This window comes from Delphinus delphis, chromosome 20 (assembly GCF_949987515.2).
Source record: "Delphinus delphis chromosome 20, mDelDel1.2, whole genome shotgun sequence".
In the NCBI taxonomy this organism is placed as follows: Eukaryota; Metazoa; Chordata; class Mammalia; order Artiodactyla; family Delphinidae; genus Delphinus; species Delphinus delphis.
This window is the reverse complement of record NC_082702.1, coordinates 27,638,450-27,782,628: the sequence shown is the minus strand read 5'-3', so window position 1 is coordinate 27,782,628 and position 144,179 is coordinate 27,638,450.

Sequence of the window (144,179 nt, the reverse complement as noted above, 5' to 3'; positions counted from 1 at the left end):
TTAAAATACAATGTCTAATTGTTCATAAACAGCCTAAAGGATAGGGTTTGCGATACTTTTAGGAGGACCCAAGTCTTGAGCTGGTCTTGGGGGAAACCCTGAACTTCAAGCAATTTGCTGTCATTTAACAGGTTTGATTTGGCAAGAAGGGTCTTTAAAGGGTGAATTTTTTAGATACCATTTTTTCTTTGAACCCGTTTTTCATTTGTCCTCTGTACAGTTTGTGTAGAAATTTTATTGTGAGTTGTGTAGGGCCATCTTTTCACTTATTTTTTCTCAAACTTTTTTACCTGTCCGTATCTATCTATCTATTTATCTATCATCTATCTATCTATCATCTATCTAAATTTTTATAAAATTTACAAAAACATATATAAAGGTTTCTCAAGTTTGTCTTGTGTCCACACCTAGGCATCAAGCTTTTTGAGGATAAGTAATATTTCTTATTCATCTGTGTATCCTACCAGAGTGTTTAGGACAGTGTTTTGTATTTTTTTCCATAAAAACAATAAATTGCTGATTGATTAAAATGAAATATAATGATGACCTTGGCTGTCTACGTCTGAAGTAGCACAAATCCCAAGTGTGGAAAATGAGAAAGTGTTTCTTTCATTTATTCCTTCTTTTTAATATTGTACCGGTGACGAATGAGGCCAGAGGGTATGTGAGTGGTGTTACAAGGCACAGCAGACTACACCAGAACAAACATGGTTTTCAGTCGGGAGAACTGGGCTCCAAACAGCACATGCCTGGCACCAAGTTGAGTTCTGGAAACCCTTCATCACTTAGGTTGCCAGTGTCCCCCTTGGTCAAGCAGGCCTGACAATGATACTTACCCACACATGGATTTGGTGCAGATCAAATGAAATAATATGTGAAAAACATAAAAGGAAGTTCTGGTCCTATGTAAATAAATAGAAATTGTTGTTTATGATAATAAAATGGAGAGAATGGAGCACACACTGAAACCAGCATAAACCAGTTTGATCAAGTCCAGACAGTTTGGCAGTTTCAATAAATCTCATGGCTTTATGAAGTTTCTACTGTTTACTTGAAAAATCATAACATTTTCCAAAAAAACAAATACAGGCCTCTTTAATTGGGGCTGCCTTGTGGACAGATGGTTACCAAATGGGCTGGTGGATTACTGGGAGGCAGCTGGATTAATCATCCTTTTCATCAGGTTGGGCGATCTTGGCTGGAGAAAAACAGGATTGTTGTGTCGTCGCCCCGTACCTGCTTGTGCCTGTTGAATGAACTTCAGGCTCTAAACCGAACCCTAATGAAAACTTGGAAAGGGTGAAGCATAATTGTCGGTGCTTACAGAGCCATCTGATGATTTTTGCCTTCATGCTTTCCTTTACCAGGCAGGGCACCTTATTTACCTTGAGAAACCACCCTTCTCTCAGCCCCAGGAAAGGTTATGTGACCCAAACCTGGCCAATCAGAATACTGTATTGTCCTGGTTCTTATGGGCACCTGACCCAAGCCAGGCCATCCAGGGCCAAAGAGACTCAATTCTAGAACTTGAGTTTAAACTAGGAGAAAAAGGAAGCCTTCTTTCTCTTTTTTCTTTTTCTTTCCTTTTTTTTTTAATTGAAGTATAGTTGATTTACAATACTGTGTTAATGCTAATTTCAGGTGTACAGCATAGTGATTCTTGCTTGTTTGTTTGTTTGTTTTGTTTTTTTGCAGATTATACTTCATTATAGAAATTCCATTACAAGATATTGGGTATAATCCCCTGTGCTCTACAGTAAATCCTTGTTGCTTCTCTATTTTATGTATAGCAGTTTGTATATGTTACTCCCATACTCCTCATTTGTCCTTCCCTACCTCCCTCTCCCCTTTGGTAACCATAAGTTTGTTTTCTATATCTGTGAGTCTCTTTCTGTTTTGTATATAGATTAATTTGTATTATTTTTTAGATTCCACATATAAATGATGTCATATAGTATTTGCCTTTCTCGGTCTGACATTTCACTAAGCATAATATTCTCTAGGTCCATCCAGGTTGCTGCAAATAGCAATATTTCATTCTTTTTTATAGCTGAGTAATATTCCATTATATATACCACATTATATATATGTATATATACCATATATATATCACATTATGTATATGTGTGTGTGTGTGTATATATATATATATATATATCTCACATCTTAAACCAATCTTCTGTTGATGGGCACTTGGGTTGCTTTGAAGTCTTCTTTGTTGCTAGAAGGATGTAAGTTTGGAACTCCTCGTTAGCCAATCACACGGGAGCGTGTGTCTGAGAATGGAGCCAGTGCTGAGGAAAACAAAGCTGAGAGATAAGGACACCTCACTGGCTATATTGTTTGAGCATCTGGACATAGTGATCCATCAGCAAGTCCTTCCTTGGAGTCTATAATGGGAGTACAACCAACACACATTTCTCAGAGGTGAGTGGGACAAAAGTAAAATAAAGGAGGCATCAATAATAAGGTCTCATATATTGGAGCGTGCTTTGTCCTCCTCTGAGAAGATACCGTCCTCTACTCCACATTGTCCATCCTTCCTAACAGGAAACACACAGTTACGTATTTACTATTTGCTCTTGAAGTCATGTCGTGCCCTAGTTTTGACTCCCTGGTAGATTGATTTATCCTCAAGGGCAGGGTTTTGTCCTGTTTTTGGCTCCTACCTGGCATACAGAGCTGCTTAGGCTGTACAGGCTCAAAATTTATCTCTGCCTTGACAATTGAGGAAATGGGGATATTTGTTCAGCTCTCGGAGGACACTGCTTCTCCACTGGGCCCGTGTGTACCCAGAGTGCTTTGCCTTAGCTAAGATTCTTACCAGCCACAGCAGTTATAATAAGGGAAATATTGGGTTTGGGGGGTTGGGTGGCAGAGAAGGCTATGTGTACTGAAGAGCCAGTCTCCTCATTTCCTTCTGCCTTTGTCATCTCGTCAAGGCTTGCGTCACCACCTGTGTTTCCTGACATGTAACGGCATCTGACTGCTGACGCTGCACTGTGTGTGTGGAGAAGTGGGTCAGAGACGAGACCCCTCAACAGCTTTGTTATCCAGACCCTGGATCAGGATGTTCACGCAAGTCTCATGGAGCCATGGCTCTTTTAGTTTCTCCCTGTCTGTCTTTCCGTGGGGCCCTCAATCAGATTGTTCGGCTGACGAGGGGCCAGAGGTTCTGTCATCACTCCATTGCCAAGGCCTTCTTTCTTCCCTTCTCATCCCACTGCTACACCGGAATAACTTCCTCCTCTATAGCCAAAAAGCAAGAGCTCTGTACATAGTCAATGATCCTCCGCTAGAAGCAGCCAAGTCCCAGGTCCACCCCAGCCAAGGCTTTGTTACCTCAACAACCATTGTAAAATGGGCTTTGATTACTACTTACAAAGTGCTTTCACACACATACCTTGTTAATGCTTTCTAACGCCGTGGTGAGTCAGGACACTCAGCCCGTGAATGGTGCCCACGATCACATAGTTTGTAAAGGGCAAGGCCACATTCAGAAAATATGTCTCCTGACTTCTTATTTTTTATCAAGCTATTTTTCTTCCATAATATCAGCTTCTGGGCCAAAAGATTGAGACCAAGCTCGTGCTTCCCCAGTCCTAGGCATAGCTTCTCTGGGTGAAAATAGAGCACCCTCCCACCTGGTTCCATTTGTGAAACATCAAGCCAGTTGGGCTGGAAATTCAACACAGTCTCTCCAACATACATGAACAGGGCCCCTGGCATCTCTTTCAGTGCTAAGCAACCCTGAGGGTTCCAAGGGCTCAAGGAGAGGGTTATAGTGGGACAGTATTCTAGACCCTTGGAGCAGAATTCCTCCCTCAGCAGATGAGTTGTGATTATTATGAACGATAAAGAGGTTCATTGCTTTATTATTCTTACTTTTAAAAATTCTGAAGCAAATGTTTCTCTCAGCACCCTAACTGATCATTTTAATTTCCTTGCTTTTGCTATAATAAAAATTGATGTTAAAGGATGCCTGAGGCAGTGTAATGAGAAAATGAAATTAGTTTTTCAGTTGACTGATCAAAAGCATTTTATATGTGATAATAAACAGTTTATTTTACTCTTTTGCTTATGACATAATTAATGGCCAAAATATTTTCCTGAAGTTCATATTGTCTGCCGAACTCTCCTTCCAAGTTCCAGGAAAATAATATTTTTGTAATTCCCCAGGCTGGACAAAAAATAAACTTTACCATTCCCTGCAGAAGAGAATTCATTATCTTTGTTTAACCCTTCATGATTTGTGGCTACTATTAGACCAATCAGGTTGGGGGAAATGCTTGTCTACATTTCCTTCCCGGGACACAGCAATATTTCTGTGTTGAAACTGAAGCCAACCTTCCCAATGGTCTTTCTTGTTGGAACGCTCTTCCTGACAAGAAAGGTTTACTGTGAGGATTAAACAGCATACGTTTTAAAAAATGTAGACTGGTTGAAACCCAGCAAACTGAATTCAAACTTTTTTGATCTTTGACTTTGAAATTTGTGTTGCTTTTTCTCCACTTAGCAAGATAAGACGATGATGGGTTTAAATGAATGTTGAATTGGATTTGAAGACCTGGCTACTAATCCCAAATATCTCCTTCCCCATGTATGAGTTGGGTATTTCAGTTTACTTTAGCTCTATCTCAGTTTCTTCATCTGTGCAGCTCCCTAATTTATCTAAATAACAATAATAGTACCAATTACTAGGGGTTTGCTATGTGCCAGGTGTACCAAGATGTATATGCAAAGACATTTCTTAAAGCACTGCTGGTCAGAACAGAAAACTGCAGGCAACCTGCCTCAGTTAGCTTTTACTGCCTAACAACTACTCTAAAATATAATGGCTTAAAATAATAACCATTTTATTTAGCTCATGATTCTGTGAGTTAGCTGGGTCGTTCTTCTGGTCTCAGCTGACTTGGCTTTTGACTCTTTTTTGACTTTCTTATGTCTGAGGTCAGCTGGCATTTTGCAGCTGGATGGCCTAGGATGGCCTCCCTCATGTGTCTGGAGGTTGGCAGGCTAGATGGTCAGCTGAGATAGCTACTCTTTCCTCCATGCAGTCTCTTAACCTCCAGTAGGCTAGCCTGAGCTTGTTCGAATGGTGGTCTCAGGGTTCTAAGTGAAACAAGAGAGACAAAGCCCCAACGTATCACATTTTTTTCTTTTGCTGTATGCAGTCCTCTCACTGTTGTGGCCTCTCCCGCTGCGGAGCACAGGCTCCAGACGTGCAGGCCCAGTGGCCATGGCTCACGGGCCCAGCCGCTCCCCGGCATGTGGGATCTTCCCGGACCAGGGCACGAACCCGCATCCCCTGCATCAGCAGGCGGACTCTCAACCACTGCGCCACCAGGGAAGCCCCGTACCACATTTTTTAAGTCTCCACTTGCATCAGCGTTTGCTATCATCCCATTGACCAAAGCAAGGCGCATGGTGTAGCCCAGAGCCCATATAATAGAGTACTACCCAAGGGAGGGGAATCTTTGCAGTATCTTTGGCAGTCTAGCACATGACCTAAATAACCATCAATACCAAGAATGGTTGATTCAGTTATGGTTCATATTTGTTCTTTGCACAAAGTTTTTGCACATGCTGCTCCTTTTGTTTGGAATATTCTTTTCTCTTCACTTATTTAACTTATTTTCTTCCTTTAGAGCTCAGCTTGAGAATTCTTCCCTAGTTCTTTGATTGGGGCAGATCTCTGAAGCTCTCATAAACACCTTGTACCTTCCTCTGTAGCCCTTCCCACATTTGCAAAATGACAAATTTAGTTTGCATGGTTATCTAATGGTTACTGGTTATCCCACCAGACTGCAAGCTCAAGAGCATAAGGACCTGTCTAATTTTCACTTACCACTGTATCCTCAGTCTACCAGAGTGTCTGGCATACATCAAAGTACTCATTAAGTCATTGTTTTTAGATTATCTTTACTATTTCTCAATGTCATGTAGTTGTCACCACAGGAGTCTTACATATTTTTATTAGATGTATTCTTAAGTCCTGAAGTTTTCAGTCAATTTTTAAAAATTTATTTTCTTTTTCTTTGTTGCTGGTAGCTTTTAATACAGTTGAATTTTGTGTATCAACCTTGCGACCGGAGATCTTGCTAAATTCACTAATTAATTCTAATGCTTTGTCAATTAAAAAAAAAAATCTCCCTTATGTGAAATTAAGTCATCTGTAAATAGTATCTATTTTATTTCTTCCTTTTAAATACCTATCCTTTTTTTTCTTGCCTTATTACAGTATCCAGGCACTTCATTACAATTTTGAGTAGAAGTAGTGATATCAGGCATCCTTATTTTATTTGTGATCTTAGAGGAAAGTATTCTGTAAGTCACCATTACTGCGAGGTTTCCTAAAGATTTCTTACATTTCTGGCTTATTTTCAAAACTACAAAATCCAGAAAAGGGCAGGTGACCACACTGGAACTGGATGTGTCCTCAATGCCAAATGCGAGGTACTACCTTGTCTTTATGCATCTCAGGAGGTTATCTGGTATAGTACACTGAAATAATAACTAACTATGAGTGGACACGGCAGGCAGGCAAATAGCATTAGGACTCCTAATCACGGAGAAACCTAAATGAGCGGGTCTAACACCAACAAGGGATATTTATAGAGGGAAAGGATTAAGTTGCTTTACTCTCAAGGGTCCTGCTGGTCTGGAGTCTGAAGGCAGTGGCAAAGCAGAGAGGAAAATCCAGGAAACTTGGGTCAGAGACTTGCTGTGTGATCTTGGGTCAGTCACTTCCCCTCTCTGAGGGTACTGTCCTTGTCTATGGAATGAGAAGAGTGATCCAGATAAATACAGTATAAGATTTTCTCCAGAAATTTAGGTTTTACTGGAAATGACTCTGGGGCCATCTCCGGGGACAAGAAGAAAACTAACTAGAGATCTATGACTCCCTACTCCCATCAGAGTCTACCAGGGTCCAATCTGCTATATATTAGTGAGATTTCTATCAATACTTTGTCTGGAAAAAAAGTTCCCATTTTTCAAAAAAAATATAAATTAAACTGAAACCAAATTCCCTGACCTAAGTAATGAGAGCTAATATATATTGAGGACTGGCCACTCTTCTTAGTTAATAATGTGTGGTGTATCATCTAATTCTTACAACAGCCCTGTAATGTACCTATATTTATTATCCCATTTCACAGATGAGGAAACTGAGTCTTAGAGAAGTTTAGTCACTCACTCAGAGTCAACATTTTTACATGTGGAGTGGTCATCTGATTCCAGAGGCTGGTTATGATGCCGTACTTGCCTCCAAAGGGAAGGCAGGAAACTAGACGATTTCTAAGTGTCTTCAGATTTGAAAGTTTGTGTCTCTATGTGCTATTCTAAACAAGTAACATTAGCGTCTCTAGAGATTCATTCATTCAGCCATTCAATAAATAGTTTTTGAGCACTTGCTATGGGCCAGGCTTTGGAAGCACTGAAGCAGAATGGGCCCTTGCCCTCGTGGAGCACCCACCACCAAGTCACCTGTGGGCACTGCCCAGGAAGCTTGGGCAGCTGTGAACAGAGTCAGTGGGTGTCCTATGGTCTTTGCCTTCTTTAAGGAGATTTTTTTTTTTTTTTTTTTTTTTGCTGTACGCTGGCCTCTCACTGTTGTGGCCTCTCCCGTTGCAGAGCACAGGCTCCGGACGCGCAGGCTCAGTGGCTATGGCTCACGGGCCTAGCCGCTCCGCGGCATGTGGGATCTTCCCGGAGCGGGGCACGAACCCACGTCCCCTGCATCGGCAGGCGGACTCTCAACCACTGCGCCACCAGGGAAGCCCTGGTCTTTGCCTTTTAAGGGCCTGCTTCTCATCCTTCAGGGACCACATTGCACACTTCCTGAAAGCACAATTAATTTTTACTCACTTCCTGACTGCAGTAAGTGTCATCTGTCATTTAGACCACCAGACCCCTTTCATGGGCTGCAGGAGCTCTGGGGAGGTCAAAGTTCCCTGTTAGGTCATAGTTTCTGCTCGGAGGCAAAGATAAAGTGATTTGTAACTCCCTCAGGAAAAGTAAAATGGATGGGGACTAGTGGTCAGGGAAGAGGGACTAGAATTTAAAATCTTTGGAAACGTCAACAGATCCATTAAAGTTTCCGTGGCCCAGAGCTCTTTGAGACTCACCTGGAGGGAGATAATCAATTCCAGAAACATCAGGGATCCCCAGGTACTCAACACAGTTAAATACAGGTTAATGAGGCACATTTAGATAGATGATTTTGTAAGCAGCTCTATCGATGGGGAAAAAATCATAGTTAAGCTCAGGTTGAAGAGAATTCTCCCTCAGCATGTGTGCTCAAGCTTTATTCAGTAGTTTGTGGAAAAAAATCTGATGAGATGTAAAACCATTCTATTTAATCCAAGTTTCTCATGCAGCGTGTGTTAATATTTGTCTTCTTTCTTACTTAAGTGGCTTAATGGTTAAGTTTTCACATAACCACTGAATATGCAAGATATAAACCACAGGCAATTAAATGGTAACTAAGGTAGTAGGGCTGACTTGATTTAGCTGGTGTGTTATTAAGATTATAAACACAACCCAGTCCAGCCACTGAGTGGAATATTTTGTCTGGCTGAGGGTCCCTTTTCCAAGAGACAGCTAGTGCCCTGGATGCTGTGAAGAAGCTTGGGAGGCAGCCCCCCAGTATCTCCCTGCCATTTCTCCTTTGGCACTCAACATTTTGTTTCTTGGAGACACCAATTAGGATACAACTTTGTTATGGGGGAAGGAGGAAGAATCACAAGAACAATTGTCTGACCCTTGAATGCTGGGGCTCCTCAATTTGGATTCTTAATTCTTCCCTTTTTGCTCAGCAGTGGGAAGTTGACACTCAAGCTCTACTCAGAAAATAGAAGCAATACCAGATAGTGCAACAGAAGAAAAGTTAATAAGGGCAACTGGTTATAAAAGGGTTGGGAGAACAGCAAAGCTGAATGGGGGAGCTGAGGCAACCCAGAGAGTTGCAACAATGGAAAACCGGCATCACTCCTAGGGCCGGAGGCATAATGGGAGCAGGTGGCAATACCTACATCCCAGAGCCAGGGCTGCCCATGGAAGATGGAGCCACAACAGAGGCTGCCCAGCTGGGAGCTAGAGCCACAGAGGGAGAGGCAACCACTGTGGAAGAAGTGACTATAAGCAGAGGCACCAATACACTGACTTTTCCCATCTCTGCCCTCCTTGTCTCCTCCAGGGTATCCCACTGGGTGATGCCAGGCAGAAACTAATAGTCCACAACACTCAGGAAATATCCTACAACTAGAGGGTAAGGGGTGAAGAATGGACCTAAGAGTGAACAGGAAATAGCCAGACAATAGTCTACCTCACTCACTCACCTACGTGGGCTGATAAGTTCCTATTTTCAGCCTGGACCTCTTTCCTGAGCTTCAGACACGCATGCCCACAGTTTGTAGACATCTCCACCTGGATTTCCTGCAAGTATTTCAAAGTTAACATGCCCAGGACTAATTCATTATTTCCCACATGTCATTTCTTATTTTATGTATTTGAATCCAACCCACCTCCTCCCACCAGCCTTTTCATCATGATTAGATTATCTAGTGGTTTGTGTATCAGTTTTTTTAAAAAGGAAATCATACTTGAGTTACTTATTGTTTTTCTGGGTTTTATCTCATTTATTATGCTATCCTGCTTTCTTTTCATTTTGTTTTTTGCTTTTTTGAGATGGGAATTTATTCATGGCATCATTTTAGTTGATATAAATATTTAAGGCTACAAATTTTTCTCTGATCACCACTTTAATTGTACCCTAGAGATTCAGACAGGTAGCATTTTCTGTAATTTAATTTTTTAAAGAGTCATGCCCTTTTGGGACTTCCCCAGTGGTCCAGTGGTTAAGACTCCACCTTCCAATGCAGGGGGGCATGGGTTCGATCCCTGGTTAGCAAACTAAGATCCCACATGCAGTGCAGTACGGCCAAAAAAAAAAAAGTGAAGACTTATGCCCTTTTGGTTTATATTTCAACTTTCACCTGAGAATGTTAAATGAAGTGTTTTTTAATTTGAGAGAGGAGGACTTGTTTTTTATTTTTATTGTCAATTTCTTGTTTTATTGAAAGAAGTTCTGAGAATGTTATCTGTATTCCTTTTATCTTATGGAAACTATTATTTTTTTTCCTGTGAAATAATGTATCTTCAATTTTCATAAATTATTCATTGTGTGCTTGAGGGGGAAGAAAAATTCTCTGTGTCTGGGGAGAACAGTTCAATGTTTACGCTTAAGATCTGATCTTCCTTACACTTATGCTTTTCAAGCCTTTTATATCATTACTTATTTTAGGTCCAATTGGGCACTGTTAAAGTCATATATTATAAGTTCTAACTATTTCCACTTGCATCTCCAACACTGAAAACTTGAAAATAAACACTTGCTTAGTGTTGAGCTTTTAGATTAAATAAATTATGACATCCATTCAGTAGGACATGGTATGGCCACTAAACATGACAATGAAGAAGATTATTTATTATGCAAGATATACTGTTGAGAGGGACAAACACATCATATGGTCTACATTTTGTTCGAAAGCATCCTTCCAGACAATCCAAAAAATTTACGTCGCTTAAATGTTCTGTAAGCAACATGTATTACTTATTTAATTGAAGAAAAGAAGATCTTGAAACAAAGGCTGAGTTCAGTTCCACAATATTTACTAAGTGACTAGAAAAAATGGGTCAGGTGTTGTGCTGCAAAAGTGAATGAGACAATCTCTTCCCTTAAGAAAGTCATAAGTTAATAAATAAGACAAACATGTTTTTTTAAATGACTGTAGCATACAATAGAATAAATAAACAAATCGTTACCCAGAAAAGAGAGTGATTAATTTTCCATGGGTAATGTGGGGACCATTCCTAGAGAAGATACCTGATTAGGTAAGCCACAGTTGGGTAGATATACACTTTTCTATCTACGGCTACAAATATATACGCAAATACAAAGCAAGCTGATTATGGGGTGATCCCTTAATTTCCTAATGAGGAGATTTAAAAAATTTTATAGCTAACTTAAATGTATAAACTTTTAGAGATATTTAGAAATGGTCAAATATTTTATTTTGTTCCTTTGATTCGTTTAGACATACTTATTAAAAATCGTGAATTACGTAACTATTTAGAAGTATTGTTTTTGTACTCATAATTAAAGAAATATTTATTGTAACTCTTCCCTTAATCTTCAACTACAATGTTTTATCAGGACCATAGTTTGAGACATCTAAAATAATTTTAAGATCATCATATTCATGTCTGTCTAAATTGACTGAGATATAGCACTCTTTGGGCTCGAAATGTGTCCCCCCACTAACCTCATGTGCTGAAGTCCCAACCCTCAGTACTTCAGAATATGACTTTATTTGGCCATGAGGTCTTCATAGAGGTTACTGAGTTAAATCAGGTCATTAGAGTGGGCCCTAATCCAATATGATCGGTATCCTTATAAAAAGGGGAAATTTGGAGACAGGTTTACTTGGAAGAAAGCATGTGAACATGAAGATGTCTACCTACAAACCAAGGAAAGAGGCCTGGAACGGATCCTTCTCTCACAGCCCCCAGAGGGAACCAGCTCTGCCTACACTTTGACTTCAGACTTCTAGCTTCCAGAACTGTGAGACAATAAATTTCTGTTGTTTAAGCCACCCAGTTTGTGGTATCTTGTTATGGCATCCGTAACAAACTAGTACAAGCACTTTTTTCCCTCCTGTAAAAAAATTGTATTTATATGTCAAATGCAGAGATTTGGTCTTTCTTATTCCTCAGTTCATTCCTCTGAACCTTTTGAAAACATTTTTTATTTTTATTTCTTTCTGATTATTTTCTGCATCACCTTTTCTCTCCAGTCCCATGCCAATTTTCGCTATAGATGTCCATGCTGATATCTTAAATGCACACACTACTTCCAATCCACCTTATATACATTTATATATGTATAGAGACTGCAGCCTTGAAAAATACTAGTGTTGTCTTCCATGTGTTTATTTTAAATTTGCATTATGATATTATTTGATAAACCTTACTGTACTTCTAACTTGGTTTACTCAGTGCGATGATTCTATTTCACTTAGAGGTCATTATTTTTGACCACTGCGTAGTATCGCATTGTCATATACCATATTTTACCTATCTCCCTACCAAATTATGGACATCAAAGGACATCCAGCGGGCTTCCCTGATGGCACAGTGGTTGGGAGTCCACCTGCCAATGCGGGGGTGCGGGTTCGTGCCCCGGTCTGGGAGGATCCCGCGTGCCGCGGAGCGGCTGGGCCCGTGGGCCGTGGCCGCTGGGCCTGAGCGTCCGGAACCTGTGCTCCGCAACGGGAGAGGCCACAACAGCGAGAGGCCCACGTACCGCAAAAAAAAAAAAAAAAAAAAAGGACATCCAGCTCCTTGCTACCACTGACAATGTGACGCAGCGCTTTTGAACCTGTGCATGACCTTGCTGCTAAAAATGCTTTCTGTTTAGGAATCGTCCCAAAGAAAGTTTTAGTAAAATAACTTGTTTCATGAGATGAGATATTATTTCTGCTCAAATGTCTTCATATTCATCATATCACTGGATACACTGATCAATCTGATAAGGTAAGGATGAAATTATTGACCCTATTCCACAGATAAATTAGCAGAGTTTTAGCGATCTGGAGATGTTTAAGGCTTACTTAACTGGTCAGTAGAAGATAGAAAATAGAATCCAGATCTTCTATCTTCCAGATGAAGGTGATGACAAAGGGGTCTATGGGGAGAGTAGGAGAATGGAGATGAAAACTGGAGAGTGTACGTGTGCATATGCTCATCATTAGGCTAAATTTTTTCAAGAATGGGGGAAAATAATCTTTTAAAATGCATAGGCAAAGAAGAAAGTTTACTTAAATAATTTTTTCGTGAGTATGTCCCTTAAAACACTTCCTATTTTGATCACCTCATAATTTCGTCATGGAAGTCAAGGCATGGACATTTTGGCCCCTGACATTATTGTAATACCAGGTCTAGAGTGAGAACACTCACAGGTCAATGGGATATGCCGACCTCCAGGAATGATCCTCTTATTTTCTTTTTTTTCTTTGCGGTACGCGGACCTCTCACTGTTGTGGCCTCTCCCGTTGCGGAGCACAGGCTCCGGACGCGCAGGCTCAGCGGCCATGGCTCACGGGCCCAGCCGCTCCACGGCATGTGGGATCTTCCCGGACCGGGGCATGAACCCGTGTGCCCTGCATCGGCAGGCGGACTCTCAACCACTGCGCCACCAGGGAAGACCCCTCCTATTTTCTGAAGGTGGAGACAGTGCCCTGGCTGCAGATCGTGTTATACTATCAGAGTTGCCTGATACCAGTTGTGGAGGTCATTACTTTTTGTTTTCATTGTTTCAACAAATGTATATTATGCATTTTCTTTGCGCCTGGCTGCATGCTCAGTTCTAGAGACAGTCTAGTGAAAAAGAGAGAGCTCCTCCCCTCAACGTGCTCCCTCTCGAGGCCCTTCAGATAGAGTGGTTAGTACTGGGATTGGAGAGCAAAGGATGTGATGGGTACCCGTATGTGGGAACAAGGGTTTAGAGAGATCCCTGTTCCCCATTCCCGTGTAATCATACTTTCTTCTTCCCCCTAATTTCTTGGAGTTTGAGGTAGCATAAGAAGATTAAGCCTACCCTGCCCTCAGCGACAGGGAAATCCATTTTTGTGTTCTGAATATTTTGTCTTTAGGTTTAAGGGACTAACAAAGCCTATTGTGAAAAGAACAAAAGGAAGGACTGTTTAGGGATGAGTAGAAAACTATGAGGACACAGGAGGGAGGGAGTGGAGATTCCCCTGGCTTTGGATAGGAGAAGAGGCCTGTGTATACACAGTGAGGCTTGACTCAACCACTGCTCTGGGCCAGCTCCCTGAAGAGATACACAGGCAGGCCTCAGAGGATATGACTACATGGTCTAACTAGAGAGGAAAAAGTTCTGAGGCACTGTGCAGCTTTCACGGACCTCTCCGGGCATGAAAATGGGTAGCAACAAGGCTCCAAGAGAGCAATGGAAAAGCAGACAAAGATTATAGGTAGAAAATACGGTGGGAGAGGGGGTCTAGAGGTCTCCCCCTCTTTTGGTCTTGCATTCTGAATTTTAGTACAACTCCAATAAAGACTGAGAAAGGATTTCCCACCAACCTCTTGCAAACTGAGACTTAAAAAAAAAAAATTAAGTTGATTAATGAAAAATAAAGAATTGTGTTATTACCTGTCTGAATCTTACAACCGAGATTCATGTCTGTGCTGGGCATATTCAGTTGGAGCACTATTGAGGAAGGGCCATGGCCTCTGGCCATATGCTCTACTATGCTGATTCTCTAGCTCAGCCTTCTGGAAAGGTGCTAACTATTTACTTCACAAGATAATTCCTGGCTCCTCTGCCTTTCCCACAGCCTGTCTAGGAATTCCAGGTGCTCCTCAGTGGTGGTTTCCAAGGAGAAAGGCAAATTTGGGAGCCTTAGGCTCTTGCCGGAGAAGTTCCTGCAGCAAAGTCTGACTCTCTGTCAGGAGTTAAAATGTTACCATCCCATTAATGGGTAATATGCACAGGGATAGGTTAGATTGCTTCCATTATTCAAGGAGCTCCATGTGCCTGGTAGCAACAATTACCAAGACGCATAAATACAACAAAGTTAATTAAAATGTTAGCTGATATAAATAACCTAAGGTTATTGAACATTGTTCCATTTTAAATTAATAAATACGCAAAGGTAATGTTTATAATTAAAGCTATAATTTATCTTCATGCTCTGTTTGTTTAATAGCAGTGGTAATATAACGCTACATGCAGAAATGTAGTAATAGATTTGTTTAGCACTGACATTATAAACAAATGTCTCAGTCTATTTATTCTAAGTTATGATACAGATTCTTTTCACATGCATCTGATGGCCTTTAAACCATTTAAAAGGAACTGCATTAACGTAATCTAATCTTGATACTGAACATAACATTTCAGTTTGAATTATCCTGAATCCATGATCCATTTTATTACTCACAAAGCACTTTATACATTTATGATAATGGCAAACCTTGCTCTGTTATTTAAATCCCATTTCAAAAGGGACGTTATTTTCTTTAAAAAATAAATAAACCCCACACATTTGGGGTAGTAAAGTACAAATAAGGAAAAGTCAATGCCCAGCAAGCCCTTTAACAAAGCAAACAATTCAGATTTTTATGACATTAGCAAATAATAAAGGGAAGAACTGACATTTACAGTTGATGAAATTTTATGTTATAACAGATGATGAAAATGGAATGAAAATCACATGGAAAAATGTGTCCAGGAGGTTCAGCCATTCTGAGTCAATCTCTACCTGTGGACTGTCTTTAGGGACACTTTCCTAACTTCAACCTTTATTTCAACCCTCAGAAAGGTCCCAGGTCTACTCAGAGAGTAAGCCTTGCTCAGAAGCAGAGCAGGGCACATACCTTCAGTGTCTTTTTCATTCCCCCTCCTTTCAGCTTCCTTCTCTGCCCTTCCCACTTCCTCTTCCCTCCCTTTCATTCACCACCTCCAGCACTCAAGGGAATACTTATTCTCCACCCTCTCATTTAAATTATAATAAGCATAAGCAACCGGCCTGTTTTCTCCTAGGTTGCTGGAGGTATGGCGGAAAGAGAACAGAGTTTTGTGTTTTTTTCTTGTGTATTTCTAGTTTCTTCCCCTTAACACAGCTTGTTTCTCTCCCTCTTTAATCCCTTTTAAAATAAATGTTTCTTCTGGGTTGATTTGCAGTCACTGAAGAAACAAATCCCACTTTATTTTAGTAAGAATATTTCATTGGATGTCTTAGAAACAGTTGCCCCTGAAGTCAAATAAACAGCAAATTTAATTTTTTAAAAAGGCATTTCTTTCTTTCTTTTAAAGGAAGTTAAAAATGTAGCAAGCCTATTTTTGGAGAAAGAATGGGCCAGAGAGTTTTTTAAAAATTCTAAACAGATTACACCCTTTGAAAAATCCTAAAAGGATTTTGGTACCGGAACGTCTGAAATTCAGGAAGGATTTAAATTTAGGATTATAAACTATCCCACCGCAAAATCCTCCTGTGATCAAATATCACATTTTAGGAGATGAGTGTCTTTGTAGCTCCCACTCAGGCTGGTTCTTCTCGTTCTGTGCAGTATTAATAAAACAGGAGCACTGCGGGCTCAGGGCAAACTTTGCGGAGCTGGGCTGCCAGGCTGGCCTGCTATCAAAGGCTCAGCCTTCAGAAATAAGTCAGAGGGCTCCAGTCCTCCGCAGAGGCTCAGAAGGGCTGGGAGAGGCTGAGACGGTTGCCTGCACTGGTAGATCTCGGCTGCAAGCAAGCCCTGAGCAAAGAGGCAAGGGGTTGGGCAGGAGAAGGCGATGGTTGAGGAGAGAAGAGATGATTAAACCCCAACTTTCCCCCTTTGCTTTGCTACCATCTCACATATCCTTTAAATTCAGGCTCTCCTGAATGTACTGTATCTTTGGTCCTTTCCCATGGCGGTTATGTGGTACCGGCGAAGCAAAGAAGGAATGGATTGACAGGGTTCAGAACATGCTACCCCAAGATATGGCACTGTGGCATAGCGAATATTTCAAGCTGAAGGAATTTGAGAAACAGCAGGTGCAGGAAGGACTTTCTGGCCTTCCCCGCAAGCAGATCGTAAGACCCTCAGTTGAGAGGTGCCCTCCTACAGAAGCATCCTTATCTCTTGAGGTGGAAGGACACCAACAGGAATCTGAACAAACAGGCCTTGCTAAGTTTCCCCCAGTTTATCAGGATGACCTCATACCCTATTTTGTCCTATCACTTTTCGCCACAACTTTTCCATTCTTCATCAAACCTAATATAAAAATACTCCTCTGACTGTTTCTTCAGGTGATCATTTCCTTAGGAAAACTCCTGAGTCACATAAAACTTATATTCAATAAATCTGTAGGCTTCTCTCTTATTAATCTGTCTTTTGTTCCAGGGGCCCAGGCCGAGAACTTAGAAGAGTAGAGGAAACCCCTACAGGGTCAAATTCTAGCTCTCCTTAAGTCGGGCTTCTAGTGGCCATTCAAGTATTTTTGTACGCAAAATTATGTCTATGTTAAGGGTTTTTCTAGAATGTTAGAACGAGAATGGCTCATTGATATTATGTAGCCTAGAGATTTAAAAACTTTAATAACAATTATACACACTGATGAAGATTCTTTGCTTGATCAAACGTTAGTCAGGCTCCTGAAACTTCTCCTAGGCCTATCTGTGCGTTTTGGGGGTAAAATCCAGTCTTAGCAAGAATACTACTGATTCAGTTGAATCAGAATCCCCCATCCTCAATATCTGATCACCTCTGACATCTGATCAGGTTCCTCATTCTCTACCACACCTCCCCTCCAGGTGATGTCTGACCACCCTGGCCAGTATTCAGCAAGAATCATGTTAGCTTGGTTTAGAGAGAACCCCCTTTACCCTTAATGTTTTCTCTTAGTAATTTTCCGTCCACTGACCCCACGCACTTGCCCATAAATTCCCTCTTGTCCATGCCTTCAGAGTTGAGCGCAATCTTTCTCCCTCCTGCAAAATCCCACTAGTGTGTTTATAACTATTGAGATCGCCTCTCCCCCTTTGACTGAAGTCTTCTTTACCGTGCTTTAACAAGTGCCATTGAATTTTTTTCATTAAACACACATAAGCGTGTGCAGTATGTTGAAACATTCTTTCTAGAAGGAAATTTAACCCAGAAGCCCAGTATGAAGAACAGATAAGAGGAAAATGGATCTTATTGACTCAGCACTTGAGCAGCAGGCTGGCACCCCTCATCTCATTTTCTCTCGTCTCCCAGGGTGGTTCCTGCAATACCTTTATTAAACTTTAGAAATCCACACAACAGTTTGAAGATCCTTAATTGGGTCCATCCTCTTCTTTTTGTGCTCTTCTACTGAAAGAAAGTCAAACAAGGAAGCCAATAAGGGCAGGGGAGTCACCCAATGGCTCCCAGCTGACCTGGACCCTAAACCCACTTGTCCCAACTCTAAGCTTAGATCCCTTTCTTTAAGGGTGTCATCAAGGATTGCTCAGTTTTGTTCTATGTACCCTAATCAGCTGAGAATCCCAGCTTGGGCTTAAACATTGTCTAATAAATTCAGCAATTAGATTTAGAGCCAGGAGATTTGATGGGCCAGTAGAAATGTAGTTTCCTGTTGACCCTCAGAAGACAGGTCAGTGATTTTGACAGACAATACCATTGTGTAGGTTTGGTAGGGGGTGCCAAGGAGACTAGAGGTAGGAAAAGGTATGATGAGTAAGTGAGCCTAAATTTAAATTCTACAGTTCACTTTGCCCTACAGTTCATCATGAACTCGTGTTAAGGTTAGTGTCATAGCACCCTGTGGTGCCCTAGGATAGCTGTTCTCAACTGGGATGATTTTTGCCACCCACGGGCTATTCGGCAACATCTGCAGACTTTTGATGCTGCTAAACATCCTACAAAGCATAGGACATTCCCCCCAAACAAAGAATTACCTGGCCCAAAATGTCAATAGTGCCCGGGTTGAGATAACCTGCTTGAGAATTTAGCAATCACTCTCAAATACATGGTTTCATTATTATCCAGCTAAATCCTTATCTGCACTTTAATTCACAATATAATGAAAACTCAGCACTAAATTGGACAATAAGCCATAGGTAGGTACAGCAGACATCTTGAAGAGTTCCAGCCTTTTGGGGGGGCGTCTCATTTTAATGGGAGAGGTGGGCATACTGGGTACAAATGACTGTGTCGTTACAGGCAGGGGGAGAGAAGAGATTGCGGGGTGTGGGGGGAGGGGTGTCTGGATCTTTGGCTTGTGTGGGAGGAGTAGCAAGGGACTGGTGTGTGTTCCAAGTTTCTTTGTTGACTTTTGCTGGGGATCAGATGAGCTGGATAATTGCTCAGCTGCGATGTGGGGGAAAGAGAGAGGCAGGGAGGTAAAAGAGAAGGAAAAAGCCCATGTAGTTACCTAGGATCAGCATGGAATAAGAATGGCAGAACACCATGGAAAAGAGACGGTGATAAGGAACAGGGGTAACTTGGCCAGAGGAAGCAAGTTAAAAGCATGGGACCAGTTAGGTGCAGCCTTTCCTGTGGAACCATGGCCACCTATATGCGGGCGCTTAAGGGACTTCCAGAATCAGCCCTCACCTTGGATCCTATTGTCTAAAAGCACTGCCCATTCCCTTGAAAAAAAGAGCTTTCTCCCCTGCCAGCCCAGGAGACAAAGAGCAATGCTTTGCAAAATCCATAAAACTAAAGACTCCAACAGTGTCAAGCCTCTTTAAACAATCACTTGTGCTGTGAGGCAAAACAACTGAGACATCCGGATAAGCACTGTGGTGGTATTTTTCATGTTGATTGCAATAACACCATCAAAGCCATGCACATTCTGTGTAAAATCAATGTCTGCTTGTTGGAGGAGGAGGGGGAGGGGAGAGGCCTGGGGATTTTATCTTGTAAGTCGAGATAATCGCATGCCTAGGGCTTGGAAAAAATTGATGGTGGATCAATGGTCAGGAACATGAACTGGACTCATTTGTGACTGTGCGGTGCCCAGTGTTAGCTGGGAGTCTTGGTATGCATAAGAGAGATGGGGGACTGAGGTGCTACCTTTTGAGTGGGCTGGTAACGTCTTGGCATTATCTACAAGGTAATGAGAAAGACCACTCTGGGAGGGTTCAGATACTAGAGAAGTTGAACTATAGTGGGAGTGAATTTCCAGGGGCCGAAGGATGCTCCTATCCAATAAGGGATGTGAGTGTGTGTGTGTGTGTGTGTGTGTGTGTGTGTGTGTGTGTGTACATGCACAAGCAGCTCTTATACCCATGGGGAAGGCAAACCTGAGTTTGTGTCAAGGAAACTTTTGTTACTGAACCAAACTTGGGTTCACTTCCCCATGAGCGGTGAAGCCAATCTACTAACACCAGGTTGTGGTGAAGGAAAGTGCAGCTTTATTGTAAGGCACCAATAAGAGGAGAACGGGTGGTTTGATACTTTGGGAAGGGTTTCAGCAAAGCATTTTTAAAGGTAAAGTGAGGGAGGGGCGTCCCAGGGTATGTGATCAGCTCATGCACAATTCTGATTGGTTGATGGTGAGGTAACAGGGCAGTCTCACAGGGGTTAACGTCATCAATCCATAGGTGCCAGAAGGTCTGGGGGCTACTACTGCTCATGATCATCAAGTAGTAAATTTCTTCCATTTGGTGGTAGTTTTAGCATCTGAAAAACTCAGGAAATGAGCATCAGATACTATTATCTAGGTGCTTCAGAGAGGAGCTAAAGGAGAGGATGAGGAGGTGGGGTCTGTCTGGGAAGGACTCATAGGGTCCTGCTCCTTTCCACTTTACAAGTTATTTTTGTCCTGATCAAGGGTATTTGCTGGTTCCTTTGTTTCATAAACTAGGAAAATACTCAGGCTCAGGGTGGGGCACATGGGTTGAATTGTGAGTCTAACTTGGTGCCAGCCTCCTTATGTTTGGGCCATGGTTTCTGCAGTTCTTTATTGGCGGGGATGCTTAGGGGAGGTGATAAGGAAGGAATAACGAAGAGAGGGCAATCACCTTACTGTTTCTTCCTTTCCAGATGAGGTTCCTATAGGAGTGGACCCTTTTCCCCCCAAAGTGGTCTCAATTCCCTTTCACTGGTGGAGGAAGAGGGAGGGAGTTACCTCTTCTCTTTGTTGATCCCTGTGAGGATTAAACGAGTTATTTCACTTGAAGCACTTACCTTACTCAATAAAGATTTCAGCTAGTAGGGCACAAAAACCAACAGAGGTTCAGACAGCTCTTCACTTGGCATTTCTGGGGATACAAATCCAAATCACACAGAGTCAAGGTGGGATGGTGGAGGGGAGGGGAGAGGAGAGATAAAACTGCCCATGGCAGTGCACCATCGCTCTATGCCATCAGTTTGCATTCCCCAAGTGCACAGGGGCCTTATCACCAGGAACTCAGACTAATGAGTCCCCTTTCAGAGTCCTCCCACTCCTCCTGCTCTGCCCTCATAATGCCTCTGGCCCTTTAACTCTCACTCTCCTCTAGAATGCTTCACTTTCTCCAACATCTCCTCCTTCCTGGTTTACTGCCTTTCCCCCCAGATGTCATAAGCCCCAATCCTCCTCTGGTATCTATAACTCGTTTACACATTTCTACTTCTAGGTGGGGTGGGGGACACATTTTAAGCCACGACTGCTGTAGAAGAGGTAGATGGATGTTGGGGGCATTTCCTGTTCCTGATGTGCCGTTGACTTTCTTTTTCCTTCATCATCTTGAAGCATCTGAAAAAGAAATTCAACATACTTCTGAGTGCTTAATGCCCTACTTGAGTCTCTATGTAGCCTCACCTATTAGGGTATCCTTAACTTTATAACCTATTTGTCCTTTGGATATACAACAAAGTCACTTTGAATTAACCTGATACTAGAAGACATCTTTTTTTTTTTTTTTTTTTTTTTTTTGCAGTACACGGGCCTCTCACTGTTGTGGCCTCTCCCGTTGCGAAGCACAGGCTCCGGACACGCAGGCTCAGCGGCCATGGCTCACGGGCCCAGCCGCTCTGCAGCATGTGGGACCTTCCCGGACCGGGGCACGAACCTGCGTCCCCTGCATCAGCAGGCAGACTCTCAACCACTGCGCCACCAGGAAAGCCCCTAGAAGACATCTTTTGACTGCACTAGAATGTCGAGATGCATGTGCTAGAGGGGAGCGGGTAAATACTTCCTACAGATTGTAGTTGGTGCTTACTTAATTGGAGGGCTTCCCTCCCCTTGCTATTTCTTTTTCTTTTTTTTTTATGTTTTGGCTGAGCTATGTGGCATGTGGGATCTTAGTTCCCCGACCGGGGGTCGAACCCTTGCCCACTGCATTGGAAGCGCAGTCTTAACCACTGTACCGCCAGGGAAGTCTCCCCTTTCTATTTCAACTCACACTGGCAGCTCTCTTCTCCAAAATAAAAATAATGGCACCCTGTTTACACCCTATCTTGCATTACTCATCGATTGGTTGCTATGTTTTATGCTTAGCTCCCCAGTTAGACTGTAAACTCCTTGAAGACAGTGGCTATTTTTTCCCTCTCCCTGGATCCCACAGGGTTCCCAGCCCAGTTTATGGCTCTCAGTGAGCACGAACACACAGCAGGCTGTTGTGTAAGGGACCTTCACTACTTTAAAATTGTTGGTGGAAACTCATTAGTGATTTAGCTTAATACCTTCTTTCTACCTTGTTGAGTTTTTCCTCTTTCTTGAGGCCTGACACCCCATAAAGCTTATCTATCCAGACCTGCCATCCTTAGCACCATTTCTCTTTGCTTCCCCTAATTTAATTATTGGAAAACCATGCTATAAAGCCATTTTATTTCCAGATGGGATCATTTACCATCTCTGAGGCCAGGTCTCACGTGACCTCTCCAAAGCCAGATTCTCTTTATTTTTAAAGAATGATCACCATTAAATATGTTTGTCTTTAGAGGGAAATTCTTTCAGAAACTAGGCCCTGAGAGAGAGGTCATAAGATTCTGGGGAGTGGTGCCGGTTACACAGTAGTTAATTCTGAATCCGAGACTAGAGGGTGTCCCTGGCTTAGTACAGAAGGTCACCACAAAATGTTCTCTTTTGTTCGTATTTGAAAGTAGATGCAAAAAAGTGGGCGTTTGAGGTTTGCGCTCCAGATGAGCTGGAGCCAGGATACATGTAGCATTAACTTCTGTGTATCAGGAACTTGGACCTCAGCAGTGTGCAGGTGCTGGCAGCCAGCCAAGTGACAGTCCTAGGTGTGCTCGTCCAACAAAAGCCAACTGTTCGGTGGAGAAAGGGGCTCAGGAGACAAGCTTTGGCTTTAACCCCTGGCCTGTGGTGACCCAGCTGTGGGTCAGGGGGACAAGGACGGGTCATACAATTTCTCTGAGCCTCACTGCTGTCAGCATATAAATAAAATGGGGTTCAGCTTGGGATTTGGGACTGGGTGACCTATAAAATTCTTTCACTGGGGACTGTTAAAAAATTATGCCCAACCAAGTTTCTGGAGAGGGACAATGTGATGTAAGGCTTCTGTTGGAACTTTGGTACCAATAACTGCATGCTATTTCATGGAGCCTCTTTGATTGTGATAAAAATATAATTAATATATTGTGTCTGGATCACTTACTGTAAGACTTCACATTAAAACTTTCTTGAGCTGTCAAAAGGCAGTGGTTCTGAATTTTGGGGGGAATCATAGATCTTTTTGAGACTCTGATAACACCTATAGATCCTCTGTCCAGAACACACACGTATACACCCCCCCACACAACTTTTCATATAACTTTGAGGGAGTTTGTGGCCCCTGTAAAGCCTGCCGACCCCTCTAGGCCCTTTGTTAAGAGTTCTTGCTCTCAGGTGAATAAAAAAGTGGGCTGCACATAATGTTACTGGAAGGGGGACCCCTTCCAGGGTCCAAGAGTGGGCTCTAGTCTAATACTTGGAAATGAATTGCCCGAGGAGACACACGTACTGACAAAAGCGAAAGACTTTATTGCAAAGGGGTGCCCGGGTGGAGAGCAGCAGGGTAAGGGAACCCAGGAGAACTGCTCTGCCATGTGGCTCACAGTCTCAGGTTTTATAGTAATGGGGTTAGCTTTCTAGTTGTCTCTGGCCAATCAGCTTGCTTGTGCCCATATTTGGTCTGACTCAGGGCCCTTCCTGGTGGCATGTGCATCTCTCAGCCAAGGTAGATTCTAGCATAAGTGTTTCTGGGAGGTTGGCGGGACATATCATGGGCTGGCATCTCCTCCCTCCTCTCAGCCCCTCCCGAATTCTCCCGGTTAGTTTTTCAGCAGCAGCACCATGTTCCTTATCGGGACCTCCTGTTGTGAGACAACTCATGCAAGTGGTTATTATCATGACTGGTCAAGCCAGGTGGTTTCGGTCAATGGTTCCCTAACAATAAGGCCACTCTCCTTTCTGTTATGGTAAGTTGTTACTGCAGGTCTCTGCCTTTGGACTAGAACTCAATCTAATTCAGCTTCCTTATTCAATGATATGGTGTAGGATGAGTGAAGGGGAAGATAAAAGAAGTAACTTATTCTCCTCTCAGTGAGCTTTCAAGCCTGTCCAGAACATGACTTGGCCAAGTCATTGAGCTTTAGTTTTTCATCCCTAAAACGGAAATAATTGTACCTACCTCATAGGATAATTGAGAAAATTACACAGGGTGGGATTAGGATGAGCAGTTGAGGCATTCTTCTAGGGCACAGAATTTAAGAGCGCACTTAGAATACAGAATACTCAGCCACTGAGATAAATAATATTTTAATGGAATATATTTTTTAATTTATTTATTTGTTTATGGCTGCGTTGGGTCTTAGTTGCTGCGTGAGGGCTTTCTCTAGTTGTGGCGAGCGGGGGCTACTCTTCGTTGCAGTGCGTGGGCTTCTCATGGTGGCTTCTCTTATGGAGCACAGGATCTAGGTGCGCGGGCTTCAGTAGTTGTGGCCTGCAGGCTCAGTTGTGGTGCACGGGCTTAGCTGCTCCGTGGCATGTAGGATCTTCCCGGACCAGGGCTCAAACCCGTGTCCCTTGCATTGGCAGATGGATTCTTAACCATTGCACCACCAGGGAAGTCCCTTAATGGAATATTTAAAAAAATAAGAATGTAAGCAAACAATCCATGATGAGCAAAGCCTCAGGTCCCAATAGGAACAGTCTAGTACTCTTACTGATCCTAAGAATTTGATGGATGGCAAAAATATGGGTATGGCTTATCTAAATCCAACTTTTGTCTGGATCCTTAATCTTGTCTAAAACATGTCACAGGACAGGTGTCAAGCCAAAAGGTTGTAAAGTTGGCTACCGTTCACCCTAAAGGTGGACCCTAGAACTTAGCCCACTTTTGGTATTATCTGAGAAGGCCCAGGACAGATAATTGTGGGCGGAAAAATAGCAAGATGTCTTCTCATTCCTTACAAAGCTTAAAAGCTTGTTTAGAAAAGCCAAGACTTCAAGGCAGCGCAGTTTATAATTTTTTTCCATGCTACCTGCATGACATACCTAGACATTCATATACAGGTAATTACGATCTGAAGTGAATGTGAATTATGATTCTCAATGATACTTCCTTGTGATTTGTTATAATATAAATAATGGTGATTTATTGTGGTTTCACCAACTGCTCTGTTGGTGATGGATCATAATAGTAGATCATGATAATTATGAAATCAGCACAGAGCTGTTTTCCCCTTGTAATTCAATTGTAACACGACCGCCAAGGCTGCTGAACATCACAGCCTGTCTGCTGGATGCTGGACTGTGTTCAAGAGGGGTACTTTGGTCTTTCATGTAATTCACAGCAGTTCATCTCTAATAACTGTCCAGGTGGTTGTAGTATTACAGGTTGATGGCGTTCTACTTGTGGATTTTTATTCTAGACGCAAATTAAAATTTCAGAGTTTGTCATTCCTAGAGTGGAGGAATTAACAGGGAAATGCTGAAGGTCTGGGGAGGCCTGAGCAGGTGACAGAATCCAGATCCCTTTCCTCCCCTCTCTCCTGGACCCCCTTCCTCACTCAGGCCTGGGCTGTGTCTCAAAGACTGTGTCAGAGTGTTTATTAATTTTTCTGATTTACACGGAAAACTTCTTCTCCAAAGAACACAAGATACCTGTCATTTTGGACTCTGCTTTAAGCAACTCCAATCTATAAAAAAACCTTTGTTTTAGAACACTTACTTCCCAAACTGAACACAAAGATGTTCAGAGAACTCCAGGAGTTCTCTGAAAAAAGAGTACCTGTGTCAACTTACTTGCAAGACACTTGGGCTAATATAAATGAAAAATATGCACAGACATAAAGATACATTTTTTTAAGAGGTAAGTGAAATCATGTTCTTTACTGCAGGACTTCTTAGAGACTTTGCTTTGATGATGGGCACAGTGAATGTTTATGAAAAAACATGGTAGACAGCAGTTCATTAACTGCAGTCAGTCCCTGCCTCTGCGTGGTGGACTAAAGACAGCAGTCAATTCTTCACCAATCCTCCCATCAAGAAGTAGAGCCAGGGGGACATGGATAAATGGGAAGTTTGGGATTAACATACACACTCCTATATAGAAAAGAGACAACCACAAGGACCTACTGTGTAACACAGGGAACTCTACTCAATATTCTATAATAACCTATAAAAGGAAAGAAAGAATCTGAAGAAAATAGATATATACGTACGTATAAGTGAATCACTTTGCTGTACACCTGATACTAACACAACATTGTAAATCAACTGTACTTCAAGTTATAAAAAAAGTAAAAGATTTAAAGAAAGTAAAAAAAAAAAAAGACGTGAGGTCAGACCGACATGGTGATTTCACACTTTCTTGGGCTGGGCCTAAGCCGCCTCAGACCAGAGACCGACATGCACGGCCAACCGGGCTGCTCTTCCCCTTCTGTCCGGGCCCCCAGCCTCTCCTCCCGATTCGTGGGTGGTGTGTAGTGTGTGGAAAGTAGGGGTGCAGCAGCCAGCCAGACGCCGGGCGTGGTCGGGGCGTCCCGCCCCCTCACGCGCGGCGTGTTCCGGGCGTCCCGCCCCCTCACGCGCGGCGTGCTCTGGCGTCCCGCCCCCTCACGCGCGGCGTGCTCCGGGCGTCCCGCCCCCTCACGCGCGGCGTGCTCCGGACGTCCCGCCCCCTCACGCGCGGCGTGCTCCGGACGTCCCGCCCCCTCACGCGCGGCGTGCTCCGGACGTCCCGCCCTCTCACGCGCGGCGTGCTCCGGGCGTCCTGCTGCAGCGCTGCGTGCCCGTCGCCGGGTGAGCCCGCCTCGCAGGCCCTGGGCGGTGCTCCGGAGCACTGGGGGCCCTCCCTGGAGGGCCTAAGGCCCAGCGGTGATGTCGTTTCAGGTTCTCAGAGAGCCCCTCGGTTCCCACTGCGGCGGTGCTTCCGGTGAGCAGCTGTGGTGGGGGTGGGGTCGAGACGGTAAGGGGGGCACGCCTGTTCCCCTCGTGGGGCCGGGTGCCGGCGCGTCGCGGTCGTCCTCCTTGCGAGCGTGATGGGGGCGCGCGCAGTGTGTTCCCCCTTCGCTGGGGTCGCACGGCGGAGGGGCAGGGGGGCATGGGAGCGATGGTGGCGGGCCAGGCGGTGGGAGGGGGCCGCCACAATTTAGACGAGACCCCTTGTGAGGCAGACCAGTGAGCCTGAAAGCGGCCCAGGCTTTGCCCTGGCCCTGACCGCCAATGCTCATATTTTGAAATTTTTCTAAGGAAAATAAATTAAAAAAAAAAAATAAAGTGGAGTAAAATTTCCCTACTCTTGAATCTGGAATCACCCCATGATGTGTTTCGACCAACAGAATGAGGCAGAAGTGACCCTGTTCCGAAGTTACCGCCTTTTCTACTGGGAACACTCCTTGAAACTCGGCCACCATGCGGATGAAGCTTTAGAAGTTTCGTGGAAAGGCCTGTGTGGGTGAGAACCGAAGCCCCAGGCTGATAGCCCCAGTTGAGCTCCCCGCCAGCACCCACTGCGGCCACCTGGTGAGGCCGCTTTGGACCTTCCAGCCATCGCCGCACCCCAGGCAACACCATGGGAAGCAGAAGAACCTTCTAGTCAGTCAACAGAATCGTGAGAAATAGTAAGTTTATTGTTATTTTAAGACACTGAATTGTGGGTTGATATTTACACCCCACAGGTGACGGAAACACTCTGCCTCTTCTTCCTTATTTTTTATCGGAACATACTGTTCATTTCTTACCCAGAATTTAGCACAGTTTGTTTACTTCTTTAGTTTTCTCCCATGCTGTGAACTCTCAGAGTGGAGGATCCATATTTACTTTGCCTATCTCTGTATACCTCCACGTAGCACAGTGACTGGCACCTAAACTAAATCTTTGTTGAATGAATGAACATCTTTTAGAAAACAGCTTCAAAACCCTAGTCTACTTTATAGACGGAATTAGGGGTTGACCAGTTAAATAACAGAAGGATCTTTTGCTAAGGCAGAGATTATCAAAGGTTCCCTTAAATATTGAGGCTACATAGTACACCTAAAATAGAATTCAGTGTGGCAAACCCCAAATTACTGAAATTTTTCTAGAAACGAACTGGACCTAAAGGCAATCACGTAGTACTCATATCAGAAACACGGAAGTTTGTACTCACAGGCCTTCCCTTTCATCTCTCCACAGAGGAAACAATATTCTGAGGTTGCTGAGTGTCACTCCCAAGTATATTTTTATTTTTTAGTACATAGGCACGCAAACATAAAAATGTGGAATATACACCATATTGTGTATTACATACCTCCCATCCATTTGCATTTTACTTTTAGTTTTTGAAGTTTATTCACCTTAATATAGGCATATCTAATTTGTTCATTTTGACTGTGGTAAAGTATTCCATTTTATGACTAAACATCGGTCTCTTTGTTCACTTTCCTACTCTTGGATAATCGGTTCTTTCCTATGTTTACTATGGTAAACCAGGCTGTGATGAACATATTTGCACATGTCTCTGTGCATGTTAAGAGTTTATGGTTGCCCTTTTTCAGGTGAGGAGACTGATGCTCAGAGCACTCTAGGGAACTTATCTGATGTCAGAGAGTTAATCAGGTTAGGGCCAGAATTCAGATTCAGCCTGTGTTCTGTCCTTTGCTGCATTTAGCCTCCCCCGAAGGCCAAAATGTTCTCAGACAAAGGGTATACTGCTTGGAGGGGGATCTGAGGAAGGGAGCTTCATGGGTGCCTCATTGGATTGGCCTGAGATTTACTTCTCAGTTTCCTGATGCTGATCAGTAAGCGAAGACATGACATGGAACCCAGTGGTGTGGAGGTGGTACAGGATCGACGATCATAAATTACAAGTCATGGGATCAAGGCCAAGCTTTGCCACTTCTGGGCTGTAGATCTTGGGGCCTGTGGCTTGGCTTTTCTGATGAGGTAAATGTGGGTCCTTGTTTCTTAGTCTCAAGAAGAGGGGCTTAAAGAAAGTGATTGCATTTGCCGAAAATGGACTAGGCCTTGGGGTCTGGAATGTGAGAGAGAGGGGGTGGTGAGTTAAGACAGGGGGAGATGGGCTTCTTAGGAGTGCTGAAATGATGTGGGGAGCTTGGGGGCCTGAATGTCTCCAGAGCCTCAAGGTGGTTTTGATTCCTTTGAACTTAGGGATAAACGTCGTTTGGTGTGTGCCAGCCATCAAATGCCAACATGGTGACTTAAACACTTGTTTTTCTCCTATTATTTTCTTCAACATTCTTCAGTTTGATCCTGAAGCCCAGCTCTGCCCTCTTAGCTGGGTGTGAGAATGGTTTAGTGAGTTCCTTGGCATCTTCATTTTTCTAATTGGAGTAGACCTGACTTTGGGAGGCTCCATGTGCATGTAACACTGACAGTAGCATTGGAACATTAGACAGCCAGAGCTGGAAGGAGCTCAGAGACTCTGGGCACACTACCTTCATTTAGCAGATGAAAGTCTAAGGACTAGAGAGAGAGAGAGACTCACTAAGGATCTCACAGCCACTGAATGGAATACAAAGAATCAGAACCAGGTACACCAAACCCTGCCCGTGTTCTGTTTTCTTTTTGTGATGGCCTCCTTGCCATGTAGGAACTGTCCAATATGGCCCTTCATGCGGAGCTGGCTGTTAGTGGCTTTGCGTATGAGCAGTTCTTTGGTGTCTTCCTGGGCAGGGTGGGGTCAGTTAGAGTCAGATTATGTCCTGAGTGCTCCTCTATGGTCTTGCCAAGGGAGAAAGAGGTTTCTTAGCTACAGTTTCTTCCATCCCATTGTCCAGTCCCACAGCCTGGTTAGCAATGGAGAGTTGTTTACATGAGTTAGGAATATCAAAGCACTCACTTTGGCCAGCCCTTTCCTCCTACCAGGGATACCAACAGTTAGCAATCCCTACCTGGAAGACTGTGGTGAAAATTTTTCAGAGACTGAAGTAGATATGTGATCCATTATTGTTGTCTGCCATGAGCATGGAGTTGGAGAATGGTAGCATACATGGCATGTGTTTACATTCCTGCCTTCCTCCTTGTCTGATGTCAGCATCATCTCCAGGAATCTCGTAAGAGTCTTGGACATGCAAAAATGGGCATGTGAAACTTTGTGGTGGTTGTTACAAGAGCCACCACTCCAGTAAGGAATGTTTCTATCAATTTCTGGGTGCACACTAAGCAAGCTGTGCAACCCTCCTGCCTTTTTCCTCCCCCAAGTAGAGCAGCTGATGCAGTTCCAGGCTACCGAGATCATGACTAATTGTCATCCCTTGCAAGCAGACCTTCACTGAACCTTAGAAGCAGAAAAATTCAGAAACAAAAGCAAGAAATAAAAGAGCTGTCAGAAAGAGTCTACATAGAACCCTGAAGTTATGCTTTCGTAACTGAATAAATAACTCCTTGAGTAATAATTTGTTTGCAAGCTGTTGATTAGCAGCATAATTAATTTCTGCAGATTATAAATAACAGAGCACAAAGTGGCATTCCCAGTAGAGCCAATGAAAAATTACCTAAACCATTTTAAAAACCAAAAATAGTTCACAGTGTAACAGATTTAAACAGGCTCTAGAATCTGGGTGGTGCCATTTTCTTTTTCCTCTGAGTTAAAAAGAAAGAAAAAAAAAAAAGAAAAAAGAAAAAACATCCCCAGAAAACTCAACAGCTATGAGCTTGTATCTGAAGTCAGAAATTTATTGGCAAAAAGCAGAGTTTCATTAATCACTCTGTTCTCTCTTATGCCTGGCATGTCAAGAAGGAAAAAAAAAATCTCTGTTTATCTCTGCTTCAAACAAACAGCCGCATAAGTGGATTATTCCCAACAGAAAGATTTTCCCTATACTCTAATCTCAGAGCAATCATTCACTACTCTAAATGAGCAGTTACTTAAAATGTTAAGAAGGGATGCTAATTAGCTGAAGGAAAACCCTGCCAAGTATTTAATTTTCAGAAAATAAAGTGCAGATAAGAAAGGTCTCTCACCTTTTGCAACCTGAAGCCATTGTTCTATATCTCGTCTCTTGCCTTGAGTGCCTCCCTAGTTTTAGGGTCTCGACTGTGGGATGCTGGCTGAGTGGTACCAAATGATCTCTAGGTTCAGGAAATTGAGGGTAAGAGTATTCTTGAATTTTGAGGAGAAAGAGCCTTAACTTTATTTATAACCTGGAATCTTTTCCAAGAAGATTTAAGCAATTTACTAAAAGACAAAAAAAGTGAAAAAAAGAGTCTATGAAAGACCACTGTGGATAAATGCTGGAAGGAAATAGACGTAAGAGGAATGGAGTAGATATTCCAATTATAACAGTAGATGTTGCAGATTGGCACCATCTAGCTCTGAGCTTCCCAGTAGCTGAGGTAAGGAGGACAACATGGTGCTAAAGGGCTCATGTTATCTGAAAGGAAAACGGATGAGAAACCAGGAGCATGGACTATACGCCATGGAATTGGTGGTTAAGACATGGGCTTTAGAACTGGAAGAAAATGGGTTCCACTTGATCTCTTCATATACAAACTTTGTGATCTGGGCAAGCTATTTAATCTCCCTGTGTCCCAGGATTCTTCTTTATTTAAAAAAAAAAAACTTTATATTTTGAAATAATTTTAGACCCATAAGTTGTAAGAATAGTTCAGAGAATTCACTTGCACTGTTTACCCAGTTTCCCCCAGTGATAGTATCTTAGCTTCGAAACAACATGCTCAATACCAGGAAGTTGACATTGATACAATACTATCCACCAAACTACAGGCCATATTCAGATTTAACCATTCCCAGGTTTGGCTTAAAAAAAAAAAAAAAAAGGGGGAAACATTGGGAATTCCCTGGCGGTTCAGTGGTTAGGACTCTGCGCTTTCATTGACGAGGGCACAGGTTCGGTCCCTAGGTGGGGAACTAAGATCCCACAAGCTGCACAGTGTGGCTAAAAAAAAAAAAAAAAAGTAAAGGGAAATGACAGCAACAGTAATAGTAATACCTAGCCATAGGGTTTTTATAAAGGCTACACAGCATAACACATGTGACTCACTTAACATATAATTGACCACGTAATATGCACTCAATGAAAGGTCCTCATTAATATATGAGTTAATGAGAAGGTCATTAGCCACAGCAGCTACATGATGTTTCCTAGACACAAAATGTGTCTAATCTTTTATCAGCCCAGACTTCCAGTGGGAAGAGATGTATTTGGTCAGGTATTACAGGGCTTAGACTGGAAAGAGGGTCCATTTAAGAATGAGGAAATGCAGACTGGCACATTTAATCAGGGTTCTGGTGATAAAACAGAAAGAATCGAAGCATCCTCATTTCTGTTTCAGACAGTGGTTTATTTTCTGCTTCCCCAGCCACCCAGAAAGTAAGAGTCCCTTTCTCATCCCTCTGATATAAAAAGAACAAAATGCCTAATTATAGATAGTGCTTTTCTAAGATCTGAGCCAGTGCTGCAGAGGAACCGGGTATGAGTTTGCAGTTTTATTGTTGCCTCTTGCGTGTGTTTGAACATTTCTGCAGACGCTTGTGCTATTCTATTCAATTCCATTTGACATAGCTAAGCTCTTATTATATATGTGCATTTCGTGGTGCTTGCTAGGCACTACGTGAAGCACAGGATGAAAAAGAGATGACTTTTACCTCCAAGGAGCTTATAATCTAGTGAGGATGTCAGAAGGACACACACTCTAATATTATTTCCCGTTGAATTTGTGTATTGCCAGTTATTTTACTCAACTCTTGAGTAATACTGTCCCAGACACAGTTAAGTGATTATGAAAGGAATATCTGCTCTAGAAGATGTTGCCCTGATGCTTCTAATGTTATTGGAGGAAAAAGGAAAAATTATTGATTCATCTAGTAAATATTTATTGAGTACATACTATGTGCTAGGTAATTGTCTTTGTGTTGGGGGTTCAGCGATGAACACAAGAGACAAAATTCCTGTTCTAATGGATTTTATCTTCCAACGGGAGGAATATGGAAATTGTGTAAACTGATGAAGAAAATAAATTGAAGAGTAACTGGTTGGGGTAGGATGCGACTAGAAAACAATGAAACCTGTTCTGCAGAGGCAGTATTTGATTTGACACTTGTAAAATGGGGAGGATCAAATCATGTGACGTTGTTGGGGAAATAAGAAAACATGGCAGATGGAGGGACTAGCCAATGCAAAGACCCAAATGCAATACTATGTAATATGAGACAGTGTGATTAAAAGATCTTAGTACAGTGTAGGTGTTCTTTCAGTGTTGACTGAAAGAAGTGCCAAAGTGCATAGTTCAGAAGGTCAGAGACAAAGGATGTTTTTTAGGTAGTGAGAGTGAGCTTCCCAGAAGAAGGAGATATGTAACTTGACTCTGAAGATGAAACTTTTTTATAGATGGACAAGGGATGGCCTTTCCGTGGGAAATGGAATGAACAAAAGCCCTCTGTAAGGGGTCTCATTTGGGAGAGAGTGAGAATGGGTTAAAAGAGCGGTGAGGTTGATTGTGGGGACTGCAGAGATAGTAATCCTCTATTAGTGAGATAGGCTGGGATCTGGGACCTCGTGCTGCAGTGCTTGCACCTGGACAAACATCTCCCCGAGCAACAAAATACAAAAACTATAAGGGACTAAAGATCACTGCGTGCGTGCGCAATTGGGGTAAATTCTGGACAAAAGATACAAAAAAGACCAAAAAACCCAGCTGCAACTTCTGAAGAGCCAGGAGCAACAGCAGGGCGTCAGGAGCAAAAGCAGGAATACTGTGCATACCTCTTGCACTCAACCAAAGGGTGGGCGAAACACCCCAGCCACCCCTCCAGCCCGACCCCTGGACACACCCCTACGCTCACCCCATATCAGGAACCAGCTCTTCCCTACCCCCCTACCCCACGCCTCAGGGAGCGAGCAAGGGAACATGTTGCTTGTTCTCTCTCCCCCCTGCTGCAGCAGGGGCCTCAGTAAAGCCTTGTCTGGCCTATAGTCAATTTGTATTGATTGGGGAAAGCCAAGAACCCTAGTTGGTATCATTATTATTATTACTCACATTATTATTAATATTAAAATATTTAATAACATTAAATATTTATTAAAAGTTTACTGTGTGCCAAGGACGGTGATATTTTGTCTTCTATTTCATTATTATTCACATTCAGTTTTACAGTTGAAGAAACTGAGGCTCAGAGAAGTTAAGTAACTTGCCCAAGGTCGCATAATTGAGTGACAGAGGCAGGGCACAAACCCATGTGTGTCAGACTGCAAAGTTGGCGCCGCATTATATGAAAATGTAGTTTTTGAATATGTGCTGTTGAATGTATTTCCCCAAATCTTTTTCTCCGAAATCCCAGAGGATTTGGCAAATGCTAACTAAATTCTATGGAACAGTGAAATAGTGTCTTAATAGTTAGATAACTTTAACATCATCCTCACTGGCAAAGATGTCATCCTATGTCTTTACCATAATCTTGCCCAGTGTCAGCAGTGGTGATGGTGGTAGTGTGTGTGTTGGGGAGGGCCTGAGTTTTTCATATTTTAACTTGGCTCCTTTCGTGAAAGAGGGTAACACTTGACTGTGGTGGGAAAGCACAGTGCTTCCCACTAATACAGCATGTGGTTCTGGAGCAAGTATTTTTCTGTGCCAAGCAAACTGGTTCTTGTACATATTAAGTACACAGCTGAGATTGTTGCCTGATAAGGCACGGCAGCTGCCTTTAAGAGTGCCATGCTTTCTGGGCATAGGTCCAAAGTCATAATGCTAGGGTGAAAATGTTTGATTAGAGCATAGGGGTAATGATAGCAAGGTCGTGGCTTTCATCACACTGCACCCATGACCTAGTTAACATCACTCAGCCCACTGCCACATCTTAGAGCTGCCACATCTTGGAGCTGTCATCTTAGTACTCTGTCTTATATACCTGTGCTGTTGTCCATAAAGGACATCGATCAAGAAAGTAACTGATACAGTACACTCACAAGGCCTGAGTTGTGTTCTAAGATAATACGTGCAAAGCAGCAAGCACAATGCCTTAATTAACATGGCACAAACACACTCAATAAATTAAATTTCTTTTCCTTTTCTAATCCTCTCTGCCTTATTCTCCTTGGCTCTGATGCTTACTTCTTTTTTGCTACCGGAAAATTCATTTCCCCCTCTGAACTTTTCCTTTATTATCTCTGGATAAAGGTTGGTCAGGGATGGCAAATTGTGTTAATCTCATGTTTCAATGTGGATCCTTTTTTTTTTAATTTGAATTTTTGATATTTTTTTTACACAGCAGGTTCTTATTAGTTATCCGTTTTATACATGTTAGTGTATATATGTCAATCCCAATCTCCCAATTCATCACACCACCACGCCATCAGTCCCCTGCCGCTTTCCCCCCTTGGTGTCCATACGTTTGTTCTCTACACCTGTGTCTCAACTTCTGCCCTGTAAACCGGTTCATTTGTACCATTTTTCTAGGTTCCACATATATGCGTTAATATACAATATTTGTTTTTCTCTTTCTGATGTACTTGACTCCATATGACAGTCTCTAAATCCATCGATGTCTCTATAAATGACCCAGTTTTGTTCCTTTTTATGGCTGAATAATACTCCATTGTATATATATGTACCATATCTTCTTTATCCATTTGTCTGTCAGTGGGCATTGCAGTTGCTTCCATGACCTGGCTATTGTAAATAGTGCTGCAGTGAACATTGGGGTGCACGTGTCTTTTTGAATTATGATTTTCTCTGGGTATATGCCTAGTAATGGGTTGCTGGGTCATATGATAATTGTATTTTTAGTTTTAGTTTTTTTTTTTTCATTTTAACATCTTTATTGGAGTATAATTGCTTTACAATGGTATGATAGTTTCAGCTTCACAACAAAATGAATCAGTTATAAATATACATATGTTCCCATATCTCTTCCCGCTTGCATCTCCCTCCCTCCCACCCTCCCTATCCCACCCTTCCAGGCGGTCACAAAGCACCGAGCTGATCTCCCTGTGGTATGCGGCTGCTTCCCACTAGCTATCTACCTTACGTTTGGTAGTGTATATATGTCCATGCCTCTCTCTCGCTTTGTCACAGTTTACCCTCCCCCCTCCATATCCTCAAGTCCATTCTCTAGTAAGTCTGTGTCTTTATTCCTGTTTCACTCCTAGGTTCTTCATGACATTTTTTTTTCTTAAATTCCATATATATGTGTTAGCATACGGTATTTGTCTCTCTCTTTCTGACTTACTTCACTCTGTATGACAGACTCTAGGTCTATCCACCTCATTACAAATAGCTCAATTTCGTTTCTTTTTATGGCTGAGTAATATTCCATTGTATATATGTGCCACATCTTCTTTATCCATTCATCCGATGATGGACACGTAGGTTGTTTCCATCTCTGGGCTATTGTAAATAGAGCTGCAATGAACATTTTGGTACATGACTCTTTTTGAATTATGGTTTTCTCAGGGTATATGCCCAGTAGTGGGATTGCTGGGTCATATGGTAGTTCTATTTGTAGTTTTTTAAGGAACCTCCATACTGTTCTCCACAGTGGCTGTATCAATTTACATTCCCACCAACAGTGTAAGAGGGTTCCCTTTTCTCCACACCCTCTCCAGCATTTATTGTTTCTAGATTTTTTGATGATGGCCATTCTGACTGGTGTGAGATGATATCTCATTGTAGTTTTGATTTGCATTTCTCTAATGATTAGTGATGTTGAGCATTTTTTCATGTGTTTGTTGGCAGTCTGTATATCTTCTTTGGAGAAATGTCTATTTAGGTCTTCTGCCCATTTTTGGATTGGGTTGTTTGTTTTTTTGTTATTAAGCTGCATGAGCTGCTTATAAATTTTGGAGATTAATCCTTTGTCAGTTGCTTCATTTGCCAATATTTTCTCCCATTCTGAGGGTTGTCTTTTGGTCTTTCTTATGGTTTCCTTAGCTGCGCAAAAGCTTTTAAGTTTCATTAGGTCCCATTTGTTTATTTTTGTTTGTATTTCCATTTCTCTAGGAGGTGGGTCAAAAGGGACCTTGCTGTGATTTATGTCATAGAGTGTCCTGCCTATGTTTTCCTCTAAGAGTTTGATAGTTTCTGGCCTTACATTTAGGTCTGTAATCCATTTTGAGCTCATTTTTGTGTATGGTGTTAGGGAGTGATCTAATCTCATACTTTTACATGTAGCTGTCCAGTTTTCCCAGCACCACTTATTGAAGAGGCTGTCCTTTCTCCACTGTACATTCCTGCCTCCTTTATCAAAGATAAGGTCACTATATGTGCGTGGGTTTATCTCTGGGCTTTCTATCCTGTTCCATTGATCTATATTTCTGGTTTTGTGCCAGTACTATATTGTCTTGATTACTGCAGCTTTGTAGCATAGTTTGAAGTCAGGGAGTCTGATTCCTCCAGCTCCGTTTTTTTCCCTCAAGACTGCTTTGGCTCTTCGGGGTCTTTTGTGTTTCCATACAAATTTTAAGAGTTTTTGTTCTGGTTCTGTAAAAAATGCCATTGGTAATTTGATAGGGATTGTATTGAATCTGTAGATTGCTTTGGGTAATATAGTCATTTTCACAGCATTGATTCTTCCAATCTAAGAACACGGTATATCACTCCATCTCTTTGTATCCTCTTTAGTTTCTTTCATCAGTGTCTTCCAGTTTTCTGCATACAGGTCTTTTGTCTCCCTACATAGGTTTATTCCTAGGTATTTTATTCTTTTTGTTGGCGTGGTAAATGGGAGTGTTTCCTTAATTTCTCTTTCAGATTTTTCATCATTAGTGTATAGGAATGCAAGAGATTTCTGTGCAATAGTTTTGTATCCTGCAACTTTACCAAATTCATTGATTAGCTCTAGTAGTTTTCTGGTGGCATATTTAGGATTCTCTATGTATAGTATCATGTCATCTGCAAACAGTGACAGTTTTACTTCTTCTTTTCCCATTTGTATTCTTTTTCTTTCTTTTTCTTCTCTGATTGCTGTGGCTAGGACTGCTAAAACTATGTTGAATAATAGTGGCGAGAGTGGACATCCTTGTCTTGTTCCTGATCTTAGACGAAATGCTTTCAGTTTTTCACCATTGAGAACGATGTTTGCTGTGGGTTTGTCGTATATGGCCTTTATTATGTTGAGGTAGGTTCCCTCTGTGCCCACTTTATGGAGAATTTTTATCATAAATGGGTGCTGAATTTTATCAAAAGCTTTTTCTGCATCTATTGAGATGATCATATGGTTTTTATTCTTCAATTTGTTAATATGGTGTATGATATTGATTTGCATATATTGAAGAATCCTTGCATCCCTGGGATAAATCCCACTTGATCATGGTGTATGATCCTTTTAATGTGTTATTGGATTCTGTTTGCTCGTATTTTGTTGAGGATTTTTGCATTTGTATTCATCAGTGATATGGTCTGTAATTTCCTTTTTTTTATTATCTTTGTCTGGTTTTGGTATCAGGGTGATAGTGGCCTCATAGAATGAGGTTGGGAGTGTTCCTTCCTCTGCAATTTTTTGGAAGAGTTTGAGAAGGATGGGTGTTAGCTCTTCTCTAAATGTTTGATAGAATTCACTTGTGAAGCCATCTGGTCCTGGACTTTTGTTTGTTGGAAGATTTTTAGTCATAGTTTCAATTTCTTGTGATTGGTATGTTCCTATTTTCTATTTCTTCCTGGTTCAGTCTGGGAAGGTTATACTTTTCTAAGAATTTGTCCATTTCTTCCAGGTTGTCCATTTTATTGCCATAGAGTTGCTGTAGTAGTCTCTTAGGATGCTTTGTGTTTCTGTGGTGTCTGTTGTAACTTCTCCTTTTTCATTTCTAATTTTGATTTGAGTCCTCTTCCTCTCTTTGTTGATGAGTCTGGCTAATAGTTTATCAGTTTTGTTTATCTTCTCAAAGAAGCAGCTTTCAGTTTTATTGATCTTTGCTATTGTTTTCTTTGTTTCTATTTCATTTATTTCTGCTCTAATCTTTATGATTTCTTTCCTTCTGCTAACTTTGGGTTTTGTTTGTTGTTCTTTCTCTAGTTCCTTTAGGTGTAAGGTTAGATTGTTTAATTGAGATTTTTCTTGTTTCTTGAGGTAGTCTTGTATTGCTCTAAACTTCCCTCTTAGAACTGCTTTTGCTGTATCCCATAGGTTTTGGATTGTCGTGTTTTCATTGTCATCTGTCTCTAGGTATTTTTTGATTTCCTCAGTGATCTCTTGGTTATTTATCAACGTATTGTTTAGCCTCCATGTGTTTGTGTTTTTTACATTTTTTTCCCTGTAATTGATTTCTAATCTCATAGCACTGTGGTCAGAAAAGATGCTTGATATGATTTCAGTTTTCTTAAATTTACTGAGGCTTGATTTCTGACCCAAGATGTGGTCTATCCTGGAGAATGTTCCGTGTGCACTTGAGAAGAAAGTGTAATCTGTTTTTGGTTGGAATGTCCTATAAATATCAGTTAAATCTATCTGGTCCATTGTGTCATTTAAAGGTTGTGTTTCCTTATTAATTTTCTGTTTGGATGATCTGTGCATTGTTATAAGTGAGGTGTTAAAGACCCCCACTACTACTGTGTTACTGTCAATTTCCTCTTTTATAGCTGTTAACAGTTGCCTTATGTATTGAGGTGCTCCTATGTTGGGTGCATATATATTTATAATTGTTAAATCTTCTTCTTGGATTGATCCATTGATCATTATGTAGTGTCCTTCCTTGTCTCTTGTATTTTAAAATAGACTTTATTTTAAAGTCTATTTTATCTGATATGAGTATTGCTACTCCAGCTTTCTTTCTTTCTATTTTTTTTTTTTTTTTTGCGGTATGTGGGCCTCTCACTGTTGTGGCCTCTCCCGTTGCGGAGCACAGGCTCCGGACGCGCAGGCTCAGCGGTCATGGCTCACGGGCCCAGCCACACTGCGGCATGTGGGATCTTCCCGGACCGGGCCACAATCCCGTGTCCCCTGCATCGGCAGGCGGACTCTCAACCACTGCGCCACCAGGGAAGCCCCAGCTTTCTTTTGATTTCCACTTGTGTGGAATATCTTTTTCCATCCCCTCACTTTCAGTCTGTATGTGTCCCTAGGTCTGAAGTGGGTCTCTTGTAGACAGCATACATATGGGTCTTGTTTTTGTATCCATTCAGCGAACCTGTGTCTTTTGGTTGGAGCATTTAATCCATTCACGGTTAAGGTAATTATCGATATGTATGTTTCTTTTGCCATTGTCTTAATTGTTATGGGTTTGTTTATCTAGGTCCTTTTCTTCTCTTGTGTTTCCCACTTAGAGAAGTTGCTTTAGCATTTGTTGTAGAGCTGGTTTGGTGGTGCTGAATTCTCTTCGCTTTTGCTTGTCTGTAAAGCTTTTGATTTCTCCATCTAATCTGAATGAGATCCTTGCCGGGTAGAGTAATCTTGGTTGTAGGTTCTTCCCTTTCATCACTTTAAATATGCCGTGCCATGGCCTTCTGGCTTACAGAGTTTCTGCTGAAAAATCAGCTGTTAACCTTATGGGAGTTCCCTTGTATGTTGTTTGTCATTTTTCCCTTGCTGCTTTTAATAATTTTTCTGTGTCTTTAATTTTTGCCATTTGTTTACTGTGTGTCTCGGCGTGTTTCTCCTCGGGTTTATCCTGTATGGGACTCTCTGCAGTTCCTGGACTTGGGTGGCTATTTCCTTTCCCATTTTAGGGAAGTTTTCGAGTATAATCTTTTCAAATATTTTCTTGTGTCCTTTCTCTCTCTCTCCTCCTTCTGGGACCCCTATAATGCGAATGTTGTTGCGTTTAATGTTGTCCCAGAAGTCTCTTAGGCTGTCTTCATTTCTTGTCATTCTTTTTTCTTCTGTTCCGTGACAGTGAATTGTCTGTATGTGTTTTTTCTTGCTTAGTGATGTATGAAAGCATGGTCATAAAAATGTTAACTGAGATCATTTGTGGTGGGATTTCAGGTGATGTTTACATTTTCTTTGTACTTCTTGATTTTTTTGTTTTTCATGATGTGGTCAGATAATGTCATCAGAATTGATTGATCTCTGTTTCTCCATCTCTGAATGCAGCCTTCTATTGGCTTTATTCTGTTTCTTTTCAAGTGATACTAATATGGCAAGAAGTCCAGAACATATTCTGTCATGTCAGGGAGCCCAGTGCAAGAGCATCTTGTATGCAGTAGTTCCAACAAAAAGTTCATACTCTCATTGGTCCTGCTTTGCATCACAATCTACTCCTGAACCAATCACTGTTCCCAAGGCCAATGTTGATTGGCCAGTTTTGGGTTACATGCCAAAATATCCTGGACTGAGAGCGGGAGAAGGCAGTTTCCTAACGGAAACTCTATGTACTCTTAGCAGAATGTGGGTAAATTACAGGGAGTTGTTATCAGAATATGTCCCTTCTAAAGGGGGAGGGGGAAAGAGTTGAACAACAGTATCAAGTACAGTGGTGAGGAAAATAAATAACTGTTAGAGATTATAGCAGGACCACCTAAAATTTGGCTAAGTGCAAAGGAGAGGAGGTAAGCTTTTCCAGAGAAAGAGACAGTTAAGCTAAAATCCTCTATTTGAATGTTTACCTTTGTCCGTATATTGATCAGAGATTTAGTTGCACATAACAGATCCACTCTGATATATGGTACAGAGTAGTTTATTTAAGGTCTAGGAGAGTTGGGGAATCAAGCTTGGATGCTACATACTGGGAGAAATGCTCTATCCTATCAAGCTGGAACCATGCTTTCTGCCACTGGCCTAGGCTCCACACCCATGAAGCTAGGGAATGAACATAGGAAACATGGACACAACTACCACAGAAGAAAGAAACGCCTGCAGTATGTGTGCCAGAAGAGTCAGGTGGCCTCAGCCTTGTGATATTTGCTTCATCTTTCTAATTTCAAACAAATAGGTCTGCTTGATGAAGGGAGGCTACTTGCAGAACCATAGGTGCAAGACAGTCTGGGAAATGCTATCTTTAGCTTTGTAGCTTCTACTGTGAAGAAGACATATAAGGAGTTTGGCATAGTAGCCGGTGAGCCATTCTTCATTTTCTATTATATTCTAGTCCACTGGTTATTCACCACCATACCTACTCTTCCTATTCCACTTAAACTTCCAGAAAATAAGAGTATCAATAACATGCTCTTGCTTAATAAAATGAAACCTATCTCTTGAACAAACAAACAAAAAAGCTCATCCTCATTTCCAAAAGGGAAGGTCCAAATTCTTATCAGTCATTGCATCCATCTCTGAGTGATGTTACATTATTTTTCTGGTCGTAATCTATCTTGATACTTGCAAGCTATAGTGTAATTTGTAAGGGTAACTCCTGTGAACACACATGATATGAAAAAATAGGGAAAATAAAATTAGTTAATATAAGTATCTAGTTATTAGAACAAGGAAAAATATGGGTAACTTCTTCAGTCTTTGTTTCTGCAATGTGTCATGAGCTCATAGTTAGAATTTAAAAATTCTTTCCTCTGCATCCCAGTTCCCGTTCCCTTGTTGGAGTTTGTCTGCTGGGTCATTCATTTCTAGGGGTTTGAACCTTGGTATTACCAATTCGGTGTTTCTGTCATTTCTCATTAAGTTTTATCACTGGAAATGGTAGTACTACGAACCTTTGTGTTCCCCTCTTGGATTCTCTTTCTCCTTCATAGTAAGGCTTGATCATCTTAGTCAACACTTTGTTTTGAGGAACATGAAGTGGCCAACAGGAAGCCTCAACTTCATATTCAGTGGAACAGGTGTGTCCTTTGTGGAAGAAAATATTTCCCCCTGAAGTATCAAGGCTCCTACGTCAGCACTGTGGAAATAAAAAGGAAATACTGTTTTTTGGGTTATTAGTTGTAGTGAGAGCAGCCACTCACTCTCCCATCCATGTTTCTGTCTCCCTTCTCTTCTGGCTATGAAAGAAATGGCACCATAATGTTGGTCTCTTGTTTGTTCAGAGCATATGTTACGTGCTATAGGACAGTTAATCTGTTCTCTCAAGGTATTATCTCCAACAGGTGATAGTTCAGTAGGTCACTCCATCATTCTGTAAGACCAACTCCTATGGGAAGTGTGGTACATGGAAAGACAAGTAAACCCTCATGAACATTAGACACTGCCTTACTTCTTTTGTTGTAAAATAATGAGACAATGTTGTGTGAGATACCACGATTGTAAACAAAGCATTTAATGATTCTATGCCTGGTGGGATTGTGGGAGACATGGTGAACAAGGAATACAAAACCATACAGAGAATAAGTGTCTATTCCAGTAAGAACAAATTTCTATCCCTTCATGAAGAAAGTTCCAGTGAAATCAGTTGACACCAGATAGCAGTCTGGTCCTCAGAAAATGATGCAGTATTTAAAACTCTGGTGCACTGATTGGTGGTGATAGCCAGAATTAATCTTGTTATTGAACCTGTGCATCACCTCTTTCTTTGCCTCTGTGACCACATTGTCCATGAACCCATTCATTAGAGTGTCTGGAAAAAGGTTGACAGACATCCACAAGGATATGATTTGCAACATGATTATTGAGAACTTTCTACACAATGGGGTTCTTTTCTGAGCACTCACATGGGACAAAAGAACTCTCATATTCTGAGTGCATTTAGAATCACCCAACCTTCATTAAAACCTCCTTGTTACCAGTCCTCTAATCTTATTATTTCCAAATGCCTAGACCTTGCATCATGAGACTGACTGTTTAAAATCCTACCTACTAGAAAACTCTCCCTTTCTCCATTGTCCTTTAAGGCCATTCTTGAGTGAGTCTGAAATGGCACAGAAATCCTTTTCTCACTGCCACCATAGATCAGGCCTGATTTTCATCCTTCGTCAGCTGGTCATAAGGACTCATGAGGAGTCCTGGGACTGCAATGTGGCAGGAATAATTATGCTGGGAGTGCAAATTACTTACACCTTAAAGATATGCTCAAGCCCAGTTCTATATATGTCACATCTCCTTGATGATGGACTGCTGCAGGGCCTGTCTGACTTTATGGTTTGGTAAATCAGACAACGTCGACTTCATGATAGCAAACTCAGTTTTCATGGCTTCTTGGCATTTTGGTGCTTTGAGAAAGAGCTGTTTTTTCAAAGGAGAAAAGAGCATGGCTTTGCTACCACACCTAAGGGCTGCAACTATGATTCTCCTAACATTTATTGCCTCAAGCCTCTTAAGTACCTGGATCAATCACAAATCAAACATCATTGGATCTGAGGTATCATAAAGGCCAACTGGCTGAGCTGGGCCACCTGGAGAGCCTTCTCTTGCTCTGACTCTCTCTGAATTGGCAGCCTTTTGGGTTACTTAATAATTACTTTTGATATTTTCTGCTAATGGTGATAGAGAAAAATGCATTAGACAGATCAATATCTGCACACTAGGTGCCAGAGACTGTATTGATTCACTCCACTAAGAAGACTGCATCTGGAATAGTGGCTTCAATTGAAGTCAACACTAAATTAAGCTTAGAATAAGCCACTGTAATTCTCCAAGATCCCTCCATCTTCTGCACAGATTAAATAGGCAAACTAAATGAGATTGTGATAGGGTTGATCTTTCAAGAATTGGTTGGTGACACTAATCTTTCTATTCCTGTAGGGATTAGTATTGTTTTTGGTTTATTATTTTTGTATGGAAGAGAGCTCTAGGAGCTTCCCTTCAGTCCTTTTCCCATAAACCTCTCACTCCACTGGTGTTCTGAGAATATCTATTTCTACTGTGAACTCAGGAACTAGTGAAATAGCCAGTATGAGTTTATGTATCCATTGAACCCACTGTTATATGGCTCAGGTCTAAACTCTACTGTCAACCCCACTCCAACCCTTGGTCCACAGTTGTGTTGTGAGGTCTCAGGAATTAGTGATAATTCAGAATAATGCAGTCCAGTGATGCTACAAATGTCTGTGTATCTCCCCTTTCCCACTGCACAGTTACAATCGCAAAGGGTCACAGTTACCTTTGGGGAAGGAAATAATATACTTGTGATATTATTGCAGGCTCGGCTCTTTCCTTAGGGGTACTAAGATTCTCTCTTTTTTTTCAAGGGATTCTAGGTCAATTCAGTTGGGTCAGAACCATGATCCTCTATCATGCTGACACAAGTCAAGTTTTTATTCACCAGATTTAGAGTTTTTCAATTATATAGATCAAGTTGTACCTTAGTTAGCTGTCTCAGGGACCCCATGACAGCCACAGCAATCAGAAGAAAAAGAAATAAAAGGAATCCAAATTGGAAAAGAAGAAGTAAAACTGTCACTGTTTGCAGATGACATGATACTATACATAAAAAAAATCCTAAAGATGCTACCAGAATACTACTAGAGCTCATCAATGAATTCAGTAAAGTTGCAGTATACAAAATTAATACACAGAAATGTGTTGCATTTCTGTGCACTAACAATGAAAGATCAGAAGGAGAAGTTAAGGAAGCAATCCCATTTACCATCGCAGCAAAAAGAATAAAATATCTAGGAATAAGCCTACCGAAGGAGGCAAAAAAAACCCTATACTCTGAAAACTATAAGACACTGAGGAAAGAAATTGAAGATGACACAAACAGATGGAAAGATATACCATATTCTCGGATTGGAAGAATCAATATTGTCAAAATGACTATGCTACCCAAGGCAGTCTACAGGTTCATTGCCATCCCTATCATATTACCAATGGCATTTTTCACAAAACTAGAACAAAAAAATTTTAAATTTGTATGGAAACACAAAAGACCTTGAATAGCCAAAGCAACCTTGAGAAAGAAAAATGGAGCTGGAGGAATCAGACTCCCTGGCTTCAGACTGTACTACAAAGCTACAGTAATCAAAACATTATGGTACTGGCATAAAAACAGAAATATAGATCAATGGAACAGGATAGAAAGCACAGAAATAAACCCATGCACCTATGGTCAATTAATATATGACAAAGGAGGCAAGAATATACACGGGAGAAGAGAGACTCTTCAATAAGTGGTGCTGGAAAAACTGCACAGCTACATATGAAAGAATGAAATTAGAACATTCTCTAACACCATACACAAAAATAAACTCAAAATGGATTAAAGACCTAAATGTAAGACCAGATTCTATAAAACTCCTAGAGGAAAGCATAGCACACTCTTTGATATAAATTGCAGAAATCTTTTTTGGATCCGTGTCCTAGAGTAATGGAAATAAAAGCAAAAATAAACAAATGGGACCTAATTAAACTTAAAAACTTTTTCACAGCAAAGGAAACCATAAACAAAATGAAAAGACAGGATGGGAGAAAATATTTGCAAACAATATGACTGACAAGGTATTAATCTCCAAAATATATAAACAGCTCATCCAGCTCAATATCAAAAAAACCAAACAACCCAGTCAAAAAGTGGGTAGAAGATCTAAATAGGCGTTTCTCCTAAGAAGACATACAGGTGGCCAAAAGGCACATGAAAAAATGCTCAACATCCTGATTAGTAGAGAAATGCAAATCAAAACTATAATGAAGCATCACCTCACACTGGTCAGAGTGACCATCATCAAAAAGTCTCCAAATAATAAATGCTGAACAGGGTGTGGAGAAAAGGGAACCCTCCTACACTGTTGGTGGGAATGTAAATTGGTACAGGCACTATGGAGAACAGTATGAAGGTTCCTTAAAATACTAAAAATAGAGCTACCATATGATCCTGCGATCCCACTTGTGGGTATATATCTGGAGAAAATCATAGTTTGAAAAGATATATGCACTCCAATATTCATTGCAGCACTATTTACAATAGCCAAGACATGGAAGCAACCCAAATGTCCATTGACAGAGGAATGGATAAAGAAAATGGTGGTGTGTGTATATTTATATATAATAGGATATTACTCAGCCATAGAAAAGAATGAAATGATGCCATTTGCAGCAACATGAATGGATCTGGAGATTATCATACTAAGTGAAGTAAGCCAGATAGAGAAAGCAAATATCATATGATACTACTTATATGTGGAATCTAAAAAAAAATGTTACAAATGAACTTACACACAAAACAGAAATAGACCCACAGACATAGAAACAAAGTTATGTTTACCAAAGGGGAAAGCGGGGGAAGGGATAAATCAGGAGTTTGGGATTAACGTATACACACTACTATATATAAAATGGATAACCAACAAGGACCTACTATATAGCACAGGGACCTATACTCAATATTGTGTAATAACCTCTAAGGGAAAAAGAATCCAAAAAAGAATATATATGTATATATATTGTATACATATATAGGTATGTATATGTATTGTATATATACATATATATAACTGAATCACGTTGCTGTACACCTGAAACTAATACAACACTGTAAAACATTGTAAATCAACTATACGTCAATAAAAAAATAAAACTTGAAAAGGACCCCATGACAGAGATCCCTGTGGATCAAACCATTCTGATCATCCTTCCAGCCATGCTGCTCATTATAGTAATCATGCTCAGTTTGCCTCTGGTGGTTGTGCCACTCTATCAACCCCACTGAAGTCAGAAGGTACTTTTCAATGGCAACATCTTGCATCTTCACTTCTGGCCACTATAGTGCTTTGAGTACAGCCACTAACTGCTTTTCAAAGATTGTGCTGCTTCTATCGTCAGTGTATTTCCCAGTGCTTTGGTAAGGGAGTGTTTTTGAACCCTCTCAAAGGTGGGTGAGTGAATGGAATATAATGAATTTACTCCAGCGTCCTTTCTCCCTGCATCTTTGTCATTTTCCTTCTACATTATACCATGAATATTGACTTTATTTACAGTAGGACGCCACAGAGTCAAGATTTCTATCAGTCATTTGGAACCACTCCCAGCTGCTTGAATGAGCCCATTGATTTTAGAATCTCTGGTAAATAAACCCATATCACTAAATTCAGCCTTATTCAGACTTATGTTTCTCCCTCTTTAATCTCACATATGTTTCCTGGGTTGTGCTGACATAATTTAGCAAAAGTTTGCGGTTCTTTTAGTGTGTTCCTTCTTTTCTGGTTTTACTCTGTAACTGATGTCCCAGGGCAGGTTGAGATCTGACACTGGTTTTAAGCCTGGAGCCTCTGAGAAGTGGTATATTGAGTCAAGGGAATAGTTGGATTTCTGTGATATGTACTACCTTAGGTGATGCCTTTATTGTTTGTTTTAGCAAGCAGGGCCAGCTTCATCAGAGAGAGAAAGAGGGGCTGCTTCTGTTGGCAATGGAAGGTCATATTTGGAAAGTTAGAGGTCCTCAGAAGCATTCAGATCCTCAACTCATTCTTATCCTCAACATCCTGTTCTTTCCAAATCATCTTTCTAATTTGTACACAAGAAATCCAATGAGGCTGTTTAATCAATCTATGTTGAATTTTAAGCGACCCACAGGATTAGGCTTGGCAACTTATTTTTGTAGCCACCGTCTCTTAGGTTAGTCATTGGAAATGTGATTCTCTAATTATGCCTTAAATAGAGAATTTAAATCTTGAATTTGTCATTTTATTTTTTAAACTTGCCAGTGCAGTTAGAATTAGCCAAGCATTTTGGTGATCTATTGCTATGTAATAAAGCACTCCAAAGTTTAGTGGCTTACAATGGTAACCAGTTATGAACTCTCACAATTTTGTGGACTGACTGGTTTTAGTGGTAACTGCTGGGACAACAACCAGAGGGTCACCATGGGCTGGGACATGCAAGATAGATGACAAAAATGGTGGGTAGTAGATGCTGGATGTTGGTTGAAGATTTAGGTGGGGTTGTCAGCTAAGAATACCTTGGTTCTACTCCCTGTAGCCTTTCTTCCTGGTTGCTTGTGCTTCCCCACAGCATGGTGGCTAGATTCCAAAAGGGAATGTTCTAAGAGGCAGAGGCAGATGCTGCCAATTGAAGTAAGGCCCAGCCTCTGAAGTTACACAGGACTAATTTTGTTACATTTCTATTCATTGAATTAAGAGACCATTGAGGTTCGGGGGGAGGAGGGAAGAGATGGATAAGTCATAGCATTTGTGACCATCTTTAATCCACCGTATTAATCCACTTACCATTTTTTTCATTCCTTGTGCCTTGTAATAGTCTATAGCATCAGCCACTTAGACCTCCAAAACCTCACAAGAGTTCCATCTTCTAATGCTGACTGAATCGGCATTGATTTCAAACTCAACCAGGTTCTAATTGATCTCATATTCCCCATTTTCTTGAAGATTGATTGCCTATAATCATCTACTGTATTACTTAGGTTCTTTAATTGCAGACAAAATAATGCACTCTAACTTGTTTAAGCAGGGAAGGATTTATGATAGGTCATTAAGTCACAAGAATTTCTAGGAGAGCCAGAGAAAGAAAATTAAATGCTACACAGCCAGGAGCAGAGGAGCCAAGAGAAAATCCAGTCATATGTAGCATATTTCCAGTGAAAACCTTGATGCTTCTAACACTTGACACCTTGATGCTTCTAACACTTGACACCCAGAAAGTAGCACTAGAACCAATACCTCTTCCAGTGAGCCTGTGGGAGGACTTTACAACTGTGACCACATGGATCTAACTTCTGCTTTACAATTGAACACATGTGGAAGGAACTCTAGCTACAGGATATTTCTGTCTTGGAAAATAACCTTGTTTTCCAGCCTCTAGGCAGGTTTCACAACTTTGATTCTATTGACATTTTAGACTAGATACTTTGTTGGGGGTGGGGTGGGGAGAATCTTGCACATTGTAACATATTTAGTAACATCCCTGGCCTCTCTCTGGTAGATGCCAATAGCACTGGCCTGTGCCTCTCCTCTCCCCTCCAGGTTGTGACAACCAAAAATGTTTCCAGTCATTGACAGATATCCCCTGGAGGAGAAATTGCCTCCAGTTGAGAAGTGCTACTCTAGGGTAATAAAGGCATGGTAGAATGGAGTGGGAATGGGACTAAATAAACTGCCATACTCCACAAAATAGATTAATGGGAGGTTAGTGTAGAAGAAAAATTCCTGGATATCTCAAGGATCAGTGACACAAAAATGTCATTTTAGATATATTAATACCTATTTAGATATACTAATATCAAACTGAAATGAAAGGTCCACCTCATCTACCACAGATGAGATAAAGGTAAATGCTAGGCCGTTTTTTCCCAATGATGTTGACAATTAGGGTTTAGAATAAGAGAAATTCTTTCAACATGGTTGCCCTCAGATAAACTCACTTCAGAGCCCCCTCTTTGCTTGAGGTTCTGTCAACTTGGCAGGGATAGTTCTTACTATATATGTATGAGTGCAGAGTACCATTAATCTGTCTGCATTTCTCTCATTTAGCTGTCTTTAAAAACCTAATATTAGTTCATAAGTGCAATATTGCTATCAGTGTCATCTGACAATTTTCTGCCCTCCATTCCTCATACTTTTATTTCTTGAATCCAGGTTCTATTGGGGGTATCTTTTAAAAGTGGCAATAGAAACTAGTGGACTAGAGAAGAGAGGGAAGAGTCTCCACATCATTGTGGATAAAGAGTTTTTATTCTGTGCAGCTATAAGGATGTCAGTCCCACAGGAAATTGCTTTTGATACAGGAATCCCTAGAGAGACAGGCACGGAAGAGACTGTAATGTTATGCTGTGTGACAGCAGGTGGTGAGAATGCAATTGGTGAGGCAGCTCTAATCTTTACATTAAAACAAGTATTGTTGTGAGATAGGAAATTGAGTTAGCAGGTTTAATCTCCTTTTTGATACATAGGTTGGTGCTAGTATATTTATTAGGCACTTACCATGAGCTCAGTCCTGTGAAAGATAAAAGAAAAGTGGAAGACATTGTCATTCCATTAGCAGCCATTATCAATTATTAAGTTATATCAATTATATCAATTCTTGTCTCCATTTAGTGAGAACTCACAACATCTAAGCATTGGTTGAACTGCTTTACATACATTACTTCATTAAATGCTTGAAATAATCCTATGAGGGATATACTTTCATTACTTCCATTTTACTTAGCTCTCATACTACATTGCAATAGGAGGACTTCATGCTTAAAAAAGTAGATTAAATAGAATCTAGAGCCTCATAATATAATATCCAAACTTCACAGAACACAATAAAAAATCACCGCTCACACCAAGAATGAGGAAAATCACATCTTGAGTGAGAAGAGACAATCAATAGATGCCAACACTACAATAAGCCAGAATTATCTGATGAGGAATTTAAAGCAGCTGTCTTATAGCAATTATGAATTCCCTTGACACAAATGAGAAAATACAAAGTCTCAGCAAAAAAAGAGAAGTTATAAAAAAGAACAAATGGAAATTATAGAACTAAAAAATGAAATAACTGAAACAAAAAATTCACTGGATAGGCTCAATAGTAGAGTGGAGATGACAGAGGATAGAATTGGTAAACTTGAGGGCAGAATAATAGAGTTTACTCAGCTTAAACAACAGAGAGAAAATAAACTGAAATAAAAATTAAGAGAGTCCCAGGAACCTGTGGGACAACAAAAGAGCTGACATTTGTATCATTGGAGTCCCATAAGGAGAGGAAAGATAGAGTAGAATTGAAATATTTGAAGAAATAATGACTGAAAACTTTCTAAATAGGGCAAAAATCATGAACCTACATATTTATGAAGCTGAATCAATCCCAAATGACATAAATACAAAGAAGTCCATGCCAAGACACACTATAATTGAAGTTCTGAAAACTAAAGACAAAGTAAACATCTTGAAGGTGGTCACAGAGAAACAAGGCATAGCTTACAAGAGAACACAAAATTCAAATGATAGTGAACACAAAATTCAAATGAAACATGGAGGTAGGAAAAATGATGTGACATTTTTCAAGTACTGAGATAAAAGAACTGTCAGCTGTGAATTCTAAATCCAGAAAACTACATGAACTTAAGAGAGCGGAGGGGAAGTTACACCCAAAAGCCTGTAACAGTAGAAGGGAGTATGGGTACTGGGGAGACTAAGAGAAATACATGTTGCCTCAAAATATAATGGGTAATTGAAGCCATTTTCCAAGTTAACTAAAATATTTTTGCTCTTTTTTTTACTTTTGTGATTATGGCTGTTTCTGTATTCTTTTAGAAAGAATATCGTCTTCCATTGATGTCTTCCACCACTGACAAATCTCAAAACATTTACCACTATGTGTTTCTCTTCCCAGTGTGTGAAATTATCTTCTTTGCTACTACTAGAGAGTAGTTTCTGACCAGACTGAGTAGGCAAGACTGAATTAGCAATTAGTGTCCCTTTGGGGCAGCATATAAGGCATTTTTGGATGAAATCCTTATTCTGCCTTTGCTTTGGCCACCAGGGATTGCATTAGTAAAGCAGGTTTCTCTGAAAAAGAGATTGGATTGAATTGGGTCAGATATTCATAATGATCACACCAAATTCTTATCAAGATTAGACCTTTGCCATTCAGTGGGAGTAGGTATTTGTTTATTAAAGACACACAAAAAAGCTGGCTTCTCTGACCCCGTCAATGCAAGAACCTTAACAGACAGGTCTAAAGGGAGGAAGGCAGAGCCTCAGAAAACAGAGGTGAAGAAGAAGGGTAGAAGCATTAATTACAAGGAATGATTGGAAGCTCTGTCATTTGAGCTTAGATTAAAAGGCTTCCATCAATGCCTGGATTTCTGTTCCTGGAAGTATCTAAGCACTTTCAACCATTCCAAGTTGTATTTAGTGACCTTTATCTCATTTAATATTCTTCATATTCCGTAAATATATTGGCTATGTATGATTGTACCCATTCCTTAGATGAGAAAATCATTGCACAGATTTTACATGGTATCTAGAACTTGAAGCTACTTAAGTATCCTACCTACTGTACCACAGACTTTTGCTATAGACTTAAATCTCCATGTGACTTAAATGATCCCCTCCATTCTGGTTCCTCACTGACAGGTAGATTCCAAATAGACTTTGCCACTCAGTGATGAGGAGGTAATTCTGTCATGAGTAAATGGATCTTTCAAAGAATCATTGAAGAGAGGCCCTTTTCACTTGGGAAACCACAGCTTGAAGGCTCAAAGCTGTGAAAGATAAATTAACCTTCCCTCGGACTTCGTCCAATCTGCCAAGCAAACTGGAAGTAATTATTTTATGTGGAATGCTTATTGCCATTACAGTGGCAGGGACTTGATTTCACCATTTAGCAGACCCATCTGTTCCTTCCTTGGCAGGCACTCTGATCACATGTCACCTGGGGCCCTAGCACTCCTGGGCTCTGATTGCAGGGTAAGTCTGAGGCTAAGATGTGGGTATGTAGAGAGTGAGAGGACCTGGCTTCCACCCCTAGTCTAGCTGGGGAGATGGAAGTGAGAGTGAAATGATAAATACCCTTAGAGGCATATTAGTACCAAAAGAGTTGATCAGATAGTACATGTTCCAAAAATAATAATGTGCAGTGTGGTTGCAGCCCAGGCCCTGGTTCTGTCACTTGCTAACTCTGTGATCTTGGGCAAGTCACATAACCTCCATGTGCTTTAATTTTCTCAATTACAAAATAGGCATAATAATGCTTACCTCATTGAGTATTACGTGAAGATGGTGTAAAGTGCTCAGCACATAATAAGTATTCAGTAAATGTTAGCTTTTATGGTAAAGAGTTCAGTAGGGACAGAGCCCTGGGGGTGGTCAAAAAGGGCTTTCTTTGGATTGGAAATACTGCTTTGTCTTTTCGCTCCACTTTCACCCCATTTCATAGCTGTGTCTGCCTCATTGGTCACAGCTGGTTGGTCTAAGCATGGTCATCTGACCAAGGAGGAGCTGATAAGAGTTCTTCCGCAGAAAATGTAGAACTGGGAAAGCCATCATCCCCCTGGTGGTTGAGACTGTAAGAAGTAAAACTGGGTGCGACGATGGCTGAGTTTCCTGCTATATGGACCAGAGAAGGAAAGATAGGGAAGGCTTTGAGGCCCAGCTAAGGTTGTTGGTTCTTCATGTGACAGACAAGCAGGCATTGGGAGGAGTTGTCTGAAGAGGGGCATGAAACCCGAAAATGAGCATTTTACAGTAGGCTAGATCTCCTCCTTCAGACCTGGGGAATCTGTTTCCTAGAAATGCCTGCTTTTTAATGATGCTGAAAGTTATTGATCACTATAGGTGCTGCACAAAGTGTGTATTCAGGGTTTAGTAACATTAGTACTCTCCAGCTTCTAGAGTGTTGACAATATTTTTCCTTTACAGGGAAGTTTCTGCAGTCCTGGCTGTGCCTTAACTACCTTTCTGATTGGTCCAATCTAGTTCTTCAGACTAGACAATTACCTCTCATTTCCTTATGGGGAGAAGTTGCCAACAATTTCTGTTTAGATCAGGAGCCATTTGGTGTCCGGTACCACATGGCAGCAAGAAATGAGGGGCTCATATAAACCATCACTTAAGTTCTTGCTAAGACGGTTTTGTTGTCATGATGAGGAATACACATTAAAAAATACCCTTACATCTTCTTCTCCATATCACTAAATGGTACCATTGTCTAAACAGTTTCTCAAGCCCTAAAACCAGGTGTGTCATCTTTTTTTTTTTTTTTTTTTGCGGTACGCGGGCCTCTCACTGTTGTGGCCTCTCCCGTTGCGGAGCACAGGCTCCGGACGCGCAGGTTCAGCGGCCATGGCTCACGGGCCCAGCCGCTCCGCGGCATGTGGGATCTTCCCGGACCGGGGCACGAACCAGTGTCCCCTGCATTGGCAGGCGGACTCTCAACCACTGCACCACCAGGGAATCCCCCCTTACATCTTCTTAAGAAACAAACCAGTTGTGAAAAATGGCATGCCAGTGTGTTCCTGGAGCTCTCATTTCTGACAGAGACCCTAAAGAAACAGGAACAGTTCTACTATTCTTGTGGCTTTTATGTGCCAGGTAGCCTGGCCATTGGAGTCATTCCTGGCTTTGACACCATTTCTGTGCCTCGTAATATTGTTGCAAGGATTAGATGGTGGACGGCATCAATAAAGGACCCGGCACAGGGAAAATGCTTGACAAATGACAGGAATTAGTATTATGCTTAATGATAGCGCCCCAGAATTTGCTAATTTTGTCTTTTTAGTTAGTTCACAAATCTCATTAAGAAGGGAGGACACTGTGTTGTCATCTTCTGAAGTCTTGGATTATTGATCCTATACCATTTACTTTGTTTCTTCTCTTTTGTGTGTGTGCTCTTTAAATGTTGTGTGTGTGTGTACATGTGGGTATGTTGTTTGATGAGTTTTTTACACATTCATGGATTCACATAACCACCACCATGGTCAGGATTCCATCACCCTCCCAAAACCCCCTTCCAATGCCCTTTGGCAGCCAAATCCTCCACCCTTGGCAACCACTGTTCTGTTCGCCATCATGATACTTTTGCCTTTTTCAGAAAGTCGCATCAGTGGAAACATGTAAATGTAATATTTTGAAATTTGTTTTTCAGTCAGCATTAATGTCTTTGTTTAATGCATGCTGTCATATTTATCAATACATTCTTTTTTAAATTCACATAATCTGCTTTTATTGGACATCTGAGATATTTCCAAGTCCTTTCAAAACTACAGTGACAATTCTATGCATACATAAATTTGTGTGCACTTCTGTTAGCATTCTCTAAAATATGTGAGTATCTTTTCCTTCACTTTTTACTATAATAAACAGAACCTTTTTGCATACATCTCTGGGCACGAGTGTAGTATTTCTAAGAATATATCCTCCGAAGCAGAATTCGGAGAATATTCAGAGGGGATGAATATTTTTAAAATTTACTGCCAAATTGCCCTCCTAAAGATCTTACCAATTTATATACTTTCACCAGTAAGAGTATGAAAGTGTCTGCATCCCTCATATACACTGCAACTCTGGTTATTTTAAACTTTTTAATTTTTGCTGATTTGTTAAGTAGAAAGGTGATTTTTTAAAAAAAGAATTGCATTTCCCTGGTCATTGGTGAGGTTGAGCATTTTAAAATATCTTTGTTGATATTTTTACTTCTTCTTCAGTGATTTGCCTGTTCAGAGACTTAGCTGGCTTTTCTTTGTCTTTTGTGATATTGATTTACAGGAGCTCTTTAAACAACTAGTGCTTTCTTAATACTTTATCTGTTTTATAAAAGCATTCTTTTTTTTTTGGCTGACAAGTATTCCATTGTATGAATATACCACAGTTTATGCATTTGCCCATCGAAGGACATTTATGTCATTTTCAGCTTTCAGCTATTACAAATGAATTGGCTACGAATATTCACATGATCAATCCTTACTTGGATATATGCTTTCTTTTTCTTGGGTGAATACTTGGAGTAGAATGGCTGGGTCTGTGTAACTTTACAAGAAACCGCCAGTATGTTTTCCAGAGTGACTGTATCATGTTGCATTACCGCCAGTGATGTATGAGAGTTCCAGTTGCTTCACATCCTCACCAGTACTTGGTATTGTCAGTTATATTTTAGCTTTAGCTTCTCTAATAGTTGAGGTTTTAATTTGCATTTCTTTATTGGTTAATGACATTGAGCATCTGTTTGTGTGCTTATTTTTGATCTGTACAGCCTGTTTAGGAAGATGCCTGTTCACATCTGCCCAGTTTTTTTAAAATGGAGAAATAATCCACATACCATAAAAGTCACACTTTTAGTGTGTTTTTTTGCATATTCATAAAGTTTTACAACTTTCTTCCTTTTTTTTTTTAAAGATTATTCACTCTTCCTTTTTGGAGCATGGTTAAAATTAAAATAGATACTTTAAAGTATATGTCTGATAATTCCAGTATCCATGTCATCCTCAGGTAGGTGTGTGTTGATTGTCTTTTCCTTTTCCAGATGTTGAGATTTTTCTGGTTATTTGTGTGTAGATTAATTTTAAATTGTATCCTGGACTTTTTGAATGTCATGTTAGGACACTCTTGCTTTTATTAAATCAAATGGAGAATGTTATTTATTTGTTTGTTTTACCAGGCAGATTTTGTTCAGACTGCCAGTTTCTATCTGCCTCCTCTGAGCTATTGTTCCAATGTCAGCTCATTTTCAAAGCCTTTGCAGTGATACTTTGATCTACCTCATGTGAGTGCCATCTAGGTGCCTGCTTGGGAATGGGGCAGTGGTCTACTCTATAATTTAGTTCTTAAAGCTTTTGGCATGTTATTTGGGATCAGATCCATGTGCACATAGCTCACGGTAAGTATAGGAGTTCATACAGAACATTTTGACCTCACTTTCTCAAGCTCTCTACTCTCTTTGACCTCCCAGACACTACCTAGCTTGAAGAATTTCCTTTCCTGGTCTTTTGACTAGAAAGCTGTGACTTAATTTCTTCTCTCTGTCGTGCCCTTCCCACAGTTTGTCTGCTTCTGGGGCTCAGTGGTGGGAGGATATACAGAGAAAAAGAACAACGAGCATTTTCCTCATGCTTTTGGGACCAGTCTCTCTGGTCAGAAAAAAAGAAAAACAAAACCTCCTCTCTGAGTTTTAGGCACCTGCTCAGCTTCTGGTGCCAATACTAGCTCCAGCACTGTGTGTGATTGCCTGCAACTAGAGGGAGAGAAAATGGGAAAAAATGTTTTTTTTCCAACTCTCTATTATCCAGAGGGCCCCCTTTCTGTTCTTTGGACCAGAAACAGAACTCTTTTGGAGGTCTCCCTGTCTGCTCTCCATATGCAGTTCTGGGTTCCAAGATGCCTTTGAATCTAGGTCAGGAGATCTTGGAAGGGGGAAAGTGGGAAGCTTACTACTGGTGTAGTAGTACTTAGACTTCTGGTTTCCATCCCTAATCTGCCTGCCACTATTTATTTTTCAGCTGCTCCATGCATTTTGTCCAGAGTTTTTAGTTTCATTGAGTGCCTCCTCCATTTTGAACAGAACCTGAATGTTCCTTTATTTTTGACAAAGGAAAAACGATCTTTTGAGGCAATAGCTAAGCTCTGGTCCATTTTTAAATCATGAAAATTACATAGAGTGATAGTAAAGCACGTGGACCGTAGATCCATCTGCTTGGGTTCAAATCTTGATTCCGTCACATTCTAGATGCACAGCATTTACCAAGTTACTTGATTTCTGTGATTGAAAGAGCCATCTTTGATAATAACAGAAAATACTTCATAGGGTTAATATGAGTTTATATTTATAAAGCGTTAGAACTTTGCCTGACACATAGTAAGTGATATCTAAGTGTTCTTTATATAAACTAATGTCTATTGGCCCCATAGCTTATAAGAAATGAGTTTCATGTCTGCATTTCCCAATTCCCTTGGTGTTTAACTTATCATTTTTTTGTAGAAGGCTATATATAGAGAGTAAAAATACCATGGGCATTAGAATCAGGATGATCTGAATTTAAATCCAGTATGAAATATCTAGCCCAATATCAGTCACATGTGGGGAGCAATGTAAATGTTCCTTCCCCCTTAATTTAAAAGAAAATGTACAATGTCCAAAGTTCACTATTCTTGATTATTGTCCTAGTGCTACTTCCTCATGCATTCATCCATCAATTCATTTCTTGATTAGTTAATTAATTAAAAATGTATTGAATACCCACTTTGTTCCAGGACATGTGCTAGGTGCCAGGGAAATACTGGTGAGCAAAATAGACATGATTCCTGCCATCATGGAGGTTACATTAATCAAAGAATCATCTAAACATACAATTACAAATTATGATGGATACACTGAAGAAAAAGTACATAGTATTTTCTGAACACGTAACAGAGGGATCTAACCTAACTGGAGGAGGTGAGGGAAGAAGGTGGTAAATAATGGCTTGAGTTGAGTCTGAATAATGAGTGGGAACTAAATTGGCCAACTGGTAAGTAAGGGGTAGAGAGGGCAGCACTTTCAGTGGCCCTGTAGTGTGATGAGAATAGCATGTTCAGGAGCCAGTATGGTTGATGAGGTGGCTAGGGAGGGAGTTAGTTCAGAGGAGAATGGCACCCAAAGAGCGTGAAACAAGAAGGAATTAGGTTGGAGAAGGCCTCTTGAGCTTTGTGAAAGACTGTATTATAAGAACAAGATGAGGGAATTGAAGATTTTTTTTTTTTTTTTTTTTTTTGCGGTACACAGGCCTCTCACTGTTGTGGCCTCTCCCGTTGCGGAGCACAGGCTCCGGACGCGCAGGCTCAGTGGCTATGGCTCACGGGCCCAGCCGCTCCGCGGCATGTGGGATCTTCCCAGACCGGGGCACAAACCCATGTCCCCTGCATTGGCAGGCGGACTCTCAACCACTGCGCCACCAGGGAAGCGCCGGGAATTGAAGATTTTAAAATGGGATACAGGGTGGGATAGGAGGGGACAGTGATAGGACCACATTTACTTGGGAAGATGACACCCATGACCACCTTCATGTGTATGGTTTGAGGCTTACAGTCATTGCTCCAAGTCTAGGTTTGCTTAGAATCAATGTCCTCCATGATTATTTCCTCTGGGTTCTTAAGGGGCACCACCAGTCTCTCCACAGTGAAAGTCAAAAAGCTTGGCATTTAAAGATGTGGTTGAAGATGACATCCACTGTCTAATGGTCTTCCCACACCTTTGGGATGTATTTTGTTGGTTTAGGCAAATAATCTTCCTCTGGAAGCTGACATCAGGAACTGTAGGAATGAGTTCTCTTTGTGGTGGGAAAGAATGAAACAGACCCACCAAGAGAGGTACAGATGGGAGAAGACAGCTCCCAGGATATCTGAGTCTGTGGATCCAGTCAGTCCTGAAACTGTTTCCACTCCTACTTTTTCTATCGTTTGTGTTTCCTGGGCCAGCGAATTTTTTGTGCGTAAGCCAGCTTGCCACCAAAAGAGTCCTGTCATTCTTTCAAGAAGTTCTCAGGGACCAAGTTTTGCTTTGTGTGGTAATTAATTTAACTCAAGAATTAGCTGGGATCAATCACTGTGTCCTTTGGCATAAACCTCCATCCCACATGCAGAAAGAAAAGGCAGTGTTTTTCCTTGGGGTTCGTGTGTGTGTGTGTGTGTGTGTGTGTGTGTGTGTGTGTGTGTGTGTGTGTGTGTGTGTGTGTAGGTGGGGGCAGGAAATAGGGGAGTGGGACGAAGGGAGTATGTGAAAGTTCTCTGGCATCTGGCTCTGCTCTCAGTGAACTCTCAACCATATTCAGTTCTCACATCTGGCAACTCTTCTCTTTCTCTGCCTTCCAAATCAGGAACATTGCCCTGTTACCTCAGTTACCCCAGATCATTGTCACCAGGCATGGGTGTGTTGTACATCTTCCTCCAAGTCGGGGTGGCAGAAATGTTGACGTTTCAAAATTGCAAACAACTTAAATTTAGACGTCAAATCTTCTTAAAATATACCAGAATATCTCCATGATCACTCTTCACTGTACGCTACTGCCTCCTGCCATGCCTACCCCTTGCTGTGTTGTCCAGTCCTAAATCCTTTGAAATTCCTACGTAGACAAGTTTTTTATCGTTTGAATTCACTGTCTCCATATAGAACCTCCCACCTAGAGCAGCCTGCTTGCAAAGACAGTCCCCCACCTTGAGAAAACCCCCTACTAGCTGTTAAATGAAGTTTTCTTTCACCCTACTTCACTGTCTACACTCTCTGGTTTGCCTCTTTAACATCTCCTTTACTTTCTATTATTATTTTTACCTCCTCCCCTTAAATGCAGCAAAAAAACAAAAAAACTCTTGGTGTTGAATCTTAACAGTATGCTTTGTGCTCACTGAGCAAATGGCTTTGAAAGGATCATTTTCCCTCATCTCCTGGGATCAGGGAAGAGGCCCCAACCCACTCCCCTCACCCCTGCAACTCACTAATTCTAAGGTACCAAGTTGGCATCAGCTCTGAGCAGTCTCTTTTGTGTCATGTAACCCTTCCTCTTTCCTCCCTCCCCCCATGCCCAATAGGAGCTTTGGCAAAGGAAAGAAAGAAAAAAACCTGACTGGGTTCCAGCTCTTCTTTTGCCTTTTTCTCCCAGATCTCATGTTACTTGAATGAGGAGGCTCTCTGTCGATTGAACCTCCTGTGTTCAGCTTTTTGAGCTGACAGCTTCCCTTTCTTCTCCTGCCATGAGAAAGCTTTCTGGGGCTCAGGCGTGCTCCCTCTCTCTGGCATGGAGGTGGAACAGTGCTCCAGCTCAGGTCAGCCCCAGGGGTATAGGATTGCTCAGCCCTTGACCCCGCAATAGCTGGCCTTGGCACTGCTGTCCCTCTGCTGTCTGCTCATGTACCTTGTTCCAGGCAACACTGATATTGGTGGATGACCTTTCGTCTCAGGCATAGCTTTCTTCTCAAACACAGGAGAAGGTAATGCAGGAAGGGCAGAGCAGTGAGGGGTGCCTTCTGTGGCACAAACACGTGGCCTTACTAATGTCAGTGGTCTACTGGACTTTCCTAACTACAGCCAGGAAGATTGCATGTAGGAGATAGAATAAGACTGTAAACGCACCCTTCACCTTTCCATCTTCCTTGTAATCTATAAACTGTAAAATGCAAGTGTTATGCATTATTTTTTCATGCCATACAATCCCTAGCCTATACATTCCACATACCAGATCCTAAAAAAATTTGAAGGCATTAGAAAAAGTGAAAAGATGTCAGGTGTCACTAATAACATTAATCAACAATTAGTCATTGTTGACAGCACTTTATGCAGCACTTAATTGCACACTAGGTACTATGCAGAGACCTTCAAATGGAATCTCTCATTGAATCCTCCCAACAATCCTATGAATTAGATTTCATCTTTCTCTCTATCTTATAAACAGAGACAGAGAGGTTAGCCATTTAAACCCAGCAAATTTGTACTGGAGCCGGAATTTGAACCCAAACTACCTCCACTCTGTATGCTGAATTACATACTGTATTCATGCATGTCATAGATGTGTCGGGAAAGTGGTCTTGACTCTTGATGGATATAGTACAGTTGTTAATGAAATCTATGCAAGGAAAAGCAAAGAGTTTTTCTTCTTTGTTTTGTGTTCTCCTGTAAACATCAGTCGTCTTTGGATGATTTCAGCTCATGACACTCTGATGCCAGGTAGACTTAAGGAGTTCAGATTCCCTGAGAGGTATCTTCGGAGCAAAACTGGAAGTTTAGAGACTGCTTCTGTCATCCTAACACTAAATAAGTGTTTTAAGGAACAGAAAAGCCAGAGATTTGGTATTCAGTGTAGAAAAGCAAAGCAGAGACATGGAAATGTCCAGAGTTTGGATGTTCAAAGGAAATTAAAAGGCTTGGTGACTCTTCACTGTAGAGGGAATTTGTAACTCTCTTATTTAACCAACATCATGCAACCATGAACCAGGCCCTGGCTATGGGCTAAGTATTGTGGGTGTAGCATGATAGCTTGAGCCTTCTTCTCCCCTGAGGCTTATGTTTTAGTGGGGATAGACAGACAGAAACAAGCAAACAACTGTGTTGATTTCAGGTAGTGATAAATCAGTGCTGTGCAGAGAGTAAAGCAGTGTAATGGGTTAGATAGAGACTGGTGGAGTAAGGCATCTGGGAAGACTTCTTTGAGGAGGGGGACATTTGAGCTAAGGCCATCTATGCTTGGGTATTTCTGGGCTTTCTTGGATTTATTCTATTCCAATAAAGTCATTATGAAAATTCCAATGGAACTTTTCATAGAAATAGAAAAAATTCTGAAGTTCCCATGGAACCACAGAAGACCCCGAATAGCCAATGCAATATTGAGCCAGAAGAACAGAGTTGGAGGCATCACACTATCTAATTTCAAATTATATTACAAAGCTATAGTCATCAAAACAGTATGGTACTGGCTTAAAAACAGATGCATAGACAAATGGAACAGAATAAAAAGCCCAGAAATAAACCCAAGCATAGACGGTCAAGCGATTTTTGATGAGGATGCCAAGAGTACAAAATAGGGAAAGCATAGTCTCTTCAGTAAATGATGTTGGGAAAACTGGATAGCCATATACAAAAGAATGAAATTGGACCTTTATCTTGCACTACTTACACCAGTCTACTCTTAGCAAGTTTTCACTGTTTATAATACGGTATAATTAACTATAGTCATTATGCTGAAGATTCAATCTCTAGACTTATTCATCCTATATAACGGCAACTTTGTATATATACAATGGACTATTACTAAACCATAAAAAAGAGTGAAATAATGCCATTTGTAGCAACCTGGATGGACCTAAAGATTATCATCTTAAGTGAAGTAAGTCAGGGAGAGACAAATATCATATGATATCACTTACACGTGGAATCTAAAAAATGATACAAATGAACTTATTTACAAAACAGAAATATACTTACAGACATAGAAAACAAGCTTATGGTTACCAAAGGGGATAGCAGGGTTTGGGGGAGATAAATTAGGAGTTTGGGATTAACATATACATACTACTATATATAAAATAAATAACCAACAAGGACCTACTGCATAGCACAGGGAACTACATCCAATATCTTGTAATAACCTATAATGGAAAAGAATCTGAAAAAAAAATATGAATCACTTTCCTGAAAATTAACTATACTTCAGGTTTTTTTTATTTTTTATTTTTTGGTGGTACGCGGGCCTCTCACTGCTGTGGCCTCTCCCGTTGCTGAGCACAGGCTCCAGACGCGCAGGCTCAGCGGCCATGGCTCACGGGCCTAGCCGCTCCGTGGCATGTGGGATCTTCCCGGACCGGAGCACGAACCCGTGTCCCCTGCATCGGCAGGTGGACTCTCAACCACTGCACCACCAGGGAAGCCCTCTTTTTTTTTTTAAACATCTTTATTGGAGTATAATTACTTTACAATGTTGTGTTAGTTTCTGCTTTATAACAAAGTGAATCAGCTATGTATATCCATATATCCCCATATCCCCTCCCTCTTGAGCCTCCCTCCCACCCTCCCTATCCCACCCCTCCAGGTGGTCACAAAGCACCTAGCTGATTTCCCTGTTCAATGTAGCTGCTTCCTACTACTTACCTATTTTACATTTGGTAGTGTATATATGTCAGTGCTACTCTCTCACTTTGTCCCAGCTTACCCTTCCACCTCCCAGTGTCCTCAGGTCCATTCTTTACGTCTGCATCTTTATTCCTGTCCTGCCACTGGGTTCATCAGAACCATTTTTCTTTTTAGATTCCATATATATGTGTTAGCATATGGTATTTGTTTTTCTCTTTCTGACTTCACTCTGTATGACAGACTCTAGGTCCATCCACCTCACTACAAATAACTCAATTTCGTTTCTTTTTATGGCTGAGTAATATTCCATTGTATATATGTGCCACATCTTCTTTATCCATTCATCTGTCGATGGGCATTTAGGTTGCTTCCATGCCTTGGCTATTTTAAAGAAAGCTGCAATGAACACTGTGGTACATGACTCTTTTTGAATTATGGTTTTCTCAGGGTATATGCCCAGTAGTGGGATTGCTGGGTCATATGGTAGTTTTGTTTTTAGTTTTTTAAGGAACCTCCATACTGTTGTCCATAGTGGATGTATCAATTTACATTCCCACCAACCGTGCAAGAGGGTTCCCTTTTCTCCATACCCTCTCCAGCATTTATTGTTTCTAGATTTTTTGATGATGGCCATTCTGACTGGTGTAAGGTGATACCTTGCTGTAGTTTTGATTTGCATTTCTCTAATGATTAATGATGTTGAGCATCCTTTCATGTGTTTGTTGGCAATCTGTATATCTTTGGAGAAATTTCTGTTTAGCTCTTCTGCCCATTTTTGGATTGCGATTTTTTTTTTTTTTGATATTGAGCTGCATGAGCTGCTTGTATATTTTGGAGAATAATCCTTTGTCAGTTGCTTCAATTGCAAATATTTTCTCCCATTCTGAGCGTTGTTTTTTTATCTTGTTTATGGTTTCCATTGCTGTGTAAAAGCTTTTAAGTTTCATTAAAAGTTTCCATTTGATTTGGTTTTTATTTCCATTTCTCTAAGAGGTGGATGAAAAAGGATCTTGCTGTGATTTATGTCATAGAGTGTTCTGCCTGTGTTTTCCTCTAAGACTTTGATAGTGTCTGGCCTTAGATTTAGGTCTTTAATCCATTTTGAGTTTATTTTTGTGCATGGTGTTAGGGAGTGTTCTAATTTCATTCTTTTACATGTAGCTGTCCAGTTATTCCTGCACCATTTAGTGAAGAGGCTGTCTTTTCTCCACTGTATATTCTTGCCTCCTTTATCAAAGATAAGGTGACCATATGTGCGTGGGCTTATCTCTGGGCTTTCTATCATGTTCCATTGATCTATATTTCTGTTTTTGTGCCAGTACCATACTGTCTTGATTACTGTAGCTTTCTCGTATAGTCTGAAGTCCGGGAGCCCGATTCCTCCAGCTCTGTTTTTCTTTCTCAAGATTGCTTTGGCTATTTGGGGTCTTTTGTGTTTCCATACAAATTGTAAAATTTTTTGTTCTAGTTCTGAGAAAGATGCCTTAGGTAGTTTGACAGGGATTGCACTGAATCTGTAGATTGCTTTGGGTAGTATAGTCATTTTCACAATGTTGATTCTTCCAATCCAAGAACATGGTATATCTCTCCATCTGTTTGTATCCTCTTTAATTTCTTTCATCAGTGTCTTACAGTTTTCTGCACACAGGTCTTTTGTCTCCTTAGGTAGGTTTATCCTAGGTATTTTATTCTTTTCGATGCAGTGGTAAATGGGAGTGTTTCCTTAACTTCTCTTTCAGATTTTTTGTCATTATTTTGTAAGAATGGAAGAGATTTCTGTGCGTTAATTTTGTATCCTGCTACTTTACCAAATTCATTGATTAGCTCTAGTAGTTTTCTGGTCGCATCTTTAGGATTCTTTATGTATACTATCATGTCATCTGCAAACAGTGACAGTTTTACTTTTTCTTTCCCAATTTGGATTCCTTTTATTTCTTTTTCTTTTCTGCTTGCCATGGCTAAAACTTCCAAAACTATGTTGAATAGTAGCGGTGAGAGTGGGCAACCTTGTCTTGTTCCTGATCTCAGAGGAAATGGTTTTGGTTTTTCACCAATGAGAACAATGTTGGCTGTGGGCTCGTCATATGTGGCCTTTATTATGTTGAGGTAGGTTCCCTCTATGCCTACATTCTGGAGAGTTTTTTTTCATAAATGGGTGTTGAATTTTGTCGAAAGCTTTTTTTGCATCTTTTGAGTTTATCATATGGTTTTTTTCCTTCTGTTTGTTAATATGGTATATATATCACATTGATTGATTTGAGTATATTGAAGAATCCTTGCATTCCTGGGATAAACCACACTTGATCATGGTGTATGGTCTTTTTAATGTGCTGTTGGATTCTGTTTGGTAGTATTTTGTTTAGGATTCTTGCATCTATGTTCATCAGTGATATTGGCCTGTAGTTTTCTTTCTTTGTGACGTCTTTGTGTGGTTTTGGTATCAGGGTGATGGTGGCCTTGTAGAATGAGTTTGGGAGTGTTCCTCCCTCTACTGTATTTTGGAAGAGTTTGAGAAGGATAGGTGTTAGCTCTTCTCTAAATGTTTTGTAGAATTTACCTGTGAAGCCATCTGGTCCTGGGCTTTTGTTTGTTGGAAGATTTATAAACACAGTTTCAATTTCAGTGCTTGTGATTGGTCTGTTTGTATTTTCTGTTTCTTCCTGGTTCAGTCTCAGAAGGTTGTGCTTTTTAAAAATTTGTCCATTTCTTCTAGATTGTCCATTTTATTGGTATATACTTGCTTGTAGTAATCTCTCAGGATTCTTTGTATTTCTGCAGTGTCAGTTGTTACTTCTCCGTTTTCATTTCTATTTCTGTTGATTTGAGCTTCTCCTTTTTTCTTAATGTGTCTGTCTAATGGTTTATCAATTGTGTTTATCTTCTCAAAGAACCAGCTTTTAGTTTTATTGATCTTTGCTATTGTTTTCTTCATTTCTTTTTCATTTATTTCTGATCTAATCTTTATGATTTCTTTCCTTCTGCGACCTTTGGGGTTTTTTTGTTCTTCTTTCTGTAATTGCTTTAGGTGTAAGTTTAGGTTGTTTATTTGAGATTTTTTCTTATTTCTTGAGGTAGGATTGTATTGCTATAAACTTCCCTCTTAGAACTGCTTTTGCTGCATCCCATAGGTTTTGGGTCATGGTGTTTTCATTGTCATTTGTTTCTAGGTATTTTTTGATTTCCTCTTTGATTTCTTCAGTGATCTCTTGGTTATCATGTGTTTGTATTTTTGTACAGTTTTTTTTTTCCATGTAATTGATACCTAGTCTCATGGCATTGTGGTCGGAAAAGATGCTTGATACGATTTCAATTTCCTTAAATTTACTGTGGCTTGATTTGTGACCGAAGATATGATCTATCCTGGAGAATGTTCCATGAGCACTTGAGGAGAAAGTGTATTCTCTTGATTTTGGATGGAATGTCCTATAATTATCAATTAAGTCCATCTGGTCTACTGTGTCATTTAAAGCTTGTGTTTCCTTATTTATTTTCATTTTGGATGACCTGTCCATTGGTGAAAGTGGGGTGTTAAAGTCTCCTACTATGATTGTGTTACTGTCGATTTCCCCTTTTAAGGCTGTTGGTGTTTGCCTTATGTATTGAAGTGCTCCTATGTTGGGTGCATAAATGTTTACAATCGTTATATCTTCTTGGATGGATCCCTTGATCATTATGTAGTGTCCATCTTTGTTCCTTGTAATAGTCTTTATTTTAAAGCCTATTTTGTCTGATATGAGAATTGCTACTCCAACTTTCTTTTGATTTCCATTTGCATGGAATATCTTTTTCCATCCGCTCACTTTCAGTCTGTATGTGTCCCTAGGTGTGAAGTGGGTCTCTTATAGACAGCATATATATGGGTCTTGTTTTTGTATCCATTCAGCCAGTCTGTGTGTTTTGGTTGGAACATTTAATCCATTTACATTTAAGGTAATTATCGCTATATATGTTCCTATTACGATTTTCTTAATTGTTTTGGGTTTGTTTTTGTAGGTCTTTTCCTTTTCTTGTGTTTCCTGCCTAGAGAAGTTCCTTTAGCATTTGTTGTAAATCTGGTTTGGTGGTGCTGAATTCTCTTAACTTTTGCTTTTCTGTAAAGGTTTTAATTTCTCCGTGGAATCTGAATGAGTTCCTTGCTGAGTCATGTAATCTTGGGTGTAGGTTTTTCCCTTTCATCACGTTAAATATGTCCTACCACTCCCTTGTGTCTTGCAGAGTTTCTGCTAAAAGATCAGCTGTTAACCTTATGGGGATTCCCTTGTATGTTATTTGTTTCTTTTCCCTTGCTGCTTTTAATATTTTTTCTTTGTATTTAACTTTTGATAGTTTGATTAATATGTGTCTTGGCATGTTTCTGCTTGGTTTTATCCTGTATGGGACTCTCTGCACTTCCTGGAGTTGATTGTTTCCTTTCCCATATTAGGGAAGTTTTCAACTTTAATCTCTTTAACTATTTTCTCTTCTTCTTCTGGCACCCGTATAATTTGAATGTTACTGTGTTTAATGTTGTCTCAGAGGTCTCTGAGACTGTCCTCAATTCTTTTCATTCTTTTTTCTTTATTCTGCTCTGCGGCAGTTATTTCCACTATTTTCTCTTCCAGGTCATTTATCTGTTCTTCTGCCTGAGTTATATTGCTATTGATTCCTTCTAGAGAATTTTCAATTTCATTTATTATGTTGTTCATCATTGTTAGTTTGCTCCTTAGTTCTTCTAGGTCCTTGTTAAACGTTTCTTGTATTTTCTCCGTTCTATTTCCAATATTGTGGATCCCCTTTACTATCATTACTCTGAATTGTTTCAGGTAGACTGCCTGTTTCCTCTTCATTTGTTTGGTCTGGTAGGTTTTAACCTTGCTCCTTCATCTGCTGCATATTTCTGTGTCTTCTTATTTTGTTTAACTTACTGTGTTTGGGGTCTCCTTTTTGCAGGCTATAGGTTCATAGTTCCCATTGTTTTTGGTGTCTGCCCCCAGTGGGTGAGGTTGGTTCAGTGGCTTGTGTAAGGCTTCTTGGTGGAGGGGACTGGTGCCTGTGTTCTGGTGGGTCGGGTTGGATCTTGTCCTACTGGTGGGCAGGGCCACGTCCGGTGGTGTGTTTTGGGGTGCCTGTGAGCTTTGTATGACCTTAGGCAGCCTCTCTGCTAATGGATGGGGTTCTGTTCCTTTCCTGCTAGTTGTTTGGCATGTGGCGTCCAGTGCTGGAGCTTGCGGTCATTGAGTGGAGCTGGGTCTTAGCGTTGAGACAGAGATCCCTGGGAGAGCTCTCACTGATGGTTATTACATGGAGCCGAGAGGTCTCTGGTGGTCCAGTGTCCTGGACTCGGCTCTCCCACCTCAGAGGCTCAGGCCTGACACCCGGCCGGAGCACCAAGACCATGTCAGCCACATGGCTTGGAAGAAATGGAAGAAAAAAAAAACCCCAAAACCAAACAGACAGAACCCCAAACCAAATGGTAAAAGCAAAACTAAACAGACAAAATCACAGAAAGAGACATACACATACACACTCACAAAAAGAGAAAAAAGACAAAAAAAAAAAGCATCCAATCCAGTAAACAAATCCACCAATGATAAGAAGCACTAAAATGTAAACTGAGGTAAACATAAAACCCAGAAACAAATCAGATGCAGAAAGCAAAGCCCAAGTCTACAGTTGTTCCCAAAGTCCACTGCCTCAATTTTGTGAACATTCATTGTCTATTCTGTTCATCAAGTTGCTTGTGGAGATTTAATCTGCTCCTGAGGCTGCTGGGAGAGATTTCCCTTTCCCTTCTTTGTTTGCACAACTCCTGGGGTTCGGCTTTGGTTTTGGCCCTGCCTCTGCGTGTAGGTCTCCCTCCAGTATCTGTTCCCCACCCAGACAGGAGGGGGTTAAAGCAGCGGCTGATTAGGGCCCTCTTGCTCACTCAGGCCAGGGAGAGGGAGGGGTACGGCACTGATAATTGGAATGCAGGGCGAGCCTGCGGTGGCAGAGGCTGGTGTGATATTGCCACAGTCTGAGGCGTGCTCTGTTCTCCCAGGGAAGTTGTCCCTGGATCTCGGCACCCTGGCAGAGGTGTGCTGCACAGGCTTCTGGGGGTGTGTGGGTAGTGACCTGTGCTTGCACACAGGATTCTTGGTGGCAGCAGCGGTCGTGTTAGTGTTTCATGCTCGTCTCTGTGGTCTGAGCTGATAGCCGTGGCTCACGCCTGTCTCTGGAGCTTGCTTAGGCGGTGCTCAGCCTTCAGTGGGCACACAGAACAGGAATCCCCTCTCCTCACACACCCTGAAACAATGGTCTCTTGCCTCTTCGGCATGTCCAGATTTTTTCCCGGACTCCCTCCCGGCTAGCTGTGGCGCAGTAGCCCCCTTCAGGCTGTGTTCATGCAGCCAACCCCAGTCCTCTCCCTGGGATCCGACCTCCAAAGCCCGAGCCTCAGCTCCCAGCCCCGCCCGCCCTGGCGGGTGAGCAGACAAGCCTCTCAGGCTGGTGAGTGCTGGTTGGCACGGATCCTCTGTGCGGGAATCTCTCCGCTTTGCCCTCTGCACCCCTATTGCTGAGCTTTCCTCCATGGCTCCTAAGCTTCCCCCCCGCCCACCCCCCATCCCCGCCAGCGAAGGGGCTTCCTAGTGTGTGGAAACTTTCCCTCCTTCAAAGCTCCTTCCCAGAGGTGCAGGTCCCATCCCTATTCTTTTGTCTCTGTTTTTTCTTTTTTCTTTTGCCCTTCTCAGGTGCGTGGGGATATTTTTGCCTTTTGGGAAGTCTGAGGTCTTCTGCCAGTGTTCAGTAGGTGTTATGTAGGAGTTGTTCCACATGTAGATGTATTTTTGATGTATTTGTAGGGAGGAAGGTGATCTCGTCTTCTGCACCATCTTGAAGGTCTCTCCCAAGGCCTTTTCTTTAGGTATGGGTTCTGTAATTGCAGTTTCACATTGCATTTATTGCATTAAACTGTAACTGTGGTATATATTGACTATGATTTCTATTTCAATTTCTTTAAAGAGGAGTGAGAACTTAATGGAGCTCAAGAGCAATTGAGTGCAGAGCAGACCCCATTTATATTTTTGCAGCCTAATCTGATAGCCATTTTAAATCACTCATCACTTGATTCTTTTTAAAGCATGTATCTCAGTTTTGAATACCAGTTCTTTTTTTGCATTCATAAAAATAGGGGGCTACACCTATGAATTGGTCATGGAAGCTCCCTCCAATCCCTATATATATATATATATATTTTTTTTTTGTGGTACGCGGGCCTCTCACTGTTGTGGCCTCTCCCATTGCAGAGCACAGGCTCCGGATGCGCAGGCCCAGCGGCCACGGCTCACGGGCCCAGCCGCTCTGCGGCATGTGGGATCCTCCCAGACTGGGGCACGAACCCCTGTCCCCTGCATCGGCAGGCGGACTCTCAACCACTGCGCCACCAGGGAAGCCCCAATCCCTATATTTTTATAGTTAAATTCCATAAAACGGTTATAGATAGTGTTCAGTGGGAGGGAGAAGGGAGTTATAACTTTCCACCCTGGCATTGGAAAGGTGTCAGTAAAGACTTCTTGAGTCAGTAGATCCTCTGCTGGATCTGGAAGGATGGCAGAGTTGGAAATGCTAGCAGTATGGTGGAGAATACTCTCTGCAGATGGGAAGGCATGTGTGAAGATGGAGGCAGTCAAGTTCAGGGCATATTTAGTGAATGATGAGTGCCCAGGTTTCTGGGAGTTAAGATGTATCTACAGGCAGGGTAATCCTCACACCTCAGTTTTCCTGGGAAATTCCTGACTTATGCCTGTTGTTCAAGAATCCCACTCAAGGTAATACTTGTCCCAGATAAAAGTGTCACGGTTTGGACAATAAATTATATGGTCACCCTACCTAAAGGAGAAGAATAGGAAGATGAAATGTCAGGTAAGGTGTTGTGACTTTGGGAGGTAATTGAGAGTCATGGAAGATTTGGAGAGTTTAGAGAATCTGCTAAATTTTAGGGATCATTTTGGTGACACTTCAGATTACACAGTGGGTGAAAGAGAAGAATAGAGAAGACTACATTGAGGTTTCTGGTAATAAGTTGTTTAGAACAGCAGCCAGGAGAAGGGCAAGGGTTGAGGAAATGCAGAGGAAATGCAGAGGAAGGCATGGACAGGAATCAATATTAGAATCTAATATTGAAGCATCAAATTCCTTGAGAGGTGAATGGCCAGGGGGCAGGATTTCTTCTCCTTGGGCCACTTGGTGGCATGGTTTATTGGCTAATCCAGATCCCCCTGGGATGGAAGTAATAAGAAATCAACGCTTAGGTCTTGTAGCTCTTCCAGTTTGGAGATGAGCCTTGTAGTTGTGCACCACTTTGCTGTTGAGAATAAATCACCAACATTCTGTATCCCATCTACATTTTGGAAAAAGAAAAGAAGTGAATTATTAGTCTTGAAGGCTCAACCGCATTTTGGATTCACTTCCCACCTTTGGTTTCTCATTGGAAACTTGAGAAAAGATAGATTTCTTCATGTGTGTTAGGGTCTTCCCTTGAGGAGGAGGTGACCAGAAAAAAATTTAAAAATGGGGGCCAAGCACTCACAGAAGTAATTTCTTTTTCTCATTTCCAAGCCAGAAAAATCACCTTTTCCTCCCAACTCCCTCGTGCAAAGGCTATGTTTTTATCGTGGTGTCTGAAAAACATTTGGATAGCACTAAGTTCTTTACACACATGTGGGACACTTTATGTAAAAGACACATGTGTGACACCTCCTTTTAAATCCCCCCCCCTCCCCATCAGCACACATTTCCCCTGGTGCTTTTCATCCTGTTAGAGAGACTCTGAAATGAAATGGAAACTTTCTGGGGAGCTGACAGGAAGCACTTTCTCTTTTTCTAAGACACAGGGCTCGTGGAGGCTGTGAGGTGGGGGTCTAGGTCCTGCACTGGATCTCTTTGACACAGGTGTGTACTTTCACTCCATCTTCCTGCCAGTTTACAACCATGTGGTCTTGAGCTGTGCTTTGGCCAGTGTCTGTCCCTTCTCAGCCAGATAACATTTTCCTGTGCTTTTTCAAGCATGTAGAAGTTAGTTTGGATGCAAGAGGGCATGTGTCTGGGCGCTGTGTAGAAAGTTAACTAACTTGTTGGAAATCTGGTTCCTAATTGTAGGAATCAAAATGAATTTTCAGTATTCATCTATGAGAATGGGATCATTAACCATTGCAAAAACACAGCCAAGAAGGTGTTTGTTATTTCAACAAAATCCTGGAGATACAGCAGTGAGCAAAACAGACAAAAATTCCTGTCCCTGTGGAGCCTACATTCTACTGAGGCAGAGAAAGAGAGGGAGAGAGAGAGAGAGAGAGAGAGAGAGAGAGAGATGATGATGATGATGAACAGTATAGTATTGATAAATAAAATAAGTGCTAATGAAGGAAAAAGTCTGGGGAGAAAGAAAATGATGAGGGTGAGGGAATTTGAAATAGTAAATAGAGAAGCCAGGGAAGGCCTCACAGTAAGGTTGCTGCTTCCTTTGGGTATTTCCTAGAATGAGACCAAGCCTTATCTAGTGGAGGGATGTCCCAGGCAAAGGGCAGAGCAAACGCAAAAGCCCTGAGCTGACATGTTCAGGGGACAGCAGGCCAGGGTGCTGGAATGAACTGTTTGTCCAAGTTGTTTTTCACCTTTTCTCTGCACAGTGAAGGCCTAAGATCTGACCTAACATAGTGCATATTAGCATTTCCTTGTACTGACTGAATTATCATTAACCCTTGGGAGCATTTGGAAAATACAGATGCTCGAATCCCTGCCCAAGCTATTCCACTTGAGTAGGTCTGGGGTGATAGCCAGGTACCTGTCTTTATAGACAGCTTCCCAGGTAGTTTAGATGATCTGTAGGTCTTGGGATCAGCTACCTAGATGCAGTTCATCATGAGCTCCAGCTTCATTTTGGCTACAGCGTCTATGGATCCCCTTTTCAGGGCAGTGAAACACTGAGGTGGATATGATTAGTGTTGGATTCAGTTATTTTATCTGCAGAGAGAAGCCCTGGTGATGACAGGCTAATGTTTTTTTGTGTCCTATGCTCAGGAATTGCAACACAGTTTCCAATTGCGCTATAGATTTGTGCTGTGCTTTGCTTTCTTTCTATGAGAACTGGCCTCTGTCTTCAGCAGGTTCTAGTTGCTCTATTCCATGTTGCACTGTAGCCAAGGAAGGATTAAATAAGCCAACTGTAGGGGTAGGGATATAAATAGGATTCACCAGGAACTTGAATACAACTTGAAATATTCTTTTCTTTTTTTTCCTGCTCTCTGCCTGTTGGTCTTGTGTTCCATCATTCCCACAATGTAGAAAACAGGAACTCACAACTCTTGAATGTCAGCCTGAGAGCTTCTGCCATGAGAGGGTTTGACTTCTATTCTCTGAATCACACATCTAAAAAGTTCCCAGGGAGGAGGCTCAGTGGTCTGTTCCTGGTCAGGTGTCTCCTGTTGAGTGGATCCAATGTGGCCAGGGTCATGTAAGTACATGGCAGCTCCTCTAGCAGCCATCAATGAGGACAGGTGACAGTTCCTAGGAGAAGGATGGGGTGAAGTGCATATGAATAATGTTAATTCCAGAGCTGAGACTTGCCTTGAAACTTTTCTTTTGATATTGATACAGAGCCAGGGTAATTTAGATTTAGAACCAAAACCAAAGTCTTTAAAATTAGATAAATGGCCCTCCTATATCTGATTCCCTATTACTGCACTATAACTTCATCACTGCACATCATTTATACGTTCATGCCCCTCTAGTCACGCTGGTCTCCCCAGGCAAGGCCTTTGAACTTGCCTTGCCTGGGGAGACCAGCGTGACTAGTCCTGCCCCAGAAATCTGCAAAGCTCACTCCCTCACCTCCTTTTAGTCTTTGCTGAAATATTGTTTTCTCAGTGAATCCCCCTCTGTCCACCTTATTTAAAATTGTACTTCTCCTACCCCAGAGTTCCCAATAATTCCCAGTCATTTTATCCATAGCACACATTACCACATGACATACTCTGTCTTATGTATTTGTTGCTTCTTTCATTCACTACAACAACAGCTTTACAAAGCCAGGGACTTTTTTTTTTGTCTGTCTTGTTCACTGCTGTATCCTCAGCACCTGGAGCAATGCCTGACACATGGTAGGCACTCAGCAAATACTGAATGACCAGTCAAGTTCACGTATATTTTCTTGGACAGCCGTAGTTATTCCACAGCCATACATTCCTATGACTTTCCATGGTTAGGCACCCCCAGGTAGAGAGTCCCACCTGGGCCTCCTTTGGATTGAAGCCAGTGATGATTCCAGAAAACAAACAGAAGAGCAGGGAGGCTGGGGTTGGCATAGCAGCTGCTGAGTTGGGAAGGGGGCAGCATCTGTATTACTCAAACACAGCAGCATCCCCAGGGAGAGGGTAACCCTGAGGCTCTGCAGGTCTTTTCAATATCTTGGATTAAATGAACTGTGAAATATTTGTTTTATTAGAAGAGCTTGGGTTTGTTTCTGAGGCTTTAAATTGTGTCTGTTCTGGGCAGCTGATACGTAGCAGAGAGTGCACAATGTTTAGAGAACTCATGGGAACCTCACCCATCATTTGGGGTCTGTTTTCAGGGGCCCCTCTCATTTCTCCTCCAAGACCAGCAATCTCTTTGTTGGGACAAAGCACTGAGGAAAGACAAGGTTACTGTTGGTAAAGGAAAATGACTGTGGAGGGGCGCAGCCTCATGTAGTACACTGTGTGCAGAGGAACTCAGGAAATTCTGAATGGCTGCAGTCTATAGAATTTCTGATGGGGGCAAGTGCATTAAATGAAGATGGGACTGGAGGTTCAGGAAGAGCCAGTGAGAACTTTTATGGGACTTGAAAGAAAAGCCCTTCATGTGTACAGATGTTCTGAATACAGTTCCACAGCATCCTCTAAGTGTGTTGCTCTTAAATCACAGTTTCCATCTTATCTAGGAAAGCTGAGGGCCTCTGAGGTTCAGGAGGGAATCCCTAGTTTCTGAGTGGGAAATGATAAAGCCCAGATCCTGTGGTGAATTCCCATAGTGAATGGAATGGGAGCCTCCACATTCTCAGCTATGAATATTGAGCTTCTTTCTTCCTGCTACAGCTTTGTCATTGATTTAGCTGTCAGCCCTCCATCCCTGCAGATGTAGAACCTACAGAGATGGAGGGCCTACTGCACTATGCCATTTTATACGTATAAGGGACTTGAGCATCTGTGGATTTTGTGTATGTGTGAATGTATATGTGTAGACGTGAGTGTGTGTAAATGCATAGGAGAAGTTTGCGAGTGTGTATCCTCCCAATGGTTAAGTTTTCAACTCTGGGAAGAAAAGAAAGAATGAAGCAAGGTTAAATAAATTGTTTCATTTTTAGCCTTATACAATTCTAAAAATTTGGCATCTTTTTCCTACCAAAATGTATCCATGCATTATTTGTGTAGTTTTGAAAAATTGCAAAAAGATTGTAGTTGACAAATGAAATCACTAACCAATGACAAATTGACTGATGTTCCCTTTTCTGCTCTATTCTATTTACTGCTGGTTCCAAATAACCACAATAGTAGTGGATTGGGGAGGGGAATCTCATCACATCATGTAGGAATCATTGTTTCTCTAATGCCGCTGACCTACTTTCCTACATATCTATGCCATTTTTTCATGCTGTCTATTACACCTAGAATTCTTCCTTTCCCAGCTCTTAGTGTCTTCAATTACCAATTTTGCTCATCCTTTAAGACCTATCTTGATTAAATCACCTCCATGATACTTTTTCTCATTTGTTCAGCATTCATCTTATCCATCCATCTATCCATTCATCATTCAGTGAATGGTTACTAAATGCCAAACTCTGTGTGGAACTTCAGGTAGTACAGATATTATTCTTGCTCTCTTGAAGGTAACATTATAAAGAGAAGATGGAAAATAAATAATCAAGCAATTGAATGAATATAAAATTTAACATTGTATTGAATGCTAGAAAAAAATGCTAGATATCCGGAAAGAGAATAAAGAAACAACACCCAAATTGAATAGGGTGATCAGAGAAGGCATTTATCTTAAGATATAAAAGTGAAAAAAATGAGAAACACATCAAAGGATGAGGGAGGGTAGGTATAAAGATGTTTTCACAGGGGAAATATATATGACCTCTTTTGCTTCTGAAAGCCTTCTATATTCGCTTATTACATTGTTCATTATATATATGATGTCTATGTTCATATTCTTGATTTTCAGGTTTTGGGGCAGCTTTCAGTTTCCTATTGGTTTCCTAGTAGGAACCAACACACTGAATCAAGCATCTGTGGACTCCAAAGCAGGAAGAAGGAATTCCTTATATTGTCCCAAAGACATCTTAAATTTCATTGATACCCTCTCTGGGGAGTTTCTAAAAACACAGAAATTATTTCCAAAATGATCTTTAGGACTGAATATTAAAGTGGTTTTACTTTTCCAAGTTGCCTCTCTGCTAGATCTTTACTCTGTACCAAGAAAGAAAGATTTCCATTATCTACTAATCCAATTCTGGTTGGGTGGAATCCATCCTTAGGCCAAACTTTATTTAAAATCATTTAAAGTCTTGTTAAAGAGGAAGTACTTTCTTCCCTTTGTGTTCCCTCAGGCCTGTGGGTTTTTTTTTTTTTTTTTATTAATAGGAAAAAGAGAGTATAGTTTTGGTAGACCAGAAATTTTCTTTAGTGAAATATATGGACTGTAGACTATATCCAACGTATAATCACCTCTCCATGACTCTGAACTGAGTTAGTACTATTTTACCAACTTAAGGAGTTGTCATCTTGATTTTTCCCAAAGCTCTGGCCTTAAGGCATGGAGAGGTTTTTATTTTGTAAACCAGATACCAGAAAATATCTTTTCTGTCTCCCTTGGGGATAGCATCTTCCAGACTAAGGCAGTAGAGAGAACAAATCCAATTTCAGGAACATATGGTAGTCAGAATAAAGTGGAAAACGTCTTGCTATCTCTGGAAGGTCATAGGATCTTAAGAGTTAGAAGGTACCTTGGAAATTATTTAGGTCACTCCCCTACCCAGGGCTGAAATTTGTTTATAATAGCACTGAAAAATGATTATATATCTCACTTGCACATAAATATTTCCCTTGATGAGAAGCATAGTACCTTTTAAGACAGACCATTCTGCTTTTTAGTTATCTGTGGTTATTAGACGTTACTTATTCATATCAGTTTTATCCCATAACCTTCAATGAGACAAAACCTACAGTTCTAACATCTTTCCAGTAATCCTAAGAACATGTCTTATCTATGGCTAATTAAAACTAAATCGGGCTTTGAATCAGAAGATTCAAGTTATGGCTTCACAAATTAGTTGATCTTGGGCAAATTTTTAACTTCTATGACTCAATTTCCTCCTCTGTAAAATATAGTCACCTACCTCACTGAATCATTGTGAGGATTAAATAGGAAAATGTGTGTGAAAACGACTAACGTATGCCCAACATATAGTAGGTGGTCAATAACTTTTCTTTTCTGTTCCATCTTCTTTCTCATGTTTACTGAAAGAGTCTGAGGACAACTATAGGTAAGGAATGCATTTGTCTACAAGTAACAGAGAACCCAAATATTATTGACTTCATCATAAGGACATTTACTATTTATTTACTAAGAAGCTCAAAGATTGGCAGCCTTAGGCTAAGTATGGTAACTTATTGACCTTATGAAGGACCCAGGCTCTACCTCACTTCTCCACCATTCTTAGCATTACTGGCTTTTTTCTTCATGCTTTCTGCACGCTAGATGTAAGATGGCTGCCGTAGCTCCTAGCACCATGGATGAATTCAAGGCAGAAAGAAAGAGGAAGGAGTGGCATCTGTAACTCCTTTCCATTCCCTTTCCTTTTCTCAGGAAGGAAAATAGTGTTTCCTGAAGCCTCTCTGCAGACTTTTCTTATCTTTCATTGGCCAGACTGAGTGAAAGGGCTATACTCAATGCAAGGTGAGCTGGGGAAGTGATACAGGCAAGAGGGAAGGGGGTGGGGATGGCTATGCATTAGCCAACTAACCACAGCTGCTCCTGAAGCACCTCTCATGTCTCCCCCAAATCGTCCCTTCTCCGGGCGTATCACTCCCTGTGCTCTCAGCATCTCTGAAAATGACTTGATTTGCATACCCTTTGCTCCTTAGTCTCCTTGGTTGGGTTAATCATGGTCAGCACCAGGTGATGGCTGTACCCATTGGGGCTCAATCAGGGAGCAGGACCACTATGAGTATTATGAACTATGGAGTTACTGTGGGATTAGATTTTACAAAATGTAAGAGGAGCTGGAGAAGTAAGGTCCAGAAAGGGAAGTTGTCAGATCAGAGAAAATCACTAACCAGCTCTCCCAAGGCACAAGCACAGGGAGCAAGTCATAACTTGTAGGAAAATCTGGAAAGTCAGGCATGTCCAGCTGCCAGAGCAGGGCCACAAAAAGGATCTAGAAAAGAAGTTTCTGGAAGGTTGTTGCCTCTGTGTCTGGTGGTGAACCAGGGTTACTGATAGTCAGTTGGGCCTGTGGTCAGGAAGAAGAGCTGTGTGCCGGGGAAAGCTAGGACAAGCAGGAACCTGCTGGTACCTCTTTTCTGTCTCTTACTTCATCTAACCAGAGTGAACCTTAGAGCATAAATTCAGCGTGATTTGAATGGACTCAGTGTAGCTCCCCCAAACGCAGGATGTATCAAGCATGGGGAAAAAGAAAAGGGCTGTGCACCCAAATGGACTTTGGCCATGATGAGGTTTCACACATTTTCATTGCAGCAAGACACACTTTTAGGGAGAACAGATTCTCTGAGGGTGTATTAAATGAGGGAAATAGGGCCCATTCTAAAGGTAAAATAGGATTAGCATGGGATATGAACATAAGTTGCTCTTATGAATCCATTAGGGGAAGGAAAAGCAGGAACTTATTAGATTGTGAGGATAAAGAAGGAGGAAGAAGATGGAATTTTGAAGCAGAAACTATGTCCCCAACCATTTTCCTATATAAGCCCTTCACATCTCCACTATTAATTTTGTTTCTTTAACTTCTGTTTCCAAACCCCGTAACAGCAATTTTTCCTTGAGTATTTTTCCTTTGGAATTAAATTTTTTATCTTTGTCTTGACTTGTATATCAGTAAATGTTTAGCAGTATGTTAACTGTTATCTTTGTGTACTAAAGCACAAGGTTGTTTAGAATAATTAAATCATGAGATGTCTCCTATACCCATCTTACTGCTGATACTCTTTTCATCTAGGTGATAAAAGCCAGACATACATTAATCCACATAAAATTGTCTCATAACTTGAAAAATTATGAGAATGTTATCTAATCATGAAAATAAGTTAAATTCTTCCTTTTCTATAAATAAGAGGTGGTTTTTGTTTTTGTTTTTTTTGATTTACAAAGCAGACAGAAGAGTAGGGCCATTTTTCTGTTCCATTATGGAACACATGATATATTTAGTGTTTCTAAGATTTGTTTTTTGAGGCTGATTTGTCAAAAGGACAGCCTGACCTATGTCTTCTCTGCATGGCAAGCTAAATGCCAAACAAATGTCTCCTTCATTCCAAAGACACCATTCTATTCTATTTGGGTAGAAGATGATGCTTACCTTAGCAGCAGGAAATTGTTTGACTGGAGTACTTTCTGACGGCAAGCTTATTTCACAGAGCTTTGTAGAGAAGGTAAATTTTGATGTCAGTGCTAGTTAAAGCAATAGTTCCAACCTGATTTCCAATTATTATTGTCCAAATGGGAACATTCAAATGCTGGGATTTCCTTACAAAACTAGTAACCCTAGAAAGTCACATTTAAAAAAACAATACAACTTAAGGGTATATACAAAAGCCAGCATTATAAATTCCATATTGCTCTGGACTTAGCAAAATAAGCAGATGGAATATATTGGAAGGGCTGAGGGCACAGATGTCTTCTTGGCTTGGGTTCAGAGTGAAAGAAGCCCATTTTGTAGCTGAGTCTGGGATAGGAAAGATCCAGATACATGGAGAGCTGAAAAACCAAATACACAGGTTTAATGAATTGTTTATCAAAGTAATTATCACAACATTTAAGCAACAAGTTATTGTCTGGGAGCGTGCTTTTTAAACTGATTTAAATACACGTTTTGAGCGGGTAAAGCTTTTCAGTGGTGGCTGAGTTATTGCTAAGTTTCCTTAGATCTTCCACTTACAGTAGTATTGCTATTGCTCTGGCCAAGAGAAGGCTTACCCTTTGGGGCCCTAAGCCCTTTGTTCATTACAAACATTGTTTCTACTATGTTTAATAAAGTGGGAGTGAATGTTTACTATGTTGAACTTTCCTTTAAAAGTGAAAAAAAATAATATCAGCTGCTGTACTCAGTTTAAGGACCATATTGATAAAGGAGAAGCCATGAAAAATAATTAACTTCTGTTGTTTAGTTCTTGTTATAAAATTTATGCATACCCTTTGGAGAAAATGTAAGAAAATACAAAAAGAAAAATTTTAAATCACCGGAAATCCTTCTATCAGAAAACGATCAAAGTTAACATTTTACAACAAAACTTGCCAGTTACATAGGTATTTTTCATATTCCTATTGTTTTCTTCCAGCAATATGTTACAAACATTGTTCCTTGTCAATAAATACAGAAATAAAATGTCAATTTTAATAGATGCCTGTATTTTAACTAATCTATAGTTATCTAAGCTATCCACCATTTGTAGACACCATGATTGTTTTTATCTGTCTATCTACCTATCTATCCATCTATCTAGCTATCTAGCTATCCATCTATCTATCTATCTATCTATCTATCTATCTATCTATCTATCTATCTATCTATCTATCTTTTCAATCCACATACTTTTCTGTGTGCTTGTCTGATTATTTCCTTGGGTTGAATTCCCAGAAGCAGAATTGCTGGATCAACGGTTCTGCACAAGTTTAACTTTTGGTAGGTATTGCCAAATTGCCTGCCAAAATTTCAAACCCCTTATATTCCCTTCGACAGGGTACGAGAGTGTCTTTTCTCCATATGCTCCCTAACACTGAGTAATATCAACCCAATTAATCTTTGCCAAGCTGAAAGGCTAGAACTACCACAGCATTAACATTTGTTGTTCTTATTTGTGTATTTAAGATTATTATTGAGTTTGCACATCTTGTTACACGTTAATTAGCCCTTTGCACAGAACATTATGAATGTTCAGACTATGTGCTTCCATTCATTGTGTTTGCATTTTCATTGTATTTTAAAGAGATTATATAACCTGGAAGTTAGCAGGCCTGGCATTTAGTCCCTAAAGGGATTAATTACTACTTCTCCCTAGATGGATCTGTAAAATGGGAGCAATTATAACCCAGCCCAGCCATAAGGACTACTTCCTTCTGTTATGTACAGTAATTGGAAAGAGGAGGTTTGGTGTTTGTTTGTTTTGGTTTTGTGTTTTTTTGTTTGCTTTTAAGATTTCTGTTCACTCCTGTGGTAGGCAGTCTATAAAAGGCCCCTCAAGGATCCCAAACTTCCTAGTATTCACATCTTTGTATAATCTCCCCTCGAGTGTCAGCTGGACCTAGTGACTTACTTCCAACTAATAGAATACAGCAGAAGTGATGGGATCCACTTCTAAGACTAGATTACCAAAGACTCTGGCTTCCATCTTGCTCCACATCTCTAACCCTCTGTCTCTGTCTCTCTCTGTCTCTCTGTCTCTGTCTGTCTGTCTGTCTGTCTGTCTGTCTGTCTGTCTGTCTCTCTCTCTCTCTCTCTCTCTCTCTCTCTCTCTCTCTCTCTCTCTCGGAGCCTTAGCTCTGGGGGAAGCAGGCTGCCATGTCATGAGTAGCTCAATGGAGAGGTCAATGGAGCAAGAAACTGATGTCTCTGGCCAACAACCAGCAAGGACCTGGGGCCTGCTGCCTGCCACTTGAGTGAGCTTGGAAGCATACCCTGCGCAGGTCCAGTCTAGAGATGACAGCACCCCCAGCTGTGACACTTGATTGCAGACCGTGAGAGACTCCAGGTCAGAGGCACCCAAGCAAGTTGTGCCCAAATTCATGACCCTCAGAAACTGTGAGAAAATAAGTGTTTGTTGTTTCAAGCCGCTAGGTTGTGGAATAATTTGTTACACAGCAATAATACCTAATACAATTCCTGAGTTATCCTCTTGGAGTTGGTGCTGTGCTCTGCCTCCTGCTCCTGGCTCAGCCATCCACCACCCCTCTGTCATCACTGGTCACCACTGGGAACTTGGAATTCTTTGTCTCAGTGTACTTGGTCTATCTTAGCAGACAGGTCAAGGAAAGCTACACTCCTGTATTAACCACATCTTTTATTTTCTGTATTCTAATGCTTTGATATCTGGGGCCTTGCTGACCCTGGAGGGACTGCTCATCTCCGGGTTAGTGAATTTCTAGAGGCAGTAGACAGCTGTCAGGGGAGTGTGTTCTTTTCAAATGCAAACCAACCCACCCAGAGCCACACCCCCAACTGCCTCCTTTATTGGGCTCTTATACTCTGGGTACTAACCTCCTGTCCTAATCACCCCAGGGCCAGGTACCAGACAATTAGGATGGCCTCTCTACTCCAGAGCCCACTGAAATTATTCAAACCAGCCAATCCTAAGCCTGCTTGCCCTGCCTTACCCATTTCTTCCCAAAGAAACCACATTAAAGGCTCTTGTACAGAGTCTCCCTCTTCCTCTGCCTCCTGACTGACGCTGGTGCTTCCCCATGTGTCCCCCACTGCAGGGTGTGCCCCCTCCTCTTGGAGTTTGAATCTCTAACATAACTAATTATCTTTTCAATGGCAATTGTCTTATAATCTGTTGGCCTTACCACACCTGAGTAATAACAAAACCTCTATTAAAACAACTCCCTTTTTTCCTGCTTGCCTTCTTCCTGTACTACCTCCCCTCAGTACTTTTTTTTTTTTTGGCAGTATGCAGGCCTCTCACCGCTGTGGCCTCCTCCGCCGCGGAGCACAGCCTCCGGACGTGCAGGCTCAGCGGCCACGGCCCACGGGCCCAGCCACTCCGCGGCATGCGGGACCCTCCCAGGCCGGGGCACGAACCCGCGTCTCCCGCATCGGCAGGCGGACTCCCAACCACTGCGCCACCAGGGAAGCCCTCCCCTCAGTACTTTTAAATGAAAGGCTATGACTGCACATAACCAAAAGAAAAATTTATTTCTCAGACCCATATTAGCTAAACGCACAATAAGAAAGAGAAACAGTTTTGTAAGTGCACTTGATCTGTGCAGATTCCCTTGACTATTAATATGCAAACCAGCGTCAGTTCTCCTTTGTTCATTACAACTTTCTGATTCTATGTTTGACTCACCAGTATTTAAGAAATGGGGCTCATTAGAGAACAGGCTGCCCCATATAACTCAGGTTACCCTGAGCTATGCAAAGACTGATCTGAAGATCTGGAAGTACTACTTTTAAAAGTTAGATTATTCGTTGTTCACACCTTTCTTACCTCTTGCCCCTGCAAGTAGAGAGGAGGGAAAGAAAGAGGTTTGGTTTCCAGTTATTTTAGTCAAAGGGCTAGGTCAGATGATCTTTCAAGGTCCTACTTAGCCCTTAAAGTTGCTTGGCTTGTTTGTGGATTGGTTCTGAGAATGGTAGAATGAAGATCATGGACACTGTTGTTTACTCATTATGTTGCTTGTATTTTTGTTTCCTTTGTTTTTGAAGAAATAGCATTCCAGCTTGCCTGACCCATAATCCTGTCTGAAGTCCTTATTTTCGAGTGAGATGGGAGATGCACTTCGTGTAGACTGTCTTCTGAATTCCCCATACACTTGTTTTCCCGAGCAGGATGTCATCTTTTGTCTCTGAAGGGGATGTACTTTGCAGTTACTCTAGAAGAGAAAAAGTGAAAGGCTGTGCTTTCCTAAGGCCCAATCAAATTTTGTCAAAATTTTGGTTCAGTGAGTCTATTTGTCAACATCACATTGTATCTAAAGATGCTTTTATCCACCCACTCATTTGTCTTAGGTTGAACTAAATAGTATGTAATTTACTGTATCACCAAAACATGGAAAAGAAAAGAGAAATATTTCTTACTCTTTGTTCTGCATCTCAGCTGTGAAGTGCAAGGAATCTTGTGCTTCAGGACTGTCATTCATTTCTGATTCTAGAACTGCTTTAATAGAAATTAAGATATTCTGATGGGTTATATTCAGATTGTATTTTTTTTTTTTTGAGACTCTTTTCTTTGTTTACTGAACTGTCTCTTAAATAATGCTCTTACTCTGTTGAGGAGAGCTATTGAATTGTCATGTGTGCGTTGACTAGCAAACACACATAAATGGAATAGTAGCTGGGCTCCTGTAACCAAGAGAAGTTTGCAAAACATTTAATTGTTAAGGGAGTCACAGTATTTCAGAGATTGACCTTGAAGTTTTGAAAAAGTGAATTGATCCACTGGAACAAGTACAAAGGCAGCTTTGGTGCTAAATGTAAATTGTTAAAAATGGTACGGAATAACATCTGCCTTGTAGTATGCCTTAATCAGCACTGTGAAAAATGAAAGTTTAACGATCTACTATAGTGGCTTCTAAGTGAAGGATAAACAAAGGATGAAAGAGTTTCTTGCATGGTTTGTAACTGATGCCATGAAAAATGTCAAGAACCATCTGCCTCAAACTTATCCAAACTGTCATCAAGTATTCTAATCCAGTCAAACGAGATACAACTAGAAGAACCTATGTAACTTGCTGAAGGCTTATCAAAAGAGTTGTAAATAAAGAAGGAAAAAACCCATCAACTGTGTAGCTGCAGATTGTAGCCAGCTTGCCTGTGGCTTTGAAATTCAATCCCATTTCTCTAGTCTGACAAACTGTACTAAATAGCAAAATGGATTTTTATTGCTTTCAGCCATTTTCACTTTAGTTGCTATCAGGAGATGAATACACAGTTTTCTAATAGAATCAGAATCATGATTTATTTTTTTAAATGCACATACTGATTTGGACCTTAGCACTCAGTCCATGAGTATGTACAGAGTACGTGCAGAGGAGCTAAACAGTACGTTTTTGTAGGTAAGAGATCCCTTACCCATGTATGGCTAGATTTCCATGACCTAAGATTTCCCACATTTTTTTTTTTTCTTAAATTGGAGCTTCTCTCATGCTAGCTATTTATTATTCCCATTTTCATAATCTAGTCATTAAGAGTACAGAGATCATTCTGATGGGGTTTAAATTCCAGCTTAACTACTTACTGGCTGAGAGATCTTAGGCAAGTTGCTTAACTTCCCTGGACTTACTGTCATCATCTGGAAGTCTGAGATATTTGTAATTACCTGGATCATAGATGGACATGAGTTTATGCTTATAAAATTACTGAAACATTAAAGCTAATTATGACAGGTAATGCTCACTGAATATTCATATCCCTGTGTTCCTCTTGGTTTCCTAGTCCTTTGCACTTGGGCTGGGGCCATGTCACTAGCTCTGGCCAATGGATTGTTAATAGAAGGGCTGCATGTCATTTCTGAGCCTAGATACTTAACTGCCTGTCTGCCTCCTCCATCTTTCTCATTCCCTGCCAAGGTGACCGTGGAGTCGATGTGTTCCAGACAGAATAGTTACAAGATAAAGAAGGGCCACTGGTCCCATGTTGGGCTTCCCATGAGAAAGAAATACAACTTTGTTGGGTTTAGCTGCTGGCAGTCATTCTTAATTTGTTACTGCACATAGCAGAGCTAGGCCTAATACATAAATCAGTAAGTGTTGGTCTTTGTAATTATATATATTTACTTTGCTACCAGTAGATACACAATAAATATGTACTTAAATGGCATGGAATCCTCTGACTATTCCATTCTCTTCTTCAGTATTTCTAACTGAACAGGAAAAAAAGTGCGGGGGGCGGGGAAGAAAGAGGATGATACAAATAACGTAGAACAAGGCAAAATGTTAAAGCTGCAAGGATAGTTTCACAAAAGGACCTCTGAGAAATTAGAAGAGATTACTTATAGCTGAGAAGTTCTGGAAGAAACTTTATGGATGTAGAGTCCCTTTAACTAGCATTAGAGGATGGGCAATATTGAGATAAGCAGGTCTAGGAGTGTGCGAGGCATACTGTGTTTCACCTCCCCAAGATGGAGAACAAGGCATAAGTCTTTAGCAAAAAAAGAAGAAATAGGAATGACCAACATATAAATGAAAAGATATTCACAGACTTCCCTGGTGGCACAGTGGTTAAGAATCCACCTGCCAATGCAGGGGACATGGGTTCGAGCCCTGGTCCAGCAAGATCCCACATGCCACACAGCAGCTAAGCCCATGGGCCACAACTACTGAGCCTGCATGCCGCAACTACTGAATCCTGTGCCTGGAGCCCGTGCTCCGCATCAAGAGAAGCCACCGCGATGAGTAGGCCTCGCACCGGAACGAAGGGTAGCCCCCGCTTGCCTCAACTAGAGAAAGCCCGTGCGCAGCAGTGAAGACCCAACACACCCAAAAATAAATAACTTTATAAAAAAAAGAAAGGATTCACTCCCACAAGTAAGCAAAATAAATCAAAATGAATCAACATTGAAACAAAAAGTAGATGTTACTTTTTTACCCATCAGTTTGGCCACAATATGAAGACTTATTATATCAAATGTAGGTGAGAGAGTGGGGAAATGGCGCTTTCGCTGACCTCCAGTGGAAAGGTAACTGGCTGTATCTCTGAGGTTTTTGGCAATAAACATCAAAAGCCTTAAAAATGTGCTTATCTTTCACCCAGTGATTTCACCAAGATGATTGTATGTATATATTCATCAGAGAAAAAAGGTTAAATAATTAAAACAAACAAAACAACCAACAGCAGGAAACAATCTAAATGTCCATCAGTAAGGGATGGATAAAAATATCATGGTATATATGAGAACATTATACTAATTTTAAATGATACATATATAAACCTATTGACATAGAAGGATCTGTAGTATATAGTTAAATAAAAGGATGTTTTAGATCATTATAGACTATGTATCCTATTTGTGTCTTTATTTGTGAAGATATATACTAACATTTTTAGAGTTTAGAATTATAATTTGTAGATTATAAAATGTCTAATTATATTTTCATACATATTATATTTTGTATATATTTATTTGGACTTTAATTAGATTTAATTCATATATACATACATATCCTTTCCAAATTTTTATATAGCATAATTTTAACAGTTTATACTTGGGTGGTTTTAGGTGGTAGGATTATAAATGAAATTCATTTTGACCCTTATTTTCTGAATTACTTCTCACGTTTAGGTGTTACTTTAATACTAAAAAGAAAGCTATTTCCAAAAAAAAAAGAGGGAGAAAATGTTTGGGAATGGCCTTCACGTTTGGATGTGGATAAGGGACTCTTCTAATGGCCTCATTCCTTATATGATGGATACACTTTCTTACAGCCTGATTGTGTCTGCTCTGTGTGTAAGGAGATGTGCTACCTGTGAAACAGGCCATTTCCTACTTATGTAAATCATTTTGCACTGAAAAATACTGCTTATCAACAAGTTGTTATCTTTTTAGTATTATTTGCCATTTCTCTAAAAGCAAGTCTACCTTTAATTTTATAGTAAGAGTGAAGTGGTTTGACAGTCCACACAAGAAAAGAGAAAAAGATGGATTGATACTTTAAGAGCTAGAGGACCGGAAATCTCTAGCCTTGTACAGCCAGAGCAGAGAATTCTTAGTTTTGTTATATATAAAATAAGAGCTACCACACATCGAGTGTTTTCTGTTTGACAAGTCTGTGCTTCTGTGCAGTATCTTATTTCATCTACCCCACAATCCTCTGAGGTCAGTTCAATTATTATTTTAATTTTATAGATGAGGAAACTGAGTTTGTTACTTATTGATTAAGTAATTTAGGATTCCACAGCTAAAAAGGGGAATTCATTGTGTTGCCTGATAATTGAGAGATGATCAGATCCCAGATGGTAGAATCTTGATGAATGAAAAGGGACCAGGTTTGGGATTAGATGATCTGGATCATATTGCTGCTACTTCTTGGCAATTTTTTCCCCTTGGATCAGAGTAAATACGTCAAACCGAATGCACATGTATTTACTCTCTAATTCACATGAGAGTACAGGAATAAAAATTATCTACCTATATTTAGACCTAGATCTATGCCAGTAAAGACAGAAAGGAGAGGCCACAAATGAGAGGTGTCGAGGCATTTCGGAAAGATTGAAAGCAGAACATAGAGCAGCAATTACCTTAGCAGAGTGGAGAGGACTGTAACCTAAGCGCTTGTGGTATAAGGAGATAATGCCAGGATATTTGCTCTGGAGATTCATGTAAAATTTCAAAGATGAAGGCATTCTGAAGAACACTTATTTATTTACCTACCTACTTATTTTTCTTAAAATATTTTATTTTTTAAAATTCTATTGGAGCATAGTTGATTTACAATGTTGTGCTAGTTTCACGTGTACAGCAAAGTGATTCAGTTATACATATACATACAGTCATTCGTTTTCAGATTCTTTTTTTTTTTTTTTTTTTTTTGCGGTACGCGGGCCTCTCACTGTTGTGGTCTCTCCCGTTGTGGAGCACAGGCTCCGGACGCGCAGGCTCAGCGGCCATGGCTCACGGGCCCAGCCACTCTGCGGCATGTGGGATCTTCCTGGACCGGGGCACGAACCCGCGTCCCCTGCATCGGCAGGCGGACTCTCAACCACTGCGCCACCAGGGAAGCACACTTTTTCAGATTCTTATATAGGTTATCATAGAATAATGAGTAGAGTACACACACTACTATACAGAAGATGGATAACCAACAAGGACCTTCTATATAGCACAGGGAACTCTACTCTTAAAATATTTTAATCCATTTTGTAGAATTTTTACTTTCCAATGAATTACTTTATGATTGTTTCATTTTTCTTCTTTTTTTTCAAATTAGAAAGTTTTGAGGTTTTAAAATTATGCAAGTATCATATTCATATTGCAAGAATTTCAAACAACACAGAAATATAGAGAGTAATAAAAAGTCTTTCACACCTCCGTATGATTCTCTAGCTGTGCTACCCAATATGGTATCCACTAGCTACATGTTTATATTTAAATTTAAATTAATTAAAATAAACTAAAAAATCCAGTTCCTCAGTTTCAGTAGCCGCATTTCAAGTGTTCAGTAGTCACAGGTGGCCAGTGGCTACTGTATTGAACAGTGCAGAAATAGGTCATTTCTATTATCATAGGAAGTCTGTTGGGCACTGTTGCTCTAGAGGTATTCACTGTTAACAGTTTATTGTATAATTTTTCAACATTTTTTCAGTTGCACATAGAAATAATAATCTGTCATGGACACGTACTCATGGTTTTACACAAATAGTCCAGCTGCTTTTAAGGAAAAGCCACATTGCCTTTTTCCATCCCTTCCTATCCCCAGCTCAACTTCCCAGAAGCACCTACTTATCATGTTTTAAATCAAATTATAGTTTCTGCATTGTAACAAACTAAATAATGCAGAAGCACAAGAAAAGCACCCCTGACCATCTCTAGTCCTATATTATAGAGACAAAATCTATTTAATGTTTCTAGTTTTTGCTCTTTTGGTGACTGCTTCCACAACTCCATTTCTTGATTTATCACTCAGTCAATATCTATTAACTCCTCAATATGGAAGATGAGGATTAGCTCACCCACATCGACCTCTCCCCTTTATATCCTCCTCCTAGTGTTTGAAATTTATATTATTACACTCTATTAATTGCCTCTCTAACTCTAAATAACATTGTTTAACCTCCATTTCTTATTTCATCAACTTTCCCTGGACTTGCAAAATCAGCGCCTCAACCCTCCCCTCTATCGCTTCCTCCCATTTCCAAGTCCCACCCTCTGTTGCCACTCTTTTCCCACACATTGTATATTCTGTCTGCCCACCGAAGCTGTGTTCTCTATGCTTACTTCACAGTTTAGCCTAAAAGTTTGAAGCCGGTTAGTGACATTCATTTGAAACAAAGTATGTGGCTTGAACTAAAAACACTCCAAAGTTCCCTAAATTTGGGTCTTCTGCTATCTACTTAGCTAGATTTGTTGTTAGATCATCTGATAGAAACTCAAGTTCACACCGGCCTGTCTGTGTGCATGTGTGCGTGCGCGTGCACGCTCATGTTTGCATGGGCGAGTGCTCTTCTTTCTCTAATCGTGTCAGGTAGGAGTTGCATGTTTAGGGGCTTCAGAGGCCCCTCAGAGACAAGCTACAGCAATGTGATTCTGATCCCTTTGATTGTATACAGGCTTCACATCCTAGATCTTTGTTCATACACTGTCTCTCTGGCATGGCCTGGGGGCTGTGGGTACTGCTGAGCTTTCTGATCTTCCAGAGTGTAAAAGATTTCCTTGACTGAGGTAGAAGCCCATGGTCTAAAAGGCACGGAGAGCAAAATTTCAATCCCAGAGATCTATGCAAATGCATGGAGACATCTATATTACATAGGCCATGAAAGTTGACACAAGTTATTCATAATTTCAATGACAATATTGGATTGCCTTTAATATGCACTAGTTGAAAGGGGGAACTAACCAAAAGCTAATATTGGAGATTGCTTTCAGGCTGCTGGGAGGTCCCCAAGAATCTCATTGGCAGTCTCTTTTGAAGATCAGTTCCCTATGTCCATTAAACCAAGATTAAATTAGTTTGTGGGAGCTGCTTTTAGTATTTGCACTATTACATTATGCATGATTCCTGACTGCACATCGCATGAACAAACTACACAGAGCTCCATTAGTGATTTTTTAGGGCTGTGCTTAACTTGGAAATGGATTGATTTTGTGTAGGTTAATGTATAGCAGTGGTGCTGCCGTGTCCTTAAAAATACCCTCTTATATTTGATACCAATCGAGAAGCATTCTTTGGGGATTATGGCTCATTTTAAAAGGATAAATTATGTAGATTTCATGATTAGATAGAGCAGTAAACCCTATAACAGTACGTTGTAATATCAGGAAAAATAGCACGCCCCTCCTCCACGCCTTGGAGAGGTCAGGCTACCTCATTCAGTGTTTCCCACCGTTTCCCAACGTGGGTAAAATGATATTTCCAGGATCGTTCAGCAGTCAGAACAGAGCCAAAAATTGAACTTACACCTTTTAAATTTTGATTGTGAGAAAACTGGATTTTTGGGGACCTTAGCTCATCTTTCCCACCAGAGGGCTGCATCCATTTTCGTGTTCTTTATAGAGCCAAGCAAGGTGCCTAGGATAGTGAAGATGTTGGTATAAATTTGCTGAGTTGAACTACATATAATGCAGCTTCCTTGTTTTATAGAGAAGGTGGCTGGGACATGGTTAAATATTTAGTTAAAAAGTACTTTTACTAACATGTACTCTAGGCCCGGCACACAGATCAACCAGCCATAGCTGCTACCCTCTAGGAGCTGAGAGTTCAGTCGGGGAGCAGGTAATGCACAGGTAATGCCTCTGTAAGGGAGCAGAATGCAGCAGGTGTGCTGGGCATACAGAGGAGGGTCTTCCAGCTGCTTCAGGGCAATATCTATGTGGTGAAAGGCATCCAGGCCAGGAGAAGAGCTGTGAGTATGGGCACAAAGAGAGGAAACAGCATTGAGTGGGCAATGAGTTGATAAGCCATGGTGATAGATGGGGCAAGATCAGGAGAGGCAGGTAAGATGGATCAGGGAGGAACTTGCTTGCCAAGTGAAGGAGCTTGCTTTGCCCAGGGATGTCTCATGTTCAATGACAGAAGCAAGACTCAGATTCACCTCTCTTGATTCCTCAAACTGCACCATCCCCCTGTATTACTCTACCATGCTTCTTCTCTCACTTCAGTCCTCTCTTTTGCTGCCCCTACTGGGAGAACTTCTGCTGCAGACCTTGCTTTTTATTAGTTTTTTTTTTTTGCGGTATGTGGGCCTCTCACTGCTGTGGCTTCTCCCGCTGTGGAGCATAGGCTCCGGACGCACAGGCTCAGTGGCCATGGCTCACGGGCCCAGCCGCTCTGCGGCATGTGGGATCTTCCCGGTCCGGGGTACGAACCCGTGTCCCCTGCATCGGCAGGCGGACTCTCAACCACTGCGCCACCAGGGAAGCCCTTATTGGTTTTTTTTAATTAGAAAAGTAGTGCATTCTAGTTTTTTCTAAGGATTGCAAGATACAATGAGAAAAATAAAATCTCCTCTCTCGACTTTCCCGATCCCAGACTGCTAATGGTTTCTTATGTGTCTTTCCAGACATACTCCATGTGTGTAAGGAGTGTAGTGTACAGAGGCCATCAGGCAACTCACACTGTTCAGGAACTTGCTTTGATTCATTTGATAGTAAATCTCAAACAACTTTCCATGACTGTATAGCGTTCTCTCAATTTTTTAAAAATTGCTGCATAGTATTTCATGACTCTAATTTATTAACCAGTACTCTACTATTTAGCATTTGAGTATTCGAGTTTTTCTCATTTATGCGCGCACACACACACACACACACACACACACACATATACACACACAGGTGTGTAGTGTATATATGTACTATATATCTACTATATACATATATGCATATTTACATATAGTATATAATAAATATGGTAGAAAAAGTATGAAACATGGATTAAATACACTCAGAAGTTAGGTGAACCATTGTCTTAAGGAACAGGGGAAACACAAGCTATTTCATGTTTATCTGTAATGTTTTATTTCTTTAAAAAAAGATACATAGCAAACAAGGTAGATACATCGATAGCTATTACATTATCTTCTGTGATTTTCTGTATCCTTCAATTCTACAGTTTTATTTTAAAAATACACATGCAAAGCAAGTTGACAATTTCATCCTGTAATACGTATCATTTTATATCCTGTAGGGATACAGTTGAAGAAACTGTCCATGAGATCACAAGAGAAGTCCCTCTGATATTCCTCTCAAAATCAACCCCAGGATTAAAGGAGAGCTTGGAAGTTTCTAGTTTATTTTAAATCAATGAGACCAGTGGGAAGCAAGAGACAGGGGGATGGCAAACATAATTTCCTGCTCTTTTCACCATTTTCTGTGGTTCTTCCTGGAGCCCTTCTGGAAAAGTCCAATGTGCTAAACAGATTTACTCACTGAGGGACCTGCTGTGTTACACTGTGGCCTACTGAGGGAACAGTGTTCCTGATGGGTGGCCAGTCCAGGAACCCATCTCCTCAGATGCTTCGCATCCTTTCCTTTTGCCTCACCTTCACCACTGTAAGTTTGCAACTCCCAAGCAAAACATCAGCAGTTAAATTCTTGCCTTGCCTCTGCTATCCAGAGCACTCAGCACTTTTCCCATGACCCACATATTGGTTATGCTGTAGAGTTCATGTGGAGCCTTGGAAATGTTGGTCTGAAGCGCTTCTAGAACCAGGCAATGTGGTTTACTCAAATACAGATGAAATTGTGCAGCCAGTGTCCTAGATTCAAGCCTTGGCTCTAGTTCTTATTAACTGTGTGATCTTTAATCTCTTTCATCAGCCTAATGGAAATAATATTACCTGCCTTTCTTATCTTGAAATGCCATCATCAGGATCAGGTGAGATAAGATTTGAGAAAGCAAAGTGTAAGCCATAAAGTACCATACAAATTGATAATTATCACTGTCAAATGTGAATTTGGTCCAATGAATTCTGTTGTCTTTTTAGTCAGTACAAGATCAGTGTTAAAAATTTGTAAAATTGTGAAAACTTCAAGTAGTTTATTGTGTTAGTTCCCTGGGGCTGCCATAAAGAACTGGCTTAAAACAACAGAAATTTATTCTCAGACAGTTCTGTAGGCTAGAAGTCTGAAATCAAGGTGCCAGCAGGGCCATGCTCCCTCCAAAGGCTAGAATCCTTCCTTGCTTCTTCCAGCTTCTGGTGACTCTAGGTGGTTCTTGGCTGTGGCAGCATAACTCCAATCCTCCACCTTTACCTACCTGTCTTCTCTTTGTGTGTCTCTGTGTCTCCAAATCCTTTTCTCCTTATAAGGAAACCTGTTATTGGATTTATGGTCCACCCTAATCCTGTACAATCTCATCTTAACTTGATTACATCTGCAAAGATCGTGTTTCTAAATAAAGTCACATTCACAAGTACCTGGGGTTAGGATTTGAACATATCTTTTTGGGGGGGATACAGTTCAACCTACAAGAGTTGTGAAAGCTCTTAAAAATATTTGTGTGTATGTATGTGTATGTGCATGTGTATATATACCTATATATAATATTATAGATCTATGAAGCTAACAACGTGAAGAGAAGCACAGTTCTTATTAATAAGCAAAATAATCTAGCTCTTAGGAATCTTTTCCCAAGATCCATCTTCAAATTGCCATTCCTCAATTCCAAATACCCTGCCCCCAATATATCATAACTTAGCCATGTAGGGGTCATTTAATTCTGTGCCATGAACCCATCTTTTAAAGAGGTCCTTTCAGCATTCCTATAACTGAATCATCTTCGGAAGGGAAAAGAAGAAAAAATGGAGAAAGAAACTCAAATTTATTGAACACTTATCATTACTCAGTGTTACAGTAATTCTTTCATTTGATAATTGTAACCTACTTGGAAGGGAAATGCCACGTTTTTGTTGTTTTACAGATAAACACACTGAATCTCAAAAGAGTAGTGTCATGTCTAAAGACTCAGTATAATGGGGGAATACGAGACTCCAACTCTACTGTTCTGAATCAAAATCTCACAGTGACTTTCCTTATTCTCAGTTTAATTCTGTAAACGCTGTGTGCAATAACAGTCCCATCTCTTTAGCAACTAAACAACATTAAAAATATAATCTGAATAGTGAAGGATGGTCCCCCAGTCTCTTTATACTTTAATGTCCAAGTTTTATGGTTGAGGAGTCTCTCACTTAGGATTCTTCTCCTATATACTAAGTCTGAATGGGCCAGTTGCTGGATTATAGCTACCTCTTACCTCAGTGCTTGTTTGCTTATTCATTCATCCAGTCAATGAATATTATCAGACATCGACTATATTCTAGGTGTGGAGTTCCAATGGTGACTAAAAGAAGCCCTCAGAAAACTTACAGTTTTATGGTAACTAAAACACTGGGTCTGTAGGTCAAACCAGTGTTTCACTTTTGGTAAAGGTTGAAAATGATATGGGTCAAATCAACCTAAAACTCAAACAAAAGGAGAAAAAGGAAAAAAAAGCAACATGCACACACCTGATGTGAATCAGTTCCCACAGGCCATAGAATGCTCCTTGGCTCACAGCCCAGTAAATTATATTAAGATAGAAGGGGATGCGGGAAAAAGAGAAAAGCTAAGGAATGGAGAAACTGCCAAAAAAAATTAATAAATAGGGGGGATAAAAAGACTATTCATCTGGGTAACTGATGGTTGAAAATTTTCTTTTTTCATATCATAGGGGATGGTTGAAAAGAGAATCTTGCTCCTAAATGCACAAATACTGACCTGCTTTAATAATTCAAATCAGAGTACAGGTTCACAGAGCTTCCAGAATCCTGCATAAAATCAAAGATACAGAAGGCAGGGAAAGCTGCAGTCTAATTAGAGGGTGTAGAAGCCAGCCAGCATGAGTGGGGGTGGGAGGGTGAGGTGGGGTCACCTTCCAAAGCACCAGGGAGAGAGTCCTGGCCGATGTCAAGGACAAGTGGGGACACTAAGAAGTAGGGGAGCCTGAGGCACCTCAAATTAGCTTTTTTTTCTTCCTGTAGATTGCTAGGTTAGTAGAGTCTTTGAGACATTTCTATCTCCTTTGTCTTCTGAAACTCGTGAAAATTTTCAGTGTATTCCATTTGTCATCAAGACAGATAAAGCACATTTGCAGTCAGCCAAGGATAATTTAGCAATGGCCCAGTTGTGTCTGGGTCTGGGTTTTGAGTACTAGCTCTGTGCAGTACACACAGCTGGACAAGGTCAGAATAAGTTCCCACCATGGGTTCTGCCAAGTAGTCATGGGTCTGGAAGAAAGCAAATCATAACATGTTTACTGCCTCACTGTTTGTAGCTGTAAAAACTGGGAGCAGGGCTTCCCTGGTGGCGCAGTGGTTGAGAGTCCGCCTGCCGATGTAGGGGACATGGGTTCGTGCCCCGGTCCGGGAGGATCCCACATGCCGTGGAGTGGCTGGGCCCGTGAGCCATGGCCGCTGAGCCTGCGCCTCCGGAGCCTGTGCTTCGCGGCAGGAGAGGCCACGGCAGTGAGAGGCCCGTGTACCGCAAAAAAGCAAAAAACAAAAAAAAAAACTGGGAGCAGCCCAAATTTAATAAAGGGGAATTGATACATATGCTGTGGTATATTCAAATAATGTAGCACCGAATAGGAGTTCAGGCAAAATAACTATATGCAGTAACATGGCTAGATCTCAGAGACTTGTTTTTATAAATACTTTCAGCTATTCACCCTGAATATACTTCTGTGTATACATATTTATTTATACATTATGTACATGTTCAACCATACTGATACATTTTGTTTCCAAAGTATATACTAAAATGGAAGTGAAAAAGAATGAGGTAAAAGATAGAAATGATAATAGCCCTCAGAATTTGACCATAGTTTAATATGACCCCTGTTCTAGTAGGGTATTATTTCTGTAAAAGCCAAAAAAACACACATAACCTACCTGAAGTTTTCACAATTCTATAAATTTTTAACACTGATCTTGCACTGACTGAAAATGGCAACAGAGACTGTTAGACTAAATCCATGTTGTACAGCAATAACTATCATTTGTATGCTATTGATACATTATGGCTTACGCTTTGCTTTCTCCAACCTTATCTGATCCTGATGATGGCATTTCAAGATAAGGAAGGCAGGTAATATTATTTCCATTAGGCTGATGAAAGAGATTAAAGATCACACAGTTAATAAGAACTAGAGCCAAGGCTTGAATCTAGGACACCTGGCTGCACAATTTCATCTGTATTTGAGTAAACCACATTGCCTGGTTCTAGAAGCGCTTCAGACCAACATTTCCAAGGCTCCACATGAACTCTACAGCATAACCAATATGTGGGTCATGGGAAAAGTGCTGAGTGCTCTGGATAGCAGAGGCAAGGCAAGAATTTAACTGCTGATGTTTTGCTTGGGAGTTGCAAACTTACAGTGGTGAAGGTGAGGCAAAAGGAAAGGATGCGAAGCATCTGAGGAGATGGGTTCCTGGACTGGCCACCCATCAGGAACACTGTTCCCTCAGTAGGCCACAGTGTAACACAGCAGGTCCCTCAGTGAGTAAATCTGTTTAGCACACTGGACTTTCTTCCAGAAGGGCTCCAGGGAAGAACCATAGAAAATGGTGAAAAGAGGGGGAAGTTACCTGTTTGCCTTCCCCCTGTCTCTTGCTTCCCATTGGTTAATATTCGTCCCATGATGACACGACTACCCTTTCATCCACTTCCAGGTGACCTCATTTGGCCCTCTGTGGCAGTAAATATATATCCCAGGGTGATGAAAGAAGGTTGCACTGTTCATGTATGTCCAACTTAGTAAGTTTTTATTAGTGTATTTTTCTCCTTTCTGGCTTCTAAAATGGTCTTGCAGAAATGGTAAAAAAATAAAATAAAATCCAAGCACAGTTCTCTCAGAGTCTCCTGCTTCCAAGGGAAAAGGCAAAAGGACAGGATGCTGTGAGGTGTCTGCTGAAGCTTTTCACATATTAAATGCTTGTGTGCTCTCTGCTAAGTGTCTTACATGCATTTTCCCATTCAGTCATCATTATTATGAAATTAACACCTGAATTTTGTAGATGAGCTATGGAGGCTTCTAAAAGATGAATAATTTGAGAAAATCAACCAAAGGAATACTTTGTCAAGCTCAAAATCTGTGCCCAGATTATCTGCTGCCAAAACCAGAGTTCATAAGCATTGGGTTACACTATTTTGAACTTGATCAGAATTTCATCCTATCTAAGGCACCACTGGTTGAAGTCAAACTATTCTTTTACGTGTTATTAAGGCATTAAAGAACCAGTGACGATTAAATTGGTGTGCTTTATCACTCAGAACTTTCACTTTATACCTATTGAAAGTTTTCTTTTAAACTCATTTAGACACACCATTACTATACATAGAAAAGAAAATATAGTTGAAATATATTTGTTAGGCAATTTTTAAAATATCTTCACTTTTAATGTCTTGAAGATGTTTTGAGTTAACATTTCATCTGGGTTGTCAGTGCTTGCACATTCTATACCACTAAGAGTCTTGGGTGATGAATACTTTGCTTAAAAGAGAATCTATTATTGTCTCCACGATTTTCTTGCAAGCCATTGACACCCGTTATGCACATGTTGATGCCCATTAACAGACAATGACAACTACATTGTGGCTGACTGACCCCTGGCCAACAGTGATTATGATATGCATCCAATTTTAGAGATGTAGTAAAAAGGTGAGAAATACACATTTTAGAGCCTGTGAAGTATGGAAATTTTATCTCTGGTCATAATCTAGATGTTCTTTTTCCATTTAGAATAAAATGTTTTTCTCCCATGACCTAGGGGATTTCTGCTGTCTGTATGGCTTATTGGGGGAAAAAAATGTAGAAAATCTTTCTGTTGCTGGGTTTCAATAATCCCAGCAACAACATTAATGAATTGGATTATTTTATAGGTAACCCAACCCCATCCATTCTTTGCAGGCTTTGAGATTTAACTGTGTTTGAGAAAGTTTTCCACTAAAACTCCTGGGCTTTTAACTTATGTGGAGTCTTAAGTCGAATTCATTGTTTTATCTAATCTGATATCCAAGGATAGCTTTGTCAAAGCAAAGTCGAGTATTGGCAATCCCTCAGAAACCTCAGAAGAATGAATAAAAGAAAAATGATTTAAAGCTGAAAGATTTATGTAGAAGTTTGAAATCTTTTTAAAAACTGAACAGCATACCCCTGAATCTGCTGATGCTGGCTTTGAAATATGAATATAACAGCAGACTCTGAGAGCAGAGATGGATCTTGGGATATCATCTTGTCTATTGCAAAAGGAGTATCTAGCATCCTGGCCAGATAATAATACACTGGTGGTAATCCCAGAAGATTTCCTCAAAGAACACGTTCCCTAACCTACAGTAACTGTTCAGTGCTTCACTTCCCAGAAAAAATGCTACAGATTTTTGTTGATATTACTTATTCTTGCCCTTAGAAGATATGGAGAAAGATCACCCTGGCCCTTATATAGCAAAGGGGATGCATAGTATAGGGATTAAAAGTATGGTTCCATCCTCAGATTTGAATCCCAGCTCTGCAACTCTGTAATTTATTAGCTGTGTGACCCTGGGCCAATTTTGTAACCTCTCTGTGCCTTGTTTTCTCATCTATAAAGAGGAGAAAATAATTGTGTCTATTTAATGGTGTAGTTATGAGTACTAAATGTGAGTATTTGTTAAGCCCTAACACATAGTAAGTGCCTGAAACCTGGTAGGTGTTTTGTAAGTGCCTTTTAAATAAAACAAAAGTAACAACTGTTCTCATTAATTCAAGTTCTTATAAATAGTATAAACTGAATTGGAGTCCTTTATTATGTCATATGTCCATTGCTTCCTTCAGTTTCAAAGGAAAAACAATGAACCAGTATAATCACCTTGATTGTTTTTCCATCAGCATATTTATCTCTGAAGATATATGTTTTTCCTAAGTTCTGATAAATGGAGACGAGAATTTTCTGGGTTGATGTGCAGCCTACTCTGTGTATAAATGCAGTATGCATGTTTAGCTTTCTTTTTGATTGACTTTATAATTGTGCTTCTTGCTGCATCAGGAAAGATGGAACTTATAAGGACTTCTGGCCTAGGCAACTTGGATACTGCGATTTAAAGAAAGTTTGCTTGGCACCAGACTTAGAGCTCTTAATTGCAAGTTTCAAGGCTCTTCACTCCAGGGCTGTGCTGTAAGTGTGACTCAGCCCCATTGCAAAGGGTTGCTTCTCTCTATTCTGTTACCTTCTGGAAAAGTTGTTTTTGGATTTTAACGTCTAGTGGAAGGAATCTCAATGTCAGTATACTTTTCTTTCAGTCAGGCTACTTCTTAGGCCACCAGCCAGCCCCACACCAATCCACAGCCATCCTCATTTAACAGCATGGTGCTGCCTTTGTGGTTAGGGTATGAACAGAGGCCATGGCTACATTGATTGGAGCATAAAAGGCAAAATTTGCTCTGGCAGCAAATAGATTGACATGTACGATGCAGACATCCTAGGCCTACTTTTTCCATTCATGGAAGCAAAATTCAGCAAGTTCTGATAAGCACATCTTTTTGTTCTAGAAGTTTCCTATTTCAAGCTCAGAAATTTTTAACCCAGATTTGTTAGTAGAATGTGATTTCCATCAGAGCAGGGACACATCACTGAGTCAGTCTTGCATGTCTCTGTATGCCTAGTGCCTTTCAAGTTGTCCAGGCCCATGAGGGGCCCTCATTCACTGTTAAATGAGAAGATTTGTTGTTTCCTTTGAAATGACTTACGTTTTAAATTAAAATATTGGAGTGGTTATTGTAATTGTACTGAATTCTTTTAAGGAAAGTTCCAGTTATGCTAGATGAGGAAATCTGCTGTATAACATAGTGCCTTCAGCCAATATGGTATCATGCACCTCAGAATTTATTAAGAGGATAGATCTCCTGTTAAGTGTTCTTACCATAAAACAACAACAGTGACAACAACTCAAACACAAAGGACACAAACTCAAAAGATTCTTTGTTATCAATAAATCAGCGTATTATGACTCTGAATTTCTGTGCTTTCAAGCTGGCAGGAAATTCATCCTCAAATTAAGGTTTCCCCTGGGTCTTCTCTCCATATTGGTTACTGCTGAGATATCCATAGTCTCTGCTAACATGGTCCTTTCCAGAAATCCTTGGCAAAAACTCTACTGGTGGCAAGGATTCTGAATGGGCAAAGGCAATGGTAGAAAAAACAGGGAGAAAACACCATTTATCATACAAAGAGGCGTTCTACCTAGATGTGTTTATATTGTTTCAGGAGAGACAGAAATGAGAATATCATGGCACGTATCTGTGTACAAAATAATTATAGTTAGCCCACAAAACTATCCTTATATTAACTGCAAAGTTAAATGGATTTTTTTCTACCCTTTCTTCCTGATAGTGAATTAACAGATTTCAAGAAGCATAAGGAAAAAGCTTCATAGGCATCCTATCTGGTTCAGGCTGTGTGTGTATGAAGTTCTCTGCTAATGAATCCTTTGTAGTGATGCTCAGAAACAAGCCTCATAATTCACTATAAGCAGAGTAATACGCAACATGAAGTAAATCATTAGTTGTATTACTTGAAAGGCACCACCTGCCCTGTAAAACTACCCCTGGTTTCTTCTTCTTATGCTTTTCTCCCTCTTTCCTCATTACTTCATGGCTGTATTGATTAGTTTTTATTTCTATTGTCTTTTCCTTCTGTTTGTTCTACTCTTTGTCTTTATTTTCCTAACTGTGGCAGAAGCTCAGTGCACTCCACTGCAAAGGATGGAATCCCTTAATGAAACAATTGGAGATAAGGACCTGGGCTCCTCACACACTGTCAGTAACTATCTTTGAAGTTCAAAGGAGAAGCATGAACCTTGTGATCTTGGTGGAGCGAACTCACTTTGCAATTTAAGCTGATAGGTTTGAAGAACATATTTGAGGCACTGAGGGAGGGGGAGGCTTGACCCATTTCACGTTACATACCCAACTTGAGTTCCAGCCAATTTCTGAGGCTTCAGCTAAGTCAAGAAACTTTTAGAGCTCCAGGACTCACAAAGTACGTGTGTAGTCCAGGAATATTCATCATATTATCTTATCTGATGGTGATGTCTCCCCCTTCTGTTCACCAAAATAGAAAAGTCAGTGCATTTGGGTGATGTGCCCTTGGCATTGCAATATAAGGCATCTTGGAGAAGTTCTCCTGGCTAAGTTGACACACGCTGTTGGGGTGTGAGGAGTCAGTTTTATCTTTCAGCTCCTAAAATTTCTATCAATTGGAAATGCGGCTGCTATCTGAAATCTCAATGTCCATTGAGATAACATGTCAACCTCTAAAATTTATATTAGAGCAGCTAATAAAGCTGGATATCAATTAAATTCTGTGCTTAGGGGTAAAGAGAAAAATGCAAGAAATCGGAATCCTTCATCTTTTAAGCGTACTGTCTAAATGGCTATTTATTGTTATCCATTCTAATATTTTCCATTATCATGAGATAGAAGGTTATGGAATTCTGACACATTTGTGGTTCTTATGCCCCCAAATGGTATGTATGACTCAGTAAATTCCCAAATTTATTTTGATTTTCCACAGCTCCTTCAATCCCCAAACCTTTCTACCTGTGTCATATATGAGACTCATGATCATCAACAAAATCTCCTGTATCCTCTTATGTGAATATTCTTCTTCAGCGTCGTGCTCTGAGACCTGGCTACGCTTTGAGGACATTGCTTCCCATAATCTTGGACCAGAGCTTGGAGATATACCATTTCCTCATTTTCCTCATTGCTCCCATTCATTGACAATTTAAACAGTTTAATAGTTCTCTCCCGTTGTCACATCTTTATCATTCTTGGTGACTCCAGCCTCTACAAGAATGATCCATCCAACCCGTTGGCATCTTAAGCTCTTGCCTCCCTCCCTTCCAAAGGTCTTTTTTTCTCTACACTGCCTTTTGTAGTTCTCCTTTTTCCATGACATCATCCTAGAACTCTAAGCTCACCGCAATTCCAGGACTTTCACATTTATCTGGGACATTTTCTCCAGGTCTCTCATGGGTTGTCCTCTCAGTTTCACAGGTCTCTCTTAAAATGAAACTTCCTGGTGAGGCTTTTTGGGCTACCCTATCTAAGATGACCACCCTGCCCCAGCCCTCACCCCTCCCTTCCCACCTTCTCCCTCTTTTTCTTCATACCTCTTATTACCATCTTGACAGTATAAAAGTGTATCCTCTCTCTCTAGAATGTATGCTCATGAGAATAGGATTTTGTCTGCTTGTTCACCCCCAGGTTTCTTGCACCTAAACCCTGCCAACTCATATTAGGCCCTTAATAGGGATTTGAGAATTAAATAATAAATACGTTATATGTGTTTATGTATTAGTTATGTACTAATTTACTATGAACACTTTCAGGCCATTTAGTGAATTATCACAGTATCTCAGTACTCATATGGTAACTGTGATATGTTAAGAGCATTCCTGGGAATAATTTCCATCAGAATTTTTGTGTTTCCCCACTTGAAATTTTTCTGATGCATTCAAATTAATCCAATCACGTTCATAGCCTATCCTGAATTGCTGTGTCGATTTCTCATGGGAGCAATTTTGAAACAGGCAGGCCAGCTCTTAATATTTCTAGCATAAGTTTGGATAATTGTTTTTATACTGGATGAGAAAAATTGCATAGATGGCAAGGGTGAGAGAACATGGGTCATTCTTGTGAATGAGAAGATTTATTGCTTGCTTAATTCTCAAGGAAATACCTTTAACTCCTTCTTAAACTATGGGTCACAGTTTTTCTGTGTTTATGTAGTAGCTTTATTCATGGGCCTGATATTTGGTCCCTTCTGGGGAGTTCTGAGATCCTGAATCAGAAAAAAGCCCTGCTTTGTGTAAAGATGATCTATTGACCTGTTGGCTATGAGGCCTCCTGCTGGGCTGTTTCTCCAGAGGTGGGGATTTTTGATTTTTTTTCCTAAGGCATTTACTAATTCTTTTCTGATTTTTCTTCTGATCAGTGGCCTGAATTTGTAAGACATCTAGCAGTATCCAAAGACACAGACTGATGCTGAAGAGAAGACTTTCCCCTTGTGCAAACCTAACTAAATATATAGACTTTGACCACATTAGCTCATTTTTCTAAGCAATTCTGTAGCATACTACTGTTAAAAAACAAAATTCAACTGAGAAAATTTAAAGATCTAATTGGCTTTATTCAGTGATTCATGAATCGAGCAGTATCCCATCTAGCAAATAGAACGTAGCTCCGAGGAGCTATGCAAAATGAAAGGCTTTTATAGGCAGAAGGGGGTGGGAAAAGAAAGTTTCTAGCAAAGAGTGAATTAGCAAGTTTCAAGAAGGTCACCTTTCTATGGCGGACAGAAGGGGTCTGTCAGGCAGATTACCTCCCTAGTGCTGACCAGGTAATTCAGATTAACTGGTTAAAGGTCACATTCCTGGGAGAGGCTGAAGCTGCCATCAGGTTAGATATTAAGTGTTGGGTTACTGATGTGGTGCTTAGCTAAAACAAGTTACTCCATTTTGGGTCTGCTGTTTCCTTTTTAACAGTAGCAAGGTTAAGAAGCATGGATGAAGGTCTTTCCTAAGGTACGTCCTTTGAAAATTTACTTTTGTATTTGGAGACTAATGATTCTGATTCTGATAACCAACATGTGGAGGGCTTCCCCACACCACTAAGCAATTCTCTGACACTGGCTGGGTGTCCTACAACTCAGCTCAACTCTGATACTATCTGCCTGGATGTTGCATCAGATCCCACACGTTAAGGGTTCGGTTCCACAAGACTGCCCCCTTCCCCCATTTCAGATGCAGCTCACAAGTCCAGGTGGTCACCTGAGCTTCTGACTGACTGGCTGTAGACTGGAGGTTCCAACCACTTTTTCTTTGGGTATGAGTAATGCAAGAGTGGCTCACAAAACTCAGAGAAACATTTTACTTACTAGATTATTGGTATAATAAAAGGTTATAACTCAGCAGCAGCTAGATGGAAGAGATGCGTACAGCAAGATGTAGGGAAGGGCAAGGAGCCTCCATGCCCTTTCCAAGTGCTCCACGCTCCCTAAATCACCACGTGTTCACCAACCTGGAAGATCTCTGAACCCTGTCCTTTTGGGTTTTTATGGAGGCTTCATTACATAGGCATGACTGATGAACTCATTGCCCATTGGGGATTGAACTCAATCTCCAACCCCTCTCCCCTCCCCAGAAGTGTGTTGAGGGGAGGGCTTGGGACTGAAGTTTCCTACCCTCTGATCACCTGGTTAGCAACCAGTTTCCTTTCTTAGGTGATCTAGCGGCTTTCCAAAAGTCACTCATTAACATAACAAAATACACTTCCTTAGATCTCATCACTTAGGAAATTCCAAGGCTTTTTGGAGTTCTGTGCCAGGAATGGGTCAAAGACCAGATATGTATTTCTTACTATATATTTCAACATCACATGGAGGAAACCACAGAGCCTTTGAGCCTGAGTAAGACCCCTCTATATACTTTGTCACAGTGCATATTCAATAAGTGCTAAATAATTGATTGAATACTAATGAGAAAAAAGTCAGAGGTTAGAATAGGATATATTCTTTTTACTGGCAGAGAAAACTATTATGTTTTGGGGGGATCTTCGTTGGTAGAAGTTTTAAAGATCAGACTGGGAACGTGTCCGCCTTAAACATTAATCACAGGCCTGATGAGGAAGATAACATATTAATGGTACAAACTCTCATATAAGTGTGATGGGGAAACACATGTGTATAAGCACCTCTTCTCCCTTATCCCCCATTATTATGCTGAAAAAGATAGAAAATGACTTACTGAAGCAGGGAAAAGTGGCCAGAAAGAATAAAGAGCCAAGTTGGATATGTTTTTGTTAGAAACTGGTTGATATGAAGCGTATTAAACATGAGGAAAGAGGATTTTAAAACAAGAAACTGCTGTGTATTTGTGTGGTTTCCTTCATTTTGTACTTTCCAGAGAGCGTGTACTACTGATATAAATTATTTTCAGTCATTTTTTCCAGTACTGTTGTTTTGTAGAATGCACGTTTATGTCTCAGGGCTCAGTTTTATGTGGTTTGCATAAAGTGACCCATCACTGGGGATGGAAGGGATGGTCTTTCAGGCTGTCTCTGGATATTCAAGTAAATAGAGAGCTGACTTCTTATTTGGGGGATCAGAGAAGGCTTCCAAAAGCGATGGTATTTTACTCAGGCCTTGGAAGATGGGTGAGATGTGGATCAACAGAGAAAAGAGGCAGAGCTTCTAGATGGACTGAGACAGCACAGATGAGGGAGCAGTGAGGAGCTCAGTGTGGTTGGACTCTTGCCTGGAATATGTCCTCACACTTGACCATCGCCAACTCCTATCCTTTTACCTGGACAAGTCTTATTCGTCCTCTAGGTCTCAGTAGACTTCACTCCCTCCAATAATATTTCCCTGATTCCTCTCCACACGGTATTAGGGGAGGCTCCTGGATGTGAATTTGGTGATATCCGGGGCTTCTGTTGCCAGAGCACTAATCACACAATAATGGAAGCTCACATTAGCTCCCCTGTGTCCAGGAGGACAGAAGCTTCTTGCTCATCATCATTTTTCCCAGCATCTGTCACAGTACCAGGACATAGTAGTTTCTTAGTAATTGTGTTCCCCCCCTTCTCCCCCCCACCCCGAAATACTTAGAGAGAGTTGTTGGAGATACTTTCTGAAAAATCCTGGAAGACACTGGTCTTTTTGGACACCTAACCTGCCAGGTGAGTTGATTGCTCAGTCATAAGTTACCATTATGGGAGGAGGTCTTTAGAAATACCTAAGTTACCTCATTGTAACAGACATTTTAGAGTTGGGGAAACAGAGGTGGTGAGAAGTAAGATATCCAGGAAAGGTGTACAGTTAGTGCCAGCTGGACTATTCTTTATTAATTGCCACATTGGTGCATTTCCCCTGTGCTATGTGGTTACCACAGAAATTAAAAAAATAAATTATTTTTATTTAAGAATCAGAAGTTTGCAATCCAAAATTTAAAAATACTGAAAAAAATCATGGCTAAAATGTCATGCCCCAAAGCATACCATAGCTAAGACTCACAGAAGTGATAGAATTTATTTGCCTGGAAATATTAAATATAGAATCCAGTCTGCAAACTCCCCCACCCCCGACCCTGCTTCTTGCTCCAAAGTCTGTTGTCACTGTTGTCAATCACAGCTGCTCAATCTCTCGCCCACTCAACTTATATTGAATACACCTGTATGACTTTAAGGTACAAGGAGCCATAATAATAGGGGGTTTGGAGTCAAAATTATCTCCCATCAAACATATAAGCTTAGTAAAATATTGGCTTAAAACAACAGACTGAGGATTGATGAATATATTGTTCATATCAATGGACGTATTAATCATCTCTACAAAAAGATGTTGTTCTTTCAGTTTTCTTGTGCATTATAAGACCAAAGGGATGGTAAGAACTTATGACTTCAATGTGGGTCTTCCATGTTTACCCTGATAGGTTCTTGGGGTGCAGTAGTGAACAACAGAGCTGCTCCTTCACTTCAGGATGTCACTCTCTGACTGGAGAGATGGAAGGTGACCACATAATCACAGATGTAACCATTCAATCCCAGGGGTGCTATGTCTGAAAGAAAGCATGCAGGTGTCCTGAGAACACACACCAGGAGGACTCTTGATAGAGACAGACAGATAAATAGATAGACTGGGATAGAGATACAGAGAGAGAGAAGAGATAAAAGAAAGATCTATGTATATTTATAGATATGTATATCCTTTATAGGTTGATCTGTTTACCTATCTATCTGTCTAGAGAGACTTTAAAAAATGGGCTCATGCAATTGTGGAGGCTTGGTAAATCCAAAATCTGCAAATGTGTATTAATTTGCTAGCACTACCATAACAAAATACCATAGACTATGTGGCTTAAACAACAGAAGTTCATTTTCTCACAGTTCTGGAGGCCAGAAGTCCAGGATCAAGGTATCAGCAGGTTTGGCTTCTTCTGAGGCCTCTCTTTGCCTTGCAGATGCTCCCTCTCTTGCATCCCCACATGGTCTTTCCTCTGTGTGCCTGCGTCCCTGGTGTCTCTGTGTGTGTCCAAATTTCCTCTTCTTATAAAGACAGCAGTCAGATTGCATTAGGGCCCACCATTACGGCCTCATTTTAATCACCTCTTTAAAGACCCTGTCTACAAATATAGTCACATTTTGAGATATTCGGAATTAGGGCTTCAATATATGAGTTTTGGGGGGACATATAACAAACAGTTAAACCCGTAACAGGTAGAATTCGATGATAACTAGGATTTGCCAAGTGGGAGGGAGGTGGAGGAAGAGGGTCACTTACTTAGAGTAAATGAAATCTTAAAAGGCCCTATGGCCTCTGGCTAGCTCCGCTCAGATCTGAGTTATATTAACTCCCATAATCTTGACGACAGCCCTGAGGTGGGGACCATTATTGCCCTTGTCTTACTGATGAGGGAAGTGAGGAGGTTATGTAACTTGTTCAGGATCATACAGCTATCAGCTGGGGAGTTTGGGCTCAGAGTTCATCCTTCTAACCACCACACTAGAATACATGTCTCCAGGCCAGAGCTCCAGGTCAGCAGGGTATGAGAGAGGTGTGTACTGTAAGATGAAGCTGGAGAGGTAAACCGATGCAAAAAATTCAGTGCCTTGGAAGCTTCTAGAAGAAAATAGGACTTCCTCCTGAGATCAGTGGAGAGCCTCTCAGGGATTTAAGAGTGGGAGTGACAGGATTAGAAGATTCTTCTTGCTGCCATTTGGGAAATGAATTAGTTGAGGATAATGATACAAAGAGAAAGTCTCCACCAATGTTACTTACCTGGTTCACCTCTCTCTTTGATTCCTCTCTCCCCCTGCTTCCCTCAGTTATGGGTGGTATGTGATAATTTTAGGTAGCACATGGACAAGACATTAAATAATATGTCATGGGGGGAAGTTCTTGCCGTTTCCTGTTTCCTTCAATCCTTGCATTGAAATCAAAGGAAAAAGTTCAAGCTTAGGGCTAATATATCTTTTTAATAACTCTCTGATACTTGTTTTTTTAGTCACTTTTTTGGGGGGTTGTTTTTTAATAAACAGAGAGCCCGCCTTGGGCTTAAAGCCTTGTCAGTAAACAGGGTCTAGCTAGAATTTAATAACATTGCTTTATTTTTCAAATACTTTCTATTTATGGCCAGGGATACCAGCGTCCCATTTATGTTATGGATCGTCCTTTAAATATAAATATATTTAAGGGAAAAAGGAAGTTGATGTGAATTACTAAGAAATAGTAAAGAAGCTATGCAAATATAGCAAACATTATGAATAACTTAAGACAGCGGTCCCCAACCTTTTTGGCACCAGGGACCTGTTTCTTGGAAGACAGTTTTTCCACGGATGGGGGCAGGTGGGGTGGGGAATGGGACGGTTTAGGCGGTGATGCCAGCGATGGGGAGCGATGGGGAGTGATGGGGAGCGGCAGATGAAGCTTCGCCCGCTGCTCACCTCCTGCTGTGCAGCCCGGCTCCTAACAGGCTGTCCGAGGATGGGGGTTGGGGACCCCTGCTTTAAGAGGTATAGTTACAACACCTGTGCTCTGATGCACAGATAGGCAGTGCTTTCATCTATAATAGAGTTCTGAACATTATGTAAAAGAAATCTGTGCTATAAGCAGAATTATTATGAGAACCAAAAAATGAGTTTTTCAGAGTTTGGTGCCTGTTCCTTCATTTTCTTCTTTGACCTTTGAATTCCCAGTCAAATATGTTCTGGTGAACAGTTAACTGAGGAGCAAGATGTGCCACTTCTGCCACACCTAACAGTGTTCGTGCTTGAACTTCATTAAGTTGACGAGAACTATACTTTTATAGCTATTTCTTATGCTTGCTTTTTTTCATTTTTATTTTCAAAAGGCAGAGCACAATAAAAGAGCTGCCAATTGCTTGAACACTAATGTAAGTAAAGGGGCAACAAGGTCAAACCTGAGCTGTTTACTGCCTGCCAGTGCCCCGTTGATAGCTTAGAAGCTGGCAAGAAGAACAGATATACAAACGTCAAGTCACAGGTGGTTGAGGGGTGTCATTGGTCAGAGGACAAAGTTGTACATTAAAAGGAAATTGGACCTTCAGAAATTTGCCATATGGTTGTATAGAGTATGGTTGGTATGCTTGTGTTACCAGTTCAGATTTGATCTTAATCAAATGCTGTTTTATGTTATTTATGAATTGATTTGTGTTTTGCTTCCAATAAAAATTAAGTTCCTGAAGCTTAGGAACTTATTGTTTTGACCCCCAGCCCTGATTTGGGGTGGGAATATGTATGCTTTTTATCTTCACAGCATCTCTTCTTTTGGATGGGGCACCCCAATTTTCTTTTAGGAACTTACCTTTGGTCCAGTCCATGTACTTTAGATGGGACTGACTTCATCCCCGCCTCCATGAGTGGACACATGACCCAAACACGGTTAATCAAATGACTACATCCCATTGGTCAGTGTAACTCATTGTGAATGGGTACATAGTCCAGGCTGGACCAATAGGAACCCTACCTAGGGTTTTGCTTGAACTGTTAGGATAAAAGAATTTTCTTTCTACTGTTAAGTATGTAGGATGTGAGCCCAGAACTACCAGGGCTAAAGTCTAGAGAAGTCCTGGCCAAGAGGGAAGCCAATGCAGAGAAAAAGTAGAGCCTTGAGTGATGGAGAAAGTAATAAAATCCAGATAACCCTTCCTGTGCCCCTAGTTCCATCTGTTTCTGCAGGCATTACCCTTGGACTTTCCAGCTATATGGACCAATGAATCTCCTCCACCTCCCACACCCCTTTTTATGTTTTTTTGTTTGTTTTTTGTTTTTTGTGGTATGCGGGCCTCTCACTGTTGTGGCCTCTCCCGTTGCAGAGCACAGGCTCCGGACGCGCAGGCTCAGCGGCCGTGGCTCACGGGCCTAGCCGCTCCGCGGCATGTGAGATCTTCCCAGACTGGGGCACGAACCCGTGTCCCCTGCATCAGCAGGCAGACTCTCAACCACTGAGCCACCAGGGAAGCCCCCCTTTTTATGGTTAAGCTAGTTTCAATTTGGTGTTTGTGTCTTGCTTCTGAAAGAGCCCTCACTAATACATCCCTTCTTCCCACTTAGCAACCTCACACAGTGCCAGGCATGTGACGTGTACATGGTAAATACTTGTTGATTTGAGTGGTCAAAGGTCCCCCTAGATTTATGAAACAGGGTGAGGTAGGGCACTGGGACAAGAGTATGAAGATTTCAATCATTCTTTCATCTCACACATTTTTACTGAGCACCTGCTTTGTGCCAGGTGCTATTTTAGTGCTGAGGATACAGCAGTGAACAAATAGATAATTCCCCATTTTAACAGAAATGGTATTCCAATAGGAGAATATATAATATGTCAAGTGGTGATATATGCAGCTGTGAAGAAAGACTTCCTACTAATTAGGTGTGGGACCTTGAGAGAGCCACTTTATCTTTCCAAGTTTTCTTTTCCTAATATGTGAAAAGAGAGAGTTGCACCGCTTCCTTTGTTTTTTCCTTTTCCAGAACGACCACCACACCAACAACAGCGGTATTTGCATTTCATGATGCACTTTCATAAGCCTGAACTCTGGAGCACACCTGAAAATATGTTTGTAGGTAGTTTACATTTCCAGGAGATGTTATGTTTTTCTGTGTTTATTGGTACACTTTTCTATGCATAGTTTTGAGAGCTATGAATTCTTTCCTGTTCAGGTTTCCCAGACATAAGCTAGATTCCCATGGGATTTGGGAGCTGCCTAAACTTACTGAATTCCCTTGAGGTCTTCACCTGAAAGCACTATCTGAGTCTACCTGTTCTGTCCATGAGCTTTCCCTGAAATCAATGACACACAGTCTGTTCAGTCGCCTTTCATTTAGTCAAAAGTTTGTTATCCCTGAACCTTGACTAAGTCGAGACTTCTTCCCCCACACAGCTCCTCAGTGAATCACTTTACTTCATGATCTCTGGTCTTGCCTGCCTCTTCCTACAAGTTTTCAGAATCCTCAGAACTTCTCTCCCAGTGGAAATGGTCAGTAATGATATCACTGTTCACTTTTGGAATATAATTGCTTTACAGTGTTGTGTTAGTTTCTGCTGTATAACAAAGTGAATCAGCTATGTGCATACATATGTCCCAATATCCCCTCCCTCTTGCGTCTCCCTCCAACCCTCCTTATCCCACCCCTCTAGGTGGTCGCAAAGCACTGAGCTGATCTCCCTGTGCCATGCAGCTGCTTCCCACTAGCTATATATTTTATATTTGGCAGTGTATATATGTCAGTGCTCCTCTTTCACTTCGTCCCAGCTTACGCTTCCCCTTCCCCATGTCCTCAGGTCCATTCTCTACGTCTGTGTCTTTATTCCTGTCCTGCCTCTAGATTCATCAGAACCATTTTTTTTTTTAGATTCCATATATGTGTGTTAGCATACGGTATTTGTATTTCTCTTTCTGACTGACTTCACTCTGTATGACAGTCTCTGGGTCCATCCGCCTCACTGCAAATAACTCAATTTCGTTTCTCTTTATGGCTGAGTAATATTACATTGTATATATGTGCCACATCTTCTTTAGCCATTCACCTGTCGATGGACACTTCGGTTGCTTCCACGTCCTGGCTATTGTAAATAGAGCTGCAGTGAACATTGTGGTACATGACTCTTTTTGAATTATAGTTTTCTCAGGGTATATGCCCAGTAGTGAGATTGCTGGGTCATATGGTAGTTCTATTTTTAGTTTTTTAAGGACCCTACATACTGTTCTCCATTCCCACCAACAGTACAAGAGGATTCCCTTTTCTTCACACCATCTCCAGCGTTTATTGTTTCCAGATTTTTTGATGATGGCCATTCTGACCAGTGTGAGGTGATATCTCATTGTAGTTTCAATTTGCATTTCTCTAATGATTAGTGATGTTGAGCATCCTTTCATGTGTTTGTTGGCAGTCTGTATACCTTCTTTGGAGAAATTTCTGTTTAGGTGTTCTGCCCATTTTTCGATTGAGTTGTTTGTTTTTTTGATATTGAGCTGCATGAGCTGCTTGTATATTTTGGAGATTAATCGTTTGCCAGTTGCTTCGTTGGCAAATATTTTCTCCCATTCTGAGGGTGGTCTTTTCGTCTTGTTTATGGTTTCCAATGCTGTGCAAAGGCTTTTAAGTTTCACTAGGTCCCATTTGTTTATTTTTGTTTTTATTTCCGTTTCTCTAGGAGGTGGGTCAAAAAGGATCTTGCTTTGATTTATGTCATACAGTGGGCTGCCTTTGTTTTGCTCGAAGAGTTGTATACTGTCTGGCCTTACATACAGGTCTGTAATCCATTTTGAGTTTATTTTTGTATATGGTGTTAGGAAGTGTTCTAATTTCATTCTTTTACATGTAGCTGTGCAGTTTTCCCAGCATCACTTATTGAAGAGGCTGTCTTTTCTCCATTGTATACTCTTGCCTCCTTTATCAAAGATAAGGTGACCATATGTGCATGGGTTTATCTCTGGGCTTTGTATCCTGTTCCATTGATCTATATTTCTGTTTTTGTGCCAGTACCATACTGTCTTGATTACTGTAGCTTTGTAGTATAGTCAAGTCTGGGAGCCTGATTCCTCCAGCTCCATTTTTCTTTCTTAAGATTGTTTTGGCTATTCGGGGTCCTTTGTGTTTTCCATACAAATTGTGCAATTTTTTTGTTCTAGTTCTGTGAAAAATGCCATTGGTATTTTGATAGGGATTGCATTGAATCGGTAGATTGCTTTAGGTAGTGTGGTCATTTTCACAATGTTGGTTCTTCCAGTCCAAGAATATAATATGTCTCTCCATCGATTTGTATCATCTTTAATATCCTTCATCAGTGTCTTATAGTTTTCTGCATACAGGTCTTTTGTCTCCTTAGGTAGGTTTATTCCTAGGTATTTTATTCCTTTTGTTGCAATGGTAAATGGGAGTGTTTCCTTAATTTCTCTGTGAGATTTTTCATCATTAGAGTATAGCAATGCAAGAGATTTCTGTGCATTAATTTTGTACCCTCCTACTCTACCAAATTCATTGATTAGCTCTAGTAGTTTTCTGGTAGTATCTTTAGTATTCTCTATGTATAGTATCATGTCTTCTGTAAACAGTGACAGTTTTGCTTCTTCTTTCCCGATTTCGATTCTTTTTATTTCTTTTGCTTCTCTGCTTGCCATGGCTAAAACTTCCAAAACTATGTTGAATAAGAGTGGTGAGAGTGCACAATCAACCATGTCTTGTTCCTGATCTTAGAGGAAATGGTTTCAGTTTTTCACCATTGAGAACGATGTTGGCTGTGGGTTTGTCATATATGGCCTTTATTATGTTGAGTAGGTTCCCTCTCTGCCTACTTTTTGGAGAGTTCTTATCATAAATGGGTGTTGAATTTTGTCAAAAGCTTTTTCTTCATCTGTTGAGATTATCATATGGTTTTTATCCTTCAATTTGTTAATATGGTGTATCACGTTGATTGATTTGCATATATTGAAGAATCTTTGCATTCCTGGGATAAATCCCACTTGATCATGGTGTATGATCCTTTTAATGTGCTGTTGGATTCTGTTTGCTAGTATTTTGTTGAGGATTTTTGCATCTATGTTCATTAGAGATCTTGGCCTGTAATTTTCTTTGTTTGTGACATCCTTGTCTGGTTTTGGTATCAGGGTGATGGTGGCCTCATAGAATGAGTTTGGGAGTGTTCCTCCCTCTGCTATATTTTGGGAGAGTTTGAGAAGGATAGGTGTTAGCTCTTCTCTAAATGTTTGATAGAATTCACCTGTGAAGCCATCTGGTCCTGGGCTTTTGTTTGTTGGAAGATTTTTAATCACAGTTTCAATTTCAGTGCTTGTGATTGGTCTGTTTATATTTTCTACTTATTCCTGGTTCAGTCTCAGAAGGTTGTGCTTTTTAAGAATTTGTCCATTTCTTCCAGATTGTCCATTCTATTGGCATATAGTTGCTTGTAGTAATCTCTCATGATCCTTTATATTTCTGCAGTGTCAGTTGTTACTGCTCCTTTTTCATTTCTAATTCTGTTGACTTGAGTCTTCTTTTTTTTTTCTTGGTGGGTTTGGCTAATGGTTTATCAATTTTGTTCATCTTCTCAAAGAACCAGCTTTTAGTTTTATTGATCTTTGCTATTGTTTCCTTCGTTTCTTTTCATTTATTTCTGATCTGATCTTTATGATTTCTTTCCTTCTGCTAACTTTGGGGGTTTTTTGTTTTTCTTTTTCTAAGTGCTTTAGGTGTAAGGTTAGGTTGTTTATTTGAGATGTTTCTTGTTTCTTGAGGTAGGATTGTAGTGCTATAAACTTCCCTCTTAGAACTGTTTTTGCTGCATCCCACAGGTTTTGTTGTGTCGTCTTTTCATTGTCATTTGTTTCTAGATATTTTTTTATTTCTTCTTTGATTTCTTCAGTGATCTCTTAGTTATTTAGTAGTGTATTGTTTACCTCCATGTGTTTGTATTTTTTAAAGATCTTTTCCTGTAATTGATATCTAGTCTCATAGCGTTGTGGTTGGAAAAGATACTTGATAGAATTTCAGTTTTGTTAAATTTACCAAGGCTTGATTTGTGACCTAAGATACGATCTATCCTGGAGAATGTTCCATGAGCACTTGAGAAGAATGTGTATTCTGCTGTTTTTGGATGGAATGTCCTATAAATATCAATTAAGTCCATCTTGTTTACTGCGTCATTTAAAGCTTGTGTTTGCTTATTTATTTTCATTTTGGATGACCTGTCCATTGGTGAAAGTGCGGTGTTAAAGTCCCCTACTATTATTGTGTTACTGTCGGTTTCCCCCTCTTATGGCTTTTAGCATTTGCCTTATGTGTTGAGGTGCTCCTATGTTGGGTGCATAAATATTTAAAATTGTTATATCTTCTTCTTGGATTGATCCCTTGATCATTATGTAGTGTCTTTCTTTGTCTCTTGTAATAATCTTTCTTTTAAAGTCTGTTTTATCTGATAATGAGAATTGCTACTCCAGCTTTCTTTTGATTTCCATTTGCATGGAATATCTTTTTCCATCCTCTCACTTTCAGTCTGTATGTGTCCCTAGGTATGAAGTGGATCTCTTGTAGACAGTGTATATATGGGTCTTGTTGTTGTATCCATTCAGCCAGTCTGTCTTTTGGTTGGAGCGTTTTAACCCATTTACATGTAAGGTAATTATTGATATGTATGTTCCTATTCCCAGTTTCTTAATTTTTTTGGGTTTGGTTTTGTAGGTCTTTTCCTTCTCTTGTGTTTCCTGCCTAGAGAAGTACCTTTAGCATTTGCTGTAAAGCCGGTTTGGTGGTGCTGAATTCTCTTAACTTTTGCTTATCTGTAAAGATTTTAATTTCTCCATCAAATCTGAATGAGATCCTTGCTGGGTAGAGTAATCTTGGTTGTAGGTTTTTCCTTTTCATCACTTTAAGTATGTCCTGCCACTCCCTTTTGGCTTGCAGTTTCTGCTGAAAAATCAGCTGTTAATAACCTTATGGGGATTCCCTTGTATGTTATTTGTTGCTTTTCCCTTGCTGCTTTAATACTTTTTCTTTGTATTTAATTTTTGATAGGTAATTAATATGTCTCGGTATGTTTCTCTTTGGGTTTATCCTGGATGGTATAACATGCTTCCTGGACTTGATTGACTACTTCCTTTACCATGTTAAGGAGGTTTTCGACTATCACCTCTTCAAATATTTTCTCAGACTCTTTCTTTTTCTCTTCGTCTTCTGGGACCCCTGTAATTCGAATGTTGGTGCATTTAATGTTGTCCCAGAGGTCTCTGAGACTGTCCTCAACTCTTTTCATTCTTTTTTCTTTTTTCTGCTCCCTGACAGTTATTTCCACCATTTTATCTTTCAGCTCACTTCTCCGTTTTTCTGCCTCAGTTATTCTGTTATTGATTCCTTCTAGAGTATTTTTAATTTCAGGAATTGTGTTTGTCATCACTGTTTGTTTGCTCTTCAGTTCTTCTAGATCCTTGTTAAATGTTTCTTGTATTTTTCCATTCTGTTTCCGAGATTTTGGATCATCTTTATTATCATTACTCTGGATTCTTTTTCAGATAGGTTGCCTATTTTGTCTTCATTATTTGGTCTAGTAGGTTTTTACCTTGTTCCTTCGTGTGTAACATATGTTTTTGTCGTTTCTTTCTTTTTTTTTTTTTTGATGGGTGGTGCTGTATACCTGTCTCACTGGTTGTTTGGCCTGAGGTATCCAGGACTGGAGTTTGCAGGCAGTTAGTAGAGTTGGGTCTTGGTGCTGAGATGAGGACCTCCGGGAGGCCTCACTCCGATTTATATTCCTTGGGGTCTGAGGTTCACCCCAGCGGTTTGGACTCAGAGCTCGCACCGCAGGAGCTTGGGCGTGACATCTGGCCCGGGAACCAAGATCCTGCAAGCTTCGTGGCGTGGGGGAAAAGAGAAAAAGGAAGAAGTAAAGAAAAAAAGGAGCAGTACAATGTAAAAAACAATATAAAATTAAAAAGATTAAAAATATATTAGGAAAAATAAAAGTATAATTGAAACAACTACAACAAAGTTAAAAAAAAAAACAGGAAAAGGAGAAAAAAAGTGGGGGGGGGGCCAACAAGCCAAAATGAGAGATCACTAACAAAGTATAAAGAATAAAATAAAATTAGAAAAGTAAAAGATTTATTAGGAAAAATTAAAATGTAAAAGAATCAGTAACAATGAATCAATAAGGTAAAACAGAACTCCAATCTAAAAGAGGAAAAAGGAAAAAATAAAAGGAAAAAAAAAAAAAGCCTTGGCTATGGAGGCAGAGTTTACATGGGGGTGGGTGGAACTTAGGCAGGGGTGGGGTTTAGGGTTGGGCGGAACCTGGGCGAGTGGCGGGGTGGGGCCTCTGCTTAGGACCTGTGCAGAAGGGGGGTCTCCGAGGGTAGAGGTGGGGCCCTGGGTGGGGGTAGGGGCGGGGCTTGGGCTTGCAGCAGGAGGGAGGCTCCGAGGGCAGAGGATTAGGCCCGGGAACCAAACAGGCTTCCTGGCTCCTAAGTGGACAGGGAAAGCACTGGCCCCGTTCCCTTCCGTTCCTTTGTGCCCCTCCCCTACCATCTCCCCCAGGGTCTCCCCGGTTGCTGCTGGACCCCTAACTGTGGGTGGGTCCCCCTGGGTGCAGGAACTCCTCCCCTTCCCCAGTCACCCCTCAGGGGTGTGATCCCAGAGGTCCGGCCTTTACTTTTGCTCCCCCTTCCTTCCCTCTCACTCCCTCAGGACCCCTGCAGCTGGAGGAGGCCAGGGATCTCAGCAGGTTCCTGGGGGTCTATGTGGGCAGGGGAAACCTGGCCACGCTCCCTTTTGATCCTCTGCCCTCCCAGTGGTTCCCCAATTTCCCCCTTCGGACGTGGGATCCCTTCCCCTCCCCCAGCCACCCTTCAGGGGAGCCTGTCCCGTCCCACCTCCACTTCTCCTCCCCCTTCACTCCCCCCATGCCCCATGTCCTACCGGGTCACTAGAGTTTCCTCCCGTCCCCTTAGGTGTCTTTGGTCCCCCACGAGTGCCTTGTAGGTGCCCTAGGTGTGAGGAGACGCAAATTCTGCATCCTCCTAGTACACCATGTTGATTCTGCCCCAATCTTACACCATATTTATTCTTTTAACAGATATTTACTGAACAAATACTATGTGCCAGTGGATGCCTGGCACATCCAATTGATCCAGTGCTTCTGACAGGTGTAGGGGAGAATTAAATTTGATTTGAGGCAACCACTTTCTTAGGTTCACCATGCTATGTTCTGTCCACTCCATGTACTATGCATGCTTAAGTCACCACTCCTCACTCTTGTATCCTGCCCATGGTTACATCTCCAGTCACTCCCTGCTAAGGCAGTTCCCAGGATGCCTTGCCGGGCCACTAGGACATCAGGCTCTTGGAAAAACATATCTTTTGTTTTTTCCTAAAAGCTGTTTTGAAAGATGATTGGAGTCCTCTAGGCGTGATTCCTCAAGAAGCAATTTGGAGTTTGAGCATGTGGTAAATCCCTCATGAACCCTTCCTGATCATTCTGCCCATGGTACTAGCTTTATTCAGACTGAAAGCCTTTGGAGTGTCCACTGAAGGAATGTAAGCTTCCACTCAATCCCAAATTGGCATGACTTTGGTAGGCTGCAGCTTTTGGGTCTCTGGTATTAACAGTGTAGTTTGTATAACCCCAAGTCGCCCTACTTTAGTTTTAACCTGTTAAGTCACATGGCCTGTGCCATGTCTGTCTCTGTATAATGCGTGTTGGAATCACTCCTCTGATCCGATGCACACGCTGTTTGGTGACATTTCTCTCCAGGAGCGAGAGTGCATCTTATTTCTCTTAATCTTCCCAGCACCCTGCACACTGTTTTGCATGCAGTGAGGGCCCAGTGAATGTTTTGACAATTGGATTTTGAATCAGTTACTTTCTTGGATAGCTGTTGACAATATCCCAGCTTCTTGATAAAGTAAAACCTGATGTTAGTCATTGAATTTCTATCAAAGGCATTGCAAATTAGTTATTGATTTTTTTTTTTTTAAAGAAATCTACCACTTGATACTTTTGCACTAAAATGTGAGCTAGGGCAACCAGATGTGACTCAGATGTCAGATGAAATCTCTATAAATTAATAATAATAAAAGTAAAGGAATAACGTAAAATAGGGATTTAATTAACTTCATACAACAGCTAGTCAACACTATCTGGAGAAAGTCACAAGCGCGCTCCATAATTTTGAAAAGGTTTTAGGGCTTAACTCTGTGTTTTTCTCTGTTTCCCCATTTATTCATTCATCTCTGCTGCTCTAACTCTGTCCCACTCTCAGAACAAAGCTCAATCTCTTCCTTGTTTCCACTAAAAATTCATTTATGCTCAAGCATTTTATGAATTTAATAACGTGATTAAAGAGTTGGGAGAGAAGCCACATGGGGAGTATGCGCACACCCCACCTCCTTCCATTTTCTCTTCCCCCTCCCTCCCTCAGTGGAGAAACCACTTAATTCTTCACGTTGTCTCACCCCAAACTCCCCCACCCATATTCCCAAATCCCCCCTTAACCCAAAGCACTTCTCCAAACAGAGAAACAGCACTTCTCCAAACTAAGAGTTCTGGTAAAATAAAAACATCTCCAATTTATGACACAGAAAATGGGTCTCCCATATCTTGCCATGAAAGGTTTGCCGTGAAAGGTTGTATGATGGGTCTCCAACAATGGCTCTGTGGAGTAGGCTATGTTAAAACAAATGCAATAACTGGAGGACCTACCTTCACCCATCAGAAAGGGCTTTTCAGTCAGGAATGGTACAGAGTCCCAGTTCAGAAGGTTAACTGCCAAAAGTTTATCGCGTGCAAGTGTAGCAGTTTCTAGTTTCCGCAGGATGAGTTAGATGAAGGGTACTCGATAAATGCTTGTAAATGATGATGCTTTGGCAACAGTGGCATATATCCATGCTTGAACTCAGCATGGTGCTGACTCGTGCTCTTCCAGAGGGAACCCAACTGCTCTGCCAACACTCCTCACTCTGCAGCCTTTAGGGAGAGCTTGCTCTCAGCTGCAATGCAGCCCTGCGGTAGCTTGCTAGAGGTGCAGAGTGAGGCAGGCAAGGAAAAGGTGGAGGGTCACCAAGTTGGCCGAAGGGAATGTGGGGTCACTGGTCTTTGGATTCTGAGTCAATCTAAAGAATATTTTAGGTCATGGAACTTCCAGAGCTACGAGCTCTAGACCAGGAGTCAATAAGCTATGGCCTGTGGGCCAAATTTGGCCATGGCCTTTTTTTTTCCCCTTGCCATTTTATTTATTTATTTATTTATTTTTGAAGCTGATGGTTTTATTTATTTTTAATTTTTTATTGGAGTATAGTTGATTTACAGTGTTGTGTTAGTTTCAGGTGTATGGCAAAGTGGCTCAGTTATACATATATCCACTCTGTTTTTGTGCAGCCCACACCAAATACAGAGCACATATTTAGACAGATGGTTTTTACTTTTTTAAAGGGTTGTAAAAAGCAAAGACTATGTGATGGAGAATGTAGCATGTGGCCTGCAAAGCCTAAAATATTTACTGTCTGGTCCTTCATAGGAAAGGTTTGCTGACCTTGCTCTAGACCAGTGATACTCAATCTTGACTATACACCAAGGTCAATCTTTTACAAACAAAACAAGACAAATAAATAGATAATTCTGCCCTAAACAAACCTGCTGAATTAGACTCTCCAAACTCTTGTTTGCAGTTTTATAAACTGTTACAGGTAGTTCTGAGGGTTACCAATGATCACAATGATGTAGACCTTTTCACTTTTCAAACTTGCCTGATGGCTGGTCTTGCACTCAGCCTACCATTAAGCAGAGCTCTGGGTCTGTGTTGGGTTAATTTCAGCCTCTCTTTCAGCAGAAGGGATGTCAGGGGAAGGACTGAGTAAGAGAAGATCCTCAAGAATGTTTCAACCTTGCCCAGGAAAAATCTGAAAAGTTACAATAAAGCACTACTGTATTTGCTGAACACTTTATATACATTTTCACAATAATTCTTGCAGCAAATCTATTAAATTATTATCATGAGGCAACTGAGGCTTAAGAGTGTTAAATAATCCATCCAAGGTTACCTGGTTGTCAAAAGTATGGCTGGACTTAAACCTGGATGTGTCTGCTGCCAGAACCTAATGCTTAACCACTGTGCTTTGCTGCCAGGTTGTCACTGAACAGAACCACCAATAGCTGGAGATCTGATAGACCATCTTGGGAGTGGATAGGGAACAGTTTGTGGAGTATATTGATTGATACTCTTGCTCTCATATAAAGCCACAGATTCTGGGAATGTGGGCCCTCTTGATGGCTGTCTTGGAGAGGAATTGGTGGGGGGTGCATCTGGATTTAAGCCCCTTATTCACCTGCAATATTTAAGTGTTGTTGACTTCCAACTCTTCCAGGCCTAAAATGCCACATACAGACATCTGCCTCTACCCTTTCAGTTCCCAGGGCAAAGTGGAATGCAAGCACATGCTCACTGGAATGAAGGTAGGCAAACAGACTGTAACCTCAATGATGCCCTCTGTAATTATCCAATGCAGAAACCCAATGTTACCTAATCTTTTGGAAGAAACTGAGCCTTAGGGAGATTAATGAACTTATTTAAAGTTGTGCTGATTCTAAGGGTGGTGTCTGTATGGCCCACGCTCTTTCTGTGATCACCGCTGCCTTGCCTGTTGGCAGTTTATGGACCAGCCTGATTCAGAGAGGCCCTTCTTCCCTTCTCCATCTACTTCTTTGGAAACCAACCAGGGCCTTTCCCAATAAAGGGGCAGCCCAGTGATTACTGGGGCCTCCTCAAGAGGCCCAGGTCGGAGCTGTCCCTTCTTGGGCCTCTCAGTGGCCTGGTCTCAGTTGAAGATTTTCCCCTTCAGGAGGCCCAACTGCTGCCACATTGTCAATTGCTAGCTGGTTACCATGGAAACAGGTCTCAAGAGAGATCTGCTTTTCTCCCTTCTTGAATGAGGCGGAGTATAGGGCTTTGTGTGGGGCGTTGCTTCCCCCTTCGTGGCCAGGAGAAGCACTGGCTTTGGGTGATGAGTCTTACACAGTTTGCCTGAGGACCCCACTCTTTGTCAGCACAAGATTGCCAATTTTTCATTCTGGAGAATGACTGTCCTTATTTGGAATACATATCCTCTTTCCTTTCTGTTGGTTAAAATGCCTTTTCTTTTATGACATGATTATGATAGTAGAAGGAATGATTTAAAAGATGTCATCACTTGGTAAAGTAAAAAGTTTGCTAATGCATGCAACAATATGGATGAATCTTAAAGTCCTTATGCTAAGTGATATAACCCTTGCAGAAAAAGAGTACATACTGTATGATTCCACTTACATAAAATTCTAGGAAGTGCAGACTAATCTGTAATGACAGACATCAGACCAGTGGTTACTAGGGGTGGGGAGGAGAGAGGGATGGGTTAAAAAAGGTCATGAGGAAACTTTTGGGGGTGATAAAAATATTTCTTATCTTGATTGTGGTGATGGTTTCACAAGTACATGTATATTTTTAAATGGATCAAATGTTAAATTTTAAATATGTGTAATTTAATGTCCTTCGGTTATACGTCAGTAAAGTTGAAACAAAATAGCAGCCTTTTGCTGGCCTTCAATTTTTATTTTTTTGTGGTTTAAACTATCTGTGGAAAACCAAAGTGTGGGAAGCGTAGGGCCCTGTCGCAACATTTCTGGATACAGTAGTGAAGGAGGTAAATCTGCTTCTCCTGTCCTCTCTAGACTCAGCCTCTATCCCCAGGGTTCCTATGACAGGAGAAGGGGATTCTATAAGCTAATTGGCTCTAAGGCATCTGGAAACTTAATGTGGCTTATTTCCTAAGAGTATTTACATTTTATAAAAAATTCTTGGCTGTGAAGAAGGATCATTTTGGCTACTATAGGTTGTGTGGACAGAGTAGCAGTTGGCAATGAAGTTAAAAGACCACTGTGGCAATATAGTAAAAGATAATGGTGCCTGGAACCAGGGTGCTAGAAAGGGGATGGAGGCAAGTGGATATATTTGAAAGGTAGTGTCTTAGTTAGAGCTGCTGTAACAATACCATAGACCACGTGGCTTAAACAACATTTATTTATTTATTTATTTATTTTTTCTGGTATGCGGGCCTCTCACTGTTGTGGCTTCTCCCGTTGCGGAGCACGGGCTCCGGACACGCAGGCTCAGCGGCCATGGCTCACGGGCCCAGCCGCTCCGCGGCATGAAGTCAGACAGATGTAAGGATCTGAAACTCAGGAGGTGAAGCCAGCCCGTAGACAGAGATTTAGTATATTGTTGGTACATGAAATCATCAGGAGAGAATGAAATAGTAAATGCATGTTGAATTAAATTCTCTGTTTATTTTAGTCATTTACTTTTTATGTTTCACAGACCAATCTTTGTTTACATAATGGGGAAAGAAGTCCCTAATTAGTGGCAGGTATAATTGAGAATCCATTGTTTTTTGACTATAGGGAAGGGTGTGGCTTTGGGGATAGAAATGTGGAGTTTGGATTAGAATTATACCCAAGGTCCTCAATCCTTCGGTTTTTATCTGATTATACACTTACTTATTTTTAGAAAATATTCCCTCATTGATGGTCCCACTGAACTTGATATACACCTCCATGAGAGTACTTTTTAACTTTGGCCCCTTTTATGCATTTATGCATCTGTTTCCCCTTGTTCATTAAGCCCCTTGAGGTCAGGCACCATGACTTATTTTGACATGCAGTCAAGGATGGTTGTGCTAAACTGAGTGCTTCATCTCCACAGTTCCCATGTTGAGCTTTCTGGCAAATTACTCTTGACTTTCCCCTTGACATTTATGTACTCATGAGAGCAAATTTAAATGGGGTGGTCCATGTTTCCAACTGAAAGGAGAATTTTACTCATTGTTAACATAAGGAAGAAATAGTGATTGTATAATGCGTTGTTGAGTCCTAGATTTAAAGATATGTCCTTGATGCTTACTGTACATCTGAACCACTGGACTGATGCTTCTCTTGGCTTTCTGTACAAACACCCAGGAATCCCTTTTAATTTGGTCCCTGGACTTTCTGTGATTTCCCTTAGCTTGCCAGACCAAATCTTAGCTCTCTAAAAATCACCCAGAAAAGTAACCAAAGATATTGTTTCTGTCAAATGCTTAAGCTGATGACATCAGGATGTTGTCTGTTTGTGTTTACATCTTAATTTTAAGCCAACTGTTTTTGTGTTTACAGTCTGCATTAATTAATTTAGGACATCATGAAAACGGTTTATGTTTGATGGTTGAGTTTCATAATGAGCAGAATTTCTGCATGGATTTCTTACTCATTTAACAGCTGAGAACATGTCATTATTTTATAAGCACTACTGATAAATCATTTGGCAAAGGACTTCTCAGTCCTTTAAAATAATTTTTATTTCTTGTGATTTCAATTGTCTCTGCATTTTTCCTTGTAAATAGTTGAAGAGTAAGCACATTTTCAAAGAGCTGTAGGGAGGCTAAGATGCCAGTTGCATTTTAACGATATAGGGCATTATCATTCTTACTGTAGCCAATTCTCTTTTAAATCATTGCAGTTTCTGCTCTAGCCTCCAGCTATAGAATTCTTTTCAAGCTGGCAGTGAACTTGGCAGCCTGCCAGAAGAAATATAAAGGTGTTTTGGTCCACCAAAGTATTTTGAGTGGTTCTTAGTGATACAGTTTTCTTCAGTACATCTGCAAAACATTTTTCTGAAGTGAATTTTCATGTGAAAGCCTCCTTAATCATCACCAGCATTGTTTGTTTCAATGCAGTTATTTAAGTGCCCCCCTGGGCGCCTACAAAATAAACAAGGAACTCTTCTAAAGAGTTTTAAAAGTGGCAGGTGCTGGGGCTGTGCCCTATTCACTTAGTTTGCAATGACATTTTTGTGCTAATCTATAGACAAACAAGAGACAGGTGACACACCGAATCAAGTACAATGAATAAGAGAAGACAGTATTAGCCAGTGGGGGTCAGCTCTAGATAAGATGCTTTTCAGGCTAATGCATGCAAGTAGCAACTGCTTTTTAACCCTCTTGCTGTTTGCATTCTGGCTGTAAAGATCTGATATTTAAACTTGTGAAAACCTGATATTTAATCCGATACCTTAACTTTTTTGGTGTTTTGTTTTCTATATTTTATTTTGGAAGTTTAAAAAATGTATCCATTATGTTTACATCTGTAATCCATTTTGAGTTATATGTATATAAGATACAGGTTGATTTTTTTTGCATATAGCAATCTAGTGTTCCAGCACCATCCAAGTCCAGTTTTCTTTTGATTAGTAGTTTTTAAAAAATTTTATTGAAGTATAGTTGATTTACAATGTTGTGTTTAATATTATTTTCCATTATGGCTTATCACAGGATATTGAATATAGTTCCCTGTTCTATACAACAGAAACTTGTTGTTTACTTTTTGGTTTTAAATGAAAGCAAAATGAGATTCAAGATTAAAATATCTCCATGTGTCTGTGAATGCACGAGTAAATATGTGTGTATGTATGTATACACACACATATACGCATTCAAAGAAAAATAATACTATGATTAAACATGAAAACATGTAAAAATGACCATTTGTTTGCTATTTTGGTCATGAATTCAGTCCACATTTGTTGTATTTCCACAACAAACCACCCTATTTACATGCCAAACATCAACACACATGATGGAACTTAAGAAATAAATGATTAAGCACATTTTTCATATTGTTTCCTCTATTGATTACCATGTGAATGTACAATTTCTGTTTCTAGGGGACTTATTTTCTTTTTTAAGAAGTTTGATTAGTCATCTATTTAGAGATACTTCATGGGAAGTTAATTTTATTATAAGTTTTAATGTACGCAAATTATTAACCACCACCCTCCTATTTCTTTTTTAAAGTAATTCTACTTGTGAGTTGGAGACAAAAAGAGTTGTGTGGAAGATTTTTTTTAAAGCTTATTTTTGTGTGTGTATAAAGAATGAAGCATAGCTATTGTAAATAATACTGAATGCATAAAAACACTGTAAAATCATTAAACTTTTTCACTGCACTAAGGGGTAAAGTTTTGAGAGCATTTATATACTGTTTAGAAAAAGTTGAAGATTTTGCATATAATACCCCTTTCCCACCACACACAAAAAAGTACTAGACAATAACATTTTATTCAGCCTTTTCCACCTTAAGACTCCTTGGCGAGGTCCATTTTGATTATCGCGATCAAGAACAAGAGTCCTCACTCTGTTGTTGGTTAGATCTTCAGTATCATTAAATTTCAGGCTCTCAGTCTAGTGGTTTTGGCTCAGCTGCTTCCATGGCAATCAGCCTTGGTTTACAAAAAATGTGTCATTTACTGACTGGCAATCCTAGAATTTTAAGAACTAAAGGAAACTTAGATATCATTTATGTGGCACTGGGAGAAAATGAACTTTATTAAAACTGAATTGAGAATCCATGAGCCAAAATGCAGCACTTCATCTTATTTGGTTGGGCTTGTTTATGATGGGGTAGAGTCCTCTACTAAAGCTAGAGATGACTGCTTGTTGATCCAGCAGCAGAATGGTGGAGGACCTGTTGCCATCGCTAGGAGGGTTGTAATGCGCTGAATTTTATCAGGCAGCTCTCAACCAACTGGGTAGTAAGTCAGTGAAGAGAACGGAATTGTCCACCGGCCAATCTGTAACAAGGCTGCAACGGCTTTCAAATGTGTTGCGTGCTACTTTTCCTACTCAACATATTATGATTGTTTTTCTGTCAAAGAATGGCTCAAGATTTATCAAAACAGTAAAGCCTCCTGGTTGCTATCTCTGGACCTTGGCCATCAGAATCACCCTCCCAACCTTTATCAAAATATCCGTATTTCAGTGCCTGCCAGAGGATGAGAGTAAACAGAATAGGAACTGAAAGAAATAGCAACCTTTGTAGGAATAAACACCTTTAGGGGATATATTGTCTGAGATAAGACTGTTCAGTTTAAATATACTGCAGGCCTTCCTTCCATTTAAAAGTGGCAACAGTTACAATAAGATACAGATTATGTAGGTGATGGATAACTATGGAAAGGAGGTAGCGCCTCTCACTGAGAGGAATAGGTTAGGACATGAATCCCTCTGGTAATTTGATGAAATATATGCCCTCTTTGCGTACGTGCACAAACACGTTTACTATATATACATATAAGTAAGCACACATATATGATAAAACTTGAGGGAAAACAGAGACCCACTTGAAGTGGATCCACACATCTTCCCAGAGACTGTGGGCACCTGGTTCAGAACGCTATGTTAGAGCATACACAATATTGCCAATACATATTGTCTTGGGGAGGTGGGTGACATTAAATTCTGCTTTTGCCTATGACAATCTCATTACCTTGATGGCCAGCACAGAGTGGAAGAACCAACTCCTTGAATTGTATATTGATCTAACCAAGGTAATTTGCATTTCCACTGGGTTTATACTTTGGAAACCACATTCCCATCTACAGGCTTGTTCAGCAAAGAGCAGGTACTGTAGTATTATCTCCGTTTTACAGGAGAATAAACAAATGTGGGAGTGAAGTGCCTGCCCCAGACCAGTGATCCCTAACCTGTACTCCTGCTGCTACATTGCTCTGAGAAGGGCTTTATTTGAATCTCAATCAATTCCTTGCCCAACTTGACTTTTCTTTTTTTGTTTTCATGCACTTAAAGTAGTATGGTTTTGATATGGTTTACCTGTGTTCTTTCCTATGAGCTATTGATTTTGGATGGTTTAGACTAGTGTTTGGAGAATTTCTATAGCCAAAGAAAACACATTGCTTTCACCCTAAATAAGACATTTGCAATTACCTAATTTAGCTTCTATGGTTTCCTTTACATGTACTCTTTAGAATCCCTAAATCGTAAGCATGTAGTTCCTGCATAGGTTACCGGTTTCATTTCACTATGCCCACTAGAAAACGAAACTGAGAACAGTGGCAGTTTTTCAGGTGGCTAGAATCAATGCAAGAAAAAAAAAATCACAACTGCTGCTTGAAATATCCAAATAATTGAGACAAATCTGATCCCCATGATGAGACCTCTAGTCCCTTCTTGGGGCACTACTGCTCAGAACTGACATTTCCCTGCCTCTTTCATCAACATATTCCAGAAGGTTGCTTGTTTAGAAAGGCAGTCGGAATGCTCATCAAAAATAACCACACTTGATATTTATCCCATCTCTTTAACATTGAAGTGTGATCTTGCATCTATTTTCTCACGTGCTTCTCACAACAGCTTTTGAAGGTGCTCAATTTAGGATGGTTGCACTCATTTTACAGGACACTCTCAGATGCTGAGAAGTCAGATGTGGTTCAGTCTGTTGTTATCACTGAGTCCAAGCCACCAGCTTGAAAGATTAAAAATTTAACTAACTATTCTAGAAGTTAATTTAATCTCTTATACATACAAGGTATTTTACCATCTACATCATATTTTCACATCTGTAATTTCATTTTATCCTCATGTATAGAATCACTAAGCAGGGAGCTGGAATCACGTGTTACAGATGGGACAGCTGAGGCTGAGAGAGACCGGGGAAAAGAATGAGACTGGAACCAGAGTCTTCTCAATTCTAGCCTTTCCCATTGTCTTGGAGTCCCTGGTCCATTTTACTCATGTGATTGTTATACTAGGGGAGGGCCAATGAAGTTGGTCCTTATTTTACACCTATTTCTTCTGACCCTCCTGTGTCCTTGCGGGCAGCACCTCAGTTGACGTTCAAGATTCAGGTAACCAATTATCTTGCTGTTTGCTTAAGAGCACTCATTCTGAAGTACATGAAACTGGCTTAGACCCTTAGACAGATCCCCAGGGGGTGACTTATGTGTGCAGTGGTGAAAGTCGATTTAACAAAACCATTAACTTGAGTTTCTGGGAAGAAACAGTAGCTGTCACCCGCCATTAGAAAATACACAGATAGTGCTTTGTAATCCAGATTGCAAAGTGCCTGAGAATACGACCAAATCAAGGAAAATAACTTCGGTGGTTGTTCAAGTCTGTGTATTGTTTTAACTTTCTGGCCAGGGTGGTTCATTTCAGTGTGGTTTTCAGAAAACTAGATACTGGGTTGTGCCTGCCACGTTTCATCAGTCATGCTGTATTACGAGCATTAGGAGGCCCTGTGAATTCTTTTGGTCTCAGATTTACTGCAAGATGAGGCAGAAATCCATTTATGAATCCAAGGAAAGAGACTGTTAAAGATAGTCCCCCTTCACCAGGGGAGACAGCACATGCTTCTCTCACCATTCTCTTGTGACAGTCCTCCTGCCAAACCCAGTCCCTTCCCCCAAATAAAGAGACACCTCACGTAAAGCTAAATTCAAATAGGGAGAAAACATTTTTCAAAGATCCATGACTGATTGTAAAATTGTCTTTATTGTTTTTTTTAAACAATCCACAGTAGGCAGCATTACTGATGAGCTTAAGAAACAGCTTCAACATCCATGATCTAATGAGCTTGTGAGAGAACAGCTACTGCTATTATTTTATTTTATTTATTTATTTTTTTTGCGGTACGTGGGCCTCTCACTGTTGTGGCCTCTCCCGTTGTGGAGCACAGACTCCGGACGCGCAGGCTCAGCGGCCATGGCTCACGGGCCCAGCCGCTCCGCGGCATGTGGGATCTTCCCGGACCGGGGCGTGAACCCGTGTCCCCTGCATCGGCAGGCGGACTCTCAACCACTGCGCCACCAGGGAAGCCCGCTACTGCTATTCTTAAATGCCTGGAATCTGTGCTCATGTACAAGCCAAGTTCATTGATTTTATGCTTTGAAATTATTTTAAAATATTTAATAAGGAATATTTAAAACATACAAAAGACAGAGAGCACTCTACTTGACACCATCATCCAGACAGATCTAACCAATGTGAACATCTTACCAAATTATCTTCAGATCTTCCATTTCTTATATAAACACAATTTTGTATATATATATATATATATATACACACACACACACACACACATATACGCATACATATATATATAACACACATACATATATACACATGTCTGTAGATACACGTATATACATTGCTATACACATTACCCATATACATATGTCCACATATATATGTAGACATGTATGTCTACACTTACAGGTACATATATACACATGTAGCTTTATATTTGTGCATATATAACTGACTAGAGATGATATTAAAGTCATTATTAACAAGCATACTGTTTGGGGGGTGTGAGGCTCTCTTTATATATTTGAAACCTTAAAACCTCAGTGCAGTATGTCTGCTAATAATTCTTTTACAGAGAACTTCTCTTGTCAGACTCTGTAAGTCTTTGTATGTCTGAAAATGTATTTATTTTGGCCTTCTATTTGAATGAAAATTTAGCAAAATATAGCATTCTAGGTTGGCAGGAATTGTTTGTATATTGTTTATTTATGTTTTCCTTTTCAACTTGGATCTATGCTTTGCTCCCTTCTGGCATCTGCTGCCTTGCTCTGGTCTGCCACTTGGGATGGGTTACATTTAGACTCATATACTCAGTGGGAACCACATCTTAGCCGCTGTAGGCTTTTGATGTTACCTCATTCAGTGCTTTGTGTTTGTCTCCTATTTCTGCCAAGGAGATGTTAATCTTGTCTTTGACCACATCTTTTATTATTATTATTATTTTCATGCTCTATTGCTACACATAGGAGTCAAAGGGGTTTTCATGGACTGGACTATCTACACCACGCTTGTTCTCTACTGAAATAGATATAATGGAGTAAAACTAAAGGTTTAAATTATTAATCTTACTATGATTGAGTGTCATGTGCTTAAAAAGAAAAGAAGTAATTGGTGGACAAGAAAGAATTCACAGAAAATAAACGCTTAACAAAATTGAAAATAAAATAGAGACACCAAATCGCCGAACGGTGAAATAATGAACTGATAAACCAGCAGAGGACATTCTTCAAAGTGCAGAGCCAGAGGACAAAATTTAAATTATGGATAAAAAGGGAAGAAGCACAGAATAAGTGTAAGAGATGAGCTATCTAATGTGTGTTATAGAAAGAGAAAACATAGATGGGAAGAAGTTTAAAGAAGTGGTAATAGAACAGGTGAATAAAATTCCCTCAAAGAAATTCTTGAATGTTCAGATCAAAAGGCACACTAAATGCTAGGCAGGTGCTTGGAAAAGGGATGCATATAGACATGTGCTCTTTTTGAATTATTGGGATACTTAGAGAAAAAAGCACGCAGTTTTAGAATAAAGAAAGAACATGGTGACCGTTAAGGAAGGAGAATCAGTCTGGCATCCAGTGTCTCACCTGCAATATGAAAATGCTAGCAGGAATAGAAAAGAAATTCCACAATTCTAGCGGGGAGTGGGGAGTGATTTTGATTTCAACATTCTTGGATCCTCTCAAACTATTCTCCATGTGTAATAAAAATAATATAATAATGATTGTAGTAACAAAGTCCAGGAATAAACATTTACTTAAAATATAATTTTGTTTTAGGTTGCAGGCAGGAGTGTGAATAGATGCTGCTTAATTCTTGATAGAGAAGTATAAGCTTGTTCATGTTTGTTAATATTTTAGTGGGGAATCATTAGTGGCACAGAACAGAAAGATACTGATGCTAGTTCAAGGAAATGTGGCTTATTTGACAGGGAAACTCAGGGTCACAGCCAGGCTCATAGGAACCAGAAATTAGAAGCGAGTACAAACCAAAGCCTGCCCTCAGTTTCAGGAGCTGCTTGGTTCTGCCTCTTTCCCTGAGTGGCCACATGGTATGACATATCTCTCTTCTTGGTAGCTTCTCTGTGAGCTGTCTGTATCTATGTGCACACAGCCCACAGTGCCACAAGTCACGTCTACAAACTGGACCCATTCAGGACTTAACAGCCACCATCTCTGCGACTCTTAATTCAGTTCTCAGGAAGAAAAGTACAACTGGTTGCTAGGCAGCCAATGAAAGCCTGGCCTCAGGTTATGTGTCTCATTCAGGACCAATTAGCTAGGCTGGGGTGCGGTGGGGTCCTGAGGTATTACATGGCTTAGTGGGCCTGCCTCTTCATAGGGCATAAAGATAAAGGATGCTGGCAAATAAGAAGTGAGCTGATGGCAAAGACAAGGAAATGTGCCCAGTAAGGAGAAAGGCTGTATGACTGGCCAGTCATAGCGTAGAAGTAGGGTAGCTCAGTGATTCTCAATGGAGCTAACCTCTTATGGGAACACCCTACTTAGGAGAAAGTCCTTTCTGATGTCAAATTAAAATGTAACTCATAAATATTTAACCAGATATGCTTTCCTGAGCAACTCAGAGAAATACTCTTCTCCTTCCTCTGTGGCAGCTCTTCAGCTATCTGAAGACAGCAATTAATATCCACAGCCTACTCATCATCTTTTTTCCAGGTTAAAGAGTCTTGCCTAAATTATTGTTAACGTTAAGATTTTTGAGGGAGAAAGAAAAAAAAATTACACTACTCTTGCACCTTGTAGGTACTTCTATAATTGCACGTCTCACTGTTTGGTAAAAATTTATCTGCCTTGCATGCTAGATCATAAGCTTTTTGAGGTATTATGTCCAATCACCCTTTGAAATGATTTGGTTCCATGCCAGGAACATAGTAGGTGCATAAAGAAATGGATGTTAGTCAAAATAATCTTTTCTTTGAATCATAAGGTGTTTTATTTTTAAATTCTCAACAATTCCATCCTGTTGGTGATTATTTAAGCATAAGACAGAAGTGGTAAACTTGAGAACCTCTTACTGAACGTATTGGGCATTAAGACTTAACAAAGTGCCCTCTCCTTTAGTGGCTCTTTCTGGCAGGTGTCTTCCAAGTTGATGTGCATGGGAGTCAGTCACAGAGGTTTTCCAAGGCACACTGGAATTTAGCAAAAATGCAGAGGTACAGTGTCAATTTTCTTGGAGTTGCTTGATCATTTGCGGGGAGGAAATGAAGCCCCATTATTGATTTGTCCCACTGGGGTACTAGGTGACAGCCATTGGTTTTAAACCATACTTGGCATTTTGAAAACACACACACACAGACACACACACAGACACACACACAGACACACACACACACACGCGCACACACACACACACACACACACACACACACACACACACTGTTGTGGTTTCTCAGACTTAGTGACCAGAGGTTCCAGGGAGCAAGGGATGAGGTTAGCCCATGAGATAATACTCACCTCTGGAATCTTATCGCCCCGGTAATACATATAGCAATCCACTGTTTACTTAGGGAGATAAAGTAGCTTAAGGTTTGACAGTTGGGGTAAAGGAACAGGTGCACTGTTCAAACTCTGAACCAAGCTGTCTTATAAGGAAACGTTCATCCATATAAATATGTGACATCTAGGAAAAAAACAATCTAATCCAAACTGAGTTGGCCAGTTTCTGTTCTGTAGACACTGTTAGGGGGCCTAAGGAGAAATTAATACTTAAGTGATAGGATTCCGAGTGCTACTGCTCTCCAGTCTGCTTATTACAGCCTTACATTGTTCATTATCTGACCCAGATTTTGGGTCACTACTTAGAACTTAATTTAAGGAGTGGCTCAGTGTAATGAGTTTCCAACTCTGTGCAGAAAACAAATTTGCATTTTTCCAACTGATTAGTTTCTCTACTGATTAACTCAGCAAGGTCAACTTTTGGTCACTGATGCTGCTGATACACACAGCTGATATTTTCCAGTTTCAGAGCTGGGAGGCCTAAGTTGAAGCTCTTGTTTTTGTTACTGAAGGCCAAACTAGAACATTCCGGAAGAGAAGGAAATGCTGGTGTACCCACACATCTACCTGGGTGCTTATTAGTCTCCGTTGCTCAGGGCCTCAGTGAAGGAGAAGCTCCCCTCACCTCCTCTGCCTTCCTAGCTCCCACTACAGAGTCCTTTAATGAAAAATTTCCAAGGTGGCCCATGGCTTTCATTTCATGATTTCACTGGAAACACAGTGTGAAGTAGAAAACAAGTGCTTTGCATACAGAAGGACCTGGATTGTAATCCCCAGTTCCACTACTTTCACAGCTATGTGACCTTGAATTAATTCTGTGCCTTGGTTTCCTTATCTATAAAATGGGGATAATAGCTGTTGCCTTAAGTTATTAGGATCAAAAGAGGAAACATATACAAAAATGCCTAGCTTAGTGCTTGGTACATAGTAAGTGATTAGTAAATGTTAATTGTCTTCTGTTATTGAAGTCCTAGGTCACATATGATGGCTGATTAAGAAAGCAAACTCAGCATCACGTATGTTACTCCCATGTCTCAAGTCTTCTCCGAAATTGCCCAAATCATTTCTGCCCCTGGGTCCACTAGTTGGACAACCCTGTCAATTCAAGCTCCACTCAAATGCTGCATCCTTCATGAAGCCTTACGATCACCTGGCCCACACATCACTTCCTCTTTTGAATCCCTTTTGCTTTTATTTACTTCCTAACTAGTAGATCCCTAATTATAGGGCACATACTACTGATGGTGCCATGATGACTTTAAATAAAAGAAAAATGATCTGAGATTATACAGATACATAGCAGGTCTCAGCTTTCAGCAGGCGAGAATATCTAGTTGAAATTTTATAACATGGTTTTATTTTTAGTGTGTTCCCTTTTATATTTACTAAATTTTAGAAAATGAGGTTTCCATTTATGGTAGTGGTCTAACGTTTCCTTTGACTACGGGGTTAATTAAGGAGAAAATAAATGATTTCATTTATATAAAAATACTGAGTAAATAATAATAATTCCACAGCACATGAATATGGCAAAAGAAAAACCACATTGGATTAGCATGCATATGACTGAAATTTAAGAAATATCAGTCTGTTCCACTTACATAGAAGTACATTCAAGTGGGCTGCTGTCGTTTAAGTTCTTATATTGCATCCTACTCTTTGAGTCCTGTCTTCCTTTCAAATAGACCGTTAACCTCTTGGAAGAGAATGTCTGGCACTTTTTTGCAATTTACTATCCTATCTAATAGGCCTATAGGTTCATTTTCACAATAACTACTTATTACATGACTGAAGAAGAAAGTAACTTATTTATTGACCCAGACTTGTAAACTGGCAGACACTCACAGGAATATAATGCAAAGGAAAATAGTTGTGCTGTGAACATGAAGAATTTACATATAATTAAGATTATGCACATAATTAAGAATATATATAATATACAATTAAGAATTATAATAACAATTAAAACTGTGACTCACCTACTGTTACTTTTCTTCCTTAAAGCTTCTCAGTTTTTGCTGGGTGCAGAATATTAGTATGAGCCCAGCAACCATAGAAAACGCTAGAACACATTCCTACTAGCTGTTAGATTTAAAATAAGTTCATCTTTGAGCCTCTACCAACAGGGACTGTCTACTGTGTCAATCAGTGATGAGTGACAGCTGAAGAGAGGAGAATTTTGATGTGGTGGCCCTTGTCAGCCCCTATTCGTCATAGGAATTATTCTCCATTTTGATTCTTGGGAGTAGTTCTGGTGCTAAAGAACATGAAATTCTTCGTTAAATTTAGTGTATTGTCCATGCACTCGCACACCTCAGAAATGGCTCCTGCACCCTCTTCAGCAAGGAGTTTCATTTGCTTAAAAGTAAGTCTCCATCTGTCAGGAAGAATGACTGTTGATAAGTTATTCCAAGAGAGTTCCTGATCTTACATGATCAGATCACAGCATTGGCAATATGGAAACAACCCACTTCCCGTTAACGCCACCAGTCCCCCCATCTCTGCAGGATTCCCAGAGTGCCCCACTCCAAATTAGAAGTGGCCACCTCTCCCCTCTTCCATTTTGCTTTAAAATGATGTACAGTAGAACCCTGAGAATGCTTCTTTAATAAATCCTGGCCTGCAAGATGGCCCTCTTGTCAAGCTTTTCATTTTCCAACATTCAGATGTACAGGAAAAATCAGTCATTCTTATGGTGGTGTACATGTCTTTAGGTACGGCACTGTAATTTTTATTTCTTTTTTCCAGGTGGTTAATCTCCATGTTGTCTGCTGAGTAGAAATTATAACAGAAAAATTCCTTACTCTTATGACCTTGCTGCTGCTTTGAACTAACCATTTGGAGTCACAAAATCAGGATAGCACTTACGGATTCCAGTAACTCATGTTTAACCTGGAAGAATACAATCATGATTTGAGGAGAGAAATTTGATTATATATAAGATATGGATCTATAACCAGATAATGTGCGGTGTTAGGTTTTCTTACTGTTTTACAGTTTGATTCTTGATGCTTCTAGGGAAAAAACAAAAACCCCAAAGGCCCATTTTAAGCATACAAGGTCAGTGTTGCAATAATGAGGTTAATTTGCAGAGAGTATTAATCAGGGATCTTTTATTTGCTAATGGAAGAACCCAATTCAAACTAGCCTAGGACAAAATAACTTTTGTGGTTTTTTTTTTTGTTTGTTTTGTTTTTGGCTTATGTGGTCTGTGAAGTTTAGGTTCCTCGCTTGGGATAACTGGAGACAAGCACTAGGGTTTGTCTTCTTCCTTTCTATACATTGACCTCATTCTCTGTTTATTCTTTGTCATTGCAAAAGGGCCTCACAAATCAGTGAATTTCTGTTTCACAAGAGAGAAAGTGCCCATTCTCCAGGAAGATCCCAGGAAAGAACTCTGACTCTCCCAGCTTGTGTCATGTGCTTATTTCTTGGGATGTCACTGTGGTCATGGAGGCAGGGTCATATATATAGATGTATTTCACAGTTGGAACACATGTTAGAATTTTGGATGGGGATTCTGTAGGGGTGGGCAGCAACAAAAAGAAGGAGGTGGCTCAAACAGTCTTGGGGAGCTAGGCTTTCATCCTGATTTGTATCTACTATTAAGAACTGAGAGAGGAAGATGAGAATCAAGAGTAGGTTAGAATGATGATGAAGTTGAACAAATGATAGGAGGAAAAACGATCTCTTGAGACCATGTCTACCAAAATCTACTCTTTGATTTAGGGTATAGGCAACATTGTAAAAAAAGAGCTCCTCAAATACAGACTTACGAGACAGACACTTATGCCTCTCTCATGATACAGCCCAGAATTGGGCAGGTGATACAGGTTGGTTAAGCTGCTTCATTCCATGAGATCATCCAGGGGTCTAGGTTACTTCTATCTTGCTGCTCTGCCATACTCCTAAATACAGCTCCCCTGGTTAATCTGGCTCACATCATTACCTCTGCACACCAGCCCCCAGGAAGGGAAAAGAAGGAATAGAGGCCAAGAGCTTCCTTCCAAAAAATTATCATCGGCAAGTTGCATACGTGTCTTCTGCCTGCATCTCATTGGTCAAAACATATTCATATTGTCACACCTACCTAACAGGAAGGCGGGGAAAAACAATCTTTAGCTGGGTAGCCATGTGTCCAGGTAAAGCTCAAGAGGTTCTGTTACTATAGATTCTGGGAAACAATTAGCATTCTACCATACCTAAAAGTGGAAGATCACTTAAAACTGCTGTAGCTTCAATGGTGGTGAAAGGAAAGTGTATTCAATGTTTATGAGGCTGATGAAAACGTAGCCTGGTGAGTGTAGATTCATCCAACATGGAGATAATGAGCTTATATATCCCTATTACTTGTTGAGCCTCCTTGTTAAGAAAAACATCTTTGTTTTGCCACTGAGGCTACATTTGTTTTGCCTTTTAAAAATTGTGTCTGTTAAAAGGTAGATTGGGTCTATGGTATAATAATATTTTTCCCAGTTTAAGTGTTATTAATAAGGGTGAAGGGTGGAGAGAGACTCTCTTAGCTTGGAAGAAATGATATGCATTTACTGTGGCATTTATAATGAAGCCATTTGTACAATCATCATTGTTTTGCCTCTCTTATGTAATTTTTCCTAGGCATTCTCCAGCAGTTTCTAGGAGTAGAAAATGCTGGCCCTCATAACATCTGTCCCATCTTAGGCTAAACTAGCCTTCTCTTCTCAGGTCTCCAAGCAACAGAATCTTAAAAATGAAATATTCATTTTCTGAAACCTAATTTAATTTCAGCAATGACTAGGTTGCAGAGCTTATCAGATCACAGAATCCTAAAAATTCCCTGAATTAACAGTCCTTTCTTGGTGATGGAGTTTTTGTGTTGTCATTGTTTACATTATTTATTTATTGCTGCACCTTGTTAAAATGTACACACTCAATTTTAACCTTGGTTTGTCTGACAGTGATTTACTCATTTGTGATCTAGAGGTAATGAGAAACACTGTAGGCAATCATCTTGCTGTCAATAAATGAAATACATCGTTATTTTTCTAAAACAGGGATTAATGTTTCTCCCAAATGTAGCTTCTACCCTTACTAGAAAATAAACAATTTTTTAAGCTTTATTTTTGGAGCAAATTCTGAAGTATAGTAGTAAAAAATTCATCTTTCATAACTTCTGGAGCTGATGAGTCATTACTGACATGTAATATCCAATTAAATCAGTGACAAATGTAATTGTGTGTCATGCACCATGGGGGTGATAAATTGTACCACATTCTGAAAGTCATGTTTTGGTAAATGCTGTTTTGCTGAAAGACTGCAATTATATCCTGCCTTGAATGGGGTGCCTTTGTTTTAAACACAGGGTAATGGAGTTCTAAATAGAGAGATCATGTTAACAAAGACATTTCAGAGTGCAGTGTAACCAAGCTAACCAGCAGTTGAAGTTTTCCTACCACTATCATTTTCACTTGCAGCCAGAATCTGTCTTAATTCCTCAAAGTAAGGTTGTTCCTAAAAAGTTTAATTCAGTTGACTTCATTTTTTTCTTAATGTCATGGACCGTTTTGGCTAATACTATCTACTTGAAATTATGTGACACTGCAGGTTCCTGCAACAAAGCAGAAAGGCAGGAAACCATCTAATGAGGTTGGCTTATATTCAGACGTACGGGAAGAATATGAGAAATTTACCATCCTTTAAAATATGTAAGCAGAGAAGATGGACAGTTGGGTTGAATTTTGAATTTATTAGATAATCTTTCATTTCTTTGCCTTAGCTCGTAAGCTTTCCTTTGCTTAGCACATGTGTTTTATGACTGTGTCCACACTGTTTTTATGTGTGTGTCTGGTCTACAACTAGATCATTCCTGATTCTTGATTAAGGAGATTTGGTTAAGTGGTGATGATCATAAGTTTTTTAGGTAAGAAAGAATCAAGCATTTAGTTTTACATCATGATTGCTTTGTCCATTAAACTAAACTTGTTGAATTTTGTAAATAGCTAAGCCATTCTAAGCCAATTATATTACTGGGACAGTTTTCTTCATTGTTTTGCTGAGGGTCATCTTACTGTGCTTACAATAATAGTGATAGTAACAGACTGTAGTAATTGAGAACCTCTAATATGCTTAAAATGATGATAATTTTAGTGATTTTCAAATTGTGTGAATTAAGCTTCAGTACCTGGATCCAAATTTGCTCCTCTATTCAAAGATACATTGTCTTTGTCTTTGATAAGACTGTTACATAGTAGAGGAAAAATAGAATGCAATATAAGAATGCCAGGTGTTTTCCTATGGCACAAATATTCCTAACAATATCTGGATATGAGAAAGATTAATTATGGAATACAATTTACATTTACTAGTCATATTTATTGTAACAATATGGAAGTATTTCCATCTATCATGGGTGAGCAGAACAATCAACTTGCTAAGAACAAATAGAAACATTGAACAGAGTTTAAAAAGATATCTTTTTGAATGCATTAGAGAGACACCAAGGTAGGAAGATTTGAGAGTTCGAGATCCTGGAGGGCAAGGAAGTGAGCCTAATAGTCTAAGCCACTTTTCCACTCAGAGCAGTTGCTAATTCAAAAGTAGTTCAAGGCAAAGATGAGAAAAAAATAAGTAGAGAGTAGTAGAAGGAAGCTTATAAAAGGATGAAAATCTAAGTGGAAACTCTTAAAATTTAGATGAGATGACTAAATTCATAAAAATACAACTTATCAAAACTGACTTAAAAAGAAAGCAAAAATCTGAATAGTCCTATCTAGTAAAGAAAAGAATTTCTCAAGAAAAACCTTCCCACAAAGAAACTCTGGCCTCAGATGGGTATACTAGTGAATTGGACTAAACAGTAAAGAATTGAATAATACCAGTCTTAGGCAAACAGAGAGAATACTTTCTGATTCATTTTATGAAGGCAGCATGACCTTGAGAGCAAAATCTGTCAGAGCATTACAGTAAAGGTAATTTGCAGACCAATCTCTAGAAAACATAGATGTCCAAAATTCTAGCAAATAAAATCAACAGATGTGTAAAAAGGAATCTGTTTGGTTTAACATTTTAAAGTCACGAAAATTTGCCATATGAATGGAATAAAAGAATAATCTCAATAGATACAGAAAATGCATTTGGTTAAATTCAACATCTGTTTCCCAGAAAAAATTCTTAACTAGGAAAAGAAGGGAAATTCATAGCTGATAAAAAGTGTGTATAAAAACACCTCCACTAAATATATTTAAGAGCAAAATGTTAAAAGTTTTCTCCCTTAAAAATGTTGACTAGTAGCATCACTGTATTAATCACTACATCAGAGGTTCAGTGCAATAAGGGAAGAGAAAGAAATGGATTTGGATTGTAGTAGAAATAAAAATGTCAACTTGTTTTCTTTCCTTCTGTTCACATGGTAAGTTACATTACATTTTAAGGTAGGCTAACAACTGAGGGCTTTTTGCAGGCAGCACTCCCAGCATTTTTCAGTTGCCTCAGGTAAACATAGTCCTCTTGCTCAAGGTCACAGCCCCTTCTCTGGGGCAGCTTTATCTAGTGACTGGGGTATGTGGGTATATAAAGTCGTGGCTCCTTCATCCCAACTTGAGCATCCTAGCTTCAGAGTACCATATGGAGTTGGCCAAGGCCTTTGTTGAGACTGCATCACAATCTGACTTCTCCTGCTGCTCAGTCCTGTTTTATTTACATTCCTTCCATGAGAGTTGATTTCAGAAGCTGCCTAATAAACCTATTGCAGGCTAGTCTCTATCTTAGATTCTGCTTTCTGGGGAACCAGACCTGCAACAGACGGTACTGACGTCTAGTAGTGGTTGGAGACAGCAGATGCTAAGATGAGATTTTGAGGCTGGATTACTTGCTGCCTGAGTGGCAATGAAGACTCATCATTAGTGGTAAGTGGAACACAGACAGCCTTTGGCATGAGGCAGCTATGCAGTTTAAATTAGAGTTTTTACTGGTGGCAAACTGGGATAATACACTGGCAGAATGGAATTCACTAACTGGTGCAATAGCAGGCATTTCAGAAACATGTGGTAACCATAACAAAAAGGAGAGTGGACTTAGATAGCTGTTGCTAAGCTTCACTCATGCCTTGGAAAAAGGTAACAAAAGGCTGAAAGTGATAAATTGGCAATTAAAAGGTAAGAAGGAAATCTAGAGGGCTTCCTTGGTAGCCTGTAAAGAGACCTTCATCTCCCATAGCCTAAAAGCAGAGAAAGCTGAAGACCAGGCCCAGGACTTTATCATGAACAACAGAGCTCTAAACCTAGGCATGTGCTAGGTCTGAATGTGTTCTCACCCCACCCCCAAATTCATATGTTGAAACCTAACCCTTAAGGTGAGAGTATTTGGAGGTGGGCCTTTAGATGATTAAGTCATGAGAGTGCAACTGTCATAATTAGTGCCCTTATAAAAGAGGCTCCACAGAGCTTTCTATCCTCTTTTACTATGTGAGGACACAGGATGAAAGTACCTTCTAAAAGGAAGCAGTTTCCCGCCAGATACTGAATCTGCTGGTATGATTATTTTCGACTCCCCAGCCTCCAGAACTGTGAGAAATAAATGTTTGTTGTTTATGAGCTGCCCAGTCTGTGGTATTTTGTTATAGCAGCCTGAACAAACTAAGACAGCATGTCGATTATACCTGGGTCTAGATCAGGAAAGAATAAAATCAAAACAGACTAGAACCTTGAATCTCAAGTTTCCCCAAACTTCTGAACCTATAGAAATGGTGCATACCTCTATTAATAAATTGCTGCTTCCCCCTTCTTTGACAGTTGCAGACATTTCTCCCTTGTAAGACACATGCCAACCCCTCTTCCAGGATCTGCCCCCGGTTTCCTCCTGGCCAATATGCCCATAAATAACAAGGGTCAAATACGAGATAGCTTGGGAAGGGTTATGCTAGGCCTGGTAAGGGAGAAAAGGGGTTAGACTTGAAAGGAGATACAGGATGTAGCCAATATGTCCAGCAGGAGCCAGAAAATATGCTTAGGACTGTATTCTGAGGGTGCTGGATCGAGGAGGAGAACATAAGATTTGATAAAACACAGTTTATTGATTTTGGAACACTCCGTCAAGATACAGAGTTTAACATCCTGGCAAGGACCCTACCAGATAGCACAAACACACTAATGTTAGAGTGGCTCCTGTGACATGGAAATAGTAAGAGCCTACAGAAAAGCTGGTGAAGCCAGAAATGCTATAGTAAAGAGTTGCTATGCCAGACAACAGGAATAAAAGGCTCAGAGAACTAGGAATGTTGGGTAGATACATGTTGTAAGGTCAGAAAAACCATCAGATGTCTTCGGCCCTGAGGCAGGGCCTGACAGATGACAGCATCAACTACAGTCTACCCCATGTACCTCTTAGATTCATTTCTTCATATAATTTCTGGAAGTAACTCCCCTAGGATTCCCACTAGTCTCTTTCCCCAAAGGAAACTTACAAAGGAGAAGGTTAGTGGGAGAGTCTGCAGCACCTGCCACTTGCATCTGGTCTCAGAGCTGTAATTGATACTCACCATTTCCCTCTTCTACTGCCATTCTAGACTCTCCTCACCCTTAGCGAGCACCTCTGCTGGGCTGAGTGACTTACCCGGTGGTGTGATACAGATCCTTATGATCCTTCTGAGCAGTCTGAGCTCCTGAGCAGTCTGAGTTACCATGCTCTACTTGTGTATTTACAGGTATCATTGGCAAAGGGAGACCAACAAGCACTCAAGGGGATCCCTGGGTACCAAACATATTCCTCCCGGCCATCATTATGTAACCATAGTTCTAGTTCTTCATGAGATTTGGGTAGACAAAGATGTCTTCAGAGGGCATATAAAACATTCACTCTAAGAGAAAAAAAAATACTTTTTATTACATAAAATCAAGAATTTTTTTAGATCAGAAAACTTTAAAGGAGCGAAAAAAATTCACAAACTATGCTCAACATTCAGTAATAACCTAAATGGAGAAAGAATTTGGAAAAGAATAGATACATGTATATATATAAGTGAAAAACAAACAAAATCCACAGAGTGAGATAACTGATTTTTAAGATATAAAAATATGCTGATAGCAATCCCACTACTGGGCATATG